This window comes from Cololabis saira, chromosome 6 (genome assembly GCF_033807715.1).
Source record: "Cololabis saira isolate AMF1-May2022 chromosome 6, fColSai1.1, whole genome shotgun sequence".
Lineage (NCBI taxonomy): Eukaryota > Metazoa > Chordata > Actinopteri > Beloniformes > Belonidae > Cololabis > Cololabis saira.
The window spans coordinates 6455699-6599877 of record NC_084592.1 but is presented as its reverse complement, the minus strand read 5'-3'; the positions used below and the strand labels follow the sequence as shown (position 1 = coordinate 6599877).

General features: G+C 40.6%; 4 protein-coding genes across 9 annotated transcripts; 1 reads left to right on the top strand and 3 right to left on the bottom strand.

Annotated features, from left to right (window-relative positions):
• Positions 1–48193: 48193 nt before the first annotated feature.
• On the bottom strand, positions 48194–78474 carry LOC133445733 (TBC1 domain family member 8). Of its 3 annotated transcripts, none has more exons than XM_061723120.1 (20): positions 78134–78474; positions 69246–69356; positions 68918–69036; positions 68562–68790; positions 68038–68278; positions 63112–63319; positions 60664–60861; positions 58921–59070; positions 58599–58752; positions 56841–57055; positions 56600–56717; positions 55336–55621; positions 53793–53934; positions 53598–53696; positions 52660–52728; positions 51578–51848; positions 51419–51484; positions 50621–50704; positions 49564–49667; positions 48194–48604 (listed from the first exon to the last, which is right to left on the bottom strand). In XM_061723120.1, exons 1-20 carry the CDS (start codon positions 78258–78260, stop codon positions 48215–48217), a joined length of 3381 nt encoding a protein of 1126 aa, XP_061579104.1. In that variant the 5' UTR covers positions 78261–78474; the 3' UTR covers positions 48194–48214. The 3 variants fall into 3 exon arrangements, with proteins under 3 accessions (XP_061579104.1, XP_061579105.1, XP_061579106.1); XM_061723121.1 differs by having other exon boundaries at positions 58599–58749; XM_061723122.1 differs by lacking the exons at positions 68918–69036; positions 69246–69356; positions 78134–78474 and having other exon boundaries at positions 68516–68639.
• Positions 78475–84079: 5605 nt separating this feature from the next.
• On the top strand, positions 84080–90183 carry pdcl3 (phosducin-like 3). Its single transcript, XM_061724357.1, has 6 exons — positions 84080–84228; positions 85364–85481; positions 85696–85786; positions 86772–86915; positions 88252–88460; positions 89599–90183. The coding sequence occupies exons 1-6, from the start codon at positions 84223–84225 to the stop codon at positions 89745–89747; spliced, it is 717 nt and encodes a 238-aa protein (XP_061580341.1). The 5' UTR covers positions 84080–84222; the 3' UTR covers positions 89748–90183.
• On the bottom strand, positions 89768–98761 carry nms (neuromedin S). Its single transcript, XM_061724358.1, has 7 exons — positions 98613–98761; positions 95637–95683; positions 95188–95241; positions 93548–93574; positions 93408–93461; positions 91761–91835; positions 89768–90611 (listed from the first exon to the last, which is right to left on the bottom strand). Exons 1-7 carry the CDS (start codon positions 98683–98685, stop codon positions 90579–90581), a joined length of 363 nt encoding a protein of 120 aa, XP_061580342.1. The 5' UTR covers positions 98686–98761; the 3' UTR covers positions 89768–90578.
• A 2521-nt stretch (positions 98762–101282) lies between these two features.
• Positions 101283–105553, bottom strand: LOC133446339 (cytosolic sulfotransferase 3-like). Of its 4 annotated transcripts, none has more exons than XM_061724352.1 (8): positions 105356–105553; positions 105084–105216; positions 104871–104999; positions 104648–104748; positions 102252–102378; positions 102049–102146; positions 101793–101967; positions 101283–101721 (listed from the first exon to the last, which is right to left on the bottom strand). In XM_061724352.1, exons 2-8 carry the CDS (start codon positions 105214–105216, stop codon positions 101609–101611), a joined length of 876 nt encoding a protein of 291 aa, XP_061580336.1. In that variant the 5' UTR covers positions 105356–105553; the 3' UTR covers positions 101283–101608. The 4 variants fall into 4 exon arrangements, with proteins under 4 accessions (XP_061580336.1, XP_061580339.1, XP_061580340.1 ...); XM_061724355.1 differs by having other exon boundaries at positions 105084–105272; positions 105431–105517; XM_061724356.1 differs by having other exon boundaries at positions 105431–105506.
• Positions 105554–144179: the final 38626 nt, after the last annotated feature.

Below are 144179 nucleotides of genomic sequence, written 5' to 3'. Positions count from 1 at the left end.
GATTTTACGTTATGTTACACTTTTTTAAACTCTATTAGTGTATGTTATCCTGCTTTCTTGCAGCTTTTATCTCCAGTGTTTCCTCATGGGGAGCCTCCATGCTGGGAGTGACTCTGGCCTGCAGGGGGGTCGTCCTGGGGGTGGTTCTGGCCTGGATGGTTGTGGAGTTCTGCACCACGGCTTTACCGCTGTGGTGTGGACTCCTCTATCCGTCCGGGTCGGGATGGTCTCTGTGCCCCCCCCCCCCCCCCCCTTGTAGCTGCGGGCTATGAGACCTCCTGGCGTGGACGGCTCCCTGTTACCGTTTCCTCACCTGGATCCTCTGTGCCTAGCCATGTCTGCACCGTGTGTCTGTGTGTGTGTCTGTGTGTATAACCTAGGTGAATTGTAGTGTGCTTGTGTCTGCGGGGATGGGGGAGGGGGGGGGGGGGCATTAATAAGTTTTATGTTTATTTGTTTTATGTTAAGCACTTTGTGTTGCATTATGTGTATGAGAAGTGCTATACAAATAAAGTTTGATTTGATTTGATTTGATAATAATAATAATAATAATAATAATAATAATAATCATAATAATAATAATAATAATAATAATAATAATAATAATAATGTTATTTAGCCGTGTGAGTACAGTGTGTGAGTATTTATAAATACAGGTTAAATGATCAGTGAATGGGGGTAGGAATAAATAAGATGAAACTTCTTCCTACTCCTTTTTTGGCACATGTATTTAAGATAGCAAGTGATGAAATTCTTTGTTTTGTTGTTTTGTTTTCTTAAACTTCTCATGAAGTGTTATTTTTTTACATGTACAAAAATAAAAGAAATCAAATCAAATATGTTTCTCTATTTTATATCTTATTTTTGTGAAGGGGGATATTGTTTTTCGGCACTACCTTGTCTATAGCTGATATAACATGAATTACTCCTATGTGGGATCAATAAAGTTCTTATTTTTGCCATCTGAGAAAATTAAATATATTATATTTGGTGCCTTACTGTTTCCCAAGTATATTAGTGCGTGTGTGAATGAATAAATGAGACGTAAAACGTAAATTTCTTTGTAGAAAGGCGCTTCATGAAAAAAAGTCCATTCACTTGTATTAGTTTACAGCGCAGTCTTGCCACATCCAATATGGCGGCGATGTTGACGTACGGCTCAGCGCCCGATGCGGCTACGTATGTCTATGGTCATGACCGGGTTGAACAGGCGCAAAATAAACAATCGGAAATACCTTTCATGATGTCTCCTGGCTGACTTCCACAATAGGGTGGATCCAGATGGAATCAGCTTTGTTTCCTTCCGAAGCTGGAAGACGGACAAAGTCAGAGAAAGTAATGAGGAAGGAGCAACTGCAAAGAAGTGATCCTAATCCCGATTTGGTGTGATTAGTTAGGGAACAAGGACATGGTCGTTGTCTCTTTGTTTGCTTTCCTTATTATAAAGCACCTCGATTTATCATTATGCATTTTAACAATAAAATCAGCATTTAACACAAGACTAAGTATTAATCTGGAGTCCTACCGTTGTGTTGCTGCAGAGAAGAACAGACTGAAGCAGCTGAATAACAGCCAGGGGCTGTTTTATAGAGAAATATTTTACTTTCACTTTCGATGTCAGACGCTCAGCTGCTCTGCTCTGCTGACTTATTTTGCTTTTAATATTCATAAGCTGGGCAGCAAATATGGAGCCAAATCAAGGCCATAAATTTTGCTAATTTGAAAATGAAATTGTAATTGAAAAACTAAGACTTGAACCTGAAAATTCAAGTTTTCCTTATGAACTTATTATTTTACAGTTTCAATTTTTTTTTCAGATCTTTTTTTCAGTATCAGATCTTTTTTTCGGTTTCAGATCTTTTTTTTCGTTTCAGATCATTTTTTCAGTTTCAGACTTTTGGCGCTAGGGGCATGGCATCACCTGAGACGGGGCGTGGCATCATGAGTGACAGCATAACAGAGGAGGCTGGGGACCTTCCTCAGTCATGTTGCCTTCAGGAGACGTAGGTTGCAGAAGTTATTAGTAGAAGTGCGTCGGCGGGGCGGCAGTAGCTCAGGTGGTAGAGCGGGTCGTCCAATGATCGGAAGGTCGGCGGTTCGAATCCCGCTCTGTCCCAGTTTGCTGTCGTAGTGTCCTTGGGCAAGACACCTTACCCACCTTGCCCCATGTGAATGTGTTTGAATGTGTATGAATGTTGGTGGTGGTCGGAGGGGCCGTCTGGCGCGATATGGCAGCCACGCTTCTGTCAGTCTGCCCCAGGGCAGCTGTGGCTACAAATGTAGCTACCACCACCAGTGAGGATGTGTATGAATGAATAATGATCTCTGTAAAGCGCTCTGGGTGCCTTGAAGGGCGCTATATAAATCCAAGTCATAAGTATGATTCAACAGTTTATATACAGCATATTCACGTGATTGACAGTGGAAAAAACTTACACTAGTGACACATTTCTGTTTAAAAAGCTGTTTTATATGGAGCTAGAACAGTCTCATAATTGACAAATGCACAGGACAAGTTTTACAAATGCACAGACAAATTTGCAAATACACACACCGTTTCACACATGCACAGAACAATTCACACGTGCGTAGGACAAGACATACAAATGTATTTTTGATGCACACACAAATATAACCTGATTTACAAACGTTTTTTTGCCTTGCGCTGGATTTGCGTGTGACTTTTGAGACTCCCCTGACGGGACTTGATCCACAAATACATTTTTTTTAACACGGAAGGATCTGCAACCAATCAGATGTCTTCCTTTGTTTCAGCCAATCATAAGAGTGCACCCCACGTGGGGGACGCAGAGCAGTGGATAAAACATGATTTACTCTAAACCAATCAGATTAAAGGGGCGGATACACCTGCTGTTAGCGTTAGCGCCGTTCGCTTAGAAAAGTGATTAATATTTCGAGTTGGTGGAGTAAAGATAAATAAACAGCAACAGGAGATAAAAGATAAATAAACAGGATGGAGAGGAGATCACTGTTCTGCTTTTCTTGTGATCCCGGTAAATAAAACAGCGCGATCTGAGATGGTTTGTCGGGCTGTTCAACCAGAGCCGTCAGGAGACTGGAGAGCTCTTAGTCCTGCCGATGCAGCAACTGATGATGAGAAACAGCGGAGGAAGATGGTGAGGAACCAGGAGAGGGACACGGAGGAGAGGGTGGACAGGTCCGGCACTTGTTCGGCCAGCTCAGACAGACGCTCCCTTATCAGCTCCTCAAACACGGACTGGTCCACCTGAGCTCCTGCAGGATGATAACGGAGTCAGTCATCATGGTGCACTGAGCCGTGTGTGTTTCTGTGTTTCTGTTGACACGAGTCGTGTTCGTACCACGAATGGGCCTCAGCCACAGATATATTCATAGACTTCCATAGTAAGACAACATGTTCTCTTATACAGCATATCATTTAAAATGCATTATAATTACAATCAAGAACAGAATAGCTGCAGAAAAATAAAACTGCTACTTTTTCCCGATTGGTCATTCAGTTTTAACCACTAGATGGGAAAAGAAAGCTGGACTTTGATTCAAAGTTGTTCTGAACTTAAACCTGAAGGCATCATCATGCACCCCATAGTTCAAAAACATTTAAAGCGACACTACGTAACTTTTCCACCTTAATATCATATTTCCTGAGTCATTGTGATGGTACATCAACTTCCAACAGGCTTAATGACACCTCTGTCATGGTCTGAGGGGTCTGTATCGCCTTCACTGGCACTATGTAACTATGTACCGGTAACTATGTAACCCTGCCACACTAAAAAACTACAAATTTTTATGGCTTTGACTGCTTTACGGCATAGGTCACTTCCCCCTCCTTCCCGATTCGTAGTCGAGATGAAAATGGGCGGGGCTTGGAGCGAGAGCTCAGCAGAAGCTGGTAACCCGTTGCTGTGTTGTGGCTGCAGCAGCTCCACACAACAGACGTGGGGAAAAGATCCCTAATGGTTTAACTTTTCTCCGCTTTCCTGCTCGGAGGCAGAACCACGGAGACCGGCCAATTATCTGAGATAACAAATTAAAAGAGTAAAAGAGTCGTCGGCTCGGTTGGATCGCGGCTGTAACGAGTCCGATCAAACATAACGTTCCTCAGTAAACAAACAAACACTCACAGACCGGGGTCGGATCATTCAAACGGGTTTTATTCCCCACTTCTCCAGCTAAACGCAGTTGTTGGCCAGCTCTCTGCGGTGCGATTAATTTTGTTGAGGAAAAAATATTAACTATTTGATTTGTAGCTGCAGAGGAAAAAAATAATCTCACGAGGAAAAAAAAATATTGCTCACGCCTCGGAGCCTCTTCAAAGCAGTCAAAAAAAAAAGAAAAGAAAAGTAAGAGTAATACAAAACATGTACTGTATGTTGTACTATTATACTAATTTATTGAAACACATGGCGAGTCAAACATTTACCAAAGCAGCTGCCAAACACTCCTAAACAAGGTAGCCTAAGACGTGGGTTGTGCAGAACTGCGGCAGTAAATCCTTCTAAAGAGTGGCGCTCCGACGAGGAGCTCCATTCTTTAGTAGGGATTTCATTTGGATCCAGACCGTTAATAATCATTATTTTCTCCATATACCGCTCCCTGGCTTCCTTGTTTAAGGTATCCCGGTGAATTCCAGATCCTTTCCAGCAGTTTAACATCTTTTTTTTTGCGTTCCATCTTTTCACTTGGTGAAACAGAAAAGCGTCCCGTCTTCTCTCAAAACAAATGCACGCGACGGGACAGGAGTTTTCCGGCAGTACGCGCTGGTGCTCATGGGAAACGTAGTGTTCTTTCTGGTAAAGCACTACCGCTTTTGTCCAAAAGATGCCGCCAAACTCAGAAAAGCTGAAAGTCACGTTGTGCTGCTTTAAATAAATAAGTCCTGGTGTGATTTATACGTCTTAGCACATCCACACACATAATTTGGAGAGAACCCAAGGTATTCCGAGCCAGAAGAAAACCAGGATCCGTCTGGTAATTTTTTTGATCACCAAGTAGATTTGTATTCAGGGTTTCTCAACAGCTGCTTTCCGACACAAAACAGTTTGTTATTCTGAGTTTACACACATTACAAAGGCAAGACATTATAGGTTATTATTATTATTAGAAGTTAGTACAAGGTTTGAATCATGTTGTCTTCTTTGGATATGGGATGAAAAAGCTGTCAATACTAATAAAAAATTACAAACGACAAATTTCTGCATTACAAATTTCTTAGTGTCCAATCAAAGCTGTTTATACAGACTCTCAAAACACCATCAAATGATTCTGTGAAACGTACAAACATGGACATTGAAAGAAAGAGGAAATTGCTTCAAATCCACCTTGTATGTTTGAAAGAAAACAACGTCACAAACACAGGAAATAAGGCCTAATTTTAGAGGCCAAAAACAAGCCTTCGGGGTTGTTAAACGACCATGTTAAACAACAGTTTAAACAAGAGCTTGTGAGCCCAACTAGAAGCAGCTACGGTGACTGTGTCATTATTAACCCCCTCCCCAAACCCTAACCCTACCCCCCCCCCAAATCTCTCACCTATGACCCTGCGGTTGAAGTAGTCGGGCAGCATCCGCTCACAGACGGCCACCAGCAGCCAGAAAGCTTCTTCTTCTTTGGCGTACAGCAGCAGCACAGATGCCAGGATGTTCATAGACTAAATGGAGAAGCAGCAAAACAAAAAATCAGAGGGTGCAGAAAGATGTTTTTCATTCAAGAAACTCTCAGCTGGGCCGTCCTTTATCCTGCCATCTCACATCCCTGCTGCGCATGCATTTACCTGACAGTATCCGATCTTTGGGTTTCTCTCTTTGGGTGAGCGTAGGCGGTGAGGACGCGGCGGAGTGCGGCGATGCCGGTGGGGTTTTGGAAAGCCGGATGGTCCGGCAGGGAGCGGTGCAGGTCGCGCTCGATCTCCTCCGTTGCCAGGCTACTGTGGCCCATTGATTTCTGCACCAAACTGGTGTAATAGCCCTTGTGGGATTCCAGCTCAGAGGATGCATCTGCACAGGACAAAACACCAACATACCTCACTTATGCAAGTCCTGTTGGCAGAAAAAGGCACTATTGTAGTTAGCTCGGCTTGGCGGGAATTGACCACCAATTCGTCTTTTTCGAGTCGCCATTGAGAAGAACCAGAGAGACTTGAAAAATTACTGGGGTCGGCTTGGACCCAAATGCAATTGTTGATACTACAATCTGGGACATTTGCAGCTGGATACACAATGAACTCCTGGAAGACGTGGAGGTTTGTGTGTCTGTCCATACATTCAGTCAAGGATGTTGAAGATGCCTACATAACTGGATTTCTGTTTTGTGGACCTGGCGGTTAACTGGCATATCGACATATCACTATCGGGGCCCTTTCAAAGCTGCGGGGCGTGTCTGAAGGGATAAGCTGTACGAACAACACTCAGACTGAAATGTGGTGTGAGCAAAATCGCAAATGGATGTGATTCTTGAACAGAATCGCAGGCTAGCTGCGGTTTTGAAACTCATTGGAAAAGACCTTGGAGAAGTTGGAAGCTCGGCTTGGCGGGAAGCGAGGTCGGTTTTAGGGGGGGGCAGGGATGGGCTGTGCCCACCCAAACGTGCGCCCACCCAATCAAAGGTTATGGGCATCCTTTATTTTTTTACAATTTAACTTTTTTTTATTAAAAAAATATCATAAAATACCTGTACTGTTTCTGATTGGGTGCACATCATTTTTAGACACAACAATGAACGCATACCGCAAAAGTTGTGTCTCGGCGGAGGGACTCGACGTCCCAGCAAAATGAGCACACCAGAGAAGTTCAGAGCAGCACACAGAGCAGACACTGAGGGAGAATGAGCCGCGTCGAAAACCCCCTACACATAACCACGCCTCCAGCAACAGATCCACGAATCAGGAGTTCTACATGCTCAAACACAGAAAATGAGAAAATACGTTTCAGTGTTTTTTTGTCTAAAAGAAAATATAGTTTATAATCACTGCCTCGGTGCTCCCGTCTGCTCACTTTGCTGGTATCAAGCAAGAGAGCTACATCGCCGATTCGCCGACATGCATCGTTTCTTTAAAGGAGCTGTATGCAAGAGCAATAATAAAACGAATCATAAAATGACCCCGATATGTCAACAGACATTTAAAAATCATGTTCATTTCAAATACTTATGTCACTGACAACAGCACTCAAGCCAGGATATTCCAGTTTAAAAAGAGGAGTTGCAGCCCTCAACTGATGTTTATGTTTTCATTTTTTGTTTTGGCCTGAAGCTCCACCCTCCACCTATCTCCCAATCACCAAGTCAGTATTGTTTCTGAAGCTCCACCCTCCACCTATCTCCCAATCACCAAGTCAGTATTGTTTCTGAAGCTCCACCCTCCACCTATCTCCCAATCACCAAGTCAGTATTGTTTCGGCATCCGGGTTGCCAGCTCGGCTCTAATTATCGCAGCCATGGCAGCCTACGTTCCTGCTGCATTCTGCAGCCTACCTGGCAACCTCTGGTCGGGGGGAGGAGGGGGAGGGTACACGCCGCTCAACAATATTTTGAGAGTGACTGCAGTACGAGTTTTGGCCATTTCTTACAGACGGCTCCTTTAAGCCTATAAGCAAAAGCCTCCGAGATGCCTCTCTCCATCCCGGCACGGGCGGAGAGCGCGGTGCGCTGGTGGCGGTGCCGTGCAGGCTCTGGAGCCACTAGCCTGCCGCGGGACCTTTTAAATCGACGCAGAGCCTACGCCGATGAGTATGTTGCCTCTCTGTGCTGAGGTGTTTTTTAGACACCTTCATACTGTGTTTTTACACCGTGTGAAGATGTTTTTTGCCCTCCTCTTTCCCAGTGTCATCCTTTCTTAGCTAATGATAAAGGCGGCGCTTACAGGCAGCTGACTCAGCACCTGTCTGCCCATGTCCTATGTTGTCACTTGTTGTGTCGCTTTTTTGTTCTTTTGGACTGGCTGTACTGGAACACATTTTGCTGTGTCGGGCTGCTGACTCAGTGACAATAAAATTAATCTGTATCCGTTAATTATAGTTATAGGCACTGTAAAGAGATTGCTATTTTTCCAAACAACAAACCTTGGGTTACCAAAAAAAGGTCCTTAATAAGAAGATACGCATTTTCTTTACAGGTAACAGTCAGGATAAGAAAGAAGTATCCAGGGAAGTGAGGACTGAGATTAGGAGAGCAAAGAAACAGAGATACAGAGATACAGAGATAAAATAGAATTACAGTACAGTAGTGGCAACCTTCGAGATGCTTGGCAGGGTATTAAGTCTATGGCCTCTATAAACCAGAATAAAAAGAGTACTAGGAAACATGTTCATTTGGAAGAGGTCAATGACCAGGAACTGTCAAATGTTTTAAATGCTTTTTATTCTCGTTTTGAGCAGCATTACTTTTCAGAGAAGATAAGTCAGCTCAAACATTCACTTTTCCCAGTCAATGAAATCACAATACTTGAAGATGAGGTGGTTAAGCTATTGTCACTGGCACTGATGTGAGAAAAGCCGCAGGCCCTGACGGTATATATATGTGGCCGTACACTGCATCACTGCGCTGTGCAGCTTAGTGGTGTTTTTACACATATTTTTCAAACAATAGTAGATTCTTTTAAATATCCTGACATTTGGAAAATATCACATATTGTGCCACTACCAAAGTGTAGTAACCCTAAACAGATGATCAAATGATTTCAGGCCAATTGCCCTCACTTCATTATGAAAATCTTGGAAAAATTAATTAAAAATGAGATTCTCACTGCCATCGAGGGTAAACTTGACCCTCTACAATTTGCGTACCAGGCGGGAAAGGGTGTCGAAGATGCTAAGATTTTTATTCTTAACACCTTGTAAAAACATTTGGAGAAACCTAGTTCCCATGCTAGACTGTTGTTTGGAGATTTCTCCTCTGCTTTTAACCACATGCAACCTTGTCTTCTAATTGAGAGACTTATTTCTGATTTTAAACTATCAAACCAACTTGTTTTATTGATTTTAGATTTCTTGACCAACAGACAGCACAGGGTCATTGTGAATGGTAATTTGTCTGACATTGTTGTGACAAATACAGGTTTACCACAAGGGTGCGTACTTTCACCTCTTCTTTACATTTTATATACTGACAGCTGCAGATCATTTTGTGAGGGCAGCTTCCTTGTCAAGTTTTCGGATGATACTGTGCTGTTGTCTCTCCTTCAGAGTGCCCAACATAACCATGGTGTGGCTCTCCCTGCATTTGTAGACTGGTGTAAGGACAACCTTTTAGAATTAAATGCATCCAAAACTAAAGAAATGTTGGTAGATTTTAGACGCAACAAGCAGGCCTTCACTGAGAGTGTCATAGATGGAGAGAAGATTGAAATTGTCAGCTCCTACAATGATCTGGGCACTGTGTTTGACAACCAGCTTAAATTTTATTTTAACACTAACCACTGATCAAACGTGGACAGCAGAAGATTCATCTCCTGCGTATGCTGAATTCCTTTTCTGTGAGTCCAGTGATTCTCTGTCGTTTTTATCAGTCTTTTACTGAAAGCCTCTTAACTTATTCTTTTATTTGTTGGTTCAACAACCTGTCACTCAGGGACAGAAACAGTCTTAACAGTGTGGTGAATATCTGTTCCAAGATTATTGGACTCAAGCAGAGAGACCTTGGCTCCCTATGGGAGCAACAGGTTTTGAGGAAGACTCAGAGTATTCTGGGAACTTCTGGGCATGTCTTAGGAAAATAATTTTCACTGCTGCCTTCAGGACGTTGTTATGCCCAACCTGTTTGTAAGGGTAATCGCTTTTCCAAGTCTTTTATCCCCTCTGCTGTTCAGCTATTAAATTTAAAGTTATCCTTATGAATTTGTTTGGAATATGTATTTAGGTACTGTGTACCTTCTAGGAATGTGTATACAGTGTTTGTATAGACTGTTTTTTAATTAATTTATTGGTATCAGCACTTTTTTTAATGCAACAAATTGCAGATTTTTGCACACAGCTGCCAACTTTCTCTCTGCGTTCTATTGAATGTGTTATGTGTTTGTTATGTGTGTGTTTGCGTGCGAGCTACCACATCAAATTGCCCTTCAAGGGATTAATAAAGTTGTTTTGAATTGAATTGAATTGAATTGAATTGAATTGAATTGAATTGAATTGAATTGAATTGAATTGAATTGAATTGAATTGAATTGAATTGAATTGGATTGAATTAAGCTATATTTAAAGATGAAGACAAATGTATCTAAGGTCAGGTTTCCACTGTACAATTTTTGCTGTTTTATGAGATTAATGCAAGGTACACTGTATAATTTGGACCTGTGCAATCTCAGCTCAGATGTCACGAATGCTGTCCTCACACTGAACAATGATGTACACTTGTGTCTAAGGCCTGATGTGGTTGGATGCAGGTTGCATCATCAGCAAGCACAGTGGTAAAAAAAACAAAAAAAACAATTGAAAATGAACCATTCTGCAGTGGCTTGTATGTGTGCTGAAAAAGCTTCAAAATAAAATAAAAAAAATCAGTAACGTAGAATGTGTTCCAAGTCATGCATTAGTGGAAGAAACACTCTGGACACTGGTCTGGTATAGGGGCCTCCCCCAGAAAATCTTTAATGAAGTAAAGGCCCTTTCCAGCTTTCTGGTGCATTTTAATTGGTTGTTAGACATCTATTTTTACGGAGAAGACATGGGGTTATACTTGGCCATACATGAATACGATTGTTTAATGTCATTGTTATATTTGGATGAAACTGAAAAAACTGAATACACACTGAAAATAAAGTTGAAAAATCAATAACAACCCCTTCCTTTGTTACACAAAATAAAACATAGCAATCTTGTATGTTTAATGAAACCTCAATTTGATGTGACATAGGCACTGGCGGTTCTAGGATTCTTCTGAAACAGGGGCCATTATGGGGCCAAATGTAACCTTCAGGGGCCAACAGTATTACCACCATTTTCACCCAGAAATAGCGCTGCTTGACTGAACATCAATTGGCGACAATGCAATAAGCACATTATCCAGCAGATGGCGGTAAAACGTGTTGACTGAATGAAAAAACAGGAAACATGCTTCAAGATGACTTGCCATGCCAAAAGGCTGTGACATCCAGTGTTTTATATCTATGGCTGGAGTGTCCATCAACTATACACTAGGTTACATCCCTGAATACTTGATTCCCTGCCATTGAACATCTCCTGGACTATGAAACAGCACTCTGGTCTGTGGATTAGTGTGAAATTACTGTGGACAGTACGGTACAAGTGGACGGTACTGTGGACTGTGTGCCACAAGGCTGGGACTCATTCTTGAACCATCATAGTCTGACTAAATGTATGTACCCATCATAGCCTTATTGTAAACCATTTTTCTATTCAAAATGCCATATGACCATACCAATTTATTTATTTTAATACATAAATAACAAATAAAAACTAGATCCATATGGCATCATTACCTACAGGGATTACAGCTAAAGTTGAAAATACTTAACTATATAGGCTACTTAATATTTGTACACTTGTACAAATTATTTTTTTACATGTTCGAACTTCGCCCTATAGGGCGAAGTTCGAACATGTAAAAAAATAATATGGTTTTGCTCAACATAGTGACATTGGCAATTAAGCTGACCTTACCCTCTCCTGTTTTGAGCAGTCTGAAATGACTTTGTATCGTTTATGCCAGAGACAGTTGGTGAACTTGGAATATAAACTAACTTTGTGCATCTGTGGAGTGAATTGTTGTAGATAACCATAAAAACCATGGAGTGAACTGGTATGAATATTCTCTTATTGATCAGGTGGAATAGATTGTTTGGCATTGGGTGGACTAACATGTTTCCCTGGTAACAGTGTTCCCAACTCCTCAGTAAGGAAACCAGCCTGACCTAAAGTCTCCACGTGACATCATCTCTTATTTACCGGTATACGAATTCAAGGAGTCCTGGGCAGGGGCCGCAGAGCCGGCGGAGTCCTGGGCAGGGGCCGCATAGCCGGCATAGTCCTGGGCAGGGGCGGCAGAGCCAGGGGAGTCCTGGGCAGGGGCCGCAGAGCCGTCAGAGTCCTGGGCAGGGGCCGCATAGCCGGCGGAGTCCTGGGCAGGGGCCACGGAGCCGTCAGAGTGTTTTGGCTGTTTTAGATCAAACCTAAACACTGCAAGAAGGATCTCATATTAGTGGAAATCTATAAGACTAGACGACAACTTGAGAGTTCCTTGACACAAAGGTGGAATTTTTTAAGTTTAAGTTAGTTTATATTTTATTTAGAAAATAATGTGGCCTCTCCTTCTGACGCTTGAATATTTAGTTATGAATATGTAATTACTGATCGAGTTCAGAGGAATAAAATGCCATAAAGTCTGCTCTTTTTACATCCATTTTGTGCCATTTACCAAATTATTTGTCCAGAATAATAACAAGATAGCAGTAACCTGAAGGAGATTCCTGTACTATCAGGGCTTTACTGTATATACTATCTGTGTTTAAGAGTTATTAGAATAAAGTTTCAGGCTTTCCTGGCTAAACAAAAGCAAATTATTTTAATTCTGGTCAATCAGCTTAAGTACTAACATTAATGAGCATTTTTCTGGAAATACATTTTCCAGTCTCAATAAAGAACTACCAACACTATTATTATACTGACCTAAAGCATCCTGTATTCGGCGGACGGCCTTCCTGTTTTCATCACAGATCAGTAGTCCTGGTTCAGTCTCGTGGAAGAGGACATCAACATCCAGGACAACATTCCTGAAGGTCTCAGACCAACTTCTCCCACCGGTTGAGTAGTCGATATGTCGGTTGTGATGCATCACAACCAGAATGATCTTTTTATTATCTGCTGACACCAGAAAAAAGAACAAGAGATGAAATTGAGGCTTCAAACTTGTTTATTAAAATAGTATTTATTCATGTTTATTGTAGCTGTTTAAAGTTTCGTTACAAGACTAGTACATGTGTCTATGTATTTATCAAATGCCTCCATGTGTACATTAACATGATGGTTTCATGTAAAACATCAGTCCAACATGAAGTAATCTGTTGTGTACCAACAGATCAAACAGCTGGAACACAGTACCTGAAACCTTCCTCATGGCTGCTTTCACATCTGACCCAACAGAAGAGCTGATTGGACAGAAGACAATGATGACATCACTCTCCTGTGGGCTTGTGAACTTCACATGTAACCCATCTGTCATTTGTCTCAGCAGCTGATTTTCTGCTCCAAATGTTTCTCCTGTAGTGACTTTATGGACCTTAACTGGTGGTACATCCAAGAAAATATAAATCAGGACAAACATGTACAGATGAGATGAGAAATAATAACTGCAAACTGGATCTTCATGTGAGCGAAGACACTCACCCACACCCCTGGACGTTATCTTGTGCCACCCTAATAAGAAATAAAGCACTTTTAGATCATAATTAGATGCATGAAATTAACTGATGTGCAACTTGAATTTCCTGAATAAAAAGGATGAGGAAAATAAAAGGAAATATTTGAGCATTTTATCTAATGTTCACACTTGATTCACAGTCTCCCAAATGACTACAGAATCTATCAAATCCTGTCGTGTTCACAGCAGTTACCTTCACAAAGTCCACAAAAGTGTTGAATGTTAACATGAAGAAATGTTGGCGTTCATTTGAGATCATTTTCTTTTGGTGCTCTTCTTGTTTCATGTATGGAATAACACATTTGCAGGGTTTCTCTGTGTTTCTTGGGCCAGTTTGTAAATACCAATGATGTAAAACTGGTGACACACTTTTACATAAATGTTACAGAATGCCAGTATTGAAGAGCCTAAAACTGAAGATCCAGAAGAAAGTTAACCCAAAGATGGTGTATTGTAGGAAGTCCAGATCTCTCTGTGAAACCTCTTTGTCTTCATGTAAATCAGATTCAGAATCTACTTCATTCACCACGTTTGTTCAAACAAACAAAGAATTTGGCCTCTTCCTCTAACGCTTGAATATTTAGTTATACATATGTCATTACTGATCCAGATCTGAGGCCGCAGAGTCCATAAACTCTGCTCTCTTTGCATCTATTGACAGTATTTTGTGACATTCACAACATGATCTGTACAGACGTATAATGAGATCAGCAGTAAACAGAAGGAGATGTCTGTACTAACATTATTTTCATACACTTTCTGTATGTTTAAAGAGTTCAAATCTATTCAGTTTGTTGAAACTCAATCTAGAGAACCACTTTTATATAATAAAATGTCACGTAATTATTTAAATGTTGGTCAAACGGCTTATGTGCCAACATTAATTTGTATTTTTCTGGAAATGGATTTTCCAGTTTCAGTAAGAACTGCATCAACACATATAGTCTTTGACACTAACAAAAGATTAAACTCCATGTTTTATAATGATTCATCTATGGCGGTTCAAATCAATAATCTTCCTTTAAATGTTCCAAATTTAAAAGTCCTATAACCTAAATTATAAAAGTTGTAGAAAGTGAGTCCCATGACATGTAAAACATAGTTACTTTCTTTGTCGAACAAAACAACTTAATCAATTACGCCTTAATTTTAGATACAAAACGTGCGTAAAATGGAAAGGAAGTGGTACTCTTGTAAGTCTGTAGACTCCTATCGTGAATGGAAAGATATTCTAATAGTATATAAAAAACCCATTTGCAAAGCCAGAACAGCTTATTATTCAACGTTGATAAAGGATAACAAAAGTAACCCACGTTTTCTGTTCAGCACTGTAGCCAGGCTGACAAAGAGTCACAACTCTGTTGAGCCGTGCATTCCTGCAGCTCTCAGTAGTGAGGACTTTATGAGCTTCTTTAACAGTAAAATCACGAGAATTAGAGAAGAAATCAACCAGCCGGTTGTAGGCGTTTCTTCAGCTTTAGCAACTTCCCTAGGCTCTGACTTGACTCTAGACTGTTTTGATCCTATAGACCTCCCTGAGCTGACCTCACTCGTCAATAGAGCTAAGTCAACCACATGTATGTTAGACCCCATCCCGACTCGACTATTCAAAAATGTTTTTTCTCTTATTGGTACGACAATACTGGACCAAATTAACCTATCCCTAAGTTTAGGATATGTACCACAGGTTTTCAAAGTTGCAGTAATTAAACCTTTACTTAAAAAACCTTCTCTTGACCCAGACACCTTAGCTAATTATAGACCAATTTCCAACCTGCCATATGTATCTAAAATTCTGGAAAAGGCAGTTTCAAGCCAGTTATGTGACTATTAGTATAGAAATTATCTGTTTGAAGTCTTTCAGTCAGGGTTCAGAATGCATCATAGCACAGAGACAGCACTGTTCAAGTCACGAATGACCTTCTAATGGCCTCAGATAAGGGATTAGTGTCCATACTGGTTCTACTGGACCTCAGTGCTGCTTTTGACACTATAGATCATGGCATTTTACTGCACAGGTTAGAGCATGTTGTTGGGATTAAAGGGACAGCTCTACGTTGGTTTAAATCATATCTGTCTGACAGATTCCAGTTTGTTCATGTACATGAGGTTTCTTCAGAACAGTCAAGGGTCTGTTATGGTTTTCCGCAGGGTTCAGTGCTAGGGCCAATCTTGTTCAGTTTATACATGCAGCCATTGGGAAGTATAATCCAGAATCACGGCATACACTTTCATTGTTATGCTGATGATACGCAGCTCTATTTGTCTATGAAGCCGGATGAAACAGAACCGTTAGTTAAACTTCCGGCATGTCTTAGGGACATCAAGGACTGGATGTCCAGAAATTTCTTGCTTCTAAATTCAGATAAAACAGAGGTTATCATTCTTGGTCCAGAGCATCTTAGGAAGGGACTAGATGGTGTTGTGATGGCTTCCAGTGCAACTGTGAGAAACCTTGGTGTTGTTTTCGATCAGGATTTGTCATTTAAACCATATGTTAATCAGATTTGTAAAATAGCATTTTTCCATCTCCGCAATATTGCAAAAATTAGGAAAATCCTCTCGCAGATTGATGCAGAACAACTAGTTCATCTTCTAGACTAGATTACTGTAATGTGCTATTAGCAGGATGTCCAAGTAATTTGCTGAATAGGCTCCAGCTGATCCAGAATGCAGCAGCACGAGTACTGACAGGAATCAGCAGGAGAGACCACGTCTCTCCAGTGCTAGCGTCGCTCCATTGGTTACCCGTAAAATTCAGAATCCAATTAAAAATTTTATTACTTGCATATAAAGCCCAAAACGGCTTAGCTCCGCATTATTTGCAAGACCTTGGGCCTCATTTATAAAGCTTGCTTGCGCACAAAACAGGGCTTGAAAGATGCGCAAGCCACCTTCTACGCAAAGGTTGGGATCTAAAAAGAAAAAACTAACCGAAAATCTGAGTATCTTTACGCCAACCCTGACCGTCCCGTAGGAACTTACTTAAGATATGGGGAACTGGCGACGCAGGCGGTGAGGTGGTGAAATGAAGCCAGATTCATGTCATACTCTTAATAATGTCATCACATATCAGACTTATAATATAATAGCGCTGATCGTGTCCCTCTGTGTTTGAAGCACAGCGTCAGTCAGGACTCTGCTGCTGCTGGAGCTGCAGCCGCGGTGAGTGGGCTTGCCACCCGTCCCTTGAAATACGGAATTGTTACGTAATTGGGAATTAAAAGTTGCGTTCCGTATTGGTTCAATACGGAACGCAGTTTATTCCGTATTTCACAATTGTCCCATGCACGTCTGTCACACACGCACACACTAGTTAAGCCTAATTATGCCTAAATTATGGTTCCACGTTAAATCGACGCAGGGCCTACGCCGTAGGTTACGCGGCAACGCGCACTGCACGGTGCGCGTCGCCGCGTAACCTACGCCGTATGCTCTGCGTCGATTTAACGTGGAACCATAAATCAGCCTTGAGCAGCACTGAGGGGAGAGGGGAGGGGAGGAGGGGTAGCGGGGCTGCCGGGCCGTCTTCGCACAGAGTGTCTTGATGATTTGCAATTACAGGCTGAGCCTACCGTTAGTTCTTAAACTGTAAAAAGTGGGGGGGACAAAAACATGAGTTAGAAAAGTGGGGGGGCATGTCCCCCCTGTTCCCAGTGGAAATTGCGCCCTTGCGCCTCACAGCGTTTTATTTTCACTCACTTTATTTAATACTATTTATATACTATTTATACTTTTACTGTGACCACCAAATAATGTAGTTTTCCTGCCTCCACCTCATCCACAACATCTCCATCTCAGTCTCCGTGAAATTTAGTGGCACGGTGGCTCGACACATCTCATTCATCCTGACGCCCAAACAGACTGCAGGAAGCTGCTGCGCATGCTCAGCAGGCTCATTCATAGGGAAATACTACTTTGCATTGCCCATTTATGGTAAAACGTGGGCGTGTAGAGGGCGGGATATGAGCCGAATTCTGCCGCGCAACCTTCCAGCTGGACTGTGATTTATAAAGCGAACATTGCGTGCAAGTGTGCGTGCACAGGGTTTTATAAATCCAGATTTTTTTTTGCGCCCGCCATTTTCGGCTTTTGGCTTTACGTGCACTTTTAGTATGAATCCTACGCACTCTTTTATAAATGAGGCCCCTGACAGTGCCTTATCTTCCTGGCAGAGCTCTCCGTTCTCGGACTGCAGGTTTACTCGTATTTCCTAGAGTATCCAAATGTAGATTTGGAGGGCGGGCGTTCTGCTATCAGGAACCATTACTATGGAACCAACTTCCAATCTGGGTTAAGGAAGCTGACACCAACTCCACCTTTAAAACTAAACTTAAAACCTTTCTGTTTAGTAAAGCCTATAGTTAGAGTTTAGTAAACCTCTAGCTGGTGTTGGTAAATCTCTAGGTAGTGTAAACTCTAGTGTGTTAGAGTCAGTAGTCATAGTTGCAGCTATAGAACAAGACTATAATAGTTATTCTCAAACATAGCTTTGTGGTAGATATGCTGCTATAGGCCTATGCTGCAGGGGGGCACCGACATGATCCACTGGGCGGTGCCTCTCACCCTTCTTCTCCTCTCCTCTTCCCTTCCTCTCTTGTCCATTTCCTTTTTTATTTATTATAAGTCTCTCATAGCCATCGTTTTTGTCCATCGCTCCTGTAGTCTCTTGTGCTGGCCCCCCTTTTTTTCTCTTTTGTGCATGTTTTGCAGGCCGGAGCTTTGGGAGCTGCGTGCTGCCCCAACTCCCCCTCTGGTCATCCCGCTGCTGCTTCCACATGCCTGCTGTGTGCTGTTGACGTCCCTGACTCCCCCAGTCTGGCCTGCAGCAGGAGGGTTCCCCCTTATGATCCAGGTCCTGCTCAAGGTTTCTTCCTTCCTAGAGGGGAGTTTTTCTTGCCACTGTTTGGCTTAAGGTTTTTCTCCCACTAGGGGAGTTTTTACCTGCCATTATTTATGTAATAATTGCTCGGGGGTTCATGTTCTGGTCTCTGGAAAGCGTCTAGAGACAACTTTTGTTGTATTAGACGCTATATAAATAAAATTGAATTGAATTGAATTAATTTTTGTTTTTCTTTTATCTGCATTTTTCATTTCATTTTGCAAACAGCCATACACTTATGTGAACTGTGTGTGTGTGTGTGTGTGTGTGTGTGTGTGTGTGTGTGTGTGTGTGTGTGTGTGTGTGTGTGTGTGTGTGTGTGTTTGTATGAAAAGCGCTATACAATTAAAGTTTGATTTCATTTGATTGTTTTTTTCTGTAATAAATCTCATCTTAATATTCAAGCAATTAAATTGTTCCAAATTTATAAAAGATAAAACATTTGAACGGTTTATAAGTATTAAACACACAGTTAACACTAGAACTTGCATTAATCTGGATTCCTACCTTTGCTGCTGCTGTCAGAGACTGATTCTGACTGAGTCTCAGGTCGTCTCCAACCGAAGGGTTGTGGAATCCACTTTATGTACTGATCAAAAATGCACACAGGGGCTGCAGAGCCGGCAGAGTCCTGGGCAGGGGCTGCAGAGCCGGGGGAGTCCTGGGCAGGGGCCGCAGAGCCGGCGGAGTCCAGGGCAGGGGCGGCAGAGCCGGCAGAGTCCTGGGCAGAGTCCTGGGCAGGGGCCGCAGAGCCGGCGGAGTCTTGGGCAGGGGCTGCAGAGCCGTCGGAGTCCTGGGCAGGGGCTGCAGAGCCGTCGGAGTCCTGGGCAGGGGCGGCAGAGCCGGCAGAGTCCTGGGCAGGGGCCGCAGAGCCGGCGGAGTCCTGGGCAGGGGCCGCAGAGCCGGCGGAGTCCTTGGCAGGGGCGGCAGAGCTGGCAGAGTCCTGGGCAGGGGCGGCAGAGCCGGGGGAGTCCTGGGCAGGGGCCACGGAGCCGGCAGAGTCCTGGGCAGGGGCTGCAGAGCCGGCAGAGTCCTGGGCAGGGACAGCGGAGCCGGCAGAGTCTTGGGCAGGGGCCGCAGAGCCAGCAGAGTCCTGGGCAGGGACAGCGGAGCCGGCAGAGTCTTGGGCAGGGGCCGCAGAGCCAGCAGAGTCCTGGGCAGGGGCCACAGAGCCGGCAGAGTCCTGGGCAGGGGCTGCAGAGCCGGGGGAGTCCTGGGCAGGGGCCACGGAGCCGGCAGAGTCCTGGGCAGGGGCCACAGAGCCGGCAGAGTCCTGGGCAGGGGCCACGGAGCGGGCAGAGGCACTTTCCTGTTGTAGCTCATTCGTCTCTTGGCTGAGCAGTTCATCATTAACTGTGAGTATTTGCAAGAAAATATGAAGCAGGTAAAGTATAAATACAATAGATAAAAACTAAACACTGCAAGAAGGATCTCATATTAGTGGAAATCTATAAGACTAGACGACAACTTGAGAGTTCCTTAACACAAAGGTGGAAATTGGAATTCTTTAAGTTTAAGTTAGTTTATATTTTATTTAGAAAATAATGTGGCCTCTCCTTCTGACACTTGAATATTTAGTTATGAATATGTAATTACTGATCCAGTTCAGAGGAATAAAATGCCATAAACTCTGCTCTTTTTACATCCATTTTGTGCCATTTACCAAATTATTTGTCCAGAATAATAACAAGATAGCAGTAACCTGAAGGAGATTCCTGTACTATCAGGGCTTTATATCCTCTCTGTGTTTAAGAGTTAAGAGTTATTAGAATAAAGATTCAGGCTTTCCTGGCTAAACAAAAGCAAATTATTTTAATTATTTTAATCAGCTTAAGTACTAACATTAATGAGTATTTTTCTGGAAATACATTTTCCAGTCTCAATAAAAACTACCAACTCTATTATTATACTGACCTAAAGCATCCTGTATTTGGCGGACGGCCTTCTTGTTTTCATCACAGATCAGTAGTCCTGGTACAGTCTCGTGGAAGAGGACATCAACATCCAGGACAACATTCCTGAAGGTCTCAGACCACCTTCTCCCACCGGTTGAGTAGTTGACATGTCGGGTGTGATGCATCACAACCAGAATGATCTTTTTATCATCTGCTGACACCAGAAAAAAGAACAAGAGATGAAACTGAGGCTTCAACCTTGTTTATTAAAATAGTATTTATTCATGTTTATTGTAGCTGTTTAAATATTCGTTACAAGACTACTACATATGTCTATGTATTTATAAAATGCATCCATGTGTACATTAACATGATGGTTTCATGTGACACATCAGTCCAACATGAAGTAAACTGTTGCGTACCAACAGATAAAACAACTGGAACACAGTACCTGAAACCTCCCTCATGGCTGCTTTCACATCTGACCTAACAGAAGAGCTGATTGGACAGAAGACAATGATGACATCACTCTCCTGTGGGCCTGTGAACTTCACATGTAGACCATCTGTCATTTGTCTCAGCAGCTGCTTTTCTGCTCCAAATGTTTCTCCTGTAGTGACCTTATGGACCTTAACTGGTGCTACATGTAAGAAAATATAAATCAGGACAAACATGTACAGATGAGATGAGAAATAATAACTGCAAACTGGATCTTCATATGAGCGAAGACACTCACCCATACCCCTGGACGTTATCTTGTGCCTCCCTAATAAGAAATAAAGCACTTTTAGATCATATTTAGATGCATGAAATTAACTGATGTGCAACTTGAATTTCATGAATGAAAAGTTTGAGGAAAATAAAAGGAAATATTTGAGCATTTTATTTAATGTTCACACTTGATTCACAGTTTCCCAAATTACTACAGAATCTATCATATTCTGTCGTGTTCACAGCAGCTACTTTCACAAAGTCCACAAAAGTGTTGAATGTTAACATCAAGAAATGTTGGCCTTCATTTGAGATCATTTTCTTTTGGTGCTCTTCTTGTTTCATATATGGAATAACACGTTTGCAGGGTTTTTCTGTGTTTCTTGGGCCAGTTTGTAAAGACCAATGATGTAAAACTGGTGACACACTTTTACATAAATGTTACAAAATGCCAGTGTCAGGGTTTGACTCTTCCCTCCCAGACTTGAGTTTCTGTTTTGCCCCGCCTGTGTCCCATCTGCCCTGATTGTGTCTATACCTGTGTCTCGTCATGTCTCGTTATCCCCTCAGTATATCTGGTCTTGTCATTCCCTTGTTCCCTGTCAGACCGTACCGTTCTCCCTCCATGTGCCCCTGGTTTTTGGTTCCTGTGTGAGTTTCTTAGTTTTTGACCCTGCCAAGCAGCGCTTTGATTTTTGGTGTTTTAGAAAAAATCCTTTTGTTTTTGAGAACTCCGGCCTCCCTCTCTCTCCTTGCATCTGGGTCCTCACCTTACCCCAAGACCTGACAGAACGGTCTGACCAGTATGGACCCAGCGGGAGAGAGTGCCGCCTTCTGGGAAATCGTGTACCGGGAGGCTGAGCTCACAATCCCGGGTTGGCGGCACCCTGATGAGCTGGACTCCCCGGACGAGGAGGAATCCCCCTTGGCCGTGGCCCCCGGAGCATCCAGGCTCTGGGGCGACGCCGACGATGGCGTCGACGCCAGCCCCAGCTAGCCGCGGTTCCGGCAGTGGTCTCGGGCACGTTGTCGGCGGTGGTCCCGGATGCATTAGCCCCTGCTCCGGTGATGGTCCTGGGCTCCCCCGCAGCCAGCACCCCGGACCCGGGTACCCCCGCAGCCAGCGCCACGGACCCGGGTCCCCACTCAGGCAGCTCCGAGGATCCTGTCTGCCCCTGTTCCGGCTCCCCGCATCCTGTCTGCCCCTGTTCCGGCTCCCCGCATCCTGTCTGCCCCTGTTCCGGCTCCCCGCATCCTGTCTGCCCCCGTCGAGCCAAGTCAAGTCCCCAGCCGAGCCAAGCCTGCCAAGCCCCCCGCCAAGCCCCAGGCCTAGGCCTCGGGGACGTCCCCCCGAGCGTTCTCGGCGGTCTGCACAGTCCCCAGGACGGCCCCCGGAACGTTGGCCTGGGCCCTCCTCCAGGCCCCCTCCACCCGCCCTGGGTAATGCGTCATGGGGGACATCTGGGATCTGTCCCTTGAGGGGGGGGGGGGGGGGGGGGGGGGGGGGGTACTGTCAGGGTTTGTCCTGTCAGAGTTTCTGTTTTGCCCCGCCTGTGTCCCATCTGCCCTGATTGCGTCTGCACCTGTGTCTCGTTATCCCCTCAGTATATCTGGTCTTGTCATTCCCTTGTTCCCTGTCAGACCGTACCGTTCTTCCCTCTATGTGCTCCTGGTTTTTGGTTCCTGTGTGAGTTTCTTAGTTTTTGACCCGGCCAAGCAGCGCTTTGATTTTTGGTGTTTTAGAATAAATCCTTTTGTTTTTGAGAACTCCGGCCTCCCTCTCTCTCCTTGCATCTGGGTCCTCACCTTACCCCAAGACCTGACAGCCAGTATTGAAGAGCCTAAAACTGACGATCCAGAAGAAGGTTAAGCCAAAGATGGTGTATTGTAGGAAGTCCAGATTTCTCTGTGAAACCTCTGTCTTCATGTAAATCAGAATCTACATCATTCACCACGTTTGTTCAAACAAAGAATTTGGCCTGTTCCTGTAACGCTTGAATATTTAGTTATACATATGTCATTACTGATCCAGATCTGAGGGCACAGAGGTCATAAACTCTGCTCTCTTTGCATCTATTGACCGTATTTTGTGCCATTCACAACATCACCTGTACAGACGTATAATGAGACAGCAGTGAACAGAAGGAGATGTCTGTACTAACATTATTTTCATACACTTTCTTTTTGTTTAAAGAGTTAAAATCTATTCAGTTTGTTGAAACTCAATCTAGAGAACTACTTTTATATGATAAAATGTCAGGTTTCCCGTAAATTATTTAAATGTTGGCCAAACGGCTTATGTGCAAACATTAATTTGTATTTTTCTGGAAATGGATTTTCCAGTTTCAGTAAGAACTGCATCAACACATATAGTCTTTGACACTAACAAAAGATTAAACTCCATGTTTTCTAATAATTCATCCATGGTGGTTCAAATCAAAAATTTCCTTTAAATGTTCCAATTTAAAAGTCCGATTACTTAAATTATAAAAGTTGTAGAAGGTGAGTGCCGTGACATGTAAAACAAAGTTACTTTCTTTGTCGAACAAAACTTAATCAAATACACTTTTTTCTTTTTTCTCTGATCTTCATTTTTCATTGTCTTTTTTTCTGTAATAAATCTCATTTTAATATTCAAGAAATGAAATGGTTCTAAATTTATAGAATATAAAACATTTGAACAGTTTATAAGTATAAAACACACAGTTAACACTAGAACTTGCATTAATCTGGATTCCTACCTTTGCTGCTGCTGTCAGAGACTGATTCTGACTGAGGGTCAGGTCGTATCTTCCGATATTGTCGTTTAAACCAGTTTCCATTGTTATCAGAAATACCAACACGATTATTATACAGAGCTAAAGATTCCTGTATTTGGTGGATGGCCGCCTTGTTTTCATCACAGTTCAGTAGTCCTGGTACAGTCTCGTGGAAGAGGACATCAACATACAGGACAACATTCCTGAAGGTCTCAGACCAACTTCTCCCACCGGTTGAGTAGTGGACATTTCGGGTGTGATGCATCACAACCAGAATTATCTTTTTATCATCTGCTGACACCAGAAAAAAGAACAAGAGATGAAACTGAGGCTTCAAACTTGTTTATTAAAATAGTCATTATTCATGTTTATTGTAGCTGTTTAAAGTTTCGTTACAAGACTACTACATGTGTATATGTATTTATAAAATGCATCCATTTGTACATTAACATGGTGGTTTCATGTAAAACATCAGTCCAACATGAAGTAATCTATTGCGTACCAACAGATAAAACAGCTGGAACACAGTACCTGAAACCTCCCTCATGGCTGCTTCCACATCTGACCCAACAGAAGAGCTGATTGGACAGAAGACAATGATGACATCACTCTCCTCTGGGCTTGTGAACTTCACATGTAGCCCATCTGTCATTTGTCTCAGCAGCTGCTTTTCTGCTCCAAATGTTTCTCCCGTAGTGATTTTATGGACCTTAACTGGTGGTACATGCAAGAAAATATAAATCAGGACAAACATGTACAGATGAGATGAGAAATAATAACTGCAAACTGGATCTTCATATGAGCGAAGACACTCCCTGGACGTTATCTTGTGCCACCCTAATAAGAAATAAAAAACTTTTAGATCATATCTAGATGCATGAAATTAACTGATTTGCCACTTGAATTTCCTGAATAAAAGGTTGAGGAAAATAAAAGGAAATATTTGAGCATTTTCTCTACTGAACACCTTTTGATTAATACTCTGTAACATGTAAATGTAACAGTTCGCTGGTATTTACAGTACATCTTTTTACTATGCTGCAACATCACAGATCTTAGGAGTGAAGTGCTATGGTGCAAGCTAGACAGAAAAATCCCTTCCATACACAAACCAGCATTCCATTAGTAAAGTGCAACTCAACACTGTGTGCTTGAAACATGATGTCAGGCTTCATGTCCATTGCGTGCTGGTGTGTGCTGGTAAGTTAAAACAATAATGGTGGAGGAGACGATGCTGTCAGCTTTCTTCAACAAACAAACATGATCAGAAAGTTGTTGGAAATTCACAAAAACACTTCTCACTTACAGGACATGGGGGAAGTAAACCCTGGAAAGGGTAATCAGCCCTTTGCAGCGCCTGACAGGTGTGTCAGTCATCAAAATCAACTAATGGGTTAAAGGGCTATTTAGATTTTTTAAAACTTTTGTCGGATGGATTTTAAAATAAGACAGTTTCACAGTAAAATCGTTGTATGTGATGTGAATGTTATTAGATATTACTTTAATGATTCCTAAATGAAATGGGCTACTAAATCATGATTTAAAAGGGATTTCGACCATGCATTTTGAGACTTGAGGGCTTTTAATTCAGAGTCCTAAATAAGAGAGTGTGGTGGACTCTTATTGTGAACGGGCAGGAGAGCAGATATAAAGGAGGGGGTTAAGATGCTGGGGAGAGTTATAATAATAATAATAATGCATTTAACTTGTAACGCACTTTCCATTCATGAATCTCAAAGTGCTACACTTAGACCATTATTCATTCATACACATCCTCACTGGTGGTGGTAAGCTACGTTTTGTAGCCACAGCTGCCCTGGGGCAGACTGACGGAAGCGTGGCTGCCATTCCGCGCCAAACGGCCCCTCCGACCACCACCAACATTCATACACATTCACACGGGGCAAGCTGGGTAAGGTGTCTTGCCCAAGGACACTACGACAGTAACTGGGACAGAGCGGGATTCGAACCGCCGACCTTTGGATCATTGGACGACCCGCTCTACCACCTGAGCTACTGCCGCCCCTTGTTGTTGTCTTGACCGGGTTGAACAGGCGCAAAATAAACAATCGGAAATACCTTCCATGTCTCCTGGCTGACTTCCACAATAGGGTGGATCCAGATGGAATCTGCTTAATTTCCTTCCGAAGCTGGAAGACGGACACAGTCAGAGAAAGTAATGAGGAAGGAGTAGGGGTGGAGCAGTGATTTTAAAAGTGGGGGTGTTCTAAGGGTGGCACATGAGCACCGCATCCTGGCTGCCAAAATATACATTATAGCACCACGCCCTTTATTCCAAGATATGTAGCTACTAATGTTTAACATAAATAATACAATGCTCCCAGACTGTATTCAGAGGCTCTTCCAACACAGAGTCAGTAATTATGAACTGAGAGGAACATGCGTTTTTATGAAAACAAAGACAAGGTGAAATTGGCAATAACACAACAGTTTTCACATTACAAAAAGCGTAGTGTCAGAAATAACAAAATATATCATTGCCCCTTAAAAAAACAATTATGGGGTGAAATCTGACAATGAACACAGAACTTTTTTTGTTAACAAAAAGCAAAAACTGCCTAAATTGCCTACCCAAAACATCAAAGCATGCAATACTTGCTCATATTGGTTCAACACAGCATGTATGGCACTTGTGAGAACTGTCCATCGTGTGGGACAAAGAGGTCTTATAGCCTGCTGTGGCCCCTCCTCAGTTTTTACGATCCCCTTGAAGATATCCTTAAGCTTTCCTTCCGAAGGAGCTGTGTTACTACAAAGAAGTGATCCTAATCCCGATTTGGTGTGATTAGTTAGGGAACAAGGACATGGTCATTGTCTCTTTGTTTGCTTTCCTTATTATAAAGCAGCTCGATTTATCATTATGCATTTTGACAATAAAATAAGCATTTAACACAAGACTAAGTATTAATCTGGAGTCCTACCGTTGCTGTGTTGCTCCAGAGAAGAACAGACTGACGCAGCTGAATAACGACCAGGGGCTGTTTTATAGAGAAATCTTTTACTTTCACTTTCGATGTGAGACGCTCTCAGCTGTTCTGCTCTGCTGACTTATTTAGCTTTTAATATTCATAAGCTGGGCAGCAAATATGGAGCCAAATCAAGGCCAAAAGTTTTGCTAATTTGAAAATGAAATTGTAATCGAAAAACTAAGACTTCAAGTTTTCATTATGAACTTATTATTTTACAGTTTCAATTTTTCAGTATCTTTTTTTCAGTATCAGATCTTTTTTTCGGTTTCAGATCTTTTTTTTAGTTTCAGACTTTTGGCCCTGATCTGGCGTAGGGGGTGTGGAATCACCTGAGAGGGGCGTGGAATCATGAGTGACAGCATAACAGAGGAGACTGGGGACCTTCCTCACAATCCTCAGTCATGTTGCCTTCAGGAAACGTAGGTTGCAGAAGTTATCAGTAGCAGCAAGGGCGAAACTTTAGTTTCAGAGGTGGGGGGGGGCACAAGTAGGAACGGCAAATTTGTGCGTGTAGCTGTAGCGTGGATGTGCAGTGTGGCTTTGTAAGACTATGTGTGTGTGAATGCGAACAATCAAACAATTTTAATATGGATTTACTTTTTTAGACACTTTTTAACTTTTTTTCCTGATATATGTATTTATTGCTGTTCTACAATCACTTTTGGGCTAACATGGTTGGGTTCCTGCCTGCCAGGCTGCACCTCTTCACCTGCGCCTGTCTCCACATATTTCTCCTATGAAATATGAAAATAGATCATGTTCATTCCTTCCTTTCCTTATAAACAAACCAAAATCACCTAACCATTTAAGTTGAATAAGGGGGTGAGGAAGTGGACAGAGGAGTCAAAGCTGAAGCTTCAGGCCTGCTTCGAGTGCACGGGCTGGGAGTGTCTTTGAAGCTGCGGCCTCAGATCTCCATGAACTGACTGACACTGTGACATCCTACGTCAGTTTTTGTGAAGACATGTGTGTGCAGACCAAGACCTTCTGCACATACAGTAACAGCAAGGTCTGGTTCACACCGAACCTCAAAAAACTGCGCCGAGACAAGGAGGATGCCTACAGGAGGGGCGACCATGCCCTGTTCAAGCAGGCCAAAAACACACTGACAAGGGAGATCAGGAAAGCGAAGCGATCCTACGGTGAACGGCTGCAGAATCGCCTCTCTGCCAACCCTGACCCCTCTTCTGTGTGGAGAGGCCTGCAGAACATCACGGGGCTCAAAAGAACAGCTACACGCCCTGCAGGCAACCTCAAGCTCGCCAACCAGCTCAACAGCTTTTACTGCCGATTCGATGACCAAGCCAACGGCTCACCATCACCATCATCATCATCATCATCATCACCATCACCATCATCACCACCACCCTCCTCCCCCCCAGCTGCTCCACCATCACCATCACCCCCCTCCCCCCCTGCGGCTCCACCTCCACCATCCCCCCCTCCCCCCCTGCTGCTCCACCATCACCACCCCCCTCCTCCCCCCCTGCTGCTCCACCTCCACCACCTCCACCATCCCCTCCTCTCCCCCCACGGCCCGCCTTTTCACACCTCACCACAGCCAACCCCCCCCACCTCTGTCTACCCCCCTCCCCCCACCCGACACCCTGCCTGCACTCAAGATCTGTGAGGAGGAGGTGGTTAGGCTGTTTCAGCGGCAGAAGATCAGGAGGGCTCCAGGCCCGGATGGCGTGTCCCCCTCCTGCCTGAGAGTCTGCGCCGAGCAGCTGTCTCCCACCTTCACGCGGATCTTCAACCGGTCCCTGGAGCTGTGTGAGGTGCCCTCATGCCTCAAACGCTCCACCATCATCCCAGTCCCGAAGAAACCCACCATCACAAGTCTAAATGACTACAGACCCGTCGCCCTGACGTCTGTGGTCATGAAGACCTTTGAGCGGCTGGTGTTGAGCCACCTGAAGGACACCACAGGCTCCCTGCTCGACCCCCTGCAGTTTGCTTACCGGGCAAACAGGTCGGTGGATGATGCAGTCAACATCGGACTGCACCACATCCTGCGTCATCTCGACACCTCAGGGACTTACGCGAGGATACTGTTCGTGGACTTCAGCTCGGCGTTCAACACGATCGCTCCCGCAATCCTCCACCAGAAGCTCACCCAGCTCACCGTGCCTGCCTCCACCTGTCAGTGGATTACCAGCTTCCTGAGTGACAGGAGGCAGCAGGTGAGGCTGGGGAGCATCACATCCAGCACCCGGACCATCAGCACTGGCGCCCCCCAGGGGTGCGTCCTCTCACCACTGCTCTTCTCCCTATTCACTAACGACTGCACCTCAGGGGACTCGTCTGTGAAGCTCCTGAAGTACGCGGACGACACCACCGTCATCGGCCTGATCCGGGAAGGTGACGAGTCCGCGTACAGACGGGAGGTGGAACAGCTGGTCCACTGGTGCAGTTGGAACCACCTGGAGCTGAACCTGCTCAAGACTGTGGAGATGACAGTGGACTTCAGAAAAAACCCACCACCACTCCCCCCCCTCACCATCCTCAACAGCACCGTCTCCACCAATGACTCCTTCAGGTTCCTGGGATCCACAATCTCCAGGGACCTGAAGTGGACCACCCACATCAACTCCGTCAGAAAGAAGGCGCAACAGAGGTTGTACTTCCTGCGGCAGCTCAGGAAGTTTAACCTGCCACAGCAGCTGCTGATCAGCTTTTACTCTGCCATCATACAGTCTGTTCTCTGCTCTTCCATCACTGTCTGGTTTGGATCAGCCACCAAACTGGACAGGCACAGACTGCAACGGACAATCAGGTCTGCAGAGAGGATAGTTGGGACTAACCTCCCATCTATCGACGACCTGTACCGGTCCAGGACCAGGAAACGGGCAGGTCGAATCTCTGCTGACCCCTCACACCCGGGACACAGTCTGTTCCAACTCCTCCCCTCTGGACGGCGCTACCCAGCTCTGTGCGCCAGAACCTCCAGACATAGGGACAGTTTCTTCCCGCAAGCGGTTGCTCTGATGAACTCTCACAAATAACAGTCTCAGTAACCAAACGTGCAAAAAAAATAAAAAATAAATAAATAAATCATCTAGCACCCTCTTTAATAATCATGTCTGCCTCACTCTGCTGCACCTCTCACTTTGTATTTCTTTTGTATAATTTTTCTTCTTGTATTTTTTGTATAATTTTGTCTGTTAAAATTGTAAACAGGTTATACTTATTCTCACTACCTCAAACTGCTGCACCTTTAAAATGTTTATACTGTACATAGAAATACCACATTTGTTTATTGTTTATTTGTTTATTGTTTATTTTTAATACCAGAGCGAAATTACCGGAGTCAAATTCCTTGTTGGACAATGTTCGAACCTGGCCAATAAAGCTGATTCTGATTCTGATTCTAATTGTAGCGGACCCTTGGTTCCAATAAAAAGGCGGAGAGATTCGTACGGGTGCTCAAATTTTATTTCCATACCGGGCACCGTGAAAACTGACGGGAAGACAGAAAAAAAGGGCGATTAATGTAAATGAACAAACATTCCACAATTAAACATCACATAAATACATACATCACATGATTCCATCCGTAAACAGAAATTTAAAAGATACATTTATTTGAGCGCAGTCTGTGACCACTATTAAAATTCTAAATTTATTAATATTAGAAAAATAGCAAAAGCAGCATCATTTAATTAAACAGAACATCCCAAAGATTTAAAATAATACAGATACCTCGTTCCACTACCAAGGGTGCTTGTTTGGAACGTGTCAGTGATTGATGCCTTCAGGGAACCATCCCGACAATTTAATCAAACTTGAAAATAAACAACGAAAACCCAGGTTAATGTCAAAGAAAGAAAACCCATAAAATAAGTAGCATTTTAATTAAGACCCGTCATCAAATTCAAACTTACTTGAATAAAGGTCATAAAACAAACAAAAGAAATGGAGCAGCACAACGCTAAGCCGACCCACGGGAGACAACAGCTGAGATGCAACAGGTGTGGAGATTAGCAGCAGAATCATTCCCTCCCCTTTCTACCTTTGCATCTCCGCTAAACCACACTGGTGAAAACTGTCCACCAGGTGGCAGTGAAAACAATTTACCGGCATTTACACTCCCACCAATCATGTTATGATAATTCATAACCATGAGAATCATACATGATTTTTTTTTTTTTCCTTTTTTTTTTTTTTTACAATCGACATTGTGTACAATTTTAAAAACCCAAGTTTATAATACCCTTGCAGAAATACTAAATAGTCTGCATAACAATTGCAAATAACAAGTCACTCCCTTTCTAAAAGGAGCACAAGCTTCTGGATGGGTCTTTCGAGGATCAAAGGTTTCCTTGATAGCTTTCGATCTCCCAATTGCACCTTGACCTTACGAGCTAGATCATCACTCCCTGGAATTGCTTCAACCACTCGTCCCAACTGCCAGTGGTTTCGGGGAAGCAAGTCGTCCTTGATGATGACAACGTCATTCACCTTAAGGTTGCGCCGAGGCACATGCCACTTCTGCCGTGTGGAAATATTTAGAAGGTATTCTCTCTTCCAACGACTCCAAAATTGTTCAATCAAATATTGCACTCGTCGCCATCGTTTTGTTGCGTACATGTCTTCCTTCACAAATTTCCCCGGAGGTGGGAGAGCGACTTTAGACTTCATCAGAATAAGATGGTTGGGTGTCAAAGGCTCCAATGATGTCGGATCATTGATTCCCTCAATACTTAGCGGGCGGCTGTTGACAATAGCCATAGCTTCGTAGAGCAAGGTTCGAAGTGAAGCATCATCAAGTCGACCCGGACAGAGAGAGAGAGTGGCATTCAAGACATTTCGCACAGTCCGGATTTGGCGTTCCCAGATGCCACCTGTGTGACTTGCTGCAGGGGCATTGAAGATGAACTCGCATTGTTTATCAGCCAAGTAAACTTCAAGGTGGTTGGTGTCACACTGCCTGAGTGCTTCTCTGAGCTCATTTCTGGCTCCCACAAAGTTTGTGCCTTGATCGCAACGAAGTTGACGAACGTCTCCTCTGAGGCTAATGAAACACCTTAAAGCATTGATAAATGTGTCTGTTGACAGATTTTCAAGCATTTCAATGTGGACCGCTCGGGAAGAGAGACAGGTCAGGATCAATCCATATCTCTTATGCTCCTTGCGTGCCTTCTTGATGATGAACAGGCCAAACACATCCATACCACAGTATGTGAATGGAGCCGACACCTCCACTCTTACTCTTGGGAGTTCCGCCATTTGTTGCTCCTCTACTTGACGTCGGAGCTTCCTACACCTCACACAGTTGTGTATCAGTTTGGCGACAGATTTACTCCCACCAATAAGCCAGAACCCGTTGGCTCTGAGCTCCATTTGAATTTGGCTTCGGCCTTGATGGCAAATTGTGTTATGGTAATGGGACAGAATGAGCATGGTAATGTGGGAGTTCTTTGGAAGGATGACTGGGTGTTTTACTTCTTGGCTGAGCGATGATTCCTTCAGCCTCCCACCAATCCGAAGTAGGCCCTTATCCTCAATAGGGTCAAGGCGAAAAAGAGGACTGGAACTAGGGAGCCTTCCTCCTCTTCGAAGTGTTTTCATCTCTTGGGAAAAGGCTTGCTGCTGGACAAGCTTAATGACCACCTCAGCTGCTCTTTCTCTTTCTTCGACGGTCACATAATCGCTGTGGTATCCTCGCTTGGATGCCAGCCTCTTAATTCTTGCAACAACCTTGAGGAGTATTATCCAAGATGAAAATCGGCTTAATCTGCTAAGCATGTTGTTGGAATCGCTGGTGATGGTAGTGACCATATTCACTTGTACTGCTCTAATTTCAGGGTCACCAACCAACAGTTCAGTGGAAAAATTGGACCCAGGCTTCACTTCTTGCTCCCACAAGAAGTTGGGTCCTGACATCCAGCTTGTCAAGGAGATGTCAGAAACATGGAGGCCCCTAGAGGCATGGTCAGCTGGATTCTCTGATGTATCGACATAATGCCACTGAACAGGATCTGTTTTTTCCTTTATCACTTGAATGCAATTTGCAACAAATACATGAAACCTTCTTGCATCATTATGAATATATGCCAGCACAACTTGAGAGTCTGTCCAAAAGAACTCCTCATCAATCTTCATTTCCAGTTCTGTTTTCAAAACGGCACTTGTCCTGGCAGAGACGACAGCAGCAGAAAGTTCCAATCTTGGAATACTCATAATTTTGGTGGGTGCTACTCTTGCTTTGGCCATTACAAGGCTGCAGTGGACTTCATTTCTGTCGTTGATGTATCTAACATAGGAACATGCACCGTAACCAACGTTACTGGCATCTGAAAAGTGATGCAGTTCTGTCCTCATGACTTTGCCAAAGTTGTGTGGGTGATAGCATCTGGGTATTGTGACCTCTCTCAATTTTTTGAGACCACTCTTCCACTCCTCCCACCGTACATATAGATCCTTAGGAAGGGGGTCATCCCATCGAATACCCATACGACACAGTTCCTGTAAGATGTGCTTTCCACGCAAGGTAAAAGGGGCAACAAAGCCAAGCGGGTCATACAAGGAAGTGATGACCGAGAGAATACCACGGCGAGTGGAAGGTTGGTCACTGAAGTTGACCTTGAAACTGAAGGTGTCATCTTCTATTGACCACCGGATGCCAAGTGCACACCCCATTGATGTAACATCTAGACCAAGATCAAGGGATTTAGCGGTTGTTGCCCTTTCTGAGGGCTCGACACAGCTGAGAACCTCCTGCTTATTTGAGTTGAACTTATGCAGACGCAGACCTCCCTTTTTGCACAACCTTTGTGTTTCAACAATCAAATCCTTAGCTTCTCTGACCGTGGGGACACTGGTTAGGCCGTCGTCTACATAAAAGTTCTTCCCGACAAAGGCTGAGGCTGAAGAATAAATGGATTTGAATTGCTTTGCCAAGTACTTAAGACCGAAATTAGCACATCCGGGAGAGGAAGAGGCACCAAAAAGGTGAACGGCCATTTGATATTCTTGTGGTTCTGTTTCCAAATCTGCATGATCCCACCAGAAAAACCTCAGATAGTTCCGTACTCCGGGAGGAACAAAGAACTGATGGAACATCCTTTCAATGTCACATACTACAGCCACAGCTTCCTTTCTGAAACGACAAAGAACTCCCACCAATGAGTTAATTAGATCTGGGCCAGTCAGAAGAGTGTCATTTAAAGAGACTCCTCGGAACTTTGCTGAGCAGTCAAAAACAACCCTTAGCTTCTCAGGTTTTTGTGGGTGGTATACCCCATGGTGGGGTATATACCACACAGTCTCTCCTTCAGAGGCTGGGGGAGCTGGTTCTGCATCACCTCTTTTGATAGTTTCCTCCATGAATGCCTTATAGTGGTTGTAATACTGTTCATTAGCCTTCAATTTCCTCTTCAGATGTTGCAGACGAACCATAGCCAGTTTTTTATTGTTTGGTAGTGAGGGTGGAGTACTACTCTTGAAGGGAAGGGGTAGCTCATAACGTCCATCTTCCCTTTGCCTTATGTTGTTGTTGGGCCGCACCCAGTGATCATCTGGACTTATAAATGTATGAACATTTTGTGATTATGAGGACCTGTAAAACCAGACTTTGCCCCTTCTTCCTGAAGTCCTGCGACCCCCTGCTGCTAACTCCTGGTTATCTCGGCCTGGGTCGAGATAGTCCGTTTACGACCCCCACTGCATGGCCGGAGATCAAAACAAGGACCCAGCAGGGTTTCTGCCAGGGAAAACAGACTTCCTTGGGGTTTTATGACACCTAAGCAGGAGCCGGATGCAGCGGAGCCCAAAACCAGACCTCAAAATGGTACTGCTTCTTTGAACCCCCCTTTTCCGCTTTAATGTGCCTCATAAAATGGCGCCGTTGCCTGAACTACAACCCCCAGCATGCCTTGCGGGGGGGGGGGGTGGCGCCTACAAGCGCGCGCATCCAATCGCAATGAGGCACCGATGACGTCACTGCAGCGCGCGTAGGATCAAAACCCCTGCCGCTGCTTCTCTTCTCTCTCTTCCGACCACCCTCTCATCCGAGCTGGATCGTTTGGCTCTGGGCCAAGATCCCATCTCCCTTTCTCCCCCCGGCTGGGGGGAGGTGTAAGGCCCCATCGGGCCGCTCCGTTGGACCTGCAGCCCGTTGAAGCCGCGGTGCACGGAGCCGCCTCCATCTCTTCTCTTCTCAACTTCATCTCATCGGCGCTGGATCTTTGGCTCCACCAAAAGATCCCACCTCTCTCTCCCCCCGGGCTGGGGGGAGGCAGGAGGCCCGCACCGGACCGGGCCCTGCGGGGTCCGGCCGTTGAAGCGGCGGTCCCCCGGGAGGCTCCGATTTCCACTAACTCTGTCCTCTAAGTTCACAGATCCAAGCTTCCGACGCCCACGCGCTCCCGGCAACCAGATCGGGACACAGCTGCGACTCAGACCGAACCCCCCTCCCCGCTCTGAGCCCCTGTCTGCCAACCGGCGCAGGGATCGGGGACGGACGGCCGGCGTCTCGCCCGGCGTGAGCTCTCCCGGGGCCCGGACGGCCGGCGTCTCGCCCGGCGTGAGCTCTCCCGGGGCCCGGACGGCCGCGCGTCGGCGACCGGCGCAGAGAAGGAAGCACGGCAAGGAGAGACCGGTCCCCCCGCCGCGCCTAGGAATGCGTGTGAGCCTCCGTTTGGTCCGGAACCACGGCCCGGCACGAGGCGGCCCCGCCGCTGTCTAATCCGTTTCAGGGGAAGGGACAGCCCAGTCACAGAACCCGCAGGCACCCGATTCCGGATCCCAGAGGAGACGTGAGCCCGCGTAGCAGTGATCAGTAGGATTTAAGAGTGTTCAGAACTGTGTGTGAGATTGTGAGACCTGGGTTATCAGTAACTTAAGAGTGTTACAGAGCTAAATCTGTGTTCAGAGCTGAGATTACATCAGCATCATTATCAGAACGGTTTTCATTAATTTGTAGTCACTACTTTCTGCTAGTCATTCATGTTTGATTATTTGGTAGTCGTTGTTTTCTGCCGTAGGCACGTTTTAAATGCTGCGTTCGCCATCCGGTCCGATTGCACGTGGCCCAGAGGGCGCGTCCATCTTTAAAAGACCACAGGAGCCCCGTTGAACTGTAGATGTTCTGTATCTTCGTTATTATTGCTTGATTTCTTCTTTTTTTTCATTCCATGCATTTAACGTTTATGTTTCATTTTATTGATTGTTGTTTTTCTGGTTAGTTAATGGTTTTATAATAATGTCGTGTGCCATCAGATTTATTCGGGTGTTGCGTTTATCATCTTTTGACACCCGTATGTAAATAAATTCTGATTGATTTCTTTATGAGTGGTTGTGTTATTTCATGCAAGATTTGGTCACAAATTGATTTGTTTAAGCAGAGCCTAGTGTTCGGATATCACGCCTTCACTGTTATTCTGTAAGATTTGCTGTTCTGCAGGATAATTCAAATCATAATGAGACTGATTTTCTGCTGTTAGTTATCGAATCCCACCGGAAGTAAGGCCCCGGCGGTGGTGCCCCTACGAGAATTATCATTTTTGATAATACAATTTGATAAATAGTCAACTTTATTAATTATTAATAATTCTTTAATAGAATTATCATTAGCCTTGATAACTGGACAGCCAAGCTACCCGAGACGCACAACATTGTCGCTTAGGAATTGGATGAAGTGAACGTCATCTTGTAACACATACTTATCTTCATGATTCCTTTCATTAAAATCTGACTCAAGAACCCTAAGAACGTCAGCAGCTGATGCTGGGGACATCTCCTTTACTGCTACTCTGTGGACGAAGCTCTAGCTTCCCTGTCTGTCAAGATGGGGATTAGATGATCCCGTTATGCTCCACCCAAGCTCGGTTCTTTGTGCAAAGGGTTCATTCTTATCACCTCTAACAATATGCGAAGGTGCTAATGCAAACGGACAATCATATCCGATCAACAGTCCCACTTCGCAGTCGAGCAGCGGAGATAGTTTGTCAGCCAGGTGTCTTAAGTGGGGCCACTGCAGTGCCGTCTGATTAGTTGGGATATGAGATCTGTCCACTGGGATGAAGTCCCTAGAGTAGGCCTTCTGTAGCTGGACATGGGATTCAGAATGAATTCCTCTGATTTGCAAACCGTGTACGATCTTGCTTGTTATGATAGTGTCAACAGCCGTCATTGTGCTTAGCTTAAGTTGCACAGATGGCGCTTTCACGTTAAGCTCTTTGAGTAGATCTTCCAAAATAAAGGTTGAGTCACTCTGTGTGTCAAGTAAAGCATAAGTGAGTACCTCTCTATGTGGCTCTTCCGCTGATGACAAGAACACTGGTACAATATTAGAGGTGGAGGAAGCACCTTGAGTCACAGCATGGGACAGTACATTATGGACTTCCTGACTTGAGCCATTCTCTGTAGGAGTGGGGTTTTGCTCCAATGCTGCCACAGATGCGTTCTCCCTATCTTCATGCAGACAAGTTGGATGGCGCCGGCCACATGTGTTGCATGTATGTCGCCCTTTACAGTCCTTTGAGATGTGCCCTTTCCACAAACAGCCAAAGCAAAGTTGGTTTTCTCGAATAAATGCCCTTTTATCTTCAATGGGGGTTTCGGCAAAGATAGGACACCTAGCTATGCCATGAGTTTCATCCTTGCAGACCAAGCAAGGTGGTTTTGGCTTGGAAAAAGTTGTTCTATGCATCCCTGCTGAAGAGTTGTTAAACTGGGCACACTGGGGGACTCTGTCCGGCGGGGGTCAGAGAGCTTGCAGAAATTCATGGTATTTTGTCTCCCCTGTGCTGGCAGGGTGAGGGGAGACCACTTTATATATGTTAAAACAAGAAAAAACCTGTTTTTCATAATAGGTCCCCTTTAAGATAAAGCATCTTTTCACAAGCTGGGAGGGGCTTCTGGTCGATAAGGGTCGTGAAGGAGATCTTCCAGTTAATACATTTTAAAGGGTCGCCAGAAAATGTTATTGGTTCATGGGGGGACAGTCGGCTTATACTTAAGGAGCTTGCAATGGCTTGAGCTAAGCTGACACCATCTTGGCTTATTTCACGAGGTGTCTGAGGCTGGAATGGCACAACATTTGGGTTTAGTGAATCTTTGGATTCTATCCCAGGTTCATTCTCTTCGTCGGGGTTCTTCACACTGCTTTCAAAAACTTTATAGGCTCTCACCCGGGCTGCTGCTACCGCCACCTCATTTTCTGCTTCTAGCTGTTTTAACCTCAACTTCTCATTTTCTCTTCTGAGGTTCATTTCAGCTTCCTTCTGTCTCATTTCAGTCAGCATTTTTGCTTCAGTTAATTTCCAGTCGTTTTCCAGTTTGCACATTCTTGCTTGTTGAACTTGGATTTTTTGTGTTGCCTCTGCTTGCTTCAATTTTACTGCAAGTTCTACTTCAGCATCAGCTCGTTTACTAGAAACAGTGGAGTGAGAGGAAGAAGAGTGGTTTGAAGACGTCTCTGAACATACTGTCTCTGTGTTAGTAAGTCCAAAAATAGAGCCATAATTCTCCTTATTCAGCATAATCCTCACCCGCTCCTTCTCCAGTTCATCATTAAAAGTCTCTTCAATATCTCCCTTCCTTTTTAAGTTCCCCAATCTCAACTGTGAGGGAGAGACAGGCGTCCATTTTCTTAATAATTTCTGGGGTGGAAGTGCAGTTGCGTCTAATGGGCTCATAGAGTTCACACACTGTGTCATGTTTGGATTTTATGTTTTGTTGAATATTATCAAGGTCATCCAGTGCACAAAATACCTTCAATTTTGTTCTGGAGTCCCTTGCTGTTTGCTTCCAGGAATCATATGCCTTACTGAAGGCTTTCTTGTGTTGTTTAGCCTTCTCCTCCCGTAGCTCCCGACCTTTAGGCTATCTGTTAAATTTCTTTCACGGGAGCTGGTCCTTGATGGTTGGCCATTATTGTCCATTTCTCGAGATTTGGGTGACATTTGGTTGCTTGATTTACTTAAAAGATTTGTGTTCGAACTGCTGGGTTATGGTTCTTTTGGTTCCCAAACTGATATTTTAACAGTCACAAATTTTGATATTAAATAAACAGTGAACAAACTGAACACACATAAGTGCTATAATCACACGTTTCGTTTAAAGTGACATTGTAAGCAGATCATTTAAAACAGGAAATTCATGCTGCAGCTTTTACCAAACTTAACAAAACCTTTTAAACCCTTAATAATAATAATAATAATAATAATAATAATATAAAACCTCTAATAACCTTCAGGCTTATTTCTTAACATTCTACTCAAAGGCACTGTAGGACGTTACTCCATTTACATTTCTTTATTATTTCAGTCCAGTGTCTATCACCGCATTTTCGGCTATACCTTTGAAGCAGGAGTGGCGTACTGTTTACTCTTGCCTGTGTGCAAGGCTGTTTCGGCTGCAGACTGTTTCGGCTGCAGGCTGGGTCGGCTGCGTCGGCTCCTGACGTCTGATGCAGGAAGATGGCTCGGGCGTGATGGTCGAGTTTTCACTGTAGCGGACCCTTGGTTCCAATAAAAAGGCGGAGAGATTCGTACGGGTGCTCAAATTTTATTTCCATACCGGGCACCGTGAAAACTGACGGGAAGACAGAAAAAAAGCGCGATTAATGTAAATTAACAAACATTCCACAATTAAACATCACATAAATACATAAATCACATGATTCCATCCGTAAACAGAAATTTAAAAGATACATTTATTTGAGCGCAGTCTGTGACCACTATTAAAATTCTAAATTTATTAATATTAGAAAAATAGCAAAAGCAGCATCATTTAATTAAACAGAACATCCCAAAGATTTAAAATAATACAGATACCTCGTTCCACTACCAAGGGTGCTTGTTTGGAACGTGTCAGTGATTGATGCCTTCAGGGAACCATCCCAACAATTTAATCAAACTTGAAAATAAACAACAAAAACCCAGGTTAATGTCAAAGAAAGAAAACCCATAAAATAAGTAGCATTTTAATTAAGACCCGTCATCAAATTCAAACTTACTTGAATAAAGGTCATAAAACAAACAAAAGAAATGGAGCAGCACAACGCCAAGCCGACCCACGGGAGACAACAGCTGAGATGCAACAGGTGTGGAGATTACGCAGCAGAATCCTCCCCTCCCCTTTCTACCTTTGCATCTCCGCTAAACCACACTGGTGAAAACTGTCCACCAAGTGGCAGTGAAAACAATTTACCGGCATTTACACTAATATTTGGCTACTCATTTCTGCACAGCCTACCTGCAACACAGCAGTGCTGCTGCTTTTTTGTCCCGCTGCAAAAATGGATTTTAAACTGAGCTGCCGGCTCCTCTTCATTTCTGCTGCTGCCGCGTCCTGGCTGTCTGTCTGTGAAGGCTGATTTATGGTTCTGCGTTAAATCGGCGCAGAACCTACGCCGTAGGTTACGCGGCGATGCGCACTGTACGGTGTGCGTCGCCGCGTAACCTACGTCGTATGCCCTGCGTCGATTTAACGCGGAACCATAAATCAGCCTTGAGCAGCAGTGAGGGGAGAGGGGAGGGGAGGAGGGGGAACGGGAACGGGGACGCCGGGCCGTCTTCGCATCGTCTTCGATCAATCTGTCTTGATGATTTGCAATTACACGCTGAGCCTAACGTTAGTTTTTAAACTGTAAAAAGTGGGGGGACAAAAACATGATTTTGAAAAGTGGGGGGGACATGTCCCCCCTGTCCCCAGTGGAAATTGCGCCCTTGAGTAGAAGTATGATTTAACAGTTTATATACACCATATTCACGTGATTGACAGTGGAAAAAACTGCCACTAGTGTCACACTTCTGTTTAAAAATCTGTTTTAGACTGTACTTGGAACCAAGCGGTGGGGAGAGACGCCGGCGTCTCTCCTCACCATGGTCTCTTCACTGGCGTCTCCAAATGATGATCAGCCGCTCCTCACACAAAACCTCAGGCACGGCTCTGTCTTCTGGTGTCCACCACCAAAACGTGACAAAAGTCCAACTTGACACTCCAGTTGTCGATAATTCAAACAGTTTTTGACTTGAATTGTAGAAGCTAAGCCAACGCTTTAAGGAGGTGTATCTCGATGGAAAACCTTTTTGACGCGCTTCCTTTTTGCATGCCAGGTGCATGATGAATGAATGTCCACTTAAACTGTCTTTGTGATGCACAATATACATTTATTTGTCACTCACATAATCCAATTTTTTTTACAAGTTACAGATATACACCGGCCCGGTACGGCATGACATTCCTAACGTGCATGCGGCCAAAAACTGTTTCATCCTGCCAGTCGGAAACACACCTGGTGAGCCATCAAAACTGCACCCATTACCTTGTAATCTGCTTTTACAATTACTATACCCGAAGATAACCAATGTGATGGGCATTTTTCAGCCTGTTGAAAACCTACATGGACCATCCATCCATCGTCTGCCGCTTATCCGTTCCCGGGTCGCGGGGACAGCAGTCTCAACAGTGATTCCCAGACTTCCTTCACCCCAGACACTTCCTCCAGCTCTTTCTCCAGCTCTTCCGAGGGGAGTCCGAGGCGTTCCCAGGCCAGCCGAGAGACATAGTCTCTCCAGCGTGTCCTGTGTGTTCCCCGGGGTCTCCTCCCGGAGGGACATGCCTGGAACGCCTCCCTAGGGAGGAGGGACATGCCTGGAACACCTCCCTAGGGAGGATGGACATGTCTGGAACACCTCCCTAGGGAGGAGGGACATGCCTGGAACACCTCCCTAGGGAGGAGGGACATGCCTGGAACACCTCCCTAGGGAGGAGGGACATGCCTGGAACACCTCCCTAGGGAGGAGGGACATGCCTGGAACTCCTCCCTAGGGAGGTGGGACATGCCTGGAACTCCTCCCTAGGGAGGAGGGACATGCCTGGAACACCTCCCTAGAGAGGAGGGACATGCCTGGAACACCTCCCTAGGGAGGAGGGACATGCCTGGAACACCTCCCTAGGGAGGAGGGACATGCCTGGAACGCCTCCCTAGGGAGGAGGGACATGCCTGGAACACCTCCCTAGGGAGGAGGGACATGCCTGGAACACCTCCCTAGGGAGGAGGGACATGCCTGGAACTCCTCCCTAGGGAGGTGGGACATGCCTGGAACTCCTCCCTAGGGAGGAGGGACATGCCTGGAACACCTCCCTAGAGAGGAGGGACATGCCTGGAACACCTCCCTAGGGAGGAGGGACATGCCTGGAACACCTCCCTAGGGAGGAGGGACATGCCTGGAACGCCTCCCTAGGGAGGAGGGACATGCCTGGAACACCTCCCTAGGGAGGAGGGACATGACTGGAACACCTCCCTAGGGAGGATCAAGGAGGATCCGGTACAGATGCCCAAGCCACCTCAGCTGACTCCTCTCAATGTGAAGGAGCAGCCGCTCGACTCCGAGCTCCTCCCGGGTGACCAAACTCCTCACCCTATCTCTAAGGGAGCGTCCAGCCACCCTGCGGAGGAAACTCATCTCTAAGGGAGCGTCCAGCCGCCCTGCGGAGGAAACTCATCTCTAAGGGAGCGTCCAGCCGCCCTGCGGAGGAAACTCATCTCGGCCGCTTGTATCCGCGATCTCATCCTTTCGGTCACTACCCAAAGTGCAGGACCATAGGTGAGGGTAGGTGCGTAGATTGACTGGTAAATCGAGAGCTTCGCCTTTCAAACCTACATGGACCTCAAATATAAATTCAATTCATTTCAATTCAATTCAATTCAGTTTTATTTATATAGCGTCTATTCCAACAGAAGTTGTCTCTAGGATCTTTCCAGAGACCCAGAACATGACCGCCGAGCAATTATTACATATAAAATAAAAAATTCCCCCTAGTGGGAGAAAAACCTTAAGCCAAACAGTGGCAAGAAAAACTCCCCTTTAGGAGGGAAGAAACCTTGAGCAGGAACAGGCTCATAGGACGGGACCTCCCTGCCGGATATGTGAGGCCAGACTGGGGTAGAGATGCACCGATCAGGATTTTGAGGGCCGATCACCGATCTCGAAAACCAGTATCGGCCGATCCCGATTTTGCCGATCACCGATCACAGAGTGAAATCCATAAATTCGTCAATATTGTTGTCTCATTTACACGACACTGACATTGTATTATTAGGTAAAAAAATTAGGAGATTAGGTGTAAACTCGGCTTACACAGAGTAGTTTAGTAGCTTCAGCTTTCCTGTGGTAATAATTATGTACAACATGTGCAACAACACAGACAACAGCAGACATGTCACTCACTAAAAGTTGATACAAGTTGCAAACTATAAACCTTAGTTTTCCTGTGGAGAGAGGAATTAAATCTTAAAATAAATTTTAAGATTTTTCTCTCCCTTTTTTTCTGCGGCAGCCGACTTTGAAAACTCAATAGCCTATACTCCGTGTGAAGAACTTTCAAATGTCTTATCAGCTTTGTTGTGTTGAAATTATTTTGTAACATTCCTCCTCATGGTATCTCCTTTGGACACATTTTGCAAACTGTAAATTTGTTGTCCTTTTCAGACATAGTAAAACTCCCGCACCGGCGAGGCCGGTCACGCTCCCTCAGGTCCGCTCGGTATGAGATGCGGGAACGCCCGCGCGGGCGGGAGTTTGTAGTCATCAGATCGGCCCGTTCTGAACTGTTATTTTCCGATCTCCGATCAACACCGATAGGGCCATTATCGGCCCGATCCTGATCAGGGGGCGATCGATCGGTGCATCTCTAGACTGGGGGGCGTCAGGGACGTCAACAGCCCAGCAGACATCCACACAGGCAGGTGGAAGCAGCATTGGGATGACCAGAGGGGGGGACCGCAGGCCAGCACGCAGCTCCTGAAGCTCGCCCTGCAAACATGCACAAAAGAGAAAAAAGGGGGCCAGCACAAGAAACTAGATGGACAAAAATGATGGCTATGAGATACTTGGAAAAATGGAAGAAGAGAAGAGACGAAAGAAAGAGGAGAAGAAGGGTGAGAGGCACCGCCCAGTGGATCATGTCGGTGCCCCCCTGCAGCATAAGCCTATAGCAGCATATCTACCACAAAGCTATGTTTGAGACTAACTATTACAGTCTTGTTCTATAGACAGTTTTACGTGCCAAAACATGGGCGCTGCCATTACTCTACACAAATGCACATTATTTCCGGCGGGAGTGGTTTGTGCAGCGTCTACCGGTGTAAACACAGCGGCGTGGATACTAACCTAAAGCAAAGACTCGCTGCTCGTGAGCTTTTAATGTCGACAACTATGTCTTTGTCATGGGAACACGGTTATATTACTTTGACTGGAGATGGCGTTACTCTCCCCACCAGAATTCAGTGCTGAACTGGGAGGATAACGTGATGACAGCAGCAGAACGGACAGCAGGATCTGCTCCTACTTCCTGCAATCCGCAATGGACAATCTGAAAGCTTCTGAGGCTTATCAATATCTGCACAGAGACAAAGTCGGTTGTGTCATGTCATGTCACATGATCGTTTTGTTTATTGGAAAGCAAATGTCGAGCCTAGCCAATGTTTGAACAATGCGTGGCATAAAGCTCGGGTGCTGGTACTGAAGCTGCAGAAGTCAGAACTGCGGGATGTTCGTGTTGCTGGACCTGGAGATCGTTCCCCATTCAGCTGCGATCACATGGAAGGTAACAAGATTATAATAATGACTTGGATTTATATAGCGCCCTTCTAGGCACCCAGAGCGCTTTACAGAAATCATTATTCATTCATACACATTCTCACCGGTGGTGGTAAGCTACATTTGTAGCCACAGCTGCCCTGGGGCATACTGACGGAAGCGTGGCTGCCATACCGCGCCTAACGGCCCCTCCGACCACCACCAACATTCATACACACATTATTTGACCTATATGTCTTTATTTTTGGTATCCGAACTACATCATAGTCTACTTGGCTTTTTTTTTTACTATATCTCTGTAGGTAGAAAATGCTGTATGAGATGGGAAAACCGGGCTTACCTGCACTGACAGAACCAGTGGAATGCTGGGTCTAAAAGAAATGCTGGTCAGAGGAAGATGAAGTACTGTATGTGCGCTTCAAACGGCACAACAGGAAGGATCTTTACCAGCCGCCACCAACTTCACAGCCATCTTCTACCACTCCAGAACCGGCACAGGAGGTGAAACTCTGTAGGACTCATGAAGAGTGGAGGAATACACACTTGGCCTCAACAATGGCAGAACTTTTCATGTGCCCTGGGAACAGCCTCCTGCAGCTCTGCTTTAAGGCTGATGCTTCCACCATCACCCAACCAACTTTTCACACATGCTCCCAAAAATTGATGATGATTTTGTTGAGGGAAGGTTACAGTTCTGCAGTAAATATCTCAGCATTTTAAAACCAAAATGAGCAGCCTTATTTAGGAGCCAACAGATGTTTGTACTGTGAAAATAAAGTTTGATGAAACTTCATTTCATTTCATTATTGCACTGAACTACAATCATGAATGATAGGCCTTATCTTCCTTAGAGTGCTACAATTTCTCTTAACACAGTTCATCATTCATATTAAGCTCATACTGTACATTAAAGCAGCACAACGTAACTTTCAGCTTTTCTGAGTTTGGCGGCATCTTTTGGACAAAAGCGGTATTGTTTTACCAGAAAGAACACTACGTTTCCCATGAGCACCAGCGCGTACTGCCGGAAAACTCCTGTCCCGTCGCTGCATTTGTTTTGAGAGAAGACGCTTTTCTGTTTCACCAAGTGAACAGACGGAACGCAAAAAAAAAGATGTTAAACTGCTGGAAAGGAACTGGAATTTACCGGGATACCTTAAACAAGGAAGCCAGGGAGCGGTATATGGAGAAAATAATGATTATTAACGGTCTGGATCCATATGAAATCCCTACTAAAGAATGGAGCTCCTCATCGGAGCGCCACTCTTTAGAAGGATTTACTGCCGCAGTTCTGCACAACCCACGTCTTAGGCTACCTTGTTTAGGAGTGTTTGGCAGCTGCTTTGGTAAATGTTTGACTCGCCATGTGTTTCAATAAATTAGTATAATAGTACAACATACAGTTGTACTATTATTAGAGGGGGAAGTGACCTATGCCGTAAAGCAGTCAAAGCCGTAAAAATTTGTAGTTTTTTAGTGTGGCAGGGTTCCTACCATGCTCCTCAAAGTTACATAGTGCAGTGAAGGCGATACAGACCCCTCAGACCATGACAGAGGTGTCATTCAACCTGTTGGAAGTTGATGTACCATCACAATGACTCTGGAAATATGATATTAAGGTGGGAAAGTTACGTAGTGTCGCTTTAAGAAGATTTTTTTTCTTAAGAATGTTTTGTGAATCCGGCCCCTGATCGACAACATGAAGCTGCCAGGGCTCAGCGCCTAGATTCTGCTGGTGAGCATTGATCAGCTTTAGTCATTCCTGTCTGTCTGTTGTAGCTTCCACACTAGTATGACATACTTTCTGATAGACTTCATTTTATGGAGATGGGGAAAAAAAAAATGTTGTAAAAATTGACTCAAACAAACAAGATGACATTATATAATATTATTATATACCAATATTATAATATTAATATTATATAATAATATTATTATACTTAGAGGAGCTTGAGGCAGGATTGAGGCAGGATTTATGAAAAAAATTAGTATACGTTTTAAGTTTTCTAGAAATAATGTCAGATGAAGCGTTCCAAACCCAAAAGAATGAGCCCTCTAGTGTATCTCTCCGTTGCCTTGAACAGGCTGTGTGCTGCAAAATGTGCTGCAATTCGGAGTCCGAATTTCCCGCGCTGTCCTGCGGATGTGACATCACATGACGCTGCATGCGCGTTCTCCCCGTTCCGGCTTCGCTGTTGGCTGCAGTACCCCCAACTGCCGTCGTGGCGAAGGGTGGCGCTAGAGAGTCTCATTTCTTAAAAGGAGCCTCATGCTCCTTTAATATTATACTTATGACATACACAATTCTGCGCAGCACTTAGCAACCAAACACCGCCAAACCAAAGTTTCTGCTTAGCTAGTGTCCATCAATCCATACTAATACATTTCTCCGGAATGAGTATGGATAGCGCATACTATTGCGTATGTACTAATGTTTCGGACGCACTAAAAAATATATAAGAACATTTCACCTGTGTGTATGAGAGATTTCACAAGTGAGTGTGAGGGATTTTCAATATAGTGTGTAAAAGAGTTAATACATTAATATGTGTTTATGAACGTTAATTCAGAATTATGTCCCTCACGGCACCTCATAGAAAATGAACCACTGATTTGTCACATGTTTAAAACGAGCCCCTAGTGGCTGCAAATGGTATTACACCGAGACACTACCCAACAAATCACTAAACCATCCATAAATACAGTCAATGCTTTGCTCTGTCTTCCTCAGAAAGTTTGGGTGGCTGAGATGTAAAGATTCACAGATCTTACATTTATAATTAGTTTGAAATGGAGGTAAAATTATGAGATTTGTTCACTTGACAGTACATCTACCACTGGACCACAAAATAAACAGCAGGTTGTGCTTCCAGAGTATAATTATATGTTAATCACTTGGTTTTTGGACATATTGGTGAATTTAGATACAGAGTTCAAACATTTTAGAACACAATATTCAAAAATTTGGCCTTTCAGCATCATACTTTGCTCAATAGTAGTTTCACTGAGGCCATCAGCTCCTGGGCTGGTCTTGGAAAGATGAAAAATTAACAAAACTCCCTCCTGGAATCGTGACTAAAAGAGCAGCTTGAAAAACACTAAATCAGTCTGAATAATGAAATTAAACCCGTTTGCTGTTCTGTTTTCATCCATCAGAAAACAGAACTATCATCTTCACCGTGTTTTCTTAAGGGATAATTCCCATTTTTACAACCATTTTAAAAATATTTTTAATCAAACAACGAGCAAGTAAGATATTTAATATTAAAGAAAGGACAGAATTCCTAAAATGAATACAAAAGTCAGCTTACTGCTTATAGGAGTTCTCCTTTTAATGCAGTTAGTAAGGTTTTTGGGGTAAAACGTTGTAATAAGGCAGAGTGAAGGTACAGTAGCTTCATGAAATCACAGGCTCCAAACCTTTAATAATGTAGTTAGTCACATGTAAACATTTATAACGAGTGGTTGATTAGAGTGACATTTGTTCACAACAGTTTAACAGCAGGCATCGTTGAATCAACGTAAGAAGGCAACAATTAGGATTTCTCTTGATTCATCATGTGAACAATTTCATCTGACAATTCTTGTGTGTCATAGCAGTGGATTATCCATCAAATGCAACAGTTTTTGGCTCAAAATGTTCTGGAAAAAACTCCAGTTTGTTGTCAGTTTAAAGTGGGGAAGTGACTTTCCCTGTGGTGGCGCTGATTGTGCGGCATTTTGCTGCCCCCAGCTGGAGTCACCTGGCCCCCCGCTAGAGTCACCTGACCCCCCGCGGGAGTCACCTGACTCCCCGCTGGAGTCACCTGGCCCCTGCTGGAGTCACCTGGCCCCCCGTGGGAGTCACCTGGCCCCCCGCTAGAGTCACCTGGCCCCCGCTAGAGTCACCTGACCCCCCGCTAGAGTCACCTGACCCCCCGCTAGAGTCACCTGACCCCCCGCTGGAGTCACCTGACCCCCCGCTGGAGTCACCTGACCCCCCGCTGGAGTCACCTGGCCCCCCGCTAGAGTCACCTGGCCCCCGCTAGAGTCACCTGACCCCCCGCGGGAGTCACCTGGCCCCCCGCTGCAGCGTCAGCAGACCGGCCCGCTGCTGGTACTGTTGTTCTTTGGCCTGAGAGATCTTTGCCGACAGGTCCAGCGGCTTTTCGAAGAAGTTCACCAAGGCTTGTTCGGTGAGCAGCGACGCCAGGATCTGAGCGTAGCTGACCGTCCACTCGTCCTCGCCGGCCGGGCTGCCGCCGGACCGGCCGTCGGCCGCCTGCTCCGGGGCCCCCGCCTCCTCCTGGTCCTCTGAGGCCGGGGCTTGTCCGCGGTGGCCCACCTCACCGATCTGCAGCACCAGACTGGTTACCGTGGCGATGGCCTGGAACAGTTCGTTTTCTTCCGGATCGCCGTGGAACATGCCGTAGAGGGTCTTACAGAACTGGATGAACTCTCGCTGTGGAGAGAAAAAGGGATGAGATGACTTGAAAATGTCTCAAGCATTTAAGCATGAGATATCCGGGTGACTAACCGTCAATCAATATTATTGACTTTTACTGTCTGCATTACTTTTATACTTTTAAATGTTTCTATATGATCATTTTTATCTTGTACTCTTATTTGTTGATATTTTTATCTATCTATTTTTCATTTGTTCTTACCATGTCTATATTTAATTATGTTTTTTCCTGCCGTGAAGCACTTTGCTGCGAGTTATACACACTGCACCTGCTGCACCCACACTGTGATGGTTGTACTATAAATTAGAGCTACTATATGACTCACAGTGCACAACAGTGTGTGTGGTATGACCTACGACTCAGTGCAGTATTTTTACCTTTTTATATTAATAACAATAATAAGCTTTATTAAGGACACAAGGTCCATAGCACAACAGACAACAGACAAAGGGTACAAGAAATAAGGATAAAATCCACAGTAATCACATATCATATCACATTTACATAAAGGCTGAAACGCCAATGATTCCAGATTTTGGAGAAGAACCTGACTGAGCTCTGTGCAGGGTTGGTCAGTGTGAAAATTATATTGTTCACATTCAACATTGCTTTTATACTATCTTAGTAATTGTTCTATAAAGGAATTTAGAACTGAATTCTGTCAAAATTATGTATTATATCATTGCACCTAAATATTTGTATATTTTATTTTTATTTGCTATTATTGTTTATTTCTCTATTTCTCATTGTTCTTAACATGTATATATTGCTACTGTGAAGCACTTTGAGCTGCAATTCTTGTATGAAAGGTGCTATAGAAATAAAGTTCATTATTATTATCATCATTATTATTATTATTATTATTATTATTATTATTATTATTATTATTATTATTATTATTATTATCTATTTCTTTTGTTTACACTCACACAAGTTAATTGAAACATCTGTTTACCTGATTCATAAGGGGCAGAGGCTTCTCCACATCCTTCTCTTTGGCCAAATCTTGCAGCATCTGCTTCAGCTGCTCCTGGTAATCTTTCACCTCAGCCTCACCGTCTGGAACAACAGAGTCTCATCTTCAATCGGACAACAACATCAAAATAGCAATATGATTGAGACTTAAGTGGATTCATTTATAAACATGACATGCAAAGGTCCGTCTACCACACCAAATATTTATTGTGAACATGTCTTCAAAAGGCCTGAACCCAAAGATAAAAACACAGTAATAACTGTAGAGTAATTTGTTGGCATGTTTGCAGTGCAAAGTAGGAAATGTCCGGTCTCATCAATGATCAATGTAAAGCAGCTGTACATGATGACAGGATGGAAACGGGCTTTAATGTCGCCGTCTTCTCAGTTGTGATGTAATCTAGAAAATGGAAAGTAAGATAGGTGGAGGTGAACTGATGCTAAGATGAGAGGGTTGTTTGTAGAGGAGTGTGATCATAAATTGCCTCCAGGAAGATTCAGCCAACTGAAGTGGAAATGCACTGCTTTACCAGGCAACAAACAGGACATTTATCATCAGAATCAAATATTTCCTACATATAAAACTAAACTGCTGCACAGCACGTGAGCAAAAAGGTGTGTTTGGAGGAGGAAAGGATTGTCTGTTCAGGATCAGTTGCTATGCTATTTGGGCTTTGGTTGCAGCCAGTTTGCTCCAGAAACATTTTAAACAAATAGAGAAATATACATTTAATCACATACAAGAAACTTCTGGATGTAAATTTCACATCATCTGCACCAGAGTGGGATTAAACAAAGAGTTACCACACAGATCTGAAGTTTGACAGATGTTTGGTTCTTTTAAGCTCCAACACTTGCCAAAACTAGATCTTAAACTATTCTAAGTTTAAAGGGAAAACAGTTATCTTTCATAAAATACAATAAGATATGCTGTATGTAATTTTTTTCCAACACATTGTGATGTGTCACAGTGAAAAGTGAGTGTTTGCACGGAGCTAGGTGGACAGGAAGGGATGTGTGTGGATGTTTGCACCCACCGGAGGGCAGGTTGACGTAGAGAGGTCTGGTCGTGGACAGCAGGGGGCTCTTCAGAGAGGCGTCGTCCTCGCTCTCCGTCAGAGCTGCAGACACACACAACACTGAAGCTCAGCACATCCACACAGCTGACTCACTGACTACGTTTACATGCAGTCAAAATTCGGGTTATTGCTAATATTCCGGTTACTGAAACATTCGGAATATTCCGTTTACATGGTAATTAATCATTCGGGATTATCCCGATCAAACCAGCGACGCACGGAGAACGTGATGACACAATTAGCGTCATTTCCGCTTCTTCTTCCTGTATCCAAATTCAAAACAAATGCTGCTTCGCGCAACTTTTCTTACACCTTCTTGTATATCTCGCTATGCCCGTACTTTCTACTGTCTACAAATGCAGAAATGTTCATATCCTTCATTAAATGTATGAAGTGATTAGTCTCTCCTCCTCACTCCAAAAGTGTGGCCTGGTCTTGTGTTTCTCCGTGTTTATAAGAACGTCCTGGACTCAAAAGACCAGGATTCCTTGTGAACAGAACATGCGCAGAAAACCATTCATGTTCCGTTTGATGGGGATATTCCGTTTGGCGTTTACATGACCCAATATTCGGGTTTTAAAAGGAGTAACCCAGGGGTCATATTCGGGTTTTTAAAAACCGGAATATGAGCAAATTCGGGTTATTCAAAGGGGTTATTGGTGTTTACATGGTTGTGCAAATTTGGGTTATTGCCAATATTCAGGTTTTGAAAGGGTTATTGATGCATGGAAACGACTTTCTCTTTCCTGAAATCACCTGGAGGGATGTGAAGGCGGTACAGCAGCCGGATCTTCTCATTCAGATCCTCACAGTACAAAGTATCTGAGAAGAACAAAAAAGGGATTATTATTATTATTGTATTTATTTGGCTGCAACTGAGATCCAGCTGTGAACATCTGCCCTCCCTTCACCCACCCAGCCAGCTGGCAAACTCCTTGAACGTGACCAGGTTGTGGCGGTCCTGGTCCAGCAGGGTGAAGGTTCGGTTGGCCAGCGTGTCGGAATGCTGCGAGGAGCCGGCGGGCCACGGCGCCAGCAGCCCGTACAGGCTCTTGAGCTGCGGCCGGTCCACCCGGTACTGCCGCTCCACGAACGAGCGGCTGGAGTCGCTGAACTTCCACGCCGCGGTTTCAGCCGCCGCCGCCGAGCTGCTGTCGCCCCAGTACAGGCTGACGAAGTGCTCCGTCTGGAGGGAGCAGAGGGAGGAGAGGATTACACCCAGTACTCGAGTTGAGGGGGGATGAGGGGGGATGGCATCCCCCCTGAAATAAAAATAAAACTGACATCCCCCTTTCCATCCCTTCTGTCATTTCATCAATGAATGTGGTTTTACTGCTATTTCAACATTTAGAGTCATCACCAGAAAAATAACACCAGAAAAATAACTTGTTATTTGACCATTTTCACCTGTTTCAAGTAAATTTTCACTTGAAATAAGTAGACAAATCTGCCAGTGGGACAAGATTTATCTTCTCATTACAAGCAAAAAAAAATTTTTCTACTTATTTTAAGTGAAAATCTACTTGAAACAGGTGAAAATTGTTGTTTTTTCCAGTGATGACTCTTGTTTTAAGTGTAATGAGATTTTTTTACTAAAATGAGACATTTTACCTAGAAATAAGTCAAATATTCTTGTTAAGATTTTGAGTTTTTGCAGTGATCCATTTTACTTATCCTGTGAAGGACAGAGTCATATTGATAATTTCAGAAAACAGTTTTTTATTGTTGTGTTTTGATGTATTTGATGTAAGCCCAGTGGATATTTAAAGCTTACAGAAGGCTGCATTTAACTGCTGCTATGTCATTCCTGCAGTATTTCTGCAGGTGTTTTGGTCAGTGCTCTTATTTGTAATATATTATATTATTTGTAATCAGCACAAATTATCTGTCCCCATATGATAAAATCCACCATCCCCCCTGATTTTTTTTTACAACTCGAGTACTGATTACATCTCTCTACTTACACATCAAGAATTGTACGATTACTGAGGACTTACCTTGAAGAGGTCATAGATGTCTGACAGGTCCTCTGGAGAGATGGACACGTCTGCGGACACCAGCCGCAACTACACACAAACAGAGAGAGTGTGAGAGTATGACCTGCAAAAGTTTGGGCGACCCTGGTCAACTTATCAAGCTGATTTAATGATAATGTGCGGTTGAATGAATGAATGAATTAGAATTTATTTCAGACAATTGCCACAAAAGTGATTGGTAAACAGTATTTACAAAAGAACAATCCCAAACAACATATATTCACCATTATTAGCTCATTGTCACAATATATATTCATATATAAATTTGTACATAATAGAAAAATAATATAAACAAAATTTCCAATTGAATCAACATGTAAGTATTTATACCTTCAGTTCAGATATGACGTTGATTGATGCAAATTGTCTGAAAAGGGGTATGAAGAAACAAAACTTATTTATTCATACCCCTTCTCCCTGTAATTTAGGTTTACAGTACACTGAAGTGATGAAATACTACTGCCAAACGTGTACCGCTTGTGGAGTACATACATTGATGAGGGTTTTAATTTTCTACAACAAAAATTAATTAAATTCCTTCAAGCCGGGACATTGGGAGTTTAAAAAAAACATTAAAAAGTTATCTTGCGTTAGGAAGTAAATACAAGAGAAATCTTTCAGAAATCCTGTCAGAAATGTTGCTGCTCAGATATGAAGCCAGCCTGAGTAGCAGCACCACGCATGGCCACATGGGGGCAGCATATCAGAGGAAAGTTCATGTAAAACATCCCTGGAATGGTTTCACTAGACGTGCCAGACCATCTCCACTCATTAGCAGAGTAATATTAGTGGGTTTTGGTCAACACGGCAGATCTATGAACTCCCATGTGGTCAGACACTCGATGGCTTTAAAGTTTTCCTTTTCCGCAGATCTTAAATGGGTTAAATTGTCTGCTCACAGTGTTCTCTCTGATGGTGTCCTCATGCGCCTGCAGCACTTGGACTCTGTGTAGACGGCGAAGACGCTCGATTTGCCGCACTGTCAGGTCTCCAAATTTCTGATGAGAGAAAGCACAGATTAACAGAATAATCCTTGATAATTTAACAAAAGGGACTAACTGCAATGTTGTGAAATTCAAATCTAGGTCTGTCACCTGATAGGACTCGTTGATGAGATGGGTGATGTTGATGTGTCCCACTGCAGGAGCATCAGCGTCGCTGCAGCGGCGCTCCTCTGCAGCAGGCGGGGGGGACGGGACACTGGGCAACTCCTCACTCCCAACCTGATCTAGAAAACTGCAGAGTGGACGCTTCATCACTGTGAGGCTCGATACCACACATCCATTTCTCTCTGATATCATTAAATGTGTCAAGAAACAGATCAAGAACACAGAAGCAATCCCCCATTTAGCAAAACAGAACTTACAGCAATGATGTAGTCAAATTTTGTATAATACAGTAATCCCTCGCTATAACGCGGTTCACCTTTCACGTCTCGCTGCTTCACGGATTTGCATTGTGCATCGTGTTCTGCATTCTGATTGGTTAAACCAGTGTCTCCCAACCTGGGGTCCGGGCCCCCCCTGGGGGGGCGCCAGAGATCTCTGGGGGGGGCGCGAAACTTTGTCTGCTTTGAAATTATGCAGTTGTAAAAGTTATATTTGCGAATGAGTCATTCATATGACATTGTTATGAATAATTTATGAATGTCTTGAATATTTTTTGTGTTTTTTATACACTGGTGACAAACACAGGAAATGATTTCATTCCTTATTATTATATCATTACTCAACATTTAATCTACTCCGACAGGTTGTTAAAGGAAAAATGTTAACATTTAAAATGTTAAATGTTAATGTTGGTTTCATATTAAAAGAGACATTTTTCAGAAATATATGTATGTCCTTTTGTGCGTATTTTATACATTGGTGACATTTGAGAAAAACAAAGTCATATGTATACGGAGTAAACCAAAGAGAAATGTATCAAAAAAACATAATTGATGTTCATTTTTTCAATTAAAGACTATTTTGGTGCTGGTACGTACGGGTCGGGGGGCCTGGCTGGTCTTAGACACAAGTAGGGGGGAACAAGGAAAAAAGGTTGGGAACCACTGGGTTAAACAGTCTCCCTGCTTCTTCACTTCCTGTGTCAATAACGTTGGTCTCTTAGCAACAAGCTGAGAACGGCCAATGAGCTTCAGCAGCAGCTCAAGAGTGGGACCTTTGATGAATCGTTCATTACAGTCTCAGATATAATCTATGGTGGGATGTCGCTTTATAAGAATCTTTTGCCCAGAAGAAAAAAGAGCGATAACAAAGACCCATAACTATGTTTGTTCTCTGGAAAAAACACACCTGCACCACGGGCTTTAGGAGAAAAAGACGCTACAGAGCGAGTCAGGATGCTGCAGCATCAGAAGAGCAGTGAAATACACGCCAGTCACAATTTGTCTTACTGTACTTATTGTATTTTTTTCATAATAATTTTTTATTTTCTCCCGGTCAAATCCAATTACTCGGGTCGCGGTGGAGCGCTGCTGATCTCTGCAATTTGAAGCCTTGTATAATAATTGTAAAAAAAAAAACTAAAGGTTGCTACTTCGCAGATTTCACCCATCACAGGTTCTTTTAGGAACGTAACCCCCGCGAAGAACGAGGGATTACTGTATCCGCTCAACCAAGTCCAGAAATGTACCTTGTGAGGATCATGAGAGCTTGCCCATCATCTGTGGATGCAGAGAGCTGGGCAGCGTTGGCCTCCAGCACAGCCAGACCCAGCTGGAAGATGGCCTTGATTCCCTGGAAGAAGAAGCAGTCGACCACACACACGGCGCTGCTGAAGGGCAGGACGCTGAGGAAGAGTGTGAGGAACCAGGAGAGGGACACGGAGGAGAGGGTGGACAAGTCCGGCACTTGTTCGGCCAGCTCAGACAGACGCTCCTTTATCAGCTCCTCAAACACGGACTGGTCCACCTGAGCTCCTGCAGGATGATAACGGAGTCAGTCATCATGGAGCACTGAGCCGTGTGTTTGTGTGTTTCTGTTGACACGAGTCGTGTTCGTACGACGAATGGGCCTCAGCCACAGATATATTCATAGACTTCCATAGTAAAACAACATGTTATCTTATACAGTATATCATTTAAAATGCATTATAATTACAATCAAGAACAGAATGACTGCAGAAAAATAAAACTGCTACTTTTTACCGATTGGTCATTCAGTTTTAACCACTAGATGGGAAAAGAAAGCTGGACTTTGATTCAAAGTTGTTCTGAACTTAAACCTGAAGTCATCATCATGCACCCCATAGTTCAAAAACATTTAAATAAATAAGTCCTGGTGTGATTTATACGTCTTAGCACATCCACATGCGTAATGTGGAGAGAACCCAAGGTATTCCAAGCCAGAAGAAAATCAGAATCCGTCCGGGACTTTTTTCTGATCACCAAGTAGATTTGTATTCAGGGTTTCTCAACAGCTGCTTTCCGACACAGTTTGTTATTCTGAGTTTACACACATTACAAAGGCAAGATATTATAGGTTATTATTATTAGAAGTTAGTACAAGGTTTGAATCATGTTGTCTTCTTTGGATATGGGATGAAAAAGCTGTCAATACTAATAAAAAATTACAAATGACAAATTTCTGCATTACAAATTTCTTAGTGTCCAATCAAAGCTGTTTATACAGACTCTCAAAACACCATCAAATGATTTTGTGACACCTACAAACGTGGACATTGAAAGAAAGAGGAAATTGCTTCAAATCCACCTTGTACGTTTGAAAGAAAACAACGTCACAAACACAGGAAATAAGGCCTAATTTTAGAGGCCAAAAACAAGCCTTCGGGGTTGTTAAACGACCATGTTAAACAACAGTTTAAACAAGAGCTTGTGAGCTCAACTAGAAGCAGCTACGGTGACCGTGTCATTACTCCCCCCACCCAAATCTCTCACCTATGACCCTGCGGTTGAAGTAGTCGGGCAGCATCCGCTCACAGACGGCCACCAGCAGCCAGAAAGCTTCTTCTTCTTTGGCGTACAGCAGCAGCACAGATGCCAGGATGTTCATAGACTAAATGGAGAAGCAGCAAAACAAAAAATCAGAGGTTGCAGAAAGATGTTTTTCATTCAAGAAACTCTCAGCTGGGCCGTCCTTTATCCTGCCATCTCACATCCCTGCTCCGCATGCGTTTACCTGACAGTATCCGATCTTTGGGTTTCGGTGAGCGTAGGCGGTGAGGACGCGCCGGAGTGCGGCGATGCCGGTGGGGTTTTGGAAAGCCGGATGGTCCGGCAGGGAGCGGTGCAGGTCGCGCTCGATCTCCTCCGTTGCCAGGCTACTGTGGCCCATTGATTTCTGCACCAGACTGGTGTAATAGCCCTCGTGGGATTCCAGCTCCGAGGATGCATCTGCACAGGACAAAACACCAACATACTTCACTTATGCAAGTCCTGTTGGCAGAAAAAGGCACTGAAAGCCAGACTTCCCCCCTAATTGCATTGATTTTTAACCCTCTGACTGTAGTGGGAAGTTATTACAACCGTGTCATCAGTCACACACAACCCCTCAGGAGGAACGCTGAAGAAACAATATTCAGCTACATGTGGGGCTGTTATTTCATGTGTAAATCAGGTCAGTCTGGCCGTAGAAACGTGGACACATGGTTTCTGCTGCTCAACCACACCCACCCAAGATGTGTATGAGGAAACAGGAGAAACGTCAAACACAGAACACAGCCGGGGATCTGCACCAGTACCCTCTTATATACACACATATATATATATATGTATATATGTATATATATTATATATCTATATCTATATATATATATATATATATATATATATATATTGTGTGTGTGTATATATATATATATATATATATATATATATATATATATATATATATATATATATATATATATATATGTATGTATGTATGTATATATATATATATCACATACAAAAAGTGCATGTGTTTGTGTATATATGTATGTGTGTGTGTGTTATTTATGTATATATAGAGATATATAGATATCTTTTGTTTTTTGTAAAGAAATTAAATTAATTTTGATTATAATGAAATAGAGTTTAGGGGGTAGGATTTATTATATTTTTACTTCTTCCTACTCCTTTTCAAGCATGTTAATTATGATGGATGCATGTTTTTATTTATATTTTTGTCTTTTTGTTTTCTTATTTACATTTATTTATAATTGATTATTATTGTTTTGTTTTGTTTTCACTACTGTTTCATGTTCTAAATAAAATTTCAATTCAATTCAATTCAAGACAGAGAAAACCATTTCCTTTTTATTATTTAATTTGAAGGTTCTGTTTCAGTAGCTAAACAGAGTTTCGTTTTCACAGTCCAACAACCTGTTCTCCTCCGTGGCAGCCGGCGACTGCTTCCATACGAGGAAGTGAGACTGAGCACAGGAACCGACCACAAACAGAAATACATGTGCAGACATTCAGACAGGCTGCAAGGTGTATCAGCACGCACACGCACGCACTAAAATCTGTCCTCCAATTTACAGCAGTAAAAGTTATCCCTGTACATTAATCCTTATAATTAAAGCAGCATTAAAAACAATAGACGATCTGACTGCAATTTTAAAGAGCCAACTTACAGATTCAGAACCGAACCAACTCTTACTTTCTTACCAAGAACTAACCAAAGTAATTGCCACTGATTGAGTTTGTACACATGCATCTTTGATCAGGTTAGCATCTAGGAAGGACGGGAAGCTAAAGCACTCTGACATCCTGGTTGTGTTTCTTGATTTGTTTGATCAGTTTTTGTCTTGCTGGGGGCAGCAGACATGTTTCTATATTTGTTTTAAATGAAGTCCAGCTAAAGGCGCCCTGGATCGTCACTCGTCAGAGGTTTTAATAGTGTGGCAGATCGTTATAGAAGCCCTGTCATTTTTGCTACCTTCAGTGTTATTACCAGAAAGTGTCATCCACAGCTCCCCCCGTAGTGACTCTGGTATCCCCATGGCAACCAGTCTTTGGATCTTCTCAGTACGAAACATGTGGACGCCACGACCAAACTCAGAAAAATGATCCTCCCACAGTTGCTGCTTCTCCAGCTCCATTTTCTGCTGCAAACCGAAGACAGGAAATCTCACGCAATCTCATTAACATGCTTGACACGTTCATTTACATGTTTTAAGACTGAACCTCACTCATCGACTCCAAACTCTACATTTAGACTAGTCTTAGTGACACTTTTTCAGATGTCAGAAGCAGAACTGTCGGGCTGCTCCCACCTTGTTGCCGTCGGTTCCTGGTTGGTTTTGGCTGAAGGCTGTCATGAGAGCTTCACTGTTGATTGTGTTACGCAGGACCTGCTCCTCCATCTCCTCCTCATCCGAGTACCCAGTATCATAGTAAAAGGTGTAGTAAGGTGCAGGGGAGCTCTGCCCAAAACAAGAAGACAAAGGCCATCAGCTGCTGACAAGATTTTTATACATACGACAATACTGAGCAGTGGTTTTATGCTAACTTTAGTGTATATTATATATTATACACATTTCTTTTTTTTTTAACCACAAATCACAAAATGTGTTAAAACATATGAGAAAACATCAGAAAAAATCTAATAGCTGAAGGAATTTAACAAATTGCCATATTTTCTCTCATGCAAAACAACCTTTTTGTTCAATATTCATTTTTTTAAGCATTTAAAACATTACTTCCTGATTACCAGAAGTCTTAAGAGTCCTGTTGAAACCAAATAGGGTATATAAGACTATGTTGAATATCCTAACCTAGATCTCGTGCTACATGTACCATTTAGGACAGACGAAAGAAAAAGAAAGAAAGGAAAAAAGAATTGTTGATGGTGTTGAAAAGTAATTTCCTGGCAGCTATTTAGTTTGTTGATGACTCGTCATCCACTTGCAGTTTTATGCAAATTGCATCAACACTATTTTTGCAACTTCCCACAACTTCCCATTTCTGTTAAGTCAGAAAAATGAAAACCTGCAGAGATGAGACGGAATAGAAACCATCGTCAGCTCTGGCAATTAAAACTGACCAACCAAGTATTCGCAAGTTTACCGTTTTTGCAGTAAACCTGCATTTACACTAAATCTATATTTACAATATCCTTCAACAAATAACTTTCTCTGCTTTGCGATGCGTCGGCCCAGTCAGACCCGATTCAGGGACCACAGAATAAACCAACATCATCAGCGAAGGTGACGACTCTTGATTTTGAGTGATGACAATAAAGTTCTTTGTCATTTGAGTTCTTCATGTGATCCTGCACATCTTTTTGTGGAATTAAAAAAATAATAATCTGTTTTAGACTTTCCATCTTAGATTTTCTGTTTAGTCATGTTTTTAACACACTTTGCTTTTATTTATTGCAGACATCTTATTCATCTTTTTATCTTGTTATTTACAGCTTTTTTCCCCCCTTTTTTCTGCAAGTTACACCTAGTTATTTCCAGCTGCTGTTTAGGTGATTAAAAATATGCATTTACCTTTTGGGAGCAAGAACGAGGTGCATATGTATTTGCATGTATAGCAGGAAGGTCAGATCTTGTCTTGGGAACATGTTTCGTTACCATGAACACATTCACTAATCTTTAGCAACTTGTGATCTGATTTCTCAGGACAAATGTCATGTTATGCACGTCTGATTACCACCTAAGCTGTCTTCAAAATAAATAGTACTTGTAAGCTCCATTTTTAATGAATTTGGAATTTCTATGTTTGCAGTTTCATGAAATTTCAATGTGTGATTTATATACTTAATAAACATGACAATTAGTCACAACCCTCATTCATATTTTAAAGAATTATAATTAGTTTGCAGATGCAGAAGCAGTTCAGCAAGCTCAAAATACAATTAGTAAATCAACGTAAGCTGAGTTCTGCGAGCGTGTTTCATAAATATTATGTGTAGCAGCAGCAGGTTTGTTACAAAGAGTCTAGGAGTTGATGAGATGCCACGTATTGTGGGCTGATGTTTCCAAAACTGGAATAGCACATTTCATGCTCACCACACTCCTCTTGGTGTCGCTCTTCCTGCGGAACATGGAGCGTTTCCACTGCGCCGCCCGGAGTCGACAGTTGGTGCTCTCCACCAGCTCGTCTCTGTCCTGCAGTTCTATCAGCTGGAAGGCCTTTTTGGTCCGAATGCTCACGATCACCGGGTTGGGCAGGAGGCTGGTGCTTTCTGCTTTTTCTATCGACAGCACCTGATGAGAGAGTGGCAGCAGACGTACACACAGCATATTACTCCAAAGGCAAACAACACGGAAGTTGACTTTTCCTGCTATTTTCACTTGAAGAGGAGGAAGTATTTGAGAAAAACCTGTATTAAATTAGACTATATGACCCTCCAGTTACTCAAATACTACCTAGATTGTAACTGTGTAGTACAATGCGATCATGTAAATCAGCAATATTATTGTTTTTGTTTTATCCATTTTGAAAATCACAGTAAACGATGCAATCTGACCGGATCACAGCCTTGAGACTTATTCCAAAATCAAAACTCCAAATCACATCATTTTTCCATCCAATCACAAGCAAACGCTAACATAAAACAGTTAATCAGATTTCCCGACTGTGCTGTGCTGGCCTGAGGGCAAATAAGAGACAGGAAAGTCATTTTGGAGATACTTTTTACAAAATTTGTTGTCAAATCTTCCCAAATGATACTTTCAGTAGATCAAAATACTTCCAGTAAAGAGGATGATTAATGAGTAAAAATGTGGATTGATTGTTTATTACATCCATTTTTGAAATCACATAAAGTGGTAAATCAACTTTGTAAAATGCATTTTAGTTAATTAAATGATACTTGAAATTTTAAATGGACCTTGTACTGCACACTCATTTGTTTAAATCAAATTTAACTTGACTCAGCTCAAATACTATTAATCTAATAATTCATGTTAAAGTTATTTTAAAAAATCTGCATTTTAATTCAGAAATGAGAAGATGCATAACAGCCCGACGTGTACTACTCAAGTCAAGCAGGTGTGACTAAATTAATCATTTATTTTATTATATTATCCCATTGTGTCAGAAATTGACAATTTTTCCAATGACATGCGTTTACATAAAATTGATCTGAAATTTGAAATAAACTTTGTGCATTTTTCTAAATCAGTACAAAAAAGGAAAAAGAGAGCATTTTATCCAAAACCTACTCAAGCACCATCTGTCGCAAACATCTCCTCTTCTTGACTCACTAACAATAGCGCCACAGAAAGTGTGAAGTCATAAAACAAACAGCGGAGGTTAAAGAGAATGAGTTACAGAGCAATATAAAGTAGTAATCATTACTTCGCAGGAACTGAGTGTGTGGGTGGAAATGATTAGCTTCCTCTGGTGACAACTTTAACAGAAAGCGGGAGAAATGAAAGCTTAGGGCACACTGGACATTGAAAAAAAATATATATATATACATACATACACATATATATATATATATATATATATATATATATATATATATATATATATATATATATATATATATATATATATATATATATATATATAAAATATAGACTCCACACATGGCTAATGAACAGCCTGCTGATAAGCTCTGCTGTTCATAATGAACTGAAACACATGTACCAAGGATAAAGCATTTTCACTTCCAACTCATCTACAAGGTATAGACAAGTTAAAAGCCACAAGATTTAATTATGGGGAACCATTTTTATTTAATCATGTGCTTTACCTAAGCTAAACCCACTGTTTTTGTGAAGCAAAGAAGCTGCAATCGAATTATGTAACAAATAAATTATCTTCAGTGCAGATAGATAACATTCTTTGATAGATGTCAAAAACACTTCTAATAGTTATTAAGGTTAAATAGCAGGGCAAGACTAAACACAGCTGAACATATTCTCTAAAAGTACACAACAACTGATAGTAAACACAGGAACTTGACTTAAAATCAGCTGGGACACAGAAATGCAGGTGTTCATGTAAAGTCAGTTCCAGAGGGACTTCAGGAAGAACCTGAGCCCGAATGCTTATCCACTTCACTCACACACCAATTATGTGACAACATGATGCACCAGTGCACTCATGCTTTTGAGCCCTTAGCGCTTCACAGTGCTTCTGATAAACAGTGAAACCACACCACTTCACGTTCATTACAGCTGAGTTTAGTGTGGTCAATGTCCTATCGGCTTCTTCTGAGCTCATTTGAAATGTGATGTGAGGGTGATGAAAAACCCCCTTGAATACAGCACCCGTTGTTAAAGGTAGGATAATAATCCCTCTTGTCTTGTAAACTTCCTGATTTGGGAAGAATGTGTTTTTTCAGTCCACTAAAGTCCTGTCCTCTCAAGGTTAGCAGTTTATTGACATATTCATGTTTTAATCATTCACAGGTAACAGCAGTGGTTCCCATCAACCTGGTATAGTTTTCAATGACTGCGTTGTGGCCCTCGGTGACAGTGTGATGAGGACAGATGGCGTACCTCTGACAGGGGTACGAGCAGACTGCAGCTTCCTTCGTCTCGGCTGGAGAAACACAGATAATTGTCGGTGGTGTAGAGGGTCCCGGCTGTGTGGCAGCGGGCGTGCGGCGTCCACACTGCACACGAGGCCACCTCGTAGAGTTTCTCTGTGCGAGGGAGTCGGAACAGAGCCAGGACGTAGTCTCTTAATGCCTGTTCCTCCAGGACCCTGGGGAGAAGACGGGCAAAGGAAGTCAAACTTGAACTTGAAGAAGCAGCTTTCAAAAGCACCAGAGCTCTCCACAATGTGTGACAACTTTGGGGAAACTAAGCTTCTCCTAGCCTCTTAATAGCGCCGTCTATGCTAGTAGCATTTATTTCTGCAGATACTCGTGTTGTAATTACAGTTCAAGAGTTGCTGGTAATTTCAATCACAAAAGACACATGAAGCAGCCGAGTCCAATCGGAAATTAAACCCGGGATGCAAATAAATCAATAGCAAATGCACCAAGAAAGTGGATTCTTTTTTGCATGTTTTTGTACCTGATAATCTTCAGCTTTAAAAAAAAATGTTAGAATGGTACTGGTTGTTAACAGTCGCTCTGTTATTTTCATCTCTAAAGACCAAGACAAGAGTGACAGACCAACCTCAACTAGGTCCCAGCCTTGTGCTTATCAAACCATGATTCTACAGTCTATCATTATCGTAACTTATTTATATATATATTATTCATTTTTTCAAACAGGCCTTTCTTGTCTTGAGCATTAATACGTTTTCATTTATAAGCATGTCCATCTGGCGTGAGGCTCAGTAGACAAACCGACATGTGGTTCGCTCACATGTACCAGCCTTTGACCAAACAACAAATTCATCTTTTATAAAGATGTTGCAAAAAAAAATTGACTTAAATCTTAGTAAAACAGAGGATTTCTTTGCTGGAATCCCCTCTTGCATTTTAGGTTCTGCAGAGGAGCAGAGGCTGCTGAAGATCTAACCTGATCAACAGTCTGAGGACCTGTAAAAGGAAAAACACCAACAATTCTAATGAAGCTTTATTTAAAGAAAACCGGATGATTTTTCCATGCTGGCAAACAAGAGCTGGGAGGAGAGAGCAAAAGCTTGACGTGTACATGTGCATGGATACAAGGCACATTTAGCCCGGGGTTTTTTTCTCCAAGCTGTCATGAGCTGGAAGCCAAAATCGTGTTTGTGCCCAAGGAGATTAAATCAATTTTTAACATCAATTTCCTCTAAACTGTGACTCAAGTGTTCTTATTATCCTCATTAAAGGATGTCTTCCCTCCACCACCTCGAGGATCCGACATAACACACAGGTCAATCTTCAGGAGAGATCATACAAAAGAAAAACTGAGCAATAAAACTGAACGGTCAGCCTTTAAACTCACACAGGCGAGAAAGACAAATGCAAGAAATAAGACGATCTGAAGAAGACGTATGATACATTCAGTTCAATCCAGCATACTTTATTAACCCCAGAAGTTAATTTAAATATCGCATTAACTTTGTCAGAGAGGAATCTAGTCACTTTAAAGAGTCATTATAGATATAGCTTTGGGCAGGAGTGGAGCCGCCATAGAAGTTTGTTGTTTAATCAGTGCGTTGTTAAGGGGATTGGCAGTGTTGTCTATCGTATATGTTTAAGTTTCATACTCATATGGATGTTTGCGCACTGGTTCAGATACAACCAATCACAGAAATGAAGCAAACAGAGGTAGTGATAACCACATAATTAAAAAAAAATAATTTTTAAATGGCATGCTGTGAAATAGGAACGTCAATTAAAGGGGACCTATTATGGCATCTAATCCCTATTTTAAACAGGCCTTGAATGTCTTAAAAACAAGCTTTTGATTGTTTTTGCTAAATAAATGAGAAATTCAGTCTCTAAGCCATGTCTTTATTTTTCCCGTTTCTAACCTCATTATCTATGCAGGATTCTGAGTGGGCGGGGCTATGATAATGAGCTCTGTGCTGATTGGCTGCCTGAATGATGCGATACACCGCTACGAAAAAAATGGCGGAAGCTCCGGCCGGTGGAGTTAGTTGTGGCCGTGGTTTCACGCATCGCTCCTGTCGTGACATCACGACAGGAGAAGATTTTGAACGGCTCGTAGAAGCCACATGACACTGGATGGATCATCCGGGCGGCTGTACAGACACTGCAGAATTTGGTTGCTTTCCTCCTTCTCTGAGTTGGCAGGCTGAGGGGAGACCAGTTTATGTTAAAGCAAGAAAAAACCTGTTTTTCATAATAGGTCCCCTTTAAATATATTTGTTGGCTTTGCAGATAATCTGGTTGATCTGAGGTTTTATCAGCAGTTCTGCAGCTATCTTGGTTGTTTTGAACAGCGACCGTTCTCACATTCATACACGACTTGTTGGATAAAACCTAACCCGGCCCCACTGCAGTTGTTTTGGTACGTCCTGTACGAGTGGACACGGCTGTCAACGGCACTGCTAAAGGGCCTGCTTTAAGAGAGACTTCTTTAAGAGAGACTTCTTTGCGAAGTAAATGGTAGAAACAATAAAACTGGTCTCTAACAGTCCAATAATAGCTGTTTGTCTGATTGATATGTATTATTTTTTTAAAAAGGAAGAAACTGCCGCTGATAAATAAATTAATAATAGAGATTTAAAGAAACAAAAACGGATTGAACCCTATTTCTTTATCTGTGTTTGTTAGAGCAGTAAAAAACTTAACTCCTTTTTCTTGAAAAACCCGTCTATTTCCCCATCTATTCTGGACTCCTGTGGTCTCTCTGTGCTGACAGTTTTGTCTTCTTCCTTTTTTCAGTTTCCATTAATTTGTTTGCATGTGAGACCAAAGTTGTCTGTTGTTAACAGAATTACTCAAATGTTTTAGTGAAAAAAAATAACTACATGTTTATCTCAAAATGATTCCTGAACAACAATTCAAACAAAAGTCAAACTCTTCTGAAAAATGAAAATAATTTTTTTTTGAATTTGTTGCCTGTAAAAGGTTTCAAAATAAGTACAGAGGGGTTGGTTTACCACTGTGTTTCACCATTTCCACAAGCATCCTCTAACAGCGCGCTCTAAACTCTAAGCTCTAAGCGTTGGGGGATGAAGAGATGAACTGCTGCAGTTTTGACGACAACTGGTTCAACTTTATAATATAGAATAATACTTATAATATACTTTTTTTTCGCAAAAATATATTAAAAGCTCCTCTTTTTTGACACTCAATATTTTGTCTTTATACTATTTCATTGTTTTATTTCTTTATTCTAAAATTGAATTTAATCTTTTTGAAATACATTTTACATAGGATCAAAACTTTTTCAGAAAAAGGGGGTTACAAATTGAACTAATTGTTCTGTGTACTGTGGCGTGTTGCTTCCACTTCACATGTACAGTGGGGCAAAAAAGTATTTAGTCAGCCACCAATTGTGCAACTTAAAAAGATGAGAGAGGCCTGTAATTTCCGCATAGGTAACTTCAACTACGTATGAGAGACAGAATGGGGGGGGTAGTAATCAAGGAAATCACATTGGAGGATTTTTACTGAATTCATTGGTAAATTCCTCAGTAAAATAAGTATTTGGTCACCAACAAAGAAGCAATATTTCTGGCTTTCACAGACCAGTAACTTCTTCTTTAAGAGGCTTCTATGTCCTCCACTCGTTACCTGTATTAATGGCACCTGTTTTAACTGGTTATCAGTATAAAAGACACCTGTCTACAACCTCAAACAGTCACATTCCAAACTCCACTATGGCCAAGACCAAAGAGCTGTCAAAGGACGTGTGAGAAACAGAGTTGTAGACCTGCACCAGCTGGGAAGACTGAATCTGCAACAGGTAAGCAGCTGGTATGAAGAAATCAACTGTGGGAGCAATTATTAGAAAAGACCACTGATAATCTCCCTCCATCTGGGGCTCCACACAAGATCTCACCCCGTGAGGTAAAATGATCACAAGAACGGTGAGTAAAGATCCCAGAACCACACGGGGGACCTAGTGAATTACCTGTCTGAAATACTTTTTTACCCCACTGTAAATAAACCAGTCAAAGGTTTGGACACACCTTCACATTGTAAGTCAATAGGTAGTGTATGTGTCCACTGCAAAAACTCAAAATCTTACCAGGAATATTTGTCTTATTTCTAGTTAAAATGTCTCATTTTTAGTCAAAAACAAGAGTCATTACCAGAAAAATAACTTATTTGGCAATTTTCACCTGGTTTCAAGTACATTTTCCCTAGAAATAAGTAGAAAAATCTGCCAGTGGGACAAGATTTATCTTCTCATTACAAGCAAAAAAATCTTGTTCCACTGACAGATTTTTCTACTTATTTTAAGTGAAAATCTACTTGAAACAGATGAAAATTGTTATTTTTTCCAGTGATGAGTCTTGTTTTAAGTGTAATGAGATTTTCTTTTACTAAAAATGAGACATTTTAACTAGAAATAAGACAAATATTCTTGTTAAAGGAGCATGAGGAGCCTTTTAAGAAATGAGACTCATTAGCGCCACCCTTCGCAATGACGGCAGTCGGGGGTACTGCAGCCAACAGCGAAGCCGGCACGGGAGAACGGGGAGAACACGCATGCAGTGTCATGTGACGTCACATCCGCAGGACAGCGAGGGAAATTCCGGTCACCATTGCAGCACATTTTGCAGCACACAGCCTGTTCAAGGCAACGGAGAGATACACTAGAGGGCTCATTCTTTTTGGTTTGGAACGCTTCATCTTACATTATTACTAGAAAACTTAAAACGTATACACATTTTTTTCATAAATCCTGCCTCAATCCTGCCTCATGCTCCTTTAAGATTTTGAGTTTTTGCAGTGTCCCTCTTCAAAATTGTTTCAGCAAAATAGACAGGTGTGTGGGTTTTAAACTGAAATGTGATGATACCGTCAGCTTAAGATGGAAGAAGATAAGAGAAGCAGGCCCCACCTCTTGGTGATGCGTGCCGGCTGCTGCAGAACCCGGTCCAGCTCCAGGCCTTCGCTGTCCAGCAGCCGCCTGAGGGCGATGTCAGCCAGCTGACATATCACCCCAAAAGCCTCGTCCAGGTTCAGGAACATGGAGAACTCCCTCTGCCGCTGTCGTGTGCTTATCCGAATAGCCTCTGTCATTAGAGCGGTGGAAACCCGCTCCAACCCCGTAACCTCAGCCCAAGGAATCACAAACTTGACTGGAGGAAAAAAAAACAAAAAAAAACAATGAATATAAAACATCTGAGTTCCCAAAATTGACTCCAACCAGAGAAACTGCTAAAATGTGAACTACACACAAATTTATGAAAGCCTTTTATAATGCCATTAAAATTTGACAACATGCATCAAAAGATTCTCCAATAACAATAAAACAGAGATTGGTTGGGAAATGTTGATATAATACATTCATAAATTCTGAAGATAAAACCCTTAACTGTTTTTTGGCATGAAAATAAGCAGCTCTTGTTTGGCTGTACCGACCTTCCTTCCCCAGCAGGAAGGAGTAGAAGGCCATGTGGTTGATGCTGAGGTAGAGGAATCCCTGCCGAGGCACCCGGCCTTTCCAGCAGCAGCACGAGTAGTATGTTACCAGTTTCTCTGACGAGGGGAGGCCGAAGTGAAGCTCAAACTTCCGGAGCGCCTCCCTGAACTTCTCCGGATCTTCTTCCTGGGCGGCCTGGCGGCCGCGGACCTCCTCTGCAATGAGGCCCTGCACATGACACAACCTAACTTCATCACTGCAGGCAACAAAGCAGGAACGTTTAGCTTTTTATTTACATCAAAAATTAGGCTTATTCTAAAAAGTAAGTTAAGGCTTGCACTAGGATGTTTCACACCTTGACTTTTCCTCTGACAAAGCTGGCAGCATCATCCTTGTTCTCAAACACTGAAAGAGAGTGAAGCAGGTTGTGGACCAGCCAATCCCAATGCTTGTTCACCTCCTCGATGACGGCTCCTGGTGACCATGAATACAAAAATAAAGAAAGAAATAAAACAGGGAAGGCCAACATCTGAGGTAAAACATATTCAACGTAACCAAGGCCTTAGATCATGAAAGCAACATCCATGATACCAGATTTTTTATGTATATGTGTGTGTGAATATATATACAGTATATATATACACACACATTACACACATATACATATGAGGGCTTCAGCTCACCGCTAGCAATGACCCAGCTGATCTGAGAGCCAGGAACCTGCAGGAGGATTCGGAAGGGTGTAACCCTGGCATTGGAGTCCAGCACCGTGTCTAGCGCCCCCACCAGGAGACCTACAAAAACAAGAGAAAAGGAATATTTGTGTGTAAAGGAATACTAAATACAAAGCTCACAGCGATAATATTTCTGTTGGCTGTTCTGTTTAGCCCTAGATGCAATATGGAGTAGGGATATACCTGACTGGGATCCAAATTTCAACTGGAATGATGTATGGACTAATATAAATTAATCTTCCAGAAACCCAGATCATCAGCTTCTTCATTATCAATTTGTACATAGAACTTAACACCTTGCAAGCTTTACCATATGAAGATCCTGGTTAGCCCTTTATGTACATTCTGCTCTCAGAATAAACCAGGAACCTTCATGATTATGGTCTGGGAATGCCAACCTGTTGCAAACCTCTGGCAACAGGTTGCAACTGCATTATCCTCGATAACAGTACAGAATTTTCCAGTAAACCCTCAAACACTTATTTTAAATAATTTATCCACAATTAATGTTTCAAGATGTCAAAAATGAATTTTGCTTGCTGGCCTAACAGCAGCAAAAAAGATAATTGCAGTAAGATGGAAACCACCACACATGCTTAATATCTCCCATTGGTATTTGACTTTTCTTGATATTATCTATCTGGAAATATCTACAGCCTGAATCCATAATGCAAAACAACAAAATATTTTAATTTGGTATATGGCAGCAGATCAAATTAAAGCCGAACTTGAAAGATGTATTTAAAATTGATATAGACTACCTTGTTGCAGCTATCCTTGTCCAGTTTTTGATATTATGTTTTGCCTTTGTTTTATTTTGTCCTTTTTTTTGTTTGTTTTTTGTTTTTTATTGTTGTATTATATTTTTTTTCGGTTTTCTTTATTACTAAATATTAATGGTTTTCATCGAATAATAATAATAGTAATGACTTGGATTTATATAGCGCCCTTCTAGGCACCCAGAGCGCTTTACAGAAATCATTATTCATTCATACACATTCTCTCTGGTGGTGGTAGCTACATTTGTAGCCACAGCTGCCCTGGGGCAGACTGACGGAAGCGTGGCTGCCATATCGCGCCTAACGGCCCCTCCGACCACCACCAACATTCATACACATTCATACACATTCACACGGGGCAAGGTGGGTAAGGTGTCTTGCCCAAGGACACTACGACAGCAAACTGGGACAGAGCGGGATTCGAACCGCCGACCTTCGGATCAATGGACGACCCGCTCTACCACCTGAGCTGCTTAGGTCTGAGGCGTGGGTTTGGAAGGGGGTGAAAATATGTGTATAATGTTTGTTTGACATCATTGTGGATGCCACAGGTCATAATAAAAGCATGCAAACTTGCAAGCCCTGTAGAGTTTTATGGATTTCTGGATAAATATGACTTAAATCATGCCACGATTTTCACACACCTATTACAAGTAAACAAAGGGATCCCAGGTTGAACAAATGGAGGATATCCAAGACAACTGTACACTCCAGAGAAGTGGTCGACAACAAAGAGCATCATCCCTGGACCGCCCATCCCACCCACCCATCAAAAACCATACACTGTTGATTATGAACTCCTTTATTGGGGACAAACATGACGACATCCATCCAATGACTACAGCCTGACTGAAAACAGGTCATGTAACTGGAATGCTTATATAAATACAATAGCAAATGTACAACTGAATCACTAACTGAAAAAGAAAGAAAAGTTGTTGCAAAAGTTCCGTCCAAGTTCTCAAGTCAATTACTGTGTGGAGCTGCAAACTGTTCATAAATGAATCCCCACAAAGGTCAATGTATTGAAGCAATGTTGTAAAGGAGCCAAAAATCTTCCCCAACGATGTGAGAAGTGGATCACGTCACACAGAAAATTACTTCTTCAAGTTCCCTCTGCTGAAGTGGTTTTACAAGCTTTTACTCATGGGGTTAACTGGGTGTTTTCACACAACGCTTCTGCTTTTTTGCTTTGTTTTTGTTAAATAAACTTTATCAGGGTGTGTCATCTGAGGTTGTATTGACCTAAATGTGAAACCTGTTGAGAACCAGCTGATTTTTGTAATTGTCTCCTGACACGTAAAACATTAGACTTGAAAGACGTGCTTTTCTTGTTTTGCTGTATATAGAGGAGCTGTATCAGTCACACTATATCTCACCAACATCAAAAAACAAAACATAACACACCAGCAGCACAAAGCAAAGCCACAAAGATGAGCGAAAACAAAAAAAGAAAAAAATAAGGCATTTAAATGCACCGAAATACTGAAGAAACCCAACATCATTGAAACAGGAGGAACTCAACATGTTCAGAAACATTTTCCTCTTCAATTGGCAGTTAAAATGGTCAATGATTCAGTTTAATGCTGAAATCAAGCTGTGGGAAATCTGTTTAAATCAAGCTTGCCATCAATTTCTGCAGCTGCAATCAGCCCTGCAGATGTTCAGGGAATTAAAATTGCCCCCTAAACACAGATGAAGTTCAAAAGACTAAAAAGATTTTGTACCTTTTAATTGCCAGACGACCAGTAAGAGACCACGACTACCTGGGTCCTGAACAGCTGCTGAAGCTCTGGGAATCTAAACCATTTAACCATCATGGTGTTTCAATTACTACTGCCGTGGCAACGCTTAATTGGATGTTTGCTTTTATTCCTTTATTTTTACAAGTGAAAGTATTTGTTGAGTCCCTCAGTTAGGATTATTAGGAAGAATGATTAGAAACGTTTGTGCACCAGCCATTTACTTTTTACACTTGGACTAGCAATGTGATTATCAAAAAATGTAGGCGTTTCATTTTTGAATAATATAGTCCTTAACCAGTTATGCAAGTAGTGCATCATAATGATACATGTAGGACACACAGCACACCTCTTCTGGAGGCCGGCTGTTGGCTGCTTCAGGGTTTAACTGTAGCTCCTTTTAGTGTTAAACAAGTCAGTCAGTGCTTAAGAGTTACAGTGATGTCAACTGAATTTAGCTCCTTTATTTGAAACAGCAAGTCGGTGCTTGTACTAACGTCTCAGTGGTGTACCATGTGCAGGGACTGAGGAAATAATGGTGGATAATTTTACCCAGTGGCCTAGCTTTAATCTGTCAAAGCATTTTGGGCTGCACAATGCTCCACTGTTGGCCAAATCCATCCGCATTACCACGGCCGAGTACAGCGCTGCATTTCAGAGTTGTGACTACATAAGATGGAAGCAGTCACATCTCAATATTTTATTTTTAAATATTTTTTTTGGGGGGCATTAAAGGTTAAAGCTTTTCTCTGATGTATCTATCAAAAATCTAGAATTAAGCATCACTACTTAAAGGAGCATGAGGCAGGATAGAGGGAGGATTTATGAAAACATTTGTATATGTTTTAAGTTTTCTAGTAATAATGTCAGGTGAAGCGTTCCAAACCAAAAAGAATGAGCCCTCTAGTGTATCTCTCCGTTGCCTTGAACAGGCTGTGTGCTGCAAAATGTGCTGCAATTCGGAGGCCGAATTTCCCGCGCTGTCCTGCGGATGTGACGTCACATGACGCTGCATGCACGTTCTCCCCGTTCTCCCGTGCCGGCTTCACTGTTGGCTGCAGTACCCCCGACGGCCGTCGTGGTGAAGGGTGGCGCTAGAGAGTCTTATTTCTTAAAAGTAGCCTCATGCTCCTTTAACAAACTTGTATTGTGTCAGTCTAGAAAATATGCAGCCTCACTGTGCCACAGAAAAAACTAACCCTGCAAGTTTTTCCTCACACTTACAACATTTATGTTCTTGGCAGTGAAATGTATGCCTTTCCATTTTATTTATGTTTAAATTTGGGGTATTGTCATAGGCTGTCTATTAAAATACCTCCAACATGAATCCTCCTGTTATAACCCACGTTGGGGGAACCATCAGCAGGTAGAGGAGTGAAAGGTCTTCTCCAGCAGGCTGATCTGGATCTCAGACAAATGCAAACCACCTCTTAAAAGGAGCCGTCTGTAAGAAATGGCCAAAACTGGTACTGCAGTCACTTTGTGGCGTGTACCCTCCCCCTCCTCCCCCCGACCAGAGGTTGCCAGGTAGGCTGCAGAATGCAGCAGGAACGTAGGCTGCCATGGCTGCGATAATTAGAGCCGAGCTGGCAACCCGGATGCCGAAACAATACTGACTTGGTGATTGGGAGATAGGTGGAGGGTGGAGCTTCAGAAACAATACTGACTTGGTGATTGGGAGATAGGTGGAGGGTGGAGCTTCAGAAACAATACTGACTTGGTGATTGGGAGATAGGTGGAGGGTGGAGCTTCAGAAACAATACTGACTTGGTGATTGGGAGATAGGTGGAGGGTGGAGCTTCAGAAACAATACTGACTTGGTGATTGGGAGATAGGTGGAGGGTGGAGCTTCAGGCCAAAACAAAAAATTACAACATAAACATCAGTTGAGGGCTGCAACTCCTCTTTTTAAACTGGAATATCCTGGCTTGAGTGCTGTTGTCAGTGACATAAGTATTTGAAATGAACATGATTTTTAAATGTCTGTTGACATATCAGGGTCATTTTATGATTCGTTTTATTATTGGTCTTACATACAGCTCCTTTAAGAGTCAACGTCAACCCGCCTGAAGCTGCAAACCTGGCAGCCTGGAAACACAAAACCATCCATCTGTCACCACAAACAAAAAAAAAAAAAGGTTCGCTCTGGTAAACCTCTCAGAAAAGGAAGACATAATTAACTACAACTCTGCTATGCAAATGTTTCTATTACGTGAGAACTAAAAAAAAAACCTGCAACCCAACTTTACAAGGCTTACAACATTGCTAGACACAGATATGCTCTCACACCTGTAAGCTTTATAGACAAAGACAAACGTGGGAAAAGAGTGATCAGCTGCAGGTGTTCTGTTACCCAGCCTCTCTCAGAAATGCTGGGGAAAGTTTGTCCTCACTGACGTGGTTGGGTTGTTTTCACAGCTTTGATACCCCGTTGAATTTCTGTTTCTGTTTTTTTCGGAATAGCTGTAGATATTAAAGGAAACATATTGGGGGGGGGGGGTCTTCATAAAATGATACTATTTGAGGTCATAGTTAAATGTCTAGCATGCTGTAGTCAAAACCCTAAAATAAAACAGTACAACAGCTCCCAGTTCAGCTATTTCTTTACAGTTTTGTTCAAAGCAGACAGTTTTATGGTCTCCTTTTGCAGGCTGTGCCTCTTTTGGGTTTCTGTGTACAGCTTTGTGCTCTAAATGCAAAAAAATCTGAACAGCTGGTATTCTTCATATTTTCCATCTGGTCGTGGTCCCCCTTTCAGACAATATTGTTGTGAGTTATGTCACACAAATAGTGATGCTGAAATAAAGAAATATACAACTGGAAAGTTAATAAAAAAGAAAATAGAAAAACTCCTGTTGGCATTCCTCCATTACAGTTTATGGGTTGTTCCAGCATTTCTCCATTTCGTCTGTGTTTCGTTTAAGATTTAAGTGGCTAAAGTTAGACGCTGTTATTCATGTGCACAACATTTACAAGTTCATTTGTGAAAAACAACAGCTGCCAGTGCATCAACACAGATGTATTTATCAGGAAAAAGGAATCTCGGACACAGCATTAAGAGATCAAATGTCCCATTTGGGTTTTTATATAGTATTTGTTACTAGCTAACCAATAAAGGAAGAGCAAAAGAGAAAGACGGCAGGATTCAAAGTTATTGGTTGAGATCATAGGCGAGATAAGGATGGGGAGAGTTCATTCCCCATCTGGGTCTGTGATGCAACAATATCCCACAAATATGAATGACACTCGATGATGTTTTCAGACTTTCAGAATTTGTTTTTTGAGTTGGTGGCAGCGCAGTCAGCACAGTTTTCTCAAAATACATTTCCTTTATGAAAAATTAAGCACAATCTGAGCCACAAAACTAAAACTCTGCAACACATTTTCCTCTCCACGTCCATGCAGATCACTGAATTAGTTAATGTTGAACAGCAAGGCTTGACCCTTTGACCCTCTCGCTATGGGAACTGTGGGAACAAACATACACACACTACATGCTGGCAAGGAAGTCCCAACTATTCTGCTTTATGAGAAGAGCTCTGGGGCAGTTTCTCCATAACAAACATACGTCAGAGAGACGGTTTGACCTATGGGCCACGTTTGAATCACTCACCAGATTGCGAGGATGACTTATTGTGTGACAATAAAGCAAGTTGTTATGGACAAGAACAGACAGGAACAGACAGTGAAGAGGAAACAACAAACAGGCTTTGCTGTAATTCACAGCGGTGGGAGGTAGTCAAACAGGCTGCAGCTGCGACAAACACCTGGTCAGAATTTTGCATACTTATCAGCAAGTACGCCAGCAGATCCTGTTCTGAAGTGTAAAACAATACGACTCAAGACACTGTTGGAGCACGACTCGGACCAGTCTCAGCAGCTCGTGTAAAAGAATCCCACACATAACAATCCCTGTTATCCTCCTACAGGAAGTTACAGCGAGAGGTCAAGTTTTCAGACAACGTGCACATTCAGCTGACATTAGTTTGGGGAATTTTCATTGAAAAGTCCCTCAACAGAGAAGCCATGTTAATGTAATTAGCATCTCCTCAAGTACTGCAAGAACTTACCACAGTTTACAAACGTGTGAATGCTGCACAACTTTAAATGCATGTCTGTTACAAGACTGAGAGTTCATTTACAGACATGTGAGACAAATAAGATCATAAAGATCATAAAGAGCAAACAAAGAATGTCGGACAATGCTTATTTTGTGTACAGTTTGAATCCCATGCATTTGACAAAAAAAAACTAACCAAATTAATCAAAGCTCAAGTAACTGCATTATCTTTACCAAGAAAAGGCCCATGTCTTGCTCATTTACTCCATATTTGTCATGGTATGAACCTTTGGCTTTGTAAATCTGCAGTTTTTATGGGGGTAGGGGAGTATAGTATGTCCTCTTTAATGTGTTTTAACCAGACTCTTATCGTTGCCTATTTCAGGCAGGCAGTGGTGAACTCTTGAGACACTGTCTGACTAGAGCAGCTGGTCTCAAACAGAGCTTTGTGGTAGATATGCTGCTGTAGAGCTACGCTGCAGGGGGAGTCCGACATGATCCACTGAACGCTGCACCTCACCCCTCCTTCTCTTTCCTTTTTCAGTTATAAGTCAGAATTATCTCATCACCATCGTTGTTCTCCATTGTTCTTGTAGTTTGTTGTGCTCTTTTGTGCACAACAAAAGAGCACCACCTCAGTGTGTGCTGTCTACATCTGTTCATATAGTCATCCCTGTAGTGCACCAGCTAGCCATGTATCAGTAATATGTACATAGAACTCTTCGTTCTCCTGCTCACAGACAGTTCATATCTTTTCTTTTGTACCTTTGACAGTGTGTCTGTGTCTCTCCTCTCTCTTTTTCCTTCATTCTCTCTGTCTGTTCTCTCTTTTCCTGCTCTGCCCAGTCTGGCCTCCGGCAGGAGGGTCCCCCCCTATGATCATGGTCCTGCTCAAGGTTTCTTCCTCCTAAAGGGGAGTTTTCCTTGCCATTGTTTTTCATAATAATTGCTCGGGGGTCATGTTCTGGGTCTCTGGAAAGCACCTAGAGACAATTTGTATTGTAATAGATGCCATATAAATACAAATTGAATTGTCTGTATGAAGAGTTTTGTTTGCGGTTTTTTGCGTTTGTGTGATGATTCATTGCGGTTATTGAAGTCATTTCAATGCATCTCATCTCATCTTGTCTCATAAAAGAATTAATCAGTCGTGATCCGCAGGGCTGAGAAGAGCTGGATCTGGAAACCAGCTCAGGGCACAGTTTGTATTTTGTGTCTTTCAAATAAAAGACAATTTTTTCCAGTTATATGTTCCTCATTCAAGGTTGTTAAAAAAATACTGTAATAATGTTGTATCGTTATCGTGACCTCAATAACGTGTATCGTACCGTATCGTGAGATTAGTCGGTGCGTCCGAAATGCCATACTAAACAGTATAAAAAGTATACTTAAATTCGGCACACTTTTGAGGAAATATCAGTAGTATGCATTAATTCGGACGTATTATTAAGAGCGCACACGTCACTTCCTGCCGTTGGGAGGAAGTGACGTGTCACAGCAGCAGTAGCAGCTGTTACCATGGTAACAGCAGCAGTAGCAGCACCGCTCCGCTATTTTCCGTTTATCCTGGCCGAAACAAGATGACATTATAATATTATTATATACCAATATTATAATATTAATATAATATAATAATATTATTAGACTTAATATTATACTTGTGACATACGTATCACTTAGCAACCAAACACCGCTGCATTGCATTGTGGGAAGTTTCTGCTCGGCTAGTGTCCATCAATCCACACTAATAAATTTCTCCAGAAAGAGTATGGATAGAGCACACTATTGAGTACGTACTAATGCACTAAGAAATCTCGCATACTCATTTTGCATACTCATTAGGGTGGAAGTATGGAATTTCGGACGCAGCCATCGTGTATCGTACCGTATCGTGAGATTATATCGTTGCACCCCTAATGTTGAAGCACCAGACCATCAGAACACGTTACCATGGTAACGCACACAGACCACAGCCATGGGGAACAAAGGTTTTTCCAGCTGGGCTTTAGTTCCCCAAACTCTTCCCTGAACTTTGACCCAACAGTCCCAGTAATATCATCACTCCTTAAGGCTGATTTATGGTTCCGCGTTACACCAACGCAGAGCCTACGGCGTAGGCTACGCGGAACCATAAATCAGGCCCCCCTGTTTACCTGTGTCCCCAGCAGCTGCTCCTCCGCCCCGTCTCCCTGCACACTGCTGCTTGTTCCTGCCCCAGTCCCCGTGTTTGTGCCGGTGTGTCCGGCTGGTCCGTACCTGTGATCCTGCTGCTGGGCTCCCCGCGGCCTCTCCTCCTCTGCAGCAGGAAGAAGTCGTTGCTCCGGTCCGTCACCCAGAGCTTCAGCGCGTTCTTCAGCAGGACTTCCTCCGGCTTCAGCCACATTTCTACCGCCAGGGAGGGACCGGAGGAAGGAGCACCTCCGCTGTCTGGGTGTCTCTGGAGCTCCTCTCTCCGTCCCGCGGCTTTGGGCCGGCCCGCTCCGCCCTACAGCGGGGGGTTCGGGGGTTTATCCATGCTTCTCCCCGCCTGACAGCGGCTGGTGTGGGACCTGCTCCCCGGTTGGGTGTCCTGCTGCCCGGCCCGCAGCAGCTGTACACTAACACAGATCCTCTCTGCACCACGACATCTCACTCTGCACTGTTCATGAGGGACACACTTGTTTTCTCAAGTAAAAATAGTCGTAGTGATCATTCATTTCAACCACAATAACATATATTTTAAATGATTTTCAATATTTTACTTTTGACATTTAAAAAAATCCCTGCAAATGTAGGAATATCACAAAAGAGGCCCAAGGATAACCAGAGCTGGGTAGAGTAGCCAAAGATTGTACTCAAGTAAAAGTACTGTTACTTCAGAATAATATGACTCAAGTAGAAGTAAAAAGTAGTCATCCAAATAATTACTTGAGTAAAAGTAAAAAAGTACTTGGTGAAAAAACTACTCAAGTACTGAGTAACTGTTGAGTAACGTCTGATTTATTTTTTTAACACAACCATTCAAACAGACAAAAGTACAAAATAATCATCTTCAGGCAAATTAAATCCATAAAATAATACAATAAATTAAAATTAATAAAAAATAGCTTAAATTAAAATAATCTTAAAGCAAGTACTTTAATAAATAATAAAATAAATAAAATAATAACTTAAGAAATTAAGCACAAGTAGCACAAAATTTCAAGCCTTTGTACTTTTCTTTTTTAACCAGCAGAACTAGAACAAACATGAACTCATAGAAACTCTGTGTGTGTTTGAGTCTGTGTAAATGTGACAAAACATGCAAAAACAAACATTTGTCCCAAAGAATGACTGAGTGATATCATGAGACGCGTATGCGGATAAAAGGGATAAAAGAAAAGTATCAGCTCAACGTAGCCTAATGTAGCGGAATAAGAGGAACAGTTTCTTCTTCACAAATCTACTCAAGTAAAAGTAAAAAGTATAGTGATTCAAAACTACTCCTAAAAGTACAACATTTCCCAAAACTTACTCAAGTAAATGTAACGGAGTAAATGTAACTCGTTACTACCCACCTCTGAAGATAACACACATAAAACTAAATCAGTGAGGATGATAAAATAAAAAATAAAAACAGTAAATAAAGATCTAATCTTATTTATGTAGCATCAAGGTTTATAGTTTTATTCTGTTTAACATTTTTTTAGAGGTATTTGTTTTATTTATTTATCTATTTCTTGTAATGTTTTTATTATTGTTATATTGTATTGTTGTGGACTGATTATTTTTAGCCTTAATTCTTGAACTTTTATCATCATTTCATTTTAATTAACTATATTGTATGCCAATGTGCATTGGTCTCTCAGTTTTTATTTTATTTTTATTTTTCAGTCAAAATGTTAAGCACTTTGTATTTCATGTACCTGGATGAAAGGTGCTATATAAATAAAATGTGATTGATTGATAATCATACTCCTAGATGGGATGCGATCAGTTGCAGTAGAGATGAGACCTATTTCTAATCTTGGTTAAATAGACTTAACTATCAATCAGTCATTGGTGATTACTACAACGTTATAATTTTTGTATTACGATTTAAAGTGACATTTAAAATGTAATAAGCCTTTAACTGAAGTAAGAAATTAAATACGCCGGAAAATGCCAATCTGTTTGTTCACTAAAACAGGATGTACTTGTTGTATGTGGTAAAACGGGAGCGGAGTGAGAGCTCCTGTTTTATTATCTTCTCCTTCAAAGTTCCCAACTTTCTCTTCCGTGAGTTCCGGTGGGGAACCTCCCAGCTCTGCAGTGATTGGCTGTTCAACTGACTCGCTGCTGGGTTTATCATCGGACTATTCCAACATTAATCCGATTAAGACCCTGCTCTGAAAAGAAAGTGTAAAAGTGGTCGAATTTAGTGCATTAAGAGTGAATGAGACCAGAAAAGAGATAGAAATGTACTTTACAACCAGACGGACAGTACAGATTCAACAGTTATTACACAGTCAGAACACACAGTAATATTGAATAACTGCCAGATATTGAAAGTTGAAGTTATCTTTGGGAAAAAATGGGCAGGAGCACAACTTTGACAATTTTACAGCCATAAAATCAAATTAAATCCAGGCGGCCTGAATGTAATTACAGTTATAAAAGGGTTAACTTGGGACTGGACTGCTGACCCCGATAAACTGTTTATTTTATGGTGTTTTAGTCAGTGGGTATTATAGATTTTTATATCATTGTCACATGTTTGCCACAGTCTTGGAACTTGTTAGAGACTTTTTGGGGGGAGAAACTTTGTCTGACTGAGAAATTATTTTGAAGGTTAGTCCCAGCATAAATTTACTTTCAAAATGTCAGTGAAATATACCAGCATTTTCTGATACCTGATACTGTACTGTACTAACTGTATTATTATCATAATATTTATTATAATTATTATTATTATTATTATTATTAGTAGTAGTAGTAGTAGTAGTAGTAGTAGTAGTAGTCTTTTCTTATCTCTGAGACTAATGTCATTTTGTACATTGTCCCTGACACAAATAAACTTAATAAATAAATAAATAAATAGTATAGTAGTAGTAGTAGTAGTAGTAGTAGTAGTAGTGTGTATAGTAATTACCTATAGACAGAAGTTAATTTGATTTATATAAATTCATGTTGCTCTTGTATTTGTACTTAACCTTCTATGTTTAATCATATTTTACGACGGTCAGACTTTTAAATGTCATGACTTCCGAATGGGGATAAATGAAAGGAGTCATATGACCTTTTTAGGAACTTGGGTAAGGTATATCAACAGCAGTTTTCCCTAAAGACCAGCAAACCAAGCACAATTTGAAGGAAAAAACAAGAGCTCTCACTCTGTCCCTGTTTTTAACAGACAACACATCAAAACTGTTTTGCTGAACAAAAAGACTGAAATCTTCTGGCATATTCAGTAAAATCATTATTTGTTTTGAACTGTTGATGTTATTTTGATATAAAATTATTGTCTGGTAGACTATCTTGCTGACTGTTGATTAAGTATCATAAATAAAGATGAAGAGTATATGTGATCTTTACTACTAATGGCAGCATGGCATTCAGATTTTGGCTTTATTTTTATTATTAAAACTTTTTCAAGCACCACAAATGTTACGTTGCTTTATTCCATAAAAACAAAGCCAGTGTTTAATATGTTCATTGTGTGATTATTGTACAAAAGCCACCATACAAATTCAGAATATGAATATGAAATCAAAACACCAAAAAAGGATTTTGGTCATGACTGCATAATTTTTTATCGGAGAGCCGAAGAGAAAGGCAGGAAGAGATTGATGCTCTGACTGATATATTAGACACCTGAAGCCAAATGTTGGCAATATCTATTCCATAGCACCATGCTGAAGTAGAAAAGCAGCACATTGAACAACTCATTAAAAACATGGATTTGGTTCACCAACTACATCCTTCATAGAATCCTGAAAATAAATTTCTGTCAGTTGAAAGTTTAGATGTTTTCTCAAGCTTGTGAAAGCATGTAAAAAAAAACTCTGTTGTAATTTATGGATATTAGCTACTTTCTTAAATATTCCAAATGAAAATTAAGTTTGAAAACATTTTCAGAGCTTTATTTCTAGGTTTCACATCAAAAACTTTACTCATTTGTCAGTTTGCCTGCTCGGCTAAAAACTGTTGAATGTAATGACACCATTGGCTTATCAAATGTGTTGCTATTCTACCTATGATTGTGACAAAATGTAGTTAATATTGTGACTTTTTCCATCATTTATTAAATATTCATTTCAAATTTATTTTTTCCACTTTTTTTCAATTTAAACCACCACATAACTAGCTTCTCATTGGCAGAGAAATGTTTGTAAATTTAATTGTAGACATTGCCCTCTGCTGTAAACAAGATAAATAGCGATGTAGATAAATGTAATCCACATCAAAATACACATGTTTTTAATTTTGTGCTTCTTTTCATTTGTGGGCATTTTGAGCCAAGAAGAGGTGATCCACGTGCCACATCTGACCCTTAGGTGGTATTTTATTATAAAATCATTACAGGTGAAGAAGAGAATGGTTAGATAAATTAACTAACACAGCTTAAAAACAGGGCCAGAAATTCAAAGAAACGAGTTGATAAATGTTCTAAATGTTCTGCTGTTATCTTTAAAAAAACACCATTAAGTTGAATTAGAACTCCGTTTCAATTCATGTTTCCATGCTTTAAAGGCCCGTCTATCTATGGAAATGATTGGTCAACATAACATTGATCTTACTCTTGAAGAACTTCAAAATGATGCAACAGTTGTCTGCAAAATAGATAAATGCATAAAATAAAACTAAATAAATTAAATGAAAAGATATCTTAGTTGGACTAAGTCCCCAGTCTTTCAAGATCATAAAAAGCCTTTCGCATGACACAAACCAGCTGTTTGCACGTCAGGGTAGCAGAACTGGTTACTGTCAGACCACACATGTATTTGGAGTCCTTAAACCCAGCCTAATCTCAGGCTTATGTTCTTAAATTACATTTTCCCCCTGTACCGGGGGCTCCTGGGTATTACGAGTCAGCATTTACCACCCTCAGAATGTGGATTGTTTATATTCTCTCTTGTCTTTGATATGCTACTAAACAATGTACAGCCTGATTGGTCTGTCTGATGAAATAGTACTACTAAAGTACTACTAAATGGAAACTTCTTCATAAATCATCTTAGTTTATTACAAAATCAATGATAAAGATCTCAAAACCATTTTAACATGCAGCTTTTCAGCATGGCATGATAGTGTAAGACCTGTCTGAGATTATCTTTTACTTTTCTGAGATTAAAAAAATGCTCCTACAGATTTAGAAATTAATGAATTTACTGAAATCAAAGGACGGTAATTATTTTTTGATGGAGTCAAGCCAGCTGTGCTATCAAATATTCACTTTACCTTAGATTGTTAGATTGAGACAGAATTTGAATAAGAGGGAGAAAAATGTTCCAGTATTTATTAGGATAAGTTGTTAAACTGATAGTCATTTCCATTTGCGGTGACAGTGTGTAAGCTTTAGTGACCTCTCACATCACAAATAGTGAATCGCAGCCAAATGAGACATTGAAAACAAGGATTTTGGTTTATGTTATTTATGTATTATATTATAATGAAAAACATACTGTTATGATGAATATGATTCAAATTATAAACATATATTACCCTATATTTCACAAAAAGAATAGTTTAGAATAGTTTTTGCATTTCATGAATACATATTGTTGTTTATTTTACATCCAATTAAATGTGTCTGAAACAAAATTCAAAACAGTATCTAGGAATTTGTTATTAGACAAGTTTAAATTAAATTGCAGATACGCATATGCAGCAATGATATGTATACTCCATGGCATATTTCTTAAGTTTTTCCTCTTTTTTCACACTTTTTATGTCTACTAATTATATTTTAGGTATTTTATTTAACCAGCTTGATTTTTCTGTTCTTGTTCTGTTGATTGACTTTTTTTGGGAGGGTCGCCGGGCGCATGCGCCAGTCCATTCAGCAGCTGTCAGCGGCTACAAACGGAATGCGCCGTGCTCTCTCCTTTTATGGACACGTTGAGCCCAAACGGAAGTTGGTGTCACTTATATTATTGTTGTACTCAATAAGCAATGGGTTCCGAGTCCTTCTAAAGCGAGAGAAATACCGACTTGTACCACCATTTGAAAAATAAAATAAAACATAAGCCAACAATTGGGTGATAACTGTATTTTTTGGGGTGTTATTGTTCCGTAAAGCGGTAGTAGGTTTCTTGTTTCTGGCGGAATCGCTGCGACTGCGGTCCTTCTGTTTCCGCGTCTGTGAGGAGGAGAGCCGTGGTGTGATTTCACAAGACTACATCAAAATGCAGGTCGGTAAAACTGTATCAGTCTTTTACTAACTTTAGCTTTACCCTCACAAAGTGAGTGGATGAGACATTGGTAAATGTCCGAGTGTTGTATTGTTTTCCTGACATTTTAAGAGCAGAGTTTTAATACTAGGTCCGCAGTGTGTTAGCTTTTCCGCTTGTACTTGTCGCCTACAGAGTGAAAAGCAGCTGAATTAGAGTCTTTACAACTGCAGAAGATTCATGGGCAGGAATTTAAATCATCAAGCCAAGTGTATTGTATCTAAAAGGTTTTGTGCTTTATGTCGCGATTATATCAGTTAAGAAATTAGTTACATTAAAAAAAAAACACCAAATGCTTAAGTATAAGTGGTTAAATACTTTAAAATGTTTTACTTTTTTGGCACTTTGTCTAATAACTATCAAATGAATGGAACTGCCTGTAGAGCAACTATAAACTTAAAACGTCATCTCAGTATTGTGTGAATCCTCAAAAGTCAGTTATTTATGGGTTTCTTTGGAAAAGACACGTCAAATCCTCAGATCTTCATCCTCCTAAATTTCTCACTTGCAGAGGTCAATTTTCGATGAGATTTAGGGACTAAATTGTGGAATGATTTTTACCCACCTGGCAAAGGACTCTTCCTCTTTGAAATGTTATAAAAGACGTTTGAAGGACCACCTGACTGCTGTTTTCCCAATGTATTGTTGTACATGTATTCATGTTTTTGTTTTTTTGTGTGTTTCATTCATAGTGACATGATCATTTCTACCATTAGTCTTATTTGCTCAGGAGTCAATACAAGTTGTAAAAACAATATCCCATGCACTCTCACACACACACACACTTATTTTTTTTGTCTTTATTCTTTATTATTATCTATATATTGCATTATTAGTTTGCCATCACTTTTGTGTAGTTATACTTTTGGTTTTTGTATGTTAATCTTGTGTTCTTTATAACATGTGAAATTTTAATAACTTTGGTGGAGGCTTCAAATAAGCCCATTGGGATTTTTGCCTCTTCCTGCACCTTATAGTATTTATCTTTGATATTTTCTTGTATACCTTTAAAAATTTGCAAAACAATAAAACAAACAAACAATAAGTCCTAAAAGAACCCCAAACTTACGGTTGTGTGTATGTTTCCTGCTCAAAGGACCCAAATGAGGATACCGAGTGGAATGATATCCTGAGGAGGAAAGGTATCCTTCCCCCCAAGGAGGTTCCAAAAGAAGATGAGGAGGAGGAGCTGGCCCTCCAGCAGCAGTCTGTCGGTGAGAGAGGCAGCTTTACAACTGTTACTCGGATACTTTTACCTTGAAACTGTTTTTTTTTTCTATTTTATATGCAACTATGAAACCCATGTACATTGTTTGAGTATAAGTTAACATTTTGAAAGCTCAGGTTTTTCATTTGTACAGCTTTTCAACCAATAACTGATTACAGAACATGTTGTCAGCTGCTAATAGTTGTTGTTTCTTTGAACAGTTAAAACATATGAGAGTATGACACTAGACGAACTGGAGGAGAATGAAGATGAGTTCAGTGAGGATGATGAGGCTGCCATTGAAATGTACAGGTAAGCAAAGGTAATGCAGGTCCAACATGCGTAAAGAGCTTCTGTAAAACGTAGGTTTTTTTCAAAGTTCATTACAGTGTTTATTTATTTTTTTGTTTGTGAAACTTTTAACGTATTAGTTGAAATCAGAAATGACTTGAGATCAGTAACACAGAATAACAAATGTAATAATTGCAGTATAAAGCTGGTTGTCATGATTTTGATGGAATGATCATATCACTAATCTATTGTGTTTTGTGCTTGTTTAGTGGCAGCTTCTCTTACTCATTTAAGCTGAATATATTTTTCCATTATAACAAAACTACCTTCATACTTGACATTTATTATTATACATTTTCCTTTCGATTAAATTATTACTCCTGTCATATTTGAAAGTCTGATGAAGAAATGTTTACAAGCTAAATGTTTTAAGTAATTAACAGCTTTAATGGCATTCTGTTCACTTCAGTGAAGCAGTGCTTCATTGTTTTTCTTGAATCATTTTATAAAGGACTGTCTCAGAAAATTTGAATATTGTGATAAAGTCCTTTATTTTATGTAATGCAAAAATGTCATACATTCTGGATTCATTACAAATCAACTGAAATATTACAAGCCTTTTATTATTTTAATATTGCTGATCATGGCTTACAGCTTAAGAAAACTCAAATATCCTATCTCAAAAAATTAGAATATTCTGGGAATCTTAATCTGTAAACTGTAAGCCATAATCAGCAATATTAAAATAATAAAAAGCTTGCAATATTTCAGTTGATTTGTAATTAATCCAGAATGTATGACATTTTAGTTTTTTTAATTGCATTACAGAAAATAAAGAACTTTATCACAATATTCTAATTCTAAGACAGTCCTGTAATGTGAGAATTTCAGTCACACCAGCTGCAGTTATTCTTTCATCACAAAGCTTCTGTTTGGATCTTTGGCTAAAGATCCAAAGTTCAGTTCAGTTTATCAGCGTTCTGATGGGAGCCACATGTCTTTCCAGACAGAAACGTCTTGCAGAATGGAAGGCCACTCAGATGAAGAATCAGTTTGGTGAACTGGGGGAAATCTCCGGTCAGGACTACATCAAGGAGGTCAACAAGGCCGGAGAGGGCATCTGGGTGGTGCTGCACCTCTACAAACAGGGGTGAGCAATCCCCTAACATTAAGTGGTCAAACCTATCTGCATAGAGTTGTTTTTAAGTATTACTTAATTTATTAAATGTGTGCATTTGAGTGTATCAACAGTTATGCTCAGTGAAAGTCATGTATATGTTCTCCATTTGGCAAATATTTTGTTCTTTTGTGTCTCATGCACTCCTCCAGACCCCTCCTTCACACTGGTGTGCAGTATTTAACACATGTATGCAGTTAAAAAGATAATGACACATCTGGTTTAGAGATCAGCACTGAAAAGCATTTTTGCATCAGAAAACAATTTGCAGATTTCATGAAGCACAAGTTCCACATGCTTTCATGTGCAACTGCTGTGTTATCAGTGCAGGTGCATGTTGAAAGCACACATCTATTTAACCTGTAATGATGGTGTGACACAGTGCCAGTGGTCTGTAGCATCGTTGTAGTTGTACTTGGAGTCTGCAGAGATGTTGGATTACCAACTGATTGCAGTGTTGTTTTTGGAATTTGAAACCGTCAAATAGGTGTTTTGAGGCTAAAATCCTGTTTTTTTGTTATCTTTCTATTGAGGTGCTTACACTAACTTATGATCAGTTAGACAAGCACATTTGATTAGGATCACCCAGCTGCTGCTTTCTGTCTTAATTCCTTTCGAAATAGTAATTAATAATGTGCCATGTGTGTCGTTTATCTGGTATTATATTTACTTAAGGTCCAATGGATTTCATTTATTTATTGATGATTTTTTTATGTTATAAAGCATAAAACATTAGAATAGATAGATAATTACTATTCTTTTTCATAAGACTTTGGCAAGCATTAGTATTCATGTGAAAACCAGATATCTTAATCTGTTGAATCTGCAGAATGTAAACTTATTTCCTGAAACTGCGTCTTGCAGTAAATGAGTTATTACTAGATCAGTCAAAGGGAAGAACAACTTTTGTAATTTGCCTTTTATCTAAGTTAGATTTTTCAAACTGAAATATTTGTGCTCTATGGTTCCATTTGTTTTGCTTGTCTTTGTTTAACATAGAACAATGAATGGTTTTAAAGGTTAAAGAATAACACAAATATCTTAAAATCAGCGATACAGTTTGTCTTACTTTGTAGCTTGTAAATTTAGATATCAGGTCGAACAAACAAGTATTAAATGCCAACGAAAACTAGAGGAAGACATGTTTCTTAGATTTAAATGAAACTCTAAATGAATCTCAAATCAAGGGAACATTTTGTTTTTGCAGTAACTTGTCCGTCCATCAGTCTTCCCATTATGACAAATTAATCTGGGCTTGGTAAGACAAAGTACTGCAATAACCGGTCTGTTTGCTCATTTCTTGCAACAGCATCCCTCTGTGTACCCTCATCAACCAGCACCTGAACACGCTGGCCAGGAAATTCCCTCAGACCAAGTTCCTCAGGTCCATCTCCACCACCTGCATCCCTAACTACCCCGACCGCAACCTTCCCACCATCTTCGTCTACTCTGAGGGGGAGATGAAGGCTCAGTTCATCGGCCCGCTGGTGTTTGGGGGCATGAACCTCAAAGTTGAAGGTAGGAGATTTATTCACGACTAAAAGCCTTAGATCAGGGGTGTCAAACTAATTTTGCTTGGCGGGCCGGATTTGACCAATTCTTTTCTCGCGGGCCGCACACTCAAAATAACAAAAACGGTGCGGAATATTTTTTCTCTAATTCTTTTTTTTTTTTACTATTGTTATCTAATCCAATATCAGTTTAGTTAATTTTAAAGGAAATGTGCACTTTGTTTACACTCTAATTATGTAAAATATATTTCTTCAGGATCTTTTCTTGAAATTTCGTGTTTTTTTTCAAATTATGTAAGATAGTTTTAATATCATTTTACAAAGATAAACAGAAACAAGTATGTTTTTTTTATATTTCGCTTTTTTATAGGAAATTTAATTAAAATCTAAAAAAATCTAAAAGCTAAATCTTTCCTATTACATCCGAGAGTGTTTCTTTGTGATTTAGAGATTTTTTCCAGTACAATTAAGTGTATTTGTTTTTAAAGATTGGTGCGGATATTTACGCCAGTGTGCCGGAAAAGTCAGCACTTCTTTTTTAACTGTTTTACTTTGTCACTATCATCGTATTCAAAACTGAAATTCTCCGAATAAATATCTTCTATCATCTTTTTTAGCAGTGATATTTTTCCTGCGAAAATATATAATAGTAGTCAGTTAATAAAAATAAACGACCGTCTATAAAGAAATAAAATCGGCAAATGCATTCTAGAAAACTAAAAAAATGTCAAACTGCTCTCTTTGTGGAATAACGATGGATTTGTAGAAGAAATATATTATCGAATATGCTGCAATTCATGGCAATTATTTATGCCTTCCTTTTTAGTAAATTAACATTTAGTTTTTTTGCGTTGGAAACTTCTCGCGGGCCGCATGAAAACCTCTCTCGGGCCGCACGAGGCCCGCGGTACGCACATTTGACACCTCTGCCTTAGATAGTCTTCAATTCAGTTCAGTTCAATTCAAAAATACTTTATTAATACACAGGGCAAATGAATTATTTCAATCCTCTGGACTTTGAATTTGCTGTTTTCAAACAGGTATCTTCTACTTTAGTTATGTTCTGTGTAGATGGTTGTTGAGAGGTGGGGTTTGTCATGCATATGAGCTCTAATAGATCTTTGATGTTTTTGTGTCCCATCTAGAGCTGGAGTGGAGGTTATCAGAAACTGGGGCGGTGAAGACGGACCTGGAGGAAAACCCCAAGAAACAAATCGAAGACAAGTTAATGTCGTCAATCAGAAGCTCACTTCCTACACGAAAGGACAGTGACTCTGAGGATGAGGACTATTAAAATAAGTTATAGGGGGGGAAAGCCTGTCACAGAGAGATCTTGTGGTCACGTCATGGAAGAGGATCTGTAAACTCCTGAGTGGGGACATACTGAGGACAGCATCTCCTTCAACATTGTGTTCTTTTTTCCGTGTTTAAGTTGTGCAGCTGGCGCTCCTGTGCAGAGCTCAGTGGTTGTTGGAGGCGTTTGTTCAGGCCACTTGGCTGGAGACAAACAAACACAGTATCATCCTGTTCAACCTCTCAGCCTCCTCTACATTTTATTGGGGGAAACAGCACGACATTCACACTTTTGCTATCTGAATAAACATTAAACATGTCCTTGCAGAAAAATCAAAGACAAATTAGAACTTTTTTATTATGTTGAATGATAATTGTGTCACAAAATGTCATGTAAATCTAATTTTCTTTGAATTAAATGTGAGTTCATCTCTTTGTCACAGTAGTCAGTTCTCTCTTTTTTGGAGCTGGTGTTCCTGCTGATCCTAACTTGACTAAGAAATGATTTGGAGGTTTTGTATCGTGTCACTCATCGCTTGCATTGCAAGTCAACATGTCACATTTGGTCCCGGCAACGGTCACGATCCAGTTACGACAAGTGAACATTTGGAAGCATCAAGACGCATGGCAGCGATGGCAGCACAGTTCAGTTTTGCCCAACTTTACATATAATTTATTTTCTATTTACAAAAAGCTTTTTTTTCCATCTGGAAAGATGAGCCAGAGTTGCCGTGCGTCGCTCAGTCGGTCTTGGTCGGAGTCGGAGCTGCCAGCTGCTCTTCATCTCCACATTTAATTGATTTAGTTTGCTTGTTTTTGTCGGAGTCTTCTTTTACAACATCCCCTCTGGCAGACCTCGAATCTTCTGTTTAATTAGCAAGAGAGAAAGAAAAGTCAGCGTGAACAGTAAATTGTACCTGAATAGTTAAAAGTGATTTACACGGGCGCTGTCTTAATCACTGATTCCCTTCATCTCTTCTGCTTGAAAAGGTTAAGTCTCTGCAGGCAGAAGACGAAGAAGTACCAAGTGTCTATTACTCTGAGTCTGTCTGTTTGTCTCCTACAGAGATCCAGGATATGCAGTGAAAGAAAAGGTGGGGGACTAATATTCTGCCCCTCAGCTTTATTCTTTTTTTAATAAAAGGTTCCTTTTTGGTGTTGGGTCTCAAGATTATGCACATTTTTATAAATGCATCATTAAAAACAAAAAAGAATGAAGAAACAGATGCTCTAGTAGATGGTGATTACCAGAAAATAGTACTCATCTTTCATCTAATTATCCAATTCCAGTCTACGTAAGAGACGCCAGCACTTTTCTCTTTATTAATATAAAGTAGTAGTATATCCTCAAGTGGTGAAATATTCTTTTAAAACTGGATCATTTTACTGTGTTAGGTTTCAAATTTAAATCGAAACAAGTTGCACAGTAAGGTAATTCTTGATTTGAGTACTTAACTGTTCCCTGACAGATGCATTGTGGGAGATTTGTATTTACTGACTAGTAAAAAAAAAAGATTTGGAATCCTTTATTGATCAAGACATCAATAAAGGATAAACAAGAAACCACAAGGATGCCTCATGGTGAATGAAAACCTGTCTAGTTGTACTTGGAATCTGCAGACATAATGGATTACCAACTGATTGCAGTGTTGTTTTTGGAATTTGAAACTGTCAAATAGGTGTTTTGAGGCTAAAATCCTATTTTTTTTATCTTTCTATTGAGGTGCTTACACTCACTTGTGATCAGTTAGTCAAGCACATTTGATTTGCATCACCCAGCTGCTGCTTTCTGTCTTAATTCCTTTCGAAATAGTAATTAATAATGTGTAATAATACAGTATGTTCTCCTGAAGATTTCCTCTACATGATTAGAGATGCTGTCAGGTGCCTGCAATGTCCTTCTGAGGGGAATATTTCTGCTAAATTCCCACACAGGTGGTATCAAACACGTGTTGACTCATCTACAAACATGCAGACCAGAGATGAATAGTTTATGTGTTAAAAGTTTCCTTACCAGAAGTACCACCTTCTTCTTTCTCCTCTGAGAGAGCTTGGGTGACAGTCGCAGCAGAGGGTGAACTGAGTGAGCCTGCAGATGGAGGTAAAGAACCAGCTTAGTGAAGTGGTGAGCTGTGGTTTAATGAGAGACAAGAAACTAGAAATGCACAAGTTTTTACTCGAGTAACAACACTCACTTATTACATTTTTAATTGCAAAATGCTGCAGTGAGTTATTTGCAGTTGCATTAATGTAGCACAGCTTCTCCAGTGAAACACAGTGCTTATTTTTTTGAACAAACTGCATCAAACTGACCCAAATTTGTGTTCTCCTTTTCATCTAGTGCAGGGGTCGACAACCCAAAATGTTGAAAGAGCCATATTGGACCAAAAACCCAAAAAACAAATATGTCTGGAGCCGCAAAAAATGAAAAGTCTTGTATAAGCCTTAGATGAAGGCAGACACATGTTGCATGTTTCTATATTAGTTATAACTGGGGGAAGATTTTTTTTCATTATGCACTTTGAGAAAAAAGTCGAAATGTCAAGATTAATGTTGAAGTGCAATCTTGAGAAAAAAGTCTAAATGTCGAGAAAAAAGTCAAAATGTCGATATTAAAAAAGGAAAAAGGAAGAAAAAAAAGAGAAAAAAAAGAGAAAAAAAGGAAAAAAAAAAGGAAAAAAAAAGGTCAAACATTTTTGAAAAAGCTCCAGGAGCCACTAGGGCAGCGCTAAAGAGCCGCATGCGGCTCTAGAGCTGCGGGTTGCCGATCCCTGATGTGGTGCTTCCAATAAAAAGTGTAGAAATAATAAATTGATATGTATTTGCCCTTAAAAGTCAAATTTTAAAAGGGATTTGGTTTCCTCTGTGATTCCTTGCATACATTTTAAATTCATAACCTCTACGGTAAAGAGTCCTGGTGGCTTCTACGTAGAAACTAGACTGGACTTCCATCATCTTTCGTGTTTATACCTGTCAGTCTTTACACCACCACCGTTGGGTGGCGGTGTAGCTGCTCTTCAGCAGCGCTGTAGCCTGCAGTGCTGAGCTTCCTTTGGTTTATCTTTTTTGCGGAGCTCAAACAACAGAGTTAATAAAGTTGATCGCATGTGAACTTTTGTCTTAGCTACTGGAGTAACATTTTTTACCGAGATTGAAGCCATTTATCTCTCTGCCCAGCTGTAAAACAACAGCAAGGACTTTGTGGAGGTGAATCTCAGGTTTCACCAGTGTTCCTCGCTTCAGCAGACATGTGTTGTCAGTTCCACGTGAAAGCATAAACTATACATAATGCAACCCTTTCACTCTGTTTTGGGCGACCTACACTCTTACTATGTCTACTGTACATTAGTGAGTGGTTCAGATTGGCAGGATGCAGTTTCATCACACAAGAATAATCCAGTTTATCTTATATCTCCCTGCGTTTGCTCTACCTCTGAGGTGAGGAGCACAAAGCTGTATGACATGTTTCATAAGAGGCACACCTCGCAGAACAGGACTAACAGAGTTGAAACGCTGACTCGGCCCCTTCAAAGCAGTTGCTACAAACCATAAAGACATGGTTGAAAACATGCTTTTGCAAATCCAAGTGGACTTCTAGAAAAGGGCATCATACGCGGTTTTTAGGACGTAACATCTTGACTACTGGTGTTCTTTCACTCACCTCCTGCTGTACTGGGCCAACTGAATTGCGTGCTTTGGAGTAATGAAACAGGAACTGGAAAAAAGGAGTAATATCAAAGTCAGGAGGCCGCTATTGAACAAATAAAACAAATATATATAAGTCTGGCAAGGAAATCTTACTCTTTTGAAAATGTTCTGGACTTGTTCCTGTGGACAAACACAATCACAGATTAATAACAGAAGTAATATGTAGAAATGACACAAGGATAACTGCACTATTCCTAATTATTACACCAGTGCATCCACTTACACTCACTGCCCTCTTAAATTCAAAAGTAAAACTTTCTAATAACACATTGTGGTTTTAAATGTTACTGTATGACATTTTTGTAATGTTTTTGTGCTTTGTAGGGGGAAAAAAAAGAGAAATTCAGTGGCTACAACTGTATCCCACATAATCTCTCCCTGTATCTTCCTGCGGACGTCTCTATCCGCCAGAACATTAACCCGCCTGCTCGTTCACATCGTGCCTTGTACACTCATCCAGCAGCATATATGTCTCCTCACAGCAGAACACGAGCTTTCACTGTGCAGTATTTCAGATACTCCCTCCGGCAAACTCAAACTCCGATAAGTCCAGACCGCTTCAATCCAACAGCTGCAGGCGCAATTATTACTCATAAATTATTACTCACTTGTTCTTCCTGTTACTGCACATTTAAGCACAGACTGGTCATTTCTCACAAGATAACCACAAGAGGATCACCCGTCAGCTGAGATGACGAACAGCTTGATCGGTCCTGATAACAGTGTAGCTCAGGGCTGTTGAGAAGTTTCTAGCATCTCTGAACTCTGGCTGACTGAACCACTGAGGAATGGAGCTTTTGGTCTGATTAAGTCCAGACAGGTGAGTCACCTGGATCAAACACTCAGATTGTCCACCTACAAAACTCATTCCAGCTGCATCCCACACCTTTATCATTACAAGATGTGAGTGGTATAAGAGCAATAACACATTTAATCCCCAGCATGCTCCTCTGTTCCCCAATGGAAGATTATTAGGGCCAGGCAGGAGAAAAATAAACATAATATTTTAGAGGAGGAAGATTTTTATTTCATTATGAACTTCGAGAAAAAAGTCGAAATGTTGAGAAAAAAGTCGAAATGTCGAGATTCATGTTGAAGTACAATTTCAAGAAAAAAGTAGAAATGTTGAGAAAAAAGTTGAAATGTTGAGAAAAAAGTAGAAATGTTGAGAAAAAAGTCGAAATGTCGAGAATAATGTTGAAATACAATTTCGAGAAAAAAGTAGAAATGTTGAGAAAAAAGTTGAAATGTTGAAAATAATGTTGAAGTACAATTTCGAGAAAAAAGTAGAAATGTTGAGAAAAAAGTTGAAATGTTGAAAATAATGTTGAAGTACAATTTCGAGAAAAAAGGCGAAATTTCAACTTTATTCACAAAATTTCGACTTTATTCTTGAAATTGTATTTCAACATTATTCTCGACATTTCCACTTTTTTCTCGAAGTGCACAATAAAAAAAAATCTTCCCCTCTCAAATATTTTTTCTCCTCCATGGCCCTAATACTCTTCCGTAGTTCCCCTGACCAGTGCTGTTGCATGTGATTTCTTAGTGTTCACAGCTCATTTTTCTTTCTTCCCCTTTTCTCTTCTGCAGCACTGACAACAGTAAAATGCTCATGTAATTTGAAAATAATAGCTAAATGTTGTTTTGATGACTGGAGGCTTATTGTTTTACATAAAGCTTGCACACATGGAACCGAGTTATTATTAGAGGTTATTACAGTTTTTACCCACCTCATTCTGGCTTCTCAACACATTATTCAAATCATCACCTTGGATGCCTCGCACCTGTGAACAAACAGCACTTTAATGATTTCATATTTGACAAGACATTTAACATAATATGTCATTTTTATGGCTGATTTTTTTTTCATGAAATAAAATATGCTTGCAAGGCTGTGTGGTCACAAAACCGAGGAGATGTATAAGTTTATTAAACCTCACTGTCGCTGTTTGATTTTTCTCTCTTGAATACAAGCACAGCAAAGATCCGTGTGATCTCTCCGGCAAGAAAAAAAAATGTTTAGCTTTGGAGTTAGGAAGGAAAACAAACAAAACCCCTGGCAACTAAAAGATGAGATTTGAGAAAGGCATCAAAGAGTGAAATATCGGAAAAATGTAGCCATGCAGGAGGGATGATTTGAGTGTTGATGAATGCAGATTCAGAAGATTTGATTTACTACCTCTCTTAACACTATGCCATCCGCCCACTGATCCACAGGACTGGCATCTAGACAAAGAAACACATGAATGAGGACGTTATGATGGTTACTGGGTATTTTTTACTCGAGCAATATTTCATTTTTGTTCTAAAACAATGTCTCAACTTGTTTTCATTACTTGTGTCCTACAACACTAAAATAAAATGCCTCAGCCTTTTACTGGCAGGTTGATATGTTGAGTATATCGTAGAACTGTGATCATTATTATAGAGTCCAGCCGCTGAGAAAACAGACAGGGCACCGAGGATTTTCAGTCTGCTTGGGTTATTGATGACTATGTGACGGCACATATTTGACAGTCCGGGGCTTTGTGGAGTAAAACAGCACGTGTAAATTGTAAATGACTATGGAGAAGCTGATCTATTATTCTCTAACACATTTTATTGTATTTACGTTGACTTCCACTCCCCATTTCCTCCTGGGAAACAGCCTGCAGCACATCCAGACTCACATAAAACTCTGAGATAATGTACTACTCCTCCTGCAGACGTAATGGCTTCTGATATTAATGATATATAAAAAATCTGGATCTTTTGTTAACAACTTGAAATGCAGATGTGGTGACGCAACCAGATGGAAAGGCATTACTGACAACCAATGAAAGGTTGTTTTTTTTTACCCTCGCCCTCACTTGAAAGACTTCAAGGTGATCTGAATAAATCTGCATATCACAGTATATTCATAAAATGTTCCTTCACAGGAATTATCCATTAAATTTGAAGCTCCACATTTTGGTAAGCTGCTGATAAATTGAATTATATTAAACAGGTATTTCAAGTGTCAAAGGGAGACGTCTGAATGTGAATTAGGTAAACTGATAAAGCTTAATCTACCATGTCAGAGATCTACGAGTCCACTGAAGAAAACATCCAGTACAGGTGGAAAAGAAAACATCTAAACTTAGCAAACATCCTATTAAAATGAGCTGCAGCTTTTCATTTAAATACACTTTTGGATTTCTGTTTCATTTTCCAAGTCACATCCATATATATTTGTGGCTGTCGGAGTACAGCTGGAAAGCATATATATATATATATATATATATATATATATATATATATATATATATATATATATATATATATATATATATATATATATATATATATATATATATATATGTATATGTATATATATATATATATATATATATATATATATATATATATCTCCATAGAGGGAAAGTTTCTCATTCTAAATTTCAATAGCTGTTTCCTTCGACAACCGTTGCCATAGTCAATTTCCTGTATGTGGTTAATATCACTCTATTGTTAGAGAAGCATCATTTTCTTAATTTACTCTGTCAAAAGTCAAGAAAAAATGAATTTACAATTAATGTAATAAAACATAGTTAGGCAAAAGTGTTCAAAATAATACTTTTGCACTGGGTAGAGGAAATATGAATTTGTCTTTTTAATCTTTGGGTAATAGCAGTATAGCTGGGTGGGAGGTTATTTCCTTTTATAAGTGTATATAGGCTGATAGACGATGCTTGGGTAATCAAGTTGAGGCAAATTGTTGAATACAAAGCTGGATCCTTAACAAAAGATCTGAGACAGTTCATTGTCTGATCAAGAAAAGGGCTTTGGTCTAACTTGTTGGAGGCATAAGAGGCCATATGAACAGCCATATAAAATAGTGTATTAATAACATACCAAAGGTGTTTTGTGAGCCAGCATCATGTATTTTGTATTTGTAGATGCATTATCTGCTCACTCCTGTCTCGGTTTCTGCCGGATCCCAGCTGTGTTGGGGGGACAGGGGGGGAAGCACCGTGGACAGGTCAGTCCCTCTGGCAGTACTAGAGTTGAGGGGGGATGGCATCCCCCCCTGAAATAAAAACAGTCCAAATCATCCCCCCCTGTAAAACTGCCATCCCCCCTTTCCATCCCTTATGTCATTTCATCAATGAATGTGGTTTTACTGCTATTTCAACATTTAGAGTCATCACCAGAAAAATAACTAATTTGACAATTTTCACTTGTTTCAAGTAAATTTTCACTTGAAATAAGTAGAAAAATCTGCCAGTGGGACAAGATTTATCTTCTCATTACAAGCAAAAAAATCTTGTTCCACTGGCAGATTTTTCTACTTAATTCAAGTGAAAATCTACTTGAAACAGGTGAAAATTGTTGTTTTTTCCAGTGATGAGTCTTGTGTAATAAGATTTTTTTTACAAAAATGAGACATTTTAACTAGAAATAGGACAAATATTCTTATTTTGAGTTTTTGCAGTGATCCATTTTACTTATCCTGTGAAGGACAGAGTCATATTGATAAGTTCAGAAAACTGTTTTTTAAGTGTTTAGATGTATTTGATGTAAGCCCAGTGGATATTTAAAGCTTACAGAAGGCTGCATTTAACTGCTGCTATGTCATTCCTGCAGTATTTCTGCAGGTGTTTTGGTCACTGCTATTATTTGTAATATATTATATTATTTGTAATCAGCACAAATTATCTGTACCCATATGATAAAATCCACCACCCCCCCTGATTTTTTTTTACAACTCGAGTACTGCTCACAGGGCCACAGGAGACACACACTCACTTAAGTGGCAATTTACTCAGACATGGATCATCATCATCATCATCATCATCATCATCATCATCATCCTCATCACCCTCATCAGCACCCTCCTCTCACAGAGGCCCTGCGGGACTCAACGGCAGCTTCTAATTCATGTAGATAATTGTGGTACTTTCTGTAATTTTATAAGATTTTCAATTAAGGAGCTGGAGGGTCATCCAAACCCTTCATCACCCTTTTTGAACCGAAAGCGTTACACAATCCAGCAGAAGAAGCAGGTATTAACGGAATCAAAGATGAATTAAGTGATGCTGTTTACTTTGACCGATGTAAAACATCCATTTGGCTGATAAATAATCCCTGAAAGTTCCCTGAGACGCGCAGCCCAGCCAGACCCGGTGCCACCTACCTGTGGAGTTGGAGCATCCGAAAATCCCCAACACACACACCAGGAAAAGTTGTCGGAGAGTTGGCACAGTCATGTCGGTATTGTTCCCCGGCTCTCGGCTGGAAATGAGCTGTTTTAGTCAGAGGAGTCCGGTGTGATCGGCTCGGATCAGCGTGCGCTCCTGGTCTCCCCGGTCCGGCCGCCGCGTCCCGTTTAAAAGCGCACAACCCGGGAGGCTGACTGGCACCCGCAGCCCGACCAATCAGGGAGCAAAGCGGACCAATCAGGGACCAATCCGGACCAATCAGGGATCGATCCGGAGCAATCAGGGACCGATCCGGACCAATCAGGGAGCGCCCCGGTCATCGGTGCGTAGCTGCGACGCACATCCCCAGTGCGCCTGCAGGACTCATCACTGGGAACACTGGGCTGATGTCAACCTATGCGCCTGTTCACGTCATGTGGTTCATGTAAAAATCACTTCTCTTTAAAGATAAATGGATTAGGGCAGGATAAAAAAAAAAAAACTGTCTAAATGTTTAAAACGGCATATCCTGAAATAAATTGCAGTTTTTGTTGGGGGTTTTTTGCACCTGCAAATGATGCTTGACATTTCTACCAAATCCAAAACTTCTGTTACATCACAAACCCAGATCAAAATAAATGATCCAAGCACCAAAAAGTCAAGTCTCTTCTGCCCTTACTTTTTTGCTTTTGAGGACAAACTCAATTAAAAAGAAAGAAAGAAAGAAAGAAAGAAAGAAAGAAAGAAAGAAAGAAAGAAAGAAAGAAAGAAAGAAAGACAGATATGAGCCTGAAAGAAAGAAAGAAAGAAAGAAAGAAAGAAAGAAAGAAAGAAAGAAAGAAAGAAAGAAAGAAAGAAAGAAAGAAAGAAAGAAAGAAAGAAAGAAAGAAAGAAAGAAAGAAAGAAAGAAAGAAAGAAAGAAAGAAAGAAAGAAAGAAAGAAAGAAAATGTATTGTTTTGTGAAGCAGATTACTTTTTCAGTCAGGCAAGCTGTTAATGACGGTTTTATTCATGCTGTTGTCTCTTTTATGTCTATTTTACTCATTTTCTACAGTATATTTTTTTATTTATACATTGATTTTAATAGGGAAAATATTTTTTATTGTTGAAATACGTGATTTTAATTTAAGAAACTATGAATACTGAGCTTAGCTGCAAGAAAAAGCAATAACAAAGAAATTGCTTAAGCCAGACATCCCATCTATAGATGAATGGTATAATATAACTTATAATATATTTGTGATGGAAAGAATTACTTTCTCAATGAGGCTGCAGCAGTCTAAATTCAAAGACATCTGGGAGCAATGGAAAAGGTATATTTCCCTGAAACGCCCTGCTTTTGTTTAATTTAACTTTTACTTCTTTTAAACAAGATTTGTTTAAGTATCTATTTTCTTGTATTACTATAATAGAAAACACCCCATGTTCATGTGTTCTAACATGTTTTGTGAATGGAAAAACAAATTGGAGCACTGTGTTTAAACAAGTAACTATGCGATAAATTTATGTATTGTTGACATGTGATTCCAAACAAAAAAAATAAAATAAAAAAATAAACTATATTTCATTGTGATTTTTGTCTGTAAAGGGTGCTATATAAATGAAATGTATAACACAAGTTGTACAGAGGACATGTGATTTCAAACTATGTGTGCCAACTGTTGCCGTGATGATATTCAGCCTCTTTGTTTCAGGTATGACTTTGCTCCCTTTGTAGGATTCAAGTAGAGGTTGTAATGTTTATCTTTTTATTTTTTAAAAGCAAAAGTTTGCTGAAAAGCGGGACGTCCCCATGACATTCTGTCCATCCATGACAGTCAACACCTGGGACCACACCATGCATCAGCGTAGTCATCTGACAGGAAGATTTGAGACTTTGCCCTCTTCATCTTACTCTGATCCAGAAACACAGAAATACCCGTCTGCTGGAAACGGTCCGTTCTTTGTTTCTGAGTAATCCAGTCGTTAACCAGCATCACTTGAAAAGTCTGTCTGGACGGCATGTTGATTCTTGACACAGGCACTGGATTCATTACATGGTGACTAGCCTAACATCATAAGCTGTAATTTACGCAAAATACGCATGCTCAAGTGTTTAATATACAAGCTTATGTTACCTCAAATTCATTTCCACTGCCTTACCACCTAATGCCAGTTCTTGCATTGGCGCATAACTCCTGAATAGGATTATTTTAAAGGTTAATCTTTGAATGATCTGCAAAATATTCTCTGCTGCAAGAGAACTCAGAAGTCACAATTTTTCATGTAATAATTTTATTTCACCATTATTAAATTAGAACAATGTGGGACCCTATATATCTATATGTATACGTGAATTTACAAACAGAGAAAGATCTTCTACTGTGTGATTTTTTTTTAAAGGAGAAGGAAAACAGTTTCCTCGCTGACAGGCTGACCTGCCTGCTGTTTTTATTCAGCTGATCAGATGACAGAGCTCCGGCCAGAGGCAGCTCTGGTCTGATCAGGGATTAACTGCTCCGATCAGGTGGACTGGAGGCAAAGCTGGGCATTCAAACTCTGACACCGGGCCTGATTTACACCAAAAACACTCCACAAGTATGTAAGTTTCTTCACATTGTCACACAGATGTTTATTTGGTTGAAGATTATGGAGTAAATTTAAACTTCATCCATTGAAATGTGAGATTATGAAAATGAATCATATTTTAAGACATATACAGCTTCATTGTTGGATTGTTTAACATTCACAAAATGACATTTCTCTGCACCCTTTTAACATAAATGCACAGCTTGATATTATCCATTCACTATTTTAAGGCACAGCTTTCTTCTACACATTTAAATAACTAAATCAGTAATGTTATGAGTTCCCCTGCCTACAAAGATAAAGATTAGCTGGAATAAATACTACTTTCCTTTCACATTTAAGGCTCTGGACTTTCAAGCAGGAGGCCCCATCCAGTCATTGGTCCATACATGCAGCACAACAGACACAGCGTGAGCAGTCCTGCTCAAATGTTAGTGTGGAACTGAAGTGTGGGATCCTTCATCTTTTTCTGGTAGTCCTGATCAAACGCTTCATTCTGGGCCACGGTGAAGTGGCTCTTCCAGTCTCCCACCTTCCCTGCAGAGCCAAACAGTTATTCAAGCGTAGACTGTCAGTTTTCTTCTCTTGCAATACAATATAGCTTTTACCTTTTCTCATGAAGTGAGAAACTTTGAAATCCATACATGGAACTGTTGAATAGTTGGTCATATCGTTCTTTTTCATGTTATCAAACTGCGCTTCAACTACGATTGCTCGCTTCTCTTCAGCTGAGGGAACCAATCCGAGGGAGGAGCAGAGTTTGTCCATTTCCTGTCCAATATCCTGAAAACGCATAGTCAAACATCAGCATCACCTCACGAACAGCTGGAAACCCAGACAGAAAGAGACAAACAACTTAAATACCTCAATCATGTCTTCGTAGAACATATAATGCAGTTTTGAATGAGTCTGTTTTTTCTTCCACCAGCCGTTCACATGGTCGTACCAGGAGCCGAACAACACTGAGGCCGCAGAATAAAACAAGAAAATAACCCTCAGAGAATGGAGGAAACTGCTGTACCTTACTGCTGTTACAATCTGTAACCCCCCACCACCAACACGCATACTCTTTCCCTCCATGAATCTCTGGAAGAAGCTGCTCCAGTCTCCAGGCTCCGGCTGCGTCACATTCATGCGATCAAAGTGGTAAAAAGACACCATGTTGTCTTTGGCGTTGCGGGCCAAGTAGACGATCTACAAGGGAAACACACGAATAATCAATTTACCCTTCACATTAAGTCTTTCATAAATCCATCCCTAGCCAGTGTTTGTGAGCCCTATATGAGTTCAAACTTCAGTTGAATCTAGTTTTTAGGTGGGGTCACTAAAGCTTCACGTGAAGCCCACACTCACTGCATGGGACCCACACTATTTCTCCCCTTCTTTTCCTACGCTTATTTAGCCCACTTGTATCTTGGGCTGGGTATTGATTCAAATGTCAAGAATAAATTCGATTCCGATTCAAGGAGCCGTCTGTAAGAAATGGCCAAAACTGGTACTGCAGTCACTTTCAAAATATTGTTGAGCGGCGTGTACCCTCCCCCTCCTCCCCCCGACCAGAGGTTGCCAGGTAGGCTGCAGAATGCAGCAGGAACGTTGGCTGCCATGGCTGCCATAATTAGAGCCGAGCTGGCAACCCGGATGCCGAAACAATACTGACTTGGTGATTGGGAGATAGGTGGAGGGTGGAGCTTCAGAAACAATACTGACTTGGTGATTGGGAGATAGGTGGAGGGTGGAGCTTCAGAAACAATACTGACTTGGTGATTGGGAGATAGGTGGAGGGTGGAGCTTCAGAAACAATACTGACTTGGTGATTGGGAGATAGGTGGAGGGTGGAGCTTCAGAAACAATACTGACTTGGTGATTGGGAGATAGGTGGAGGGTGGAGCTTCAGAAACAATACTGACTTGGTGATTGGGAGATAGGTGGAGGGTGGAGCTTCAGAAACAATACTGACTTGGTGATTGGGAGATAGGTGGAGGGTGGAGCTTCAGAAACAATACTGACTTGGTGATTGGGAGATAGGTGGAGGGTGGAGCTTCAGAAACAATACTGACTTGGTGATTGGGAGATAGGTGGAGGGTGGAGCTTCAGAAACAATACTGACTTGGTGATTGGGAGATAGGTGGAGGGTGGAGCTTCAGAAACAATACTGACTTGGTGATTGGGAGATAGGTGGAGGGTGGAGCTTCAGAAACAATACTGACTTGGTGATTGAGAGATAGGTGGAGGGTGGAGCTTCAGAAACAATACTGACTTGGTGATTGGGAGATAGGTGGAGGGTGGAGCTTCAGGCCAAAACAAAAAATGACAACATAAACATCAGTTGAGGGCTGCAACTCCTCTTTTTAAACTAGAATATCCTGGCTTGAGTGCTGTTGTCAGTGACATAAGTATTTGAAATGAACATGATTTTTAAATGTCTGTTGACATATCGGGGTCATTTTATGATTCGTTTTATTATTGCTCTTACATACAGCTCCTTTAAGATTCAGAATCGATTATCAGGATTTGATTCGATCCGATATTGATTTGGGTTAGTGTTATTTAAAATGTTTTTTGAGCTGTTGCCTGAATTATAAGACTGTAAAATAACTAGTGAAATAATAATTTCACATTAATTATTGTGAAATAAATAACTCAAACAGGCCATTCTGTATCCTTTTAAAGTGCAAAAAAAGAACAAAATTGCAACAGTTCATGCAGTAAACAAATCATTTTAGCTTGTCTAATTTATTCTGTCACCACACACATATTGCGATGAAGCACCCGGCATTTTTCAGAAGTGTCATGACAAACTGTGTGTCCGACTACTGGGATTAAAATTCACCGGGCGAAAATGCAATGATGGGAAAAAAAAACATTAAAAAAAAATCGATCTTTAGACATAATCGATTTTTAGGAATTAATATGAGAATCGATTTAGAATCGGAAAATTGATTTTTTCAACACAGGCCTACTTGTATCCCCAATGAGCTCCCTATATCAAACCCACACAGGCTTCACGCTTGCCAAACTGTAAACTTGAACCAGGCGGGATCCATGCCAAATGCCCATTACAAGATCAAGCTACTCGTTACCCAAACAGGTCTCATTTAACCCAGACGGGGCCATGCTGGCTGGGTCTGAGCAACCTCAGCGGTTGTTTTAATCCCTGACTGGAACCAAACCGTAATTAAAAGCAGAAACAGACAACAACACCAAAGTAAAGCTTCAAATTAAATCAAGTATATGAAATACTATGTCATACATGTTCTAGGGGGCTAATGTGAGGAAGGAGGCACAGATGTACTGATGGTTCACTGTTTTTAACCAGATCTGATTTGTGCACCATAACACAAACCAGTACATAAGGCTTCATGACTCTTCTGAGACTGGTTAGACTGCACTAAGGTCAGTGCCATGCAGTATAGTTTTGTCATCATTTAGTGCAGTCAGAGAAGAGCTGAGGCCGTTATACCCGGCAGTTTTGTTCCCAAAACGACTTTGGCACAAACTGGACTGGGAGATGAGTTTTAATGAGTCGAGGGCGGGTGGGGAGCTTGTCAGCCATCTCTGTTCCTGAAGAAAGGGATGAAAACGGGGCCATCAGAACCACGGCTTTGTAATATAGTTGTAGTTTTGTTTTGAAAGAAATGATGACGATAACAAGCCAATGTGATTTCAGGAAAGTGTGTAAAAACCTGAAACCAAAGATGGAAAAGCGACCTCCAAGAAAGGCACTCTTTTATAGATAGGGAGGGATGTTTGGCGCTCTGGAGACACCCGACCAAAATACAGCAGGTCGAGTATGTAGGAGACCCAAGTGGTTCCTGAAGAGACAGAGGCAGTTAGGAATGACAAATGACTTCTCACATGTGTAGACTTTCAACTATAAACCGTGTTTGTAGAGTGACCTGCTTTGGGGTATGTGGCAATGAGTATGTCATCCGGTCGAGCCTGAAAGTTTTGAACATTCTCCCAGTTGTTGGTGACATAGTGAGTCATTGAGACTCCATGAAAGTCGAAAAGTTGCGGTCGAGATTCCATCTATAACAACAGACGAGCGATCATGCCAACTGTGTGATCGTCATGTTGTGGAAATCCTACAATAGATCAAAGCAAGGTACAGACAGCAATATTTCTTACATGTAGTTGGAGTTAAGTCTTTAGAAACAATATTATTTACTTGCAAATCTGTTGTGATGAGCAGATCTTGACCCGAGAGGGGTCTGGCTGCAGATCTACGGTGTGTCAGGCTGACCTGTGGTGTGAGGCAGCTTCTGGTGTCCACAGCAGAAATAACTAACTTGTTTGCTGAATCCCAATCTCCACCATAAACCCTCCAGCCCTGAACCCTCACATACTTTCAGTGACGTCAGCGGCACGTGATTAAGTGTGAGGGCTCCAAATGGTAGAAATAGGAATAGGACAGCACTTAGCAGAAACCGGAAACACGTCAGATAAAAATGTTTGTGTTTTTTTTATAAACTTTATTTAACATTTCAATTTACAAAATTCCTAGTCAGATCAAAATGTTACGTACCGGTATTATAAGTTTGGGAATGATCATCCTACGGATGATTGAAAAACAAAGTGGTAGCCTATGTAAAGGAGCATAAAATTCAACAAAGAACACAATTTAAATATGCGCACAGTACAATATATATTTCCTTGTTAATGTACTGTATTTCTTTCAATCTACCCATACCAGCACACCCAGTATGCCAGGCTCAATCGCCGAGTAATTTCATTTTCGTAAGAGCGTATAAATTGATGGTAACCTGAGCTAAATAATTCAGTTATATTATTACTATTTACTGCAACGTTTTTGTTCAACTTGCTGAAATTGTTTAAATTTTGTGGTTATAAATAAATTAATAACCAAATTACTGCCTGACTTGTTTGTGTTGGATCTAAAACTATCTTGCTAGTATTTACATGTATGCATTTCTGTTAACAAAGGGAATCTTAATTCAAACACTGTACTCAGATTAAAGAAAAGCAAGTCTTGTTTATTCAACACCTGGGACCTGTACTACGAAGCGGGATTTGGGGTTAGCGAGGTAACTTCAGGTTTAACCCTGGGTTTTCAGGACTACGACGGTGGTTCACTTCTTACCGGGGCACATCGCCATGGTAACTTATGCTGAACCGCTAACCTGCTTCGGAGCAGGTTATGTTCGAGATACAGATCGCCGGGTGTAAAAGCACCGCCCACTGACCAATCAGCTCTCTTGGAAAATGGCATGCCCTTTCGAAGAGAATCCAGTGGAGCTCGGTGCGCGGATCGTGAGAGGATCCCTCCGAAGAGAACGCGTATTCAGGGACCACCAAAACCCCTTTGCTTTCCCTGATGAGTACCTGTATGAACGATCCAAAAAAAAAGAAAAAAGAGGTGGAGGAGAAAATAAAAAATAAATCAATCAATGAATAAATAAAACAAATCATCACCCAAAATCCGATGTACAGTCAATCCAAAACTAATACAAATTAAATAAATAAATCAAGAAGAAATCAAAAAGAAGATGCATTTGTAAGGGGATAGCAAAAAAGGGATTTTCAATTTCGTCCCTCGAACATTCTGAGAAGTCACTTTAAAATACTAAATACCCCCCTCCTGAAAAAATAAAAAATAAAATAAAATAAATAAAAAAAACCAATTCTTTGGTACAGCATCAGCACAAGTTATCGGTCAACAACAATAGTTATAGAACCAATATATACAGGACTGTCTCAGAAAATTTGAATATTGTGATTTTCTGTAATGCAAACACAAAAACAAAAAAATGTCATACATTCTGGATTCATTACAAATCAACTGAAATATTGCAAGCCTTTTATTATTTTAATATTGCTGATCATGGTTTACAGTTTAAGATTAAGATTCCCAGAATATTCAAATATATGTTTATATCCCTATGAATTTACGCATTTATACAGTCAGCGATCTTTTGCCAGCTGTCTTTCCTGCATTTTGCAGCTGCAACTGTGTTGCTTTTTGCCTGTATTATATGCCTATACTCATCATATTTCCGTAAAATTATTGTTTGCTCTTCGCTACTGAAATAAGCGGCTCTGACAGCGGACTTCTCCATGCTTGCGATTGGTCCTGCGCTGAAAACACCGCCCCTTTTATGTGCACGCGCTCATATCCAGATTGGAGAAACCTGGGTTGATATACCGAGTTGATAACCACCGTCGTGTGACCGTTTAGCGTGATTGCAATTGTCCCGCTTAGTGAATCTGGATAAGGAAAAGATATCCTGGATATGTTGAACTTGCTTCGTAGTACAGGCCCCTGGTCAACTGAGGATTTGTCCAATATAAAATGAAAACAAAAGAAATTGAACCTCAAATTATGAATAAAAAAATGATGAAGCAAACAACATTTTGTCCACCATCTTCCCAAAAATGTCAATGGTGTCTTTTCCCTCTCCTCCTCCTTTTCATCCAGCTCCCTCAGCCTCTTTTCTTGTCTTTAGTCTTGAAGAAAGTCCAAAACTTCATTTGTCCTTTTTTGGTTTTCTTCCCTCCGTTTGTTGGTCGCTCCCTGTTTGTAAAGTAAATAATAGGGCTGTTGAAAAATCATCACGGGATACCAGTTTCTGAATTTAAATCACCAGTGGGCTATGTATTTGTACTTACAGGTGAACTTCTTTCGTCTCGCAGTCGCAGTCGCAGTCGCACATGGTTCCTTTTCCTCCGCCCCCTGTTTTGTTTACATTCTCCCTGGTAACCTCCTTTTATGTCACAACGCAATGAACTGTGGGTAATTCCCTTTCCAAAAGTCTGCGGAGATGCGGACTTACGGGAAGTGAGCAGTAAGGACTCAAAATGTCTGCCGGGAGCCCTCGCGCACTCAACGACTTTAGGAATGGAACAGCCCTAAACCCCTTACGCAAGTTGCGGGAGCGCGCACGTAAGTCTGTGAGTCTGTGAGGGTGGAGATTCAGCTGTTGTGTCTGTGTGGTAGGGTGGAGGATTGGGCGTGGTCTGCAGGGAGCAGCACACAGGTGGAGCCTGGTTCGGCTGATTGGGCACACCTGTGCCCAATCAATCTCTCCACCCTGCCTGGCTATTTAAAGGGGACCTATTATGAAAAACAGGTTTTTTCTTACTTTAACATATATAAAGTGGTCTCCCCTCAGCCTGCCAACTCAGAGAAGGAGGAAAGCAACCAAATTCTGCAGTGTCTGTACAGCCGCCCGGATGAGCCGTCCAGTGTCATGTGACTTCTACGAGCCGTTCAGATTCGTGTATTCTTGTATAGTGATTTGGACAATTTTTGTTGTAAAGGTTACGCTCTACTCAAAACCCCAGACAATTCAATAAACTACTCTGCACATTTGCATTCTTTGCCAGTAATTTTATAAAAGAAGCGGCTTGTCTTGCCCTTCTGTTCACCTCAGTCATGTGTGCTACCGTCTCAGCACCCTGGAGGAGCATCCACAGCTGCAGACACTTGGGTACTTTTCAAGCTGTGTATCAATGCATGTATTGTTGTTTGACGTTTTCCATCCTTCTGTCCATTAACCTCCGCTTATCTGAGTTCAGGCCGTCGGGCGGCAGCCTCAACGGAGCGGCACAGACCTCAGCCTCCTTCAACTCTTTTGGTCAAATCAAATCAAACTTTAATTGTATAGCGCTTGCATAAAAATGCAACACAAAGTGTTTTACATAAAACAATAAACAAACATAAAACTTATTAATCAGCAAGATATTAGAAACTGAGAGAATAAAACAATAGAATGTACAAAATAGACCATAAATAACGACTAAAACGTTTAAATATAACATTGAGATAAAACAATGAGATAATAAAACAGGATAAAATACTGGAATACTGAGGTGTTCCCATGCCAACCACCAGATGTCATCTCTCCCGTATGTCCTAGGTCTGTCCCAGCGCCTCCGTCTGGTTACACATGCCTGGTCTTTTCAATTTGATTTAGTTTACTTGCCATAGGTACTTTTAATATTTGCTCGGGGGTCATGTTCTGGGTCCTTGAGAAGCACCTAGAATACATGTGTTCTCTTAGAAGCTATGTAAAATGAACTGAATTGAAATGCATCTCTAGGGAGGGGAATCTGAATCAGATACCCAAACAAGCTCAACTGGCTCCTCTTGAGGAGAGTAGCTCCTCTACCAGTATTTAGTAGAAGAGCAGCGACTCGACTCCAGATCCTTCCAGAAGAGCCAAACCTCCCTCCTGCTGTCTTTGGGAGAGTCCAGCCATCCCTACGGAGGAAACTCATTTCAGCTGCTGCTGTCTTACCCCATTCTCAGTGTTTGACAATGGGACATTTTATAACTTCTATGTGAGATTTTATGGGAGCAATGGGTCAATAAAAAGGTCTAGTGACACTAATGCTTAAATATCCCTCTTGCATCCTCAGGCTTTACTCTCCCATACTGCATGTTACCAAAATGTCGGTTCTCTCTGTGCAAATACTGCACGTTCTGCATATGACAATGTCCAATAAATAAACATTCACAGTACTTGGAGCTCGAAACGAGTGATGAAAGACATTTAAATATATATATATATATATATATATATATATATATATATATATATATATATATATATATATGTATATGTATATAATGTGCCCAGCTGAGATGAATGTCCCAAAATGATCCTTCTTCAAACCATCTGGTGTAATTTTAAACTGGATAAAATGTTGTTTAGAGTAGTGAAGTTAATGAGTTGCAGTCTCCTATCTCACATTATCATCTGAGTTCTGTGCTTTTGTGACTGGTAAACAGCAATAAAGCTTTTCTGAAAATGCATTTTGCCTGTGTTCAACAAACATTGAGTTTTTTCCAGTTTCCACGTTGCAGCTTTGAATCTTCCTCTTGCTTTTCTTACACAAAGGATGTCTTTGCCTCATGGTGGCTATTTCCTGACCAGCAATTTCTCTCATGCTCCGTTTTCACAAGTTTAGCTGTCACATATATAATATAAATGTGTGAACAGTGAAGTGTTTCATTAAGTCTTTCTGGGCCTCTCAGATTCCAGCCTGTCAAATGCCTTCAAAATTAAACCTATGCTCTTTATATTATTATCTGTCAATCTTCATATATGTTTGGTCTTCAGCGAGGCACAGCAGAGGAATTGATATAATAAGTCACATCCATATAGACAATAGGCAACAAAGTGGATTTCTGCATGCTGAGTATTCTGACAAATAAAAATATTTCATGACACAAATGTCATTTTTTCCTGCCAGAAACATAACTTGTTAAAAAAATCTGAAGCATATAAAGACTTTGGACTTCACCAATCCACAATTAGCACTTTGCTGCCCCCAAAAGCAAGGAAATAATGTTTGGAAAAGGACTATTCTGCATTCTAATAATATAAAACCTTACTCTAGTCTTGTTCAGTCCAGGGGTCCGTTTCACAAAGCAGGTTAAACAAACTCTGAGTCTAATCCTGAACTCTTAGTTGATCTACTCTGAGATCGGAAACTCTGAGTTTTCGGTTCCAGAACAGCGGTTTAGACTTAATTTACTCACTTTAAGTAGTTTCACCTGGAGTTAAGTGCGTGCACCACAACTATAAAAAGCCAGCATCAATGGAGCCCCAATTCGACGAGTCACCATGGCAACGGGAAAGAGTAGGTCTGCTTTTTTCACACGAATGGAATTAGAGATTTTAATGCGCGCATACGGCAAATTTGAACATGTTTTTCCGAAAAAAAAGTAACACCGCAGCACAGAATATAATATAAAATTAATTGAACAGATCTCTACCTCATTCAACTGCAATCCTGTGGAACCCCTTGATGACTTGGACAGGTTTATGTAGGCTTGCCACCCGTCCCTTGAAATACGGAATTGTTCCGTAATTGGGAATTAAAAGTTGCGTTCCGTATTGAACCAATACAGACACATATTATGCTCTTATTTATTTATGTAATAATATACAGGTGGAGGTCGGAAAATTTGAATATATTGCAAAACTTCATTCGTAGTAAATTCAACTTAAGGTGAAACAAATATTATTTCCCACTACATGCAAAGTGAGATATTTCAAGCCTTTATTTGTTAAAATTTTGGTGATTATGGCTCACAGTTTATGCAAACCCCAAATAAAAAATAGAATATATTATGAAATCAATAAACAATTCAATCATCAAATTTATAACAAATAAAGGATTAAAATATATTGCTTTGCCTGTAATGAGACTATGTAAGTATTACGTGGTCTGATAACCATCTCCCGACGAATATTTAATTCTCTGTGCATTAATTCTGCACCTTCATCAATTGTGTCTTCATCAAAAGGACATGCCATGTTCGTGACAATGGACTTTTTAATGACAGACGGCAGAACTTCACCAAAACTCGCCTGCTGACTGAATGAATGAGGAAATCAAATGTGCGTGTGGCTCTGAAAGAGGCGGAGACGCAGAAAAACTCCAGGTTCATTGTGATAAACCTGGTCCCGACCAGGTTAGGTTCAGAGAGTCTGTTACTACGGTAACTGACCAGGTTAGTTTCAGAGTCTGTTACTACGGTAACTGACCAGGTTAGTTTCAGAGTCTGTTACTACGGTAACTGACCCAGAGCTTAAGTTACCTCTCTTTGTGAAACAGGCTAGAGTTACCTCTCTCTCTCTGGTTTGAGTTACCTCCCTTTGTGAAACGGAAAACTCAGAGTTTCCCTCATTTCAGGGTTAACAGACTCAGAGTTTTCACTAAACCTGCTTTGTGAAACGGACCCCAGGTCCTCAGGACACACTACTTTGCATGTTTCAGAGGTTTCCCTGCTCCATTACACCTGGCTCAGATAAATGGATCATCAGGAGACGTTCAGGCCTTCATGACAAGTTGATGTTGATCCGAACAACACTGCCTTATTCTATCTGTCGCACATGGTAATGGGAGTATAATACATAGTTTGGGCTTGCTCCAGGAGTGGTTTTAATCCTGTATATGTGTGAACTGAATCTCAGGCACAAGTCCTAAATGTTTTAGACCCCGTCCACACGTAGCCGGATATCTGCGGATATCTGCTAAACCGGAGATATTTTCCTACGTTTTGACCTGTCATCCACACGAAAACGCAAATAAACGAAGGTTTAAAAAAACTCCGGGCAAAGTGAAGATTTTTGAAAACTCTGTTTATGTAGATGCGTGTAGACACACACAACCGGAGTTTTGCGTTTTCGAACGTCACATTATGCGCCAAAACAACAACAAATCTGCTCTGACGTGCGACTTTTGTTTACTACAGAACTACAGATGATCCAGCATCTGTTCTCCAAGCTATTTATTAAATAAATGGTCTCTGCTCTTGACCACCACTTACTGCGTTACACCGACGCAGAGCCTGCAGAGCCGCCGCGGAGCCCGCAGAGCCGCCGCGGAGCCCGCAGAGCCGCCGCGGAGCCCGCAGAGCCGCCGCGGAGCCCGCAGAGGTGCAGCTTCCACGGGAGCCGCAGATGATCTACAGGTTAGAATGCATGAATGTGGTCGAAAACGCAGATCTTCGGTTATGTGTGGATGCACATTTTTGTATAAACGGAGGGGGGAAATATTCGTTTTTAAAAATACCCGGCTACGTGTGGACGGGGTCTAAAAATAGCCAAGTCTACGTTCTGACTTTGATCCAACCGAAATGTTTCAGAGTTGAACTCTTCTGAATGGCGGGATCGATTAAAGCAACAGTGTACTTAAGCCTTTGTTGTTCCAGTTAGTCCAAGTCACTGTTAGAAAGCAACGCTTCACTACTCCCCTCACTCATAAATGCATGATAGTGATTATTTCCAGTTCAGATAAATGGAACATTTTACATGATTGAAAAAAACTTTAAGTCTGGAGGGATGCTGTTGCATACGGAAGAGTATTAGGGCCAGAGGGGGAATATTTTTATTTCATTATGCACTTCGAGTCGAAATGTCGCGAATAAAGTCAACCTTCTGAGACTGTAACAAACAGCGCATGTGACTGTCTTCATAAAATCTTAGGCCTATAGACACTCCAAGGAAGTAAGTTAGTTAGTTAGTTACGGCTGCTGCTGCATAGCTGTCAGTCGCTCTGCTAACTGGATTTGATGGAAGAGGAGACATTTCCACTTTATTCACCAAATTGTATCTCAACTTTATTCTCTAAATTTTGACTTTATTCACGAAATTTCGACTTTATTCTTGAAATTGTATTTCAACATTAATCTCGACATTTCAACTTTTTTCTCGAAATTGTATTTTAACATTAAAGCAGCACTATGTAACTTTTCCACCTTAATATCATATTTCCAAAGTCATTGTGATGGTACATCAACTTCCAACAGGTTTAATGAACCTCTGTCATGGTCTGAGGGGTCTGTATCGCCTTCTCTGGCACTATGTAACTTTGAGGTGGATGGTAGGAACCCTGCCACACTACTGGTAAAGCACTACCGCTTTTGTCCAAAGGAGCCGCCAAACTCAACAAAAGCTGAAAGTTACATTGTGCTGCTTTAATCTTGACATTTCAACTTTTTTCTCGAAGTGCACAATAAAAAAAAATCTTCCCCTCTCAAATATGTTTTCTCCTGCATGGCCCTAATAATAATAATAATAATGACTAATACTCTTCTGTAGTTACATACGCTCTGCACATCGAGACCATTTACTTAGCGTCTGCCACCCAAACTCAGCTGTGCTTGCTGATGTTATTTGTGTACGACTCTAACGCCTTGATGCTTTAATACCCCCCCCCTATCCCGGTCCAACCCCCTCATCTGATGGATTCTGGTAACATGTGTTACAGCAATCATGAAGTCAGTGTCTCGGGGTATTCTGGGCCCTGAAAGATTCCTCTAGAAAAATGGCCCATTACATTCCCAGGCACTCGTGCAGTTCCCTGTGGTCACATAGCTAGAGACACGCGTGCTTCAGCGTACTCTCATCAGCAATGTGGCATGATAGGAAAGTGTCGTGCGGCTTGGTGCTCTCCAGTACAGCCTTTTAAACTGACTGTTTCACTGCAGCAGCTGCCTCATCGTGGTGATGATCTGGATTGGATAGTTCTTGATTGCTGCCTCCATTTGGTTGTGTATATATTTGATTTGGGCCCACATTCTCCCTGAGCGTGGATAGTTGCTGATTCATTGTATGTACCGGTAACAGGCAAAGGAACAGTTATCTCCTCCTCCTCCTCCTTCTCCTCCTCGTCACGGACACATTTGAAAGAACAAAACAGAATTCAGTAAGTTTGTGACAAACTTATTTTTATTTGATTTTATCAATTCGTGGATGCTACATTTTGTAATTTCCTTGTTTATTTAATGTAAAATAATGTTATTTATTTATCCTGGCAATTATTTGCAGGGGCCCTTGCCCTGGAATTAGCTTAGATGAGCGTTCAACCCAGCTTTAAATGCCTATTTACCCTCTATAGGAAGGCGTAGGCGTGGGAGTTTACCAGAGGTGGTAGTAACGAGTTACATTTACTCCGTTACATTTACTTGAGTAAGTTTTGGGAAATTTTGTACTTTTAGGAGTAGTTTTGGATCACTATACTTTTTACTTTTACTTGAGTAGATTTGTGAAGAAGAAACTGTTTCTCTTACTCCGCTACATTAGGCTACGTTGAGCTGTTACTTTTCTTTTATCCCTTTTATCCACGTACGCGTCAATCTCATGACATCACTGAGTGATTCTTTGGGAAAAATGTTTGTTTTTGCATGTTTTGTCACATTTACACAGACTCAAACACACACAGAGTTTCTATGAGTTCATGTTTGTTCTAGTTCTGCCTGGTTAAAAAAGAAAAGTACAAAGGCTTGAAATTTTGTGCTACTTGGGCTTAATTTATCTTTTTATTCTGTTATTATTTTATCTATTTTATTTATTAAAGTACTTGAATTTACTTTAAGATTATTTTAATTCAAGCCATTTTTTATCAATTTTAATGTATTTTATTATTTTATTGATTGAATTTGCCTGAAGATGATTATTTTGTACTTTTGTCTGTTTGAATGGTTGTGTTAAAAAAATAAATCAGACGTTACTCAACAGTTACTCAGTACTTGAGTAGTTTTTTCACCAAGTACTTTTTTACTTTTACTCAAGTAATTATTTGGATGACTAGTTTTTACTTCTACTTGAGTCATATTATTCTGAAGTAACAGTACTTTTACTTGAGTACAATTTTTGGCTACTCTACCTCTGGAGTTTACCCAACCAGTTCATATGAATTTTATTGGAGAAGACATTCAGTGGTGCCCCTCAGGGTACGTTGTTGAGGTACTCCGAGAGTAGGAGGTGTTGGATCTGTTGCCCCAGGCTATTTAGTCTCTATACTCCTGCGACCTGGCGTACACATGTGTGTGAACATCACACATTATGTTGTCTGATCACATTTAATTTATTAACGGGGCCCAAAGCCACAAGAAAAAGAAGTTGCACCGGGTCTCAGGAGGCTGTACGAACAGAGCAGAGTTTGGTCCACATTGCCAGTGGTAGGTCCAATTTGTTCCATGTTGGACATGAACTCCATCATAGATTATGTTCATTACATTTATGGACTGAAATCCTTGGCTCCGCCAAGGCACAGAGGAGGTACTTTTTGCAGAATACCCAGAAATCTGAGACCATGGTTCTTAGAAACGAGGGAAAAGCCCACTCCAGGTTGAGCGTAGAGCGCCGCCTCAAGCGGAGGAGTTTCAGTATCTCGAGGTCTGAGCCTCTTTGCCTCGGCTGCTGCCCCCCCCCGACCTGGATTTGGATAAGTGGAAGTTAATGGATGGATAAATGCCTTTGTGACATTAAGAGTCACGTGCCTGCTTAATAAACCACATAGCTTCGTCGTTAGCAACTGGAGGCTTGTGTGATCTCAGATCATGTCAATACGTTTGTCTTTTCCCTGCTGTTTTCTTAAAAGTGTCATTTCAACTGTTAAAATGCTCATCAATTAAGATACTTCATTTCATTTCATTTCATTTTTATTGATTCCGATCATGGAAATATGCAAACAAAAGAAACAAACAAGTAAAATAACAACACAATCAAAAGCATATTCCATAACCAGAAAGGAGCAGGAAGAAGAAAATCTTATTATACCTGCCCCTCCCTCAAAACAAAATTGAACAATAATAACAGATGGTCTGCACAATTACTCAGTTAACATCACAAGAAAAGAAAAATAAGAAAATAAAAGATAGATTGTCTTTCTCCATACGCATATATTATCAATTTTGACTATTTCATCCATACATTGCTATTTTTTTCTCTTTAAATTTATTTTTAAACTGAAATATGTTTATACAGCCCTTTAAATCATAATTTAGTGAATTCCATAACTTAATTCCAACAATTGAAATGCTCAGTCATCTGCTTTAAAGTTGTTCGGGCAAATAAACTATCTTCATTGTTTGAACTGTAAGTTTTCTGGTAATGCTTTACATTTAGCTGTACATGATTGTGAGTGTCTGTAACTTAACCAAATCATGGACTTTCAGTAATCTTGATTCAATAAATAATCTGTTGGTGTTTTCTCTGTAATGCGTATTGTAAATAACTCGAAGTGCTCTTCTCTGTAATAAAGGATTCATATTAGTTGGATATGTGTTGCCCCAGATTGCAACACAATAAGTTAAATAAGGCAAAATTAATGAACAATATAAAATTCTCATTACTGTATAATTTAACACAAATTTAGCCTTGTTCAAAACAAAAATATTTTTGCACACTACTATACTATACTAATGGGCTACTATACTAATGCTATATATTAAATTTGATTTCATTGCTTGTTTTAAAAGTATTTTTATAATGTAAAGATAAAAAAACTGCATAACACACTGATGTTGTAAATATTGATAAGTTCTATACATGTTCACATGTCATCTAAACAAGCTCTACTCCGGTCAGAGCAGGAGTAGATGTTCAGATCCATGAAAATGTCTGCACTACTAACATTTCCATGAATGCCAAAACATAGATACATTTTGTCCTGCAAACAGTTAACAAACACATTGGTTCTGCTCACACTTCATTAATTAGGCCCAATATTAGTAGGGTCCAAAAGTTCACCCTTCTAATGAGTTCACTTAATCATTCCCCGCACAGAGCTCACCTGCAAAGTGACCACGGAGTGATGCACTATTTAATAAGAAGGAGGTGATTTTTAGACACAATTTACACCTCCACAACTGCCAATATCTGTCCTGCTAACCAGAAAGGTCTTCACAGGATGACAGTTCCCTCAGTCAACAAAGTGTTTGCTGCAGAATAGCTGCTGTGCAAATACGTCACATGCAAATGCACTTTGCAAATATTAAACAGATTCATTAATCTTATGGGCTTAGGATCCAGTGAATCCAACTTTGCAAAGAAGTTTAAAAAGGAGCGAGCAGTTGATTCCAACCATGAGAAGGACGATCACACATTGAAGCAGCATTTATGGACATTACAGACGTCCTCTAAAATGAACATAATGAAGATGAATCTTCTTCTGCCCTCTAACCACAGATGTGCATGCTGCTGGCAACTTTAACATAAGCCTAAAGCTCCTCTCGCCAGGGACCAGTGTAAGCAATTTTATAGGACGCAATAGAAAATAATATATAAATAAGAGTTATATAAAAATATATTTTTGACATATGGAAATAAGTCGATTCATTATTACTTCTGTAAAGTGTAACACATTGCTATAAGTACGAATGTGTTACTCTTTTGGGTGCAGAAAAGCCCAACACTGTATAAACAGATTGTTTATTTCAACCCCAAATGAATTCATTTTAAAAATTCATAAAGATTTTTGTCTCTGGTTGGAAGTAAACGTGGAGAAAAAGGGGAACTATTCAGACAGAAGATTTTTCCTTTTTTTCTTTTGTTTGATATGTTTGTAACATTGAAAGTATGTGATAATGCGAGCAATTCAAGTTGAGTGCCAGTAATGAAATAGGTAAGCCTTTGTTGTTTTTCTCATGCGTTTAAAAGGCTTTCTGGAATATGTTCAGATAAATCAAGATCAGATGAGTTAAAGATAAAGATAACTTTGTCTAGCCGGAATAACATGTTTTCAGGAGAAGACTCACATTCCAACTCTGAAACACAGAAATGTTATGGTTTGGGTTTATCATTTTTTTCCCAACCCTCACCTATGGTCATGAACTTTGGGTAATGATCGAAAGGACAAGATTGCGTGTCAGGGTTTGACACTTCCCTCCCCCAGTCTTTGAGTTTCTGTTTTGCCCCGCCTGTGTCCCATCTGCCCTGATTGTCTGCACCTGTGTCTCGTCGTGTCTCGTTATCCCCTGGGTATATCTGGTTTTGTCAATCCCTTGTTCCCTGTCGGACCGTACTGTTTCTACCTCCATGTTTTCCTCGTCAGGTTTTTGTAGCCACGTTCATGTTCTTGTTTTGCATCCTGCCCTGCAGCGCTTTTAGTTTGTTTTTTTGTTAAATAAACCCTTTTTTCGTTGAACTCCTGCCTCCTGCTTCCTGCTCTCCTGCGTTTGGGTCCACACTTTACCCCAGACGTGACATTGCGGATCCAAGCGGCCGAGATGAGTTTCCTCCGCAGGGTGGCTGGACGCTCCCTTGCTTTCAGACCTGGGGCCCGTTTGTTTTGTTGCGATTCAGGGGCTAAATCGATACAGTTGTTTCGTTTTTCGTTTGTGGCGTTTGTGTTCACAAGGCAACCGTCTGTAGCAGTTCAAAGCTGTTAACAAATGCCATGCGCGAACCAGCTGTTAAATTAACACGGAAGGAGTTTCCTCTTCCGTACCCCGGGAAAAACAACTATGGAGCATCGTAAGCGAGTGTGGCTAGTTTGTTTCTGTGGTTAATCGGTTGCTGTGTGGATTCTGTTCTCACTGCAAACGACCCGCTCCAGGTCTCCAAACCACCTCTCCTAGGATCTCAGCTCGCTTGTTTTGTCCCGCATCTGAGCGCGATTGCTGTGTTCACATAAACCAAACGAACCGATCTTTAGGGTAAAATATTCCCTGTTCCGGAACAACTGCTCCAAACGGGACATCTGTGAAAGCACCCTACTCTGGGCTGGCCTGGGAACGTCTCGGCCTCCCCTCAGACAGATGGAGGAAGAGCTGAAGGAAGAGTCTGGGGTGAGGGAAGTTTGGGCATCTCTGCTGAGACTGCTGCCCCCGCGACCCGGTAAGGGATGGGTTTTTTTCCCTTTTCTTTTTTCCCCTCAATAATCATGCAGCTTGTGGTAGTTGATTGAAAAAGGATTTCTGCATTTTATCAAAGACTAGAACGTGTTTGAAAAGTTACTGAACTAAAAGTGAGTTCGTCGACATGTTGCTGACCTTATGCACCCTGGCCCATGTGATGTGAGCGTGTACAACATCTTGCAAATTAAAAGTTTCATGGCACTTTAGAGAGACTTATTGATAATAATGCTAAATGTTTGTAAGGAAGGAGGTGATATGTATACATCCATCCATGAATCTTTTTGTTCAGTTGATGCTTTCTTGTTCTACATTTACAGGACTGTCTCAGAAAATTTTAATATTGTGATTTTCTGTAATGCAATTAAAAAAACAAAAATGTCATACATTCTGGATTCATTACAAATCAACTGAAATATTGCAAGCCTTTTATTATTTTAATATTGCTGATCATGGCTTACAGATTAAGAAAACTCAAATATCCTATCTCAAAAAATTAGAATATTCTGGGAATCTTAATCTTAAACTGTAAACCATAATCAGCAATATTAAAATAATAAAAGGTTTGCAATGAATCCAGAATGTATGACATTTTTGTTTTTTAAATTGCATTACAGAAAATAAAGAACTTCATCACAATATTCAAATTTTCTGAGACAGTCCTGTAATGTCTCTTGACACCTTCCTACAACACTGTTCATCTGAAAGAACAGGAAAAGCGGGCAGATCTTCTTTAGAGGTAAACTTTAGCTGGAAAAAACAGTTACTGATGCTTCATTCGTTTTTAGTTGGGGGCGTTTATCAAGCCCCGGCGTTAATGAGCAGGTCTGCAATCACTTCGTCAGCGAGGCACATCAATGTTCCCCCCCTTATTAACCCCATAACTCAGCTTCCTGCAGCTGACCTCACCATCTCAAATGACCCACCGTGGAACATCTCTCACGGTCGATGCCGCTCAAGTGCTGCTCAGGGAACACAAAAACACATTCGGCTCAAAGGGCATCACTCACATGTTTCAACAACCATGATTTATGATCAAATTACATTTTTTTTGTTCGATGAGGGTCTCTGCTGGGGATTTCAATTATTATTTTCAATTCAATAATTTAACTTTTCATCTGATTTCTTCTATTATGATTGATTGAGAAAGAGATAGATATTGGTACATCTTGCTTGTAATTCCTTTCATTAAAAGGTCAGGAAAGGTAATTATGATAAAGCAGTAGGTATAAGAAATGACAGGTAATGTTCGGAGGCACAAGGCGGCGCTCTGGTTTGTTGTTGAAGGCTGCAATGTCTAAAATATCAAAGTGAAAACAGAAATGCTGCTAATTCCAGCTCAAGAGAAATCGAATCATAAACCAAGTGTCATTTCCTTTTAGAGTGACTTTGAATTTGGAGGAATTATAAAGTTACTCACTTATTCCTCACTTTTACACCATTTATTACTCCCGTAGGAGCCAGATCTACTGCCACGTTGGGCCTGGTATGAAACCTGTTTTGACATTAAAGACTGATTGTTTGCATTTCCTAACAAGGCACGGTGCTAAGCTATTGCCTGGAAGGCATGGATGCGGTGATTCTTGGTTCTGCCCTGTTGCATATGTATTTATAGGAGTGGACTGATCCATCGTCCTTCAGGATGCAAATTTCAGGGGGTTTATTTTATTGAAACTCAACAGACTGATTTATTGCAGATGCGGCTGCTTGTCACGGGGCGTGTGAACCGGAGGAGACTCAGAGGCAGCCAGAGGCAAGCTGAATCCAAATAAGAATAACGCTTAACAAAAACAACTTGAGGCTGGAGACAGACGCAGTGGTAACAAAGACTATGTTCTGGCACTGAGCAAAGGAAATTAAGGCGTATAAATATAGGTGTAAGATGTATGTGTAATGTGATCCAAGTAATATGTAATGTTGCCATTAGGAAAGAAACTCAGGTGAGAAACGAAGAGAGGAAGCAAAACTAAACAAATGCACAAGGACAGTTGTCTGTCTGAGACTCAGCAGGACTCAGATGCAGAGATATTAGATAACAAAAGGCTTTTGTTGAATTCACTGGAGACCTCGGACCGAGTGACAAACAAATGGCTATAAACAAAACTAGACACTATACTCTTGACTAGAGAGAACAATAAACACTCCAAGAGGAGGGAAAAATAACTCTAATAAAAAGAAATAAATAAACAAAACGCTCCGTATGGAGGAAAAACCTGCCTATATAAAATAATTTGGCTACAAACACAAATCACTCTGAGAGGAAAATACCAAGATCTATGAATCTAAGCTAGGATATAAATTAAAGGAGCATGAGGCAGGATTGAGGCAGGATTTATGAAAAAAATTTGTATACGTTTTAAGTTTTCTAGTAATAATGTCAGATGAAGCGTTCCAAACCCAAAAGAATGAGCCCTCTAGTGTATCTCTCCTTTGCCTTGAACAGGCTGTGTGCTGCAAAATGTGCTGCAATTGTGCCCGGAATTTCCCGCGCTGTCCTGCGGATGTGACGTCACATGACGCTGCATGTGCGTTCTCCCCGTTCTCCCGTGCCGGCTTCACTGTTGGCTGCAGTACCCCCAACGGCCGTCGTGGTGAAGGGTGGCGCTAGAGAGTCTCATTTCTTAAAAGGAGCCTCATCCTCCTTTAACAAACAACAAAAAAATAAATAAAAAATCACTCTTTAAACGAGGAATAAACAAAGGGCTATGAATCTAAGCTAAGGTAAGAACTAGACTAGAGTGATCTAGAGTAGCACCTCTTGCTGTGGTTGCCGTGAGTACAAAGAGCTGATTGTGGGATGGAGGACACTTCATAAGATGAAGAAGACCATGGACAACTCTGAGCAAGGTCTTCACAACACCGTGATTCAGTATCAGAGTCTTCAGTCAGAAGCTCCTTCAGATCTGCTGCAGCACAGACCGCCACAGGAGATCCTCAATGAGTCTTTGAAGAGACTTAAATGACTCCTGCAACAATTAATTTCCCTTCAGGGATAACTAGATTATTTTTGCATTGTTTTATTGAAATGAGTAATGGAGGCAAAAGATTGCTGCAAACTCCAGGAGAGGATGAAATCAGTCCGTCATGGAGACAGTCGTTATTTAATCACTGCTGGATTTTATTCCAACCAAATAAAAACGGTGAGTTGCTAACTGTGCTAACCACAAAACTACCTGCTGTCATTATTTGCAACATAACTGTGCTGGAAATGAAGGTGTTGACCTTTAAATAAGATAATGTAGCATGGATTTGAAAAATCTATCCGAGAAGAGGAAAAAAGTTAACAAATTAACAGTGCAGTGTGTTGAATTTAACCTCAGACGTTTTCTTTACAAAACCGCAAGCACACGTTCATCCTTATATGATACACATTGTCATATCAGTGGCTAATAATATTCTTTTTAATGCTTTAACAAAATCAATATACCATATATTTATATTGTTCTCAAAGCAAAATGTGCACCATAACAGACAAAATTAAAAATTGTTCCAATGCAAAAATATATACTGTTTATATTTATTCAAAACTCATATTTTCTCCTAATGTTTTTGTTTTTACAATCATAAGAAATGACATCCTTCACAGTAATTAGTTAGTCTGTTTATATCATTCCCAGCACTTTTTATTAGATTCCTTCTTCTTTTATAGGCGTTTTCAATGTTGTTGCTTCTTAATTTTGTTGTATGTAGGCAGGGAGAATAAAGTGATGATATTCTATCCCGTCATGATCATTATCACTTTAACAGGGGAGCAACTTGTTTGATATAGTTCAACACTCTCCACACCCACTCGGCTCCTAACTCGTGGTGCAGTTTGGTCAGAATGAGTCTCCAGACAGCAGCACCCTGCGCTGGCAAACAGGTGCTGAGAGCAAGTGCCAACCACAGTTATGAGCAGAAACTGGTGGAAGGAACAAAAAAAGCTAAGAAAATGGTGTGTTTTCCGTGTGTGATAATTGCCCCTGCACTCATATAATGTTGCTGAATATAAAGGGAGGAACACAACATTGGTCAGTTTGTTTTTTTTACTTCAGTTATCAAATCTTGCTGAGACTGATTGTCTGACAAGCTGGAAACTGAAACATAGTTGGTTATGACTGTTGTTGAATGCATTTTTTTCTTTCTTTTTTTCTGTATTAGATCAGTTGTGAAGTTCTAGACTACAAATGAAATGAAATTGTGGACTGCTTTTCAGACTTTTTGATGACCTCAGATGAACTTTTAACTGTGCAGTGTTTGTTTTTTTTTGTTTTGTGTTTTGTTCTCATTTCGCTGTGTTCATTTTGTGGAATGTCTCTGCTTTTTTTTATTTGATATTCTCTTTATCTAGTGGAAATTGATTTGGTTTGCTTTTATTATGTTGTGTTAAGTAATGTATTATTTTAAAATGTTGGTGGACCCCAGGCAGAACAGCTGCAGTCATGCTGTAGCTAATGGGGATCTTATTAAACAATTAAACAATTAAATCAGGACCCAATATCTACCTACTAGTCCAAGTAACATTTACTAAATACTCAAATCCTCCTGTTTGGGGTCATGGGGGGAAGGGATGCTATACTAGATGTCATGAAGTGAGATACAGAGGTGGGGTACATCCTGAAGAGGTCGCTTTTCCATCACTGGACCCCTTAGAGATAAACGAGACAATCAATCTTAATTTAAAAAAAAAAAATATATATATATATATATATATATATATATATTTATTTTTTTATTTATATTTTTATATATATATATATATATATATTTTTTTTTTTTATTTATATTTTTATATATATATATATATATAATGATAACATAAAACAAAAACCCTGTGCTTTATTTTGGGCATTTATCATCTTCCTTATCTCATAGACTTTCTTCTCATTTAGATTTAGCTCCGCTGATGCAAAATCAAGTCTGTAATGACATTTTCAGATCACATTTTTTTCATTTATATCTGTACTTTGTATTTTGATTGTACATCTCATTACAAATAAAACATAAAAAATCATTAACCCCACCAAAAGAGCTTTTGCTTTTTTTCACATTTGATGTAACAAACAAATCCTCTGCAGATGCACAAAGGGAGATTTAGATTGGAGGTTGTTTGTTTGGAAAATAAGATTTAAATCTGATTTTTCTGGTTTATTAGGCCGAAAAACAGCCTAGGAAGTGGCTGAAATGATTAGTAGCCTGAGTCATTTATGTACCGTATATGGAGGCAGAGTCAGAGCAATTTCATTATTATTATTTTTCCTTTTAATGTAAACTATCATCCAACTCATCTATTTTTTCCTGGCATCTTTTTCGGCAGCCTTTGGGGGCACTGGGGAGGCTGTTCATCTTGACAGGCCTGTTTGCCAGCAATAATGAAAACTCCGACCTGCTGCATGATTTGCACGTTCAATAAACACATCCTCAAAGCCTTCAGAGATGAGCAGTGAAAGATAACAAATAAACGCAGCGCTGGCTCAGAGGATGAAGCGCCCGCCTCGCAGCTTCAATAAAAGCACCTTCAAAATGGAGGTTGAAGGGAAACTAAACTCCGGAGGACAATACAAAAAAATACCGAAAATCCCTAAACTCGGATATGTCATACTAAAATACTGAATGATGTTTACAGAATGAATAGCTGAAAACACGGAGCACTTAATTACGTGGATTGCTGATGTTGGCAGAGACTCCGGAGAGAATCTGATCCACACTGACGTTGATGCATCAGATTTCTATTATTATAAATTCTTTTTTCACTATTACTCAAAGCAGCCTACCTGGAGTGAATATATTATATTATATTAGACCCCAAGATTACTCCACAGCTGCAACATGACTGTAATCCTGTAATCATTTAATCTTAAAGTCATATAGTCAAATAGTTGAATAAACTGTGTATTTGGCAACTGTCTCTCCATCTGATAATGCTATCTTGCTACAAAGGTGAGTGGCTACTAAAACTATCAAAATCGGTCTGTTGTTGGCTTTCACTTGCCATCAGATGAACATAAATTCCAAATTATTGTGTTTGGGTAAAAGTAAACAGGCACAAATGTTAACAAAACTGCAGTACCATGGAGACCTCTTTGTTCCTGCGGGACGTGAGAATCAGCTCATATTGGTGTTAAAACTGTTTCACACAAAGACCGAAGGAAAAGGTCTGCCTGCTTGTGAGAGGGAATGTAAAGTCAGGAACGAGGATGGTGGGCTTTATCGTGTTACAGAGGTCAAAAGCTTAACTGTTAAATAAAGTCAACGCCTCCGATCCATCAGTTCAGGAGAGGAAAGAGACCCAAAGGTGTTTCCTTGTGAATCGAGCAATCTCCCTCACAGACCTGACACTTTGAGCTGTGCTGGACTTATGTGGTGAAAGAATAATCATTTTCGCGTCACCAAAGCCAGCGACCCACGCTGGGTTTCACCTATACATTTACAGGAAACTGGTTTTCCACAGGGCAGCGCGGGGGCTTGGTGGTTAGCGCTGTTACCGCACAGCGAGAAGGTTCCCGGTTCAAGTCCCAGGCCCGGCGGGAGTCCTCCAGCTTCCTGCATCAGTCCAAAAACATGTTAGCTGGGATCGACTCCAGCAGACCCCTGACCCTGCAAAGGGTACATCCAGAAGATGGATGGTTTTCCACATAACATTCATACACAATCAAAGCAAACTGACTTTAAACTTGACATTTCATCCTAGTTCTCAAAATAATATATATTATCAGACTTTTTTAATAATATATTTTTTCTAATTTATTTCAGACTTTTTTTAAATTATCACTAGCATCAATACTGATTATTTGACTATATTTGCTATACTGAAACTCCAAATACTACGGAAGAATATTAGGGCCAGGCAGGAGAAAAATTTAAAAAAAAAATTAAATTTTTTTTTCATTATGCACTTCAACAAAAAAGTCAAAATTTGGAGAAAAAAGTCAAAATTTTGAGAAAAAAGTCGAAATGTCGAGATTAATGTTGAAATACAATTTCAAGTATAAAGTCAAAATTTTGTGAATAAACTTGAAATGTTGAGAAAAAAGGCAAAATTTAATGGCCCTAATACTCTTCCCTAAAATACAGTATATAACAATGGTAGTATAAAAATATTTGAATGATCTTTTCTTAACTCTGTGAATCCAATCTTACTCAATAGTATCAACACAGAACCCAGAGGTAAACAATTCAATGTTTTTTAACATGTTTTAAGAAACTATTGTCCCACATGTGTCGGTGCAAATGTCTACATTTATTTCAGTCAGACCGTAACCCTTTACAGGGCAAGTGACCATATTTGATAACTTCATTCTATGGCTATTACAAAAAAAAGTTAATTTAACGTTCTCGAATACCCCTCCAGAGTGGACATGTTGACATTTCAAGTATTTTATTGACTGCCTTTTAAAGGGTTAAATCTTATAATTTAGTCCATCTGAATAAAAATCAATCTAGGTTCCAGTGGCGCCAGACATGCTGACCTGGTTGTAAGCAATTATATCTTAATCATATTACTTAAGACTAAAATACATTCCAGAAACTGTAAGTGTGACCATTGGTATAATGGACAGATGGGAACAAAATAGTTTAGCAGTGTGTGTGATGTTTTGTATCTTCTAAGATATCTTAAGATATCTTCAAATCACACCACAAACTATCACGTACATGTAATTATATACATGACGGGGAGCCATATATTGTCCTGCGAGAGCTCCAGCTTAGCTCATTTTATGGAAGAACCGGATAACATTCAGAAATGATTCATTGGGAGGGAAGGGGGTTATAATTTAAGGTAACCTAAACTTCAAATCTTTATTTGTGCGTACAACAGAAAGAAGTTTTTGTGTATCAGTTTGTAGAATTAAACTGTGGAATGGTTTGAATTTGGAGTTAAAAGAATGTGCAAACATTTAAGAAGAAATATAAAGAAATGGTTTATTTGAGGTATAAAAGTGAAGACTGTGTTTAAAGATCACGAGCTGTGTGTGTTCTGCTATTTTGCTATATTGTCTTTGTATGTTTATATACGTATTATATTTATATCATAGTTATATTATATTTATATCATAGTTATATTATATTTATGTCATAGTTATTTATGTATTAAACAGGTTATTTTTGTCAAAATGATATATATTTATACAAATTAGTGTATAAATACAGGCATATAATTTATGTGTAGTTGTGGAAAGGTGGTGGGATTAAATACATTTATACTTCCTCCCACTCCTTTTCGAATACGTAACTTGAAATATGTGTTTTGATGTTGGGTTTTTTGTGGTGGAATGCCCACCTGTATTTGTTTTCTTATCTTTTTTCTTTATTTTTATACAGTATATGTTTGAAATAAACGAAAATGAACAAACGAATGAAGAACAGAAAGAAAAAAGATTGACAGGTCAAAGAAGTGAGAGACAGGATGAACAAAGACAGGAAGCTCTTTAGACTCCAGTGATGCAGGCGAGTGGGGAAAAATAGAAACGATGAGAAGACATTTAAAGCCGACCCAATGATTGAGCTGCTCTGCTGGGGACGAAGAGGACAAGATAATATACAAAGCTGAATCGTTCCCTGTGAGTAACGTCCACATCCCCAGCGTGTTGGTGGGGATGTGGAGGCTAACGAAGCCTCCTTGGAGTTGAGTCAGAGGACAGATGTGAGGGGCTGATGGCAGCTCTGCAATGAGCTCTGCTCTGAGCCATCCAGAGGAAGCGTTGATTGGTGACACATAGCCGGAGCATTAACTTCGAGGCGTCACCAGACAAGACCTGGCTCAAAGGTCAGTCAGAAAAGTCCACCGACTGTTCACACTCAGGTGGAGCAGTGTTAACCGGCTCGCTCCTGCACTCCGGGTTCAATCCCATAATCGCTGCCAACTGAGTTTAAGACTCCATCAGTAGCTGTTTTTGGCCTGAATTGGAAAATAAGCTAAATGGACTGCATTTAGACTGCACTCTTCTGGCCTTGTTGACCCCCTCATAGCACTTTACAACATGAGCCATATTCACACAAGCATTCTTATGGCTCCGTTTACTGATGAGATTATGCAGCGCTTTCTCTCCATTATGAACAGGGGATATGAAAAATGTAAATGATGTCAACAAAGAGACTACATAAAAATCCTTCCCAAACTTTTCACATCATTAATGTTGTACAACTCAACTGAAAAAAGTCATTTTAAGGTCTAAGCAGCCACTGTCACCATCAATCAAAGTGACCCAGATTGACATTCACCTGTCCTGCCAGGAGTTTCCTAAAATCAACTCGCTTACATCCTACAGCATTAGCCATGGTTTACAGAGAGGAGAAGTGTACAAAAAGCTTCTGTATTACATGCACAACATAACATTAAACACAATTGAAAACAGTCAATATGAACTGGGGGAAATATGGGCCAGTACTGATAACTGGACTTCCATGACTGATGCCTTTCCTACTGTGCACATTTGCAGCAAAAACAACGTATAAAGAAGCATGGTGGTGGAGACGTCATGCCCTCCATGACATTCTATTACTTTTTCCTGGTTCCAGAAATGTTATGACTTTTTTTTCCAATAAATTGTATGACTTTTCATTGGGTATTCTGTTTGTATGTTTGAAGTACTACTATATACAGTATGTAGATTGGATTGATGTTCCAGTTTCGGTAAATGTATTGTGACACGTATCTCAGTTTTAGAGGCTTGTAATATAGGTAAACTTAATTTTGTTGGGTTAGTCACATTCTGACTATGTAGTGATGTAGTTCAGCCACCTGACATTCCCCTCTCCAAATATGATCACCATCAGAGTGAGAATACTTAATTTATAGGATATTATGCCACTAATCCTCCATTCGGAATGACTTAATTTGACTGTTTCAGAGAGACGCTGTGTTTAAAGAAATCTCATTTTCAAGAGAACTGTACCAGATATCTCCATAAAGCCACTGGTTAGTATTCAATAGCATTCAAGACAACTAAGTAATAGTATATTTTATTTATGTTTTTCTGATAAATGAGAGAAAGGTGAAGGAGTCCTATATGTTCTTATTACCAAAAAGTACAATTTCCGCCTAAACTAAAGGTATGATTACAGCGCTATATTTCCCTATTTTCTCAGGTAAATCATTTTGTAACTGTTTGATGATGGTGAACAGCCACCTGGCTCAAACCTCAGCAAGTTTGATGCAGAAAAGAGTGAGCATTCTCAAGTTATGGGCTTTTTTTCTCACTTTCCCCCTATTCGAACTGGCCCAATTTGGCCCCTTTTCAGGGTTTGGAGAGTTCTAAAGAAGAGCCAAAAAAACAAATTTCCGCCTAAATCAAAAACCACAACATCCAATTTCACTAATAGGAGACCCTAAAGATAATAAAAATCATTGTTGTGGTTGGTTTTACCTCGGGTAGGGGTATCTCGAAATCTGAGCGCCATTGTTCCTAGACTACCGGGGTTTCTTCAACTTGTGTGGAGACAGTTATGATTCAAAATGAAGCTTCAGACAGTTTTAGTCCAAGACGTTCAGGTATCTGCATGCGAGAAAGTTGACGATGAAGAAAAATGTCACCTTTCAGCATGTCAGTGACTCCTACATCTAAATCAACAAAAGACTGGTTTTAACGGAAGAAAAGTCAAGTTTTGGAAAAAGTCCAACTGGAACCCAGATTCATTTGATACCTGTGGGACGACCTGCAGAGGGTTTTGCACGAAAGCTATAATTGCAGTCGGACAGATTCACAGCACACAGGTCAGCGGGAAAACGCTGACACGTGTGATACAGTCCTACCGAAAAAGACTGAATGCTGTAAATAAAACAAAAGGTGCTTCAACAAAGTATTAATGTAGGGGTGTGCCTACTTATGCAACCACATTATTGTACATATTGTAAATTTATCTTTGTTTAAAAATAATCTTCCCCTATGAAACTTGTTTATAAGTGGAAAACTACTGGTAATAGGTTGTGCTGAAAGTGAAGAAAGTTCAGGAATGATTTTAAATCGTATTGCTATATTATACTTTTGTTATCTGCAGCTTAACAGAGGCGTGTTTACTGCATTCAGAGCTCGAGTAGAGGTTTAGACATGTATTATGTTTCAGATGTCTCTTAAAAACTGACTTTTTCTTGATCATCACACACGGATGGATGCAGTATATATACACACACCAATAATGTACAAGTGTAACAGGTTAACACTGCATAACACTGTGACATCTTCTTGCGTTATCTATCTGAGCTATTCTCATGAAAGGACAGGCTGGCAAGGCTTTCCTCTTTTAATCAGGCAAGTTATCCTCTTTTCTTTCAATCCCATTATTAACTGTGTTCATTTTTTTAATTCTGTCTAAACTTCGTTAAAAATGCACATGTTACACAAGCAGGTGTATTGTATGTCATACTGTTTTTTAATTCACATTGATGAGATTCTGGCAACATTTTCCCCACAGGATGACATCCAATCTACACTTGATCCAAAAGTCACTCCGTGGGGGCCAGTGATTATGTACAAATTTCCCTCTTAAATCATCCCAGATTACTGGGTGCAGCTTTAACTGCATTTACAGCTCAGACAGCCAGACTGAGCGTCAGCGTCAGATGTATATGCTGTTCCTGGATGTGATGTACGAAGAATCACAGTCATTCAGTGACTCACGGAGAAGCAGAACAACGTCAGTCTTTACATCCCACCTTTTGACGACATTACCCAAAAATCAGCAGTGATGTTGGAGTGAGATACAATGTGTGAGCAATCCCTGATGATCAATAGGAGGAGATACTGCAACGCTTAAGGAATGTCACCCGCCCTTTAATTACTGATGAAACCAACTCCTGGCTTCATCAAATTATGGATTATGTTGTTACTTTATAAAGTTTTAAAGCATTTATACATTTCCAGATCTTCTGGTGCAGCTTTCCACACATGCTATTATCGAAAGAGGTTTGATATATGTTCCGAGAAAAAAAAAGAAGAAAAATGTGTCATATTTATTAATTTTCCCCTTTACTTGACCACACGGGTTTCCCACTGAAACCAATTAGGGAGCTATGCCACCTCCCACTTTAAACCATCCACAACCACATAGCACTTTTTACCCAGGTATCAGTACATCTGTGATGAAGTCTTTGGAAATGCAGAGAAAAGGATGAACCTCTGCTAATTCTGCTGCGTTCATTATTAATGCAAGAGGAGATCAAACATTTCAGTCCCACATAAGGAAATTGAATCTGGAGTTGTGCCTAAGTAAATTTACTGGCATCTTTAAATCCTTCCAAATCTGCCTTCTCTGATTATCACTTGCGAAATATTTCATGACGCGTTTCAGATAAATTGATTATAACTGTGATTATTGCATTCATTTATTTAGCGGAATTTTTTTTTTTTATTCAATGACTGAAAAACGAAGTGAGAAATTTCCAGAAATTCTAATCTTTGTCGTCATTGTCCAGAGAACAACAAGACATCTGCTTTTAGATGTGCTCTAAAAGCAGTGAAGAGGCTTATGGATTGAAAAGTGTTTATATCTGTGCATTTGTGCAGCAGTAGAACCTGCAGCCTCCGGGCGGTACTATTAAAGGTAGAACCGTACAATTATATCTCTGTTCATCAAAAAGTGACTTCCTCTTTGTCCCAAGCTTTGTATTTTTGGTTGTTTCCCTGCAAGCTGTACTTTGAACGATAGCAGGAAGAAGATGGTGGTATTTTGTCTTCTAGAAGCTAAACATAAAATCGCACTGTCATGGAAATCTGTTCCCAGACCAGGTAGGCAGAGTTGGGTTGAGGGTTTACTGCAATGCCTTGCTTTAAACTTACATATGTTGTTAGAGGGAAATATAACACATTTGAGAAGATTTGGGGCTCTTTTATGCAATTTCTGGAGGGGGAGGATTTTATTGCAGCTTTGTAGTCTACTGTTGTATCATATATTTTTTATTCTTAATTTTATATATGCAACTTCTTGTTTATTTCTAATAAGGTCAGTGATCACATTTTGGATGGTGGGAGCGTTCTATAAGTACACAATGTGTTTCCATCTCCTTCTCTTTTCCCTAAACGCCATGATGAGAATCCGTCAGTTACCACAACAGTAAAATATACCACTTAAATCTCTACATTTGGAATATCTTCAAGTGCCTATTTGTACGTATTAATGTGCCTTGATCTGTTTTGTTCTGTTTTGTGCCTTTGTAATTGAAAAAGTCAATACAAATATTTGTCAAAAAAAAAAAGGTAGAACCGTAGTTTATGAAAAGCATCCTTGCATACATGTTCATGTTCAAGGTGCAGGTATGATCCGACCAATTAGAGCTGCCCCAACAACCCCATCATGGAAAATTTCACCAATTTGTTCCCCTCTGGGAATGTCACTTCAATTTCTTTGTTTTTGCTTTAGGTTTAATAAGGAGAATTTACCCCTGTATTACACGATGCATTCATGACAATAATTACTGTACTGCTTTGATGTAACAAGAATCTCATAGAGTGGAGTTCTTACTGTAACATCGGATGGATGCTGCTTATAATTCAAGAAAGTCTGGAAGGAAGGTGACATTTATATATCTCTTATATTCTAAATAAAAGCAAATAAGGTACCAAAAATGTCAAACAGAGGAACTGATGTACATTAAGAACCACATTCTGTGTGATGAAGACTTTGTTAGTCCTGATGGGGAAACTCAAAAAGGAACTAAATTTGAATTTCTTGGAATACAAAAATTAATGTGATGAAAATGAAATGAGTATGAGTAGAACGAGTGGAAGATGTTTATAGCCCACATCCACATGCACTTGTAGATTTCTGCTGTGTGTAAAGAAAACGGTGTCTCCAGATTTCAGACTGCCATCTTGTGGCCAACTTCATTTCAAACCATCTCTCAGGAATTGCTTGTGCATCAAGAATGACAGTCACTCTGACAAACATCAAACACAGTGTAAATATGATAAAGACGTCCTTGAAGTAACTACAGCAGATATGTTGAATTTCTTTCCCTTTTGATCCACACATATGGAACAAACTTGTTAAAGCACTACATCTCTGGGAAAATGACACAAGCACAATAGATGTTAAGTTTCTGTTTCTTCATTTCAAAGTTATTTATGGCAATGGAGTCCTGAAGGACAGAAGAAAACAAAAGGTCCTGCAGCAGATGGCCCAGCCTCCAGCAACACAGATTCAGTCTTTGAGACAGCTTTAATCCACACAGGAGCTGGGTCAGTTTCCCTAAAAATACTTGGAGTAACCAGCAGTTCAACCGGCTGTTCAGACCCAGTGATTGACCTGACAGACACGTTCTTGGACCCAAGCTTGGGGAGAACATCAGCCACTACCAATTTCACAATTGCATGATTCACTCCTGTTCCCTCCAACCTCTCTTTTAAGTTTTAAGCACTGTTTTTCCTTTTTTTTGTCAATTTATGATAAACACACAACCAATCAGCTTTTTGTATGAGATTTGAAACTAAAATGTCCTTTTTTCAGATCCATAATGTTACAGAAACTATTGATGAACTTAAATTTCTTTCCAACTTTTTTATTTAAACACATAGAAACAACTTGCCATGTTTTGATGTCACACTATAAACAAGAGAATATAGTTTTCTTGTGCAGGGCAACTCCATCAAATAAAAAAGACACATATGTCTTGTCTGTAGTACATTTTTAAAAACTTTATTCTGTTTAAAAAATAAATAAATAAATAAATAAATAAAAGAAAACCTATTATACAGAATATAATTATGTTGTCAAGATGATAAAAGGTGTGCAGGAAGGACCATGATCTATTCTGTAGTCTTTAAAACTTAAGTTTTATCTTTAGTAATTTATATTCAATATTTATCATAGCCTTAAAGATGCACAATATGCAGGGAACAGTGCTTATATGTCTGCTTATATTTCAATGGGTCATTCTGATGAGCAAGAAAACACAGATTTATTGTGTGAGATCAAAATAACCACCCACTGATGTGCAGTGTGTGAGACATTGTAGACGTTTTGCTTTTACAGAGAATGTAATAGCTTTTCCCGGTAAACGAGAGGAGATGGAACATCATCAGACCAGACCGGCCTGTTCTACGGTCAGTGTTTATCACTGGTCAAGAGTTCTGATAAAAAACAAAAAGGGAATGTTATTTTTGCTCTTTTGTTTCTGAGATCTGAGTGCACATATCTGTGTGTGTCTATTAGTGTCTTTCCATGGTGGGAGGGTCATTTCCTTTTATGCAACAACAATTGTAAAAAATATAAAACTACCGATTAGGTTGAGTTTCTGGGAAATAGATGTTAATTCATTGTGATGTCCTCCGAAGTGAAAGGAAATGATGTGAGCACATGAGGAAGGGGAAAAACAAGCAGGAGCCAGGGGTGCCATGGTAACCACGACACCCACTTTCCTCCACGCTGCATGTGTCAGGGCCGGCAGGAGAAGCCTTCACGTGTCGCTGCTCTCCGCTCTCGTTTCTAACTCCCGCAGACTCCACACACACACAGGCCATGATACGGACCGGAGGACAGGTGCTCCTCTGGATGTGTGTGCATGTTCTGTAAACATGAATGGTACTGGAGCCACGTGATGCTGATGGGAAACACTGGGAACTCAGTGCAGATGAATGATAAGAAGCAGTTATACAACTGTTCCTGCTGTTTGATGGTGATCTGAGAAGAGGAGCAACGATGGAGGACCGCTGAAAGAAACATGTCATGATAAGGAATCAGATGACAACCATGAAGCAATGTGAAAATGAGAAAATCTTTATTACAAATCTACATAAGATTCATCCTGGACTTTTTAATTCATAAACATTTCCCATATTTTTTATATTTTGGACACATAAATAATCTCTTTGGTAAGTTAAACACCACTGAGAAATGCTAGAGTGCATAAGAGAAGCTGTTTTAATAGGGTAAAAATAAAAAAAATAAATAAAAAAGAATTTGAACGCACTTCAGGTTTTTTTGATGTGAAATCACATGAATAAAAGTTAACTTTATCTTTTACTTTAGCTGTGCATTTTATTTCAAAAAATGCAACACTTCACCATCACAAAGCTGATTTTAAAAGAAAGAAAAGAAAAAGTCATCCATCCATCCATCCATCTTCTTCCACTTATCCGTTCCCGGGTCGCGGGAAAAAGTCATTAATAATGCATTTAAATTGTATATTTGCAAAATATTGTCTTTCAACTCTTTTTCCAAGTTCTCAAAACTCTCAAGCAATCTAATTTACTTATTAAAATGCTTATTTTAAGTATTCTTTTCAGTTTATTAATACAGTTTCTCAAAAACAGTCCAATGATTTTAAATTTTGTAAATTTTGTAAATATATATTTTTTCTCTTGTCTGCATATATATTAATGGTTAAAACCAAGTTTGATCAAAACCAAAACAAACAAACCCCTGAGCTGCCACTCATTAACAGTAATCCCTGTCCCAAGTCTCCGTCTAGACTGGAGAATTTTATTTTTCCAGCAGTCTTGAACATTTATTGAACGCCGTGTTAACGCCCCATGCATTCACCTGGTCATGTGACCACCAAAGAGTGGTCACATGACCAGTTGGTGGGCGTATATAAGCTATAAACTTGCATGTTTAGTTGTGCTTTCAGACCTGCTTTCAGTGTGTGGGCAATTGAGCTGGTGGAAGTTACTTTGATGGCTAATTGATGGCTTTTTATGAGTTTAATTGGTTTGGGGGGGGGGGGGGGGGGTCCAAATAACATTTTGCTTAGGGCCCCAATTGGGTCAGGGGCGGCTCTGCATATGAACAAGCTGGAAGGACTTTCAGCAGCTGGAAGAGAGTTTGGAGGGAACGTGGTTGGAACTTAAAACTCCTGCAGACATCCAAGTCAAGACAACTTTAAAAGAGCAATTTTGTTTTACATTTTTCTGAAATATCATCTTCAGTGAGAAAACTGCTATTTCTTTTTCATTAAACTTAGACAGACTTTTATTGTAATTCCGTGTATACAGAACAACATTTCATTTGCATGGGTCTCACTTTATTTTAGGTTTGCTCTTCTCATCCCCAGCAGGAAGTACAACCGCTGCTGTGCCCTCTGCACCGGCGTTGTAGTGTTTATCGATCAGGTGGGGTCCTCTGTGATGTGCACCCCAGGAACTTTGTGCTGAAGTGGACAAGAACCAGGCTGTTGTCTCTGCCAGCTGTTGTGGAAGGATCGTGTTCAAGCCTGAGCGTAAGTCCAGGAGCAGCAGGCGTGGGAGGCTCCGTGTAGAACGGAGGAGAAGACATCCTCAGTGCAAACAGCCTGGAGATGATGTGTTCCTTTACCAGCCTCTCAAAGCCTTCATCCACATGGAGGCCAGTGCTATGGGCTGGTAGTGGCAGTCTTTTTTTTTTTTTTTACATTTTATTTATACATTTTTTACATCAAACAGAAGCAATCACACAGGACAGTAAGGCAACAACAAAGATAAGTAGACAAAGACATATATATATATATATATATATATATATATATATATATATATATATATATATATATATATATATATATATATATATATATATATATATATATATATATATATATATATATATATATATATAAATTAAATTAAACTAAGGAGGGGCAGAAAATACTCACCACTCTCCACTGCACAATGAATGAATGAATGGATGAATGAATGAATGAATGAATGAATGAATGAATGAATGAATGAATGAATGAATGAATGAATGAATGAATGAATGAATGAATGAATGAATGAATGAATGTATTTTTATTTCAAATGTATATATATGAAAGTAAAAATAAAAAAGATAAACATTTACATCTTCATATTCACATATGTTTGAAAAAAAGGAGTAGGAAGAAGTGTACACTTTTTCCTAGTTCCTACCCCTATGTATTTACATTATTGCTATTATTATATCTACACAATATCCATATAAATATAATCTATATAAATACTATGTAAACATGCCTATTATTACATAATTATCCATATAAATATATAGAAAACATAAATATTACATAAATGTTATATCAATATATCTAGAAAATACAAATATGATATAAATCTATATAAATAATATACACTATATAAACTACATAAATATCCCTATAAATATATATGTGCTACATACCCAATAAATATATAACATATATTACATAATTATAACTATCCCTCTCAACATATAATATATACTACATAAATATCCACATAAATATCTAAACATATCTTAAGCAAGTATAATATACAATTTTTCCCTATTTTATTTGATTCTCACACTCCTCATTAACCCATTTCCTCCTCCATATACCTGTTTATAAATATTTTTTTGTATTTCTTTTTAAACAGATTTATGTTATTACTTTGTTTCATTTCCTGCTCCAAACTGTTCCACTACAGACCAACCTATCAAAAAAGTTCACAAGCAGGGTAAGAGAAGAGAAGGGAATCATTGGTCCATAATATGCTCTAGTCTAGACTAGTACTGGGTTCCATATCCTGCGGAACTTCAGAAGATTGCCAGATAGTTCATGTCTCTGTCTTCAATATGTAAAATGCTCATGAGTTCCCTCAACCAAGCCTCAAACTTGGGGGCTGAATCAGATTTCCACAGTTATAGGATTCATCTTTTGGCGATCATCATCCCAACTGTCAGGGCAATACCTATGTTGTGTTCCAAGTTTTCCATAGTAGCAAAATGTCCAAATAGAGCGGTTTCAGGATCAGGTGTTATAATAATCTTGAAGACAGAGGAAAACCACTGAAAGATGAGAGACCAAAAAGTGTACAGTTTCGAGCAAGACCAAAAAAGTTGGGCTAGAGAGCCTTCCGTAGTGTTGCACCTATTACAAAGTGGAGAAACATTAGGAAAAAATCTGTGCAGTTTTGTCTTGGAGAAGTATACTCTATGAACAACCTTGTACTGGATCAGTTGGAGTCTAGCATTAACAGAGCAGGATTTTATACCAGTTAATACTTCCCACCATGTTTCATCGTTTATCAGTGAATTTTCAGAGCTTTTATCAATCATACATACCACTTACAACAGAATTTTAATAACTGGTGATTTTAATCTACACATTGACAATACCTCCGACCCACTGTCGAGAGAATTTTTAAACCTTTTAAACTGCATGGATTTTACCCAACATGTCACACAGCCGACTCACAACAGAGGACACACCCTGGACCTGGTCATAACCTATGGCCTGTCCACCGGTGTGTCCTCTGTTGTCGACCTGGCTGTGTCTGACCATTACTGCGTGTTTTTTAACATCACCAGTCTTAATCATCAGGAAGCCTCGATGAGAACGGTGAGGAAACGCTACCTAACTTCTGAAGTGGCTGCAAATTTTATTGAGATTTTAGAGAGCACTCCTGCTGATGTTTTACCTGCATCATGTGATTTTATTGTTGATAATTTTAACAGGAAACTGGAATCTACGCTGAACTCAGTTGCTCCACTTTTAACAAAAACCATAAAAACTAAGCCTACACCCCCATGGAGAACTGAGGAAGTCAAAAAATCAAAAAGAAAATGCAGGAGTGCTGAGAGAAGGTGGAGAAAAAGTAAACTTACAATACATTATCAAATATTTCGTGAACAACTCAAATCCAACAATAAAACCGTCAAACAGGCAAGGATAGCTCATTTCTCAAAACTCATTACAGACAATAAAAACAATCCTCGATTTCTTTTCTCCACCTTCGATCTTTTAACAAATGTACATTTTAAGAATTCCTCACAACCACCAACAGACAATCTTTGTGAGGATTTTGCAGACCACTTTGGAAGTAAAATTGACAACATTAGGTCCAGTCTTTTACCACATCAAAATGTCATTTTTAACACATCTGGACAGTTGCTTTTATCCGAGGAAACACTGGAGAGTTTTGCCCTGGTTGATGCGAGGACCCTTGGTCGAGTTTTCTCCCAGGTAAACCCAACAACCTGCCTTTTAGATCCTATTCCCACATCACTTTTAAAGACATTTTATGAATTCTTTGAGGAACATATTTTAAATATAGTAAATTACTCTCTTCAGACGGGTGTCTTCCCTGCCGCCTTTAAAATGGCGGTGGTGAAGCCCCTTCTGAAGAAGAGCAATTTAGATCACAGCATTTTTAATAACTACAGACCTGTATCCAACTTACCCTTTTTAAGTAAGATTTTAGAAAAGCTGGTTTTTAACCAAGTAAATTATTTTTTAATAAGAAACAATATTTCAGAGAAATTTCAGTCTGGCTTTAGGATGAACCACAGCACCGAGACAGCCCTTTTAAAGATTTTAAATGACATCAGGTGCAATTTAGATAACCGCAAACTGACAGTCTTGGTTCTACTGGATCTTAGTGCCGCCTTCGATACAGTAGACCATCACATTTTATTAAACAGACTGAAGCACCTGGTGGGCCTCTCTGGTACTGTTTTTAACTGGTTCCGCTCCTATCTCACAGATCGATCTTTCTTTGTAAGTTTGGATACATGTTCCTCCAGAATGCATGAAATTAAGTGTGGGGTCCCCCAAGGGTCAATTTTAGGTCCGCTTCTTTTTAACCTTTACATGCTTCCCTTGGGGGACGTCATCAGGAGACACGGCATCAGCTTCCACAGCTACGCTGACGACACACAGCTGTACATCGCTGTGTCTCCTGATGACACAGGGCCACTTGATGCCCTTTTTAACTGTATTTTAGATATTAAGTCATGGATGGCAGATAATTTCCTACAGCTCAACCAGGACAAAACAGAAGTTTTAGTTATTGGTCCTGAAGGCCAGAGAGAGAAACTTTTACCAAAACTACAAGATTTTAAACCTTCGAAATGTGTAAAGAACCTGGGTGTTATTTTTGACTCTGAGCTCACTTTTATTCCACACATAAAGAATATTACGAAGATAGGTTTTTACCATCTTAAGAATATAGCCAGAGTCCGCCCGTTTCTCTCTCAGGCCAGCACGGAGGTGCTGATGCATGCTTTTATCTCATGTCGTCAAGAGTATTAAGAACCTACAACTATTACAGAATTCAGCCGCTCGCGTGCTGACGAGGACCAGAGGGCGGGAGCACATTACACCTGTTTTAAAATCGCTGCATTGGCTCCCCGTCCGCTTCAGGATTGATTTTAAGGTTCTTTTACTGGTTTTTAAATGTCTTAACGGTCTTGGGCCATCTTATTTATCTGATCTGCTTTTACCGTATCAACCCTCACGGACCCTGAGGTCCTCTGGCACCGGCCTTTTAACCATTCCCCGAACCGCGACCAAAACCCACGGTGAGGCTGCATTCAGCCATTATGGCCCTTATTTATGGAACAGCCTGCCAGAGAACCTCAGGACCGCAGAGAACGTTGATACTTTTAAAAGGAGGCTCAAGACACACCTTTTTAGCTTGGCTTTTATCTGATCACCTTTAATCCATTTGAGTGACTTTGTATTTTATGTTATTTATTATTCATCTTAAGTTTTGTATAGATTTTTCTAAAATTTTACACTTTTTAGGCATTTTTTACTTTCTTTTAATCTTTTAGTTTTTAGCTCCAGTGTTTCCTCAGGGGGGTCGTCCACATTGGGAGGTGTGCCTGTTCCGCCTATGGGGGTGTCGTCATGGGGGTCCCTCAGGCCTGGGTAGCTGGGGGAGGGACTCCACCTTCTGTGTTGGGTCTGTCCTGGTCTGTCCAGGTTGGGGGGGTCTCTGTGGCGATGCTCCTTGTGGTCGTGGCCGGTGGAGCCTCTCGGTGTGGACGGCCACCCATAGGTAGTGTTTTCCTCACCTGGATCGTTAGTGCTAAGCCATGTCACCAGTCCACTTATTGTGTGTGTGTGTGTGTGTGGGCGTGTGAGTGTATGCACATGTGTATGAGTGTGAGTGAGGGTGTGTGTATGCGTGGGGGGTGGGGTCGTATGGGATGTTTTAAATTGTACTTTTGATTGTTATTTTATCTCTGTATGTAAAGCACCATGAGTTGCACTTACACTGCATGAGTTGGTGCTATATAAATAAATAAAGTTTAAGTTTAAGTTTAAGTCAATTTCAATGCCAAGTTCACTTTCCCAGGCTTGCTTTATGTTGATGTAGATATATCTAGGTTACTTGAGAAGTAGCTCACCAGATCTGAGATCAGGTGTTCTGCTTCTGGGGGGCCCAGTAACATTTTAAACAGTGCATTGTCTTCAGGCAGTGATTCATGTGCACTGTAAAACCTAACAATACATCTTAATAACAGAAGTAAGTTGAAATAACTTAAACTTTGGAAAAAGTTGTGGTCACTCATTGCCATCAGTTAAGATAACTTAAAGATTGATTAAATAAATGTTTGAAGCTGGTATAAGATGTCTGTGTTTGTATTGTGTTAAAGCAACTTAAAGTTGAGTTATTTAAGTTATGACAACTAAAATGGTTTAAGGCAAATCGGTTTCCTAAAATGAATTGATTAGCTAGTTGTGACCACTAGAATGTGATCATTTAATTTAGAGGAATAAAACTGAGTAACTTGAACTTAAGTGCTAACATTTATGTAAAGAAGATTCAATTAAGTTAGTCTGGCTTGATGCAAATTAATACAATTAACACTTTTTAAGTAGGTCTGAAGGAAATACTACATATGAGTGTATAATACGTATTAGTTTTAAGTTCAGTTTACTGAATGAAATGGTACTATCAAATTTATTTAACCAAGTTACCTTAACAATACATATCTGGGTTACTTGAACCTAAATGGAATATTTTACAATTGAATTATTTGAGTTAATAAACTTAAATGGTTTTAGGCAATCAGTTTCCTCAAATCGTTTGAGTTCAACTAACTTATCAGGTTTTACAGTGTGGCTTAAAAACCTGCTGGATATACTGCAGTGTCTTAATTGTAAGTACCTAAAGAATTGGGATTTTGAGAGAGTATTTAGATTGTAATTGTTCAAAGGAGCATAAGTGTCCATTAACAAAAAGTTATTTTAAACTTACAATGCCCAAACGACTCCACTCTCTAAAGACGGAGTCTGCAAGAGATGGCAAGAAGGCATAATTGGAGCATGTACCAAGTGGTTTGGAAGCAAAAAAAGCACTTTGTGATTGTTTCCAGATCCTCTGAGCAAATGACAAAATGATCCTTCCATAGTGGCAGCCTTTAATCAGGATGGCACTGTGGTGGGCCAGCGAGGGGCCAGCTGGTCCCTGAGCACTGGCCCCTGTATGCTGTCAGGGCCTGGGGCCTTCCCAGTGTTTACAGCCACGTCCAAGAACAGTGTCTTAATTCCTGATGGGGAACGGCTTTCCCTGCCAGGGTGCTGTTCAGGGGTCAAACCTCCCTAAACATTATTGGGTTCATTGAGGAAGTCAGCGTCAGCTTCACCCACAGGTGAAGGTTATCTCGTGGTTGGTGATAGCCCGTGTGCCTTTCCACATGTTGCTGGTGTTAGTGGAGTCGTGGAACCGCTCCTGGATCAGAGGTATGAACACCCCTATTCCACAGCATATTACTTGAGTCTTATCATCTGGTCATATTGTGTCTATCTTTGTATCTGGTATGCAGGTCATTTAGATGTTCAGGTGGGCTCTCAGTTTAAAGGGGAACTATTATCAAAAACAGGTTTTCTCTTGCTTTAACATCTATAAAGTGGTCTCCCCTCAGCCTGCCAAATCAGAGAAGGAGGAAAGCAACCAAATTCTGCAGTGTCTGTACAGTCGCCCGGATTCATCCAGTGTGATGTGGATCTACGAGCCAATAAGATTCTGCTCCTGTCGTTACGTAACGACGGAGTGATTTACATAGTTTGATCTCCGATGTGTGAAACCACGCCGACAACGAACTCCGCCGGCCGGAGCTTCCGCCATTTTTTCGTAGCGGTGTATCGCGTCATTCAGGCAGCCAATCAGCACAGAGCCTCATTATCATAGCCCCGCCCACTCAGAATCCTGTATAGATAATCAGGTTAGAGAATGGCAAGATAAAGACATGGCTCAGAGGCTGAATTTCTCATTTATTTAGCAAAAACAATCAAAAGCTTGTTTTTAAGACATTCAAGGCCTGTTTAAAATAGGTATTAGATGCTTTAATAGGTCTCCTCTAACATTATCATGTTAACAGCAGATGCTGCATTTCTGCTCCCAAATATTCAACTGTTGCGTATCCATCCATCCACGTTTTAAACTGAGAAAGTGCACTGGTGCTACCTGCCACCTCTGCAACGAGTTGTTGCCAGGCTGCAAATACAACACCCGCATGCCTTCATGACTATTTCAACCATGTTTCTCTTTCTGCTGCACTGTCAACAGTTTATCATAAGATTAACATTTCATTTTTGACTAACTAGCTTCTTTTTTATTCTTTTTAATTTTTTTTTTGTAACTATATGAGTTTCATTTGGGCATCAATCAACTATTATTCAATTAATTTCCATTTTTATCATGAAATGACTTGTTTTTATCAAAGGATGTAATACATATTTGTCTTTTCAAACCTTAAAATGAGCTACTGCACTGTTTGAGGTTTCACTGAATCCATGATGGAATGACTATGTAAACCTATTCACGATCCCTTCCAGCTAATTACTGCTCTCTACACCCAAAATATGTTTTGATAAAGCTTTTTGATCATAATTGTGCAGGAGTGGCAAATGCTTATTTCATTTTCATTTTCATTTCAGTACAATTCCTGAAAATGCACTTGCATTGTTGCATTGTTTCCTCTGGCAGCGATCGTCACTGGAGACAGAGAAGCTCATGTAACCTGACGAGTAGAATAACAAAGGCAGTTGGTAGCCCTCAGCTTGCTGATCCCTCCTCTCTCTCTTCTTAATACATAACAGAAAAGTTATGTTATGAAAAGTTCATAAACAATCTGCCCTCACATCTTTCCATATTATAGCTGATTAAATGAGCTCCAATTAAAGGCAGTCTGGGGTCGTTTTCCTGAGGATCCGGCTGCTCAGTGGGAGTAAAACAATGCCTTGCTGACCGAACGGAAA

Coding starts and splice junctions, on each gene's coding strand:
- LOC133445733 (XM_061723120.1), bottom strand. CDS start 78,260: ATGTGGCTGAAGCCGGAGGAAGTCCTGCTGAAGAACGCGCTGAAGCTC. Junction 56,718..56,840: donor CAAAGATCGGATACTGTCAG/GTAAACGCATGC, acceptor TTCTCCATTTAG/TCTATGAACATCCTGGCATC. Junction 50,705..51,418: donor CCGCCTTCACATCCCTCCAG/GTGATTTCAGGA, acceptor GTGTGTCTGCAG/CTCTGACGGAGAGCGAGGAC.
- pdcl3 (XM_061724357.1), top strand. Junction 85,787..86,771: donor GCTGCCATTGAAATGTACAG/GTAAGCAAAGGT, acceptor ATGTCTTTCCAG/ACAGAAACGTCTTGCAGAAT. Junction 88,461..89,598: donor CATGAACCTCAAAGTTGAAG/GTAGGAGATTTA, acceptor TGTCCCATCTAG/AGCTGGAGTGGAGGTTATCA.
- nms (XM_061724358.1), bottom strand. CDS start 98,685: ATGACTGTGCCAACTCTCCGACAACTTTTCCTGGTGTGTGTGTTGGGG. Junction 95,684..98,612: donor CGGATGCTCCAACTCCACAG/GTAGGTGGCACC, acceptor TTCTTTGTCTAG/ATGCCAGTCCTGTGGATCAG. Junction 93,462..93,547: donor TCCAGAACATTTTCAAAAGA/GTAAGATTTCCT, acceptor CCTTTTTTCCAG/TTCCTGTTTCATTACTCCAA.
- LOC133446339 (XM_061724352.1), bottom strand. CDS start 105,216: ATGGAATCTCGACCGCAACTTTTCGACTTTCATGGAGTCTCAATGACT. Junction 104,749..104,870: donor TTTTCCATCTTTGGTTTCAG/GTTTTTACACAC, acceptor CCCTTTCTTCAG/GAACAGAGATGGCTGACAAG. Junction 102,147..102,251: donor GAGATTCATGGAGGGAAAGA/GTATGCGTGTTG, acceptor CTGCGGCCTCAG/TGTTGTTCGGCTCCTGGTAC.